The sequence below is a fragment of the Myodes glareolus genome, chromosome 6 (assembly GCF_982192425.1).
Source record: "Myodes glareolus chromosome 6, mMyoGla1.1, whole genome shotgun sequence".
NCBI lineage: Eukaryota > Metazoa > Chordata > Mammalia > Rodentia > Cricetidae > Myodes > Myodes glareolus.
Window position 1 is genome coordinate 3241955 of NC_142031.1, and position 143739 is coordinate 3385693.

Genomic DNA, 143739 nt, shown 5'->3' on the forward strand with positions numbered 1-143739 from the left:
TGAAGTTCAAAGCTGGGGTCCCATTCCATTGCCTCTGCCTGGAGCCAGGAGTCCTAGAGCCTCATGGGGTGCAATCAGATCTGCTCATCACCCTACACCCTGGCACGTGAGGAGCTTCTCTGCCTGGGCTGTATTTGTTCCCGGTCAGCCTTACCCGATGGTCTTGTCTCCACACCTCAGGTTCCATAAATCCTTTGATACATGTTGGCCTCCCCAGATAGTGTGAATGCCAAGGGTGAGATGCTGGGCCGTGTAGGATCTCTCCTGTTCGGTCCTTTCTGCTCGGAGTCATACCTCAGGACATCCGTCCCTTGTCATCTTTACGGCTTAGTTATAACGCCTATCCTGAGAACCCGGTAAAGGGCGGCCTCCCTTCTTAGACCTTTGCTAAGGCTCAGAGCATTCTGGGGAATTGGGGAGGGAGAGACTTTCTCTCTAGTCTTTACCCCAGGTGGTCTCTGTAATCTGATTATTTTTGGTGACTCTCCCCACTATGGCTGCCTCCGTCCGGGGCTTGTCTGTTGTAGACATCTGCCTCCACCCCACACTACTTTATACCGATGCCACGAGGCACCTGAAGTTTGGTAGAGCAGACAGACCTACAACACAAGACAGAAACCATAGATTTAGGAGCTCACAACAGTTAGGAAAAGAAAGGATTACTTGGGCGTTGGAGCGCTTTCCTCAGCTCTCTGGATGGGGTTCCTCAGTCTGCATCTGTCCACCTAAGGATGGTTCACTCTCTCTTCTCTCCGGCTTTAGACTCTTACCCCTCCCAACCTGGTAGTGCCAGGAAACACTTTTCAACTGTGCCGCTTTGCGAGGCAGATGGGTCCCCTTGTCTTTCCCATCTAAATAGAAGTAGACAAAGCTGTCGCCTGGAGCTGCCTGAGAGCTGTACAACGAGGGGCATATTCCTACAGGGACAGACTGGGCGGCCCTTTTTCTTCCTGCAGCAGGACCCAGAGCATTGGGGGCTCCATGGTTCAACTCAAGTCAAGGGAGCACCTGTTCCCATCTCTGCAGGCAGCACATCGAGTCAGACAGAGCAGGAGAGCCATTTCCTTTGTTGGTCCTGAGCTACAAGCTGCCTGTCCTGTGAGCCATTTTGCTGGTGGGCGTGTCTGTCATCTTCACTCCCGCCTCTGACAGGCCAGCCTGGCTCCTGCCTGAGCTCAGCAGCAAGCAGCCTTGCTTGGAGACAGCTGGGATGACAGGAAGGATTCCAGAGCCCCCAGCACAGAACCTGTCTGAGAAGGCAAGGTGACTTTGGGGGGAACTAGCGAGGCAGAGTCAGTGGGAAGACACCTGTGTGAACACTTTGAGGAAACTTATAATGATTTTAATCAGCATTTTCCTTCCATTTAAAACCCCAAACTTAGCTACTTAATCAAATGTCATGCTTAAGACACATTTACCTCCTTGGGAGAAAAATGAACAATGGCAGCTCAATTTGGCTTTGCATGAGTTTTAAAAATAGTCTGGGAAGGCCATTAGGTAAATGGCCTCAGAGAGCTTCAAGGAGGACCCCCTGCAGGGCCATGGCTCCTTTGTTGAGAAGCCGGGAAAGGGAGAGGTGAGGATGGCTGGCAGTTCCAAGTGGGGATGTCTGCCAGGCAGAAGGGAAGCTGCCAGAAGCCACAGGAGGACATGCACTTTGCACAGAGAGCCCCAACGGGGTCTTGTCTGTGCACACCGAGGCTGGCAGGCATGGGCATACGTATGGATGCATGTGTGTGTGCATTTGTTCATCCGTATATGTATGTGCTCACGTGTGTGCAAATATGAGCACATGTGTGTGTGCGTATCTGTGTACCAGCACACATGTGTTTGCATTCGTTCATGCGCTTGTGAGTGCACAAATGTATATATCTGTGTATTACATAGAGTGACACATATCTGCCTTCCCAGCCAGCTCTCAAGGAGAGAAAAATGAACCAGCTAGTTACATGAGAGCCTTGAACTCCAAGGAACAGGCCACACATGTGGCGAGATGAAAGTTTTATTGCTTTTGCAACTGTAAAGGAATCAAGAGATGAAGAAAAACAAAGAAGCAATACATAAGGGCTTGTCTTGGGGAGGTTTGGATGTGAGTCATCCTCGGGAAAACTGAAGATGCATGCCTATGTGCCCAGGTTCCAGCTTCTAAAAGGGTACATCAAGTCCTGAAGGGGGCTGAGGGTCTTCTCCCCCACCTAAATGAAGAGGCCCCCTTTGCTTTACTGTAGTCTGTCCACCTTTTTCTAGAGAATTCTGCAGTTTAATGGACCCATTCTTGCTTGCAGAAAATGCTTCTAGCCGTTGCTTTATCCAGCCCCACCCCGTCAGGATAGCATCCATTAGGTCTTGAAACACGGGCAAGCAAATGTGATCTTGGCTTAGTTGACTTTCATTGACGTTGAGTATTTCCTTGAGTCACGACTGTAGGTGGCTGACTGAAGGCTGAGTGGTGCCAGTGACATCAGACAGAAGCCACAGGCATTTTGTAGGCAACCGAGGATGTAAGTATCTCCGGGTGTGTCTGGCTGTCAGTTTTATTGGCATTTGCTAGTTGCTTGTTTAGTGTGTCAACAAGAACATACATTGTTAAATCGCACGCTGGCTTCATTCATCGGTTTCTCTGCACGTGTTGGGGACTGAACCTGTGGTCTCGTTCTGACTAAGCACAAGCTCTTCCATCTAGCTTCATCCCAACTTTGATTCGTTCGTCATTGAGAATGCATTTCAATAATATCATAAGCTTAATTGGAATGTACCTACCACATTCGAAGAGGGCAGTGGAGCTTGTAAGACTGGGAAGGGTCTGTAGAAGAAACCAGGTCAGAGCCCCACCCCCACCCCACCCCCCTGCCACCTGGTTACCAGGCTGTTAAGATGCCACCGGAAGGATTCCTCAGGCTGCTGGAAGGTCCTCCCTTGAAGCACTCTGGCTTCTCCCGCTAGGTGGCAGCAGTGCAGGCATCTGCTTCCTAGCTGGCAACTGGGTCCAGCTTGCTCTCCTAGGACCTCCCTGCCTCCTGGCTTCCTAAGATCATCTCCTCACAGTCCATCAGGACCAGGGCTCCGAGGGAAGATGACCCAGAAGTGGCCAGACAAAGTGCTGAGTCACTTGGGTGTCTCTGGACCACAGACTGGCACACTGCTAGAAACACAGTTGCACGTGTGCCTGGCCAAGTCATTTAGTTCTGATTAAAACCTCCAGAGGGAAGCGACAGAAAATGGGTCTTGAAGAGGAGAAGGCCAAGAGTCAGAGAGGTTGCATAATACACCCAGGACCCCAAGACAGTGACACCCGGTACCCACGTCCAGGCTCAGGGAAAACAGAACCACTTCTGTCCTCTTCAACCTGGGTGGGAAGCAATCTCTGGCTGTGTAAAACCTTGGGCTGGAGGATGGGGGAAGGGCCTGCCTGGGGCTCACTGAGAGTCCCAGCCAGACTCTCTTGGCTCCTCCTCCATCGGTAACCCTCCTAGGGAGGCCCCACCCTCTCCTAGGGGGCCAGAACTGGGCTGAAGCCACTACACACAAGACTCTGAGAAGTCCGGTCTCACATCTTTTTACCCTCCTGGGTTTGGCTCTCAAGTCCATGCAGGAAGGCTGCTGGCTGCAGCTCATTTCTAAGGCCCTTCCTTGTCTTTGCACTTCTCCCCCTCTGTGTGTGGAGTTCAAAGTTGGGCTTTGCCCGACAGTTCCCCAGGGACCCAGCAGCTCTAGCCTCCATGGGAGACTCTGCCTCGTCCATGTCACTTCTGAGGAAGCAGACCTCAGAGTGCCTGTCTTTCACTAACCAGCCATGCAGATACGACTAACAAGGTAAGGCACAGGGGAAGTGATGGGTCGGGAGTGAACAAGATTTCTGAGAGCCTGGGAGACCCAGGTTCCGAACTCTCTGGCTCTGAGAAGGCAGCAGTTGCCATAAAACCAGGAAGGAGGACACTGGGTTGGAGACTAAATAACCGGGCAGAAACACGCTCCAACCGAACGCTGAAACTTCATCTGCCTGGACGGAGGCCAGACCCAGGCAGTGGGGAGGACTCCCCTGCGAAAGACCCTCCCCAGCCTCCCACAGTCTCTGGCAGCACCAGCACCTTGCAGCTCCGCTGGAGGAAACTTTTCGCGCAGCCCTGTCTCCCGGAGCCCCAAGAGAACGTCCCCTCCCCAAATCTGCCCTCCGCGTCCACTGGGCGTACTTAGAACCAGGTCCGAACCTCTTAACTGCTTCGCATACCATCCGGTTACCGTGGCAACACCATCCGGCGGCGCCCGGCGGTCCAATCGGAGCCTGCGGCCTCTTTCGAGCCTTTCCCAAGGTGGAGACCGGGACGCGGCTAGGGATGGGGAAGGGGCGGGCCAGAATCCTGTCTCCGGCGCCGCCCAGGCCACTCAGAGCCCAGGTCGCCAGTCCAGCTCCAGAGAGGTGGGCTGGAGAGCAGAGCTTGCCGGCCGGGTTGGGGGCTCAGACTCCAGGTTGAGGGGCGGGGAAGGAGGGTGACGTGAGCCCGGCCGGGCGGGCGGAGTTGGGACCCGCTCGCGGAGGCGGGGGCAAGCGCCCGGAGGCAGACGCGCAGAGGGAGGCGGCCAAGCGGCGCGGGCGGCTCTGCGGAGGGCGCGGTGGGCGCGGGCGGCGGGGCCCGGGATCCCCGCGCGCCTCCTCCGCGCGGCGCCGCCGCCGCGCGTCCCCACGCCCCGCGCTCCACGCGCCCTCGCCCCGCGCCTCCCCTGCCCGCCTCCTGCCAGCCTCCCGGCCGCGGCCGTCTGCAGAGCGAGCGCTCAGACGAAGCTCTCCTGCAACTTGATCGGTGGCGGAACCCGGGACGGATCCCCCCAGCCCTGATCTGGCGGCGCGTGGAGGCGACCCGCGTGGGCCAGAGGGGTGATCCTCTAAAACCCCCAGCCACGCCGATCACAGCCTCACAGGTCCTTGAACGGTGCGCCGCGCCACCGGCTTCGTTGCCTGCCGCCCCGGAGGGCGAAGCCGCGCTCCTCGGACCCTCGCGGCCGGTGACAGCTCCAGAGAGCGTCCGCTTTGCCGCTGCCCGCGCCGTGTGACCTGAGGAGGGGGCCCCGCGCTCCGACACCCGGCGGGAGGATGTGCACCCCCGCGGGCCGGCCCGCCTGAGCCATGCGCCCCCTCGGCGGCGGCGCGCCGGCCGGCATGGAGCCCCGTGCGGCCGTGCTCTGACTCGCTGTGCGCCCCGCGGCCGGCGGGCGGCGGGCGGCGGCGGCGGCCCGAAGCCGGAGAGCGGCGCCACGGGACGGGAGCGAGCGGGCGCGGGCGCCGCGCAGATGGCCGGGGCAAGCAAGGTCTGAGGCTCGGTTCCCCGAAACGTGACCATGTGGATCCAACAGCTTTTAGGACTCAGGTGAGCGACCCGTCAGGATGCAGAGTGCGTGGGGGTGCGTGGGTGCTGGGCTGGGCTGCTGCTCACTGTTGCAAACGAAGGCACCGCTTCTCGCCTCCCCGAGGCGGCCCGCGTGGTGCACCCGAAGCCGCGCAGCGCTGCCGCCCGCCGCTGATTCCTGCGGCCAGGCAGGGAGCTCTTCGAGTCTGGGGTCGCTTGCCCCAGTGACCTGGAAGCTAGGCGCGCCCGCGGTTCGCGGCTCGGGACGCCAGCAGCGCAGTGTCCTGGCCCGTGGCCCCGGCGTGCCTTCTCTCGGGAGCCCGGCGCGAGTTGCGGGCCGTTGGGCGCGGCGGTCTCGGGGGCCGAGGCTGACGCCGGAGCCGCCGGAGAGAACCACCAGCCTTCCCTTCCAGAGCTAGCTTTGCCAAGGAGTTGGAGAAACCCAAAACCCCACAACGGCTCCGCCAGCCGTTCTGTCTGTTCCTCCGGACACTGGGGGCCCTGAACAGGAGTGTAGTAAGAGCTCAGCTGCTGACCCAACTGCTTTGGGGGTGACCTCCTGGCAGAAGGTCGCACGCAGCTGGCGGACAGCTGAGTCTGGAGAGCTTGGATTCTGGGGAGCAATAACAGGCAGCCCCCCTCCAAGTACCTTCCACAGACACACAGGCACACAGGGCTTGTCTATGTCTGGGACGTTAGGGCCAGCCGGGAACTCAAGCCCAGCGCGGTTATGGGGCCGGCTAGAAAGACCCTTCTGAAAACTTTGCCCACCCACTGAATCGCTTTGGCTTCTCTGGATCTGAGCTGGGCGGCCAAGGGGTCCCCAAGACGTTAGTTGCTCCTTTTGCAGAGTGCAGTGCCTACCACCCTTACCCTCATGAAAGGGGTCTCTGGCCAGAGCTGGTGCGCTTGGGTCGGGGATGGGACTTAGGCTGAAACGACGCAGATGGAAGCCGAGAAAGGCTACTTGCGCTTCTAGTGTTTGTCCACTGGGATGCACTGCGCTCCCGTGTTGAGCGTACAAGGGGTTGGTGGCTGCTGGAGCAGGCTGCCTCAGCAACCCCCACCAGCACGAAGCTGGGGAGAAAGTGGGGCCAAAGGAGGGAGGAACATGTGTGCGACCTGATTTTGAGAAGTCTGAAGGAGACTGGCATGCGAGTGTTTTCTCGCTGTCCTTGATTTATGAGTGGATTTAGTGCCTGGGAATAGATGCTGGCCGGCATCATCTAGTGAGGACTGTCACGCGTCATTGCTGGCGTTCCTTTTCCTGGTGGCTGGGTTTGTCTGCACTGTGGGCTTTAAGAGGTTAATCGTCAAGCTGATCGGCTGAGTGTGGGGCGCTGTCTGAGCCTCAGTCCATCATTGGGCTGTGGTGAAAGAAGGTTTAGGCCCCCGCAGTTTTGGGGTGTGGACCAAAGGAAAAAAGAACAGCTCTTGACCCCCATCTAGGTGCCCAGTCCGTCTGTCTGTCTGCCTGCCCGCCCGCCCTTCTGGTCCGGACTGTCCAGTGCTCCCTTAGATCCCAGAGTCTCGAGGGCAACCCAGTGGATCCCCTCCCTGCCCAGAGGCAGCTCGAGTTCCTAGCTGCTTCGGGAGCTTCAGTCTGTCACTTGCTTGCTGGTGGCAACTTAGCTGCACAAGTTGTTAGATTGAAAGGTTAGTACATTTTGATAAGGGAAAGAGAACAAACACCAGCAAAGAAACCTCCTCTGGGGCTCAAAATTCACTTAAAAACAGCTAGAACAACAATTGCCAAGCCAGGTTTTCAGAAACGCCTCTGTTGGAAATTTTGAAGTTTGACCTTTTAGGGTCCCTTACATGTTATCATGTAAGATTTTATACACATGCATGCCGCCACCTGACCCCCCACCCCAGGCTGCTACCTCTCGGCAAGTGTTCACAGCAGGGGAGTAGGGTGATTTTGTTTCCCTGTGGGCAGGCCCAGGGAGCCTGAGCCCAGGAGTTTGCTCTTGGGCTCTGCAGCTCTTCATCTCTTGCTGACTGCTTCCCGCTGCTCCCTGGGTGAGCACTGGACATCTTGCTGCCAAGCTTGGAGCCTGGTTGGGCCGAGGTGGCAGAAGGCAGCCTTCCTTCTGCCTGGGAAAAGGTGGTTCCCTGCAAGCCGAGGGAGGGGCTTCCTAGCTCCCACCCAGAGCCAGGGTTGGTTACTTCTGTGATGAAGCCAAACTGTACACGGAGCCTTGATGCTTTAGGAGGCAGAAGCAGATGGAGTTGGATTTTTCTGCTTTTATGTCTTTATTTGTTGGTTATTTGTATCTCTGCTTTCTTGGGTCCAGAGGAAGGCAGTCCTTAAAGGAGACTCGGGGCTTGCTGGGCTGTCGGGTCCCAGAGCAGCTCAGAGGGTTGGCTTACTCAGCAGGCAGCCCAAATCCCCAGATCTGGCCCTGGTGTCTGGTTGCCTCTGGTGGGGCTGTGACCTGAGGAGACTGACCTCATGGAGTTGTGTGGAGTAGCTGGGAGCAAGCACCCACAACGTTTGCTGGGTTGTGTTCAGGACTAGGCATACAGTCACAGACTCAACCCTGCTCAAGCCTTGTTCCTAACAGGCATTCCCGACTCCCAAGCCTGAACTTTCGGCATCCTTTCTGTGAGGAAGGTCCCCTAGTACACGTTCAGAACGCGATTCACAGTTTTCTCAAGCCCTCCCAGTGTGTGCTGTGTTGTGTCTGGGCTTCCCGGCAGAGATCCACAGGGCTGGCTGTCACCAGCCCCAGCACAAAGTCCCCCAGCAGCTGGGGCTGCGCAGCCAGGCTTTAGTGGATGGAGTCAATGCTCTGTCCGCAAACACTGGGCGCAGGGTGAATGCTGGCTCACTCTCGTTTACAGCTGCTGCTGCTAACTGGACGGCAACTCGGGTCAGAGGCCATGACACTCCTCTGGATAATAATGCTGGAATAAATAAATGATAAATTTAGGAGGTAGCGGAGGGTTTCCAGCAACACCAGCACACCCCACCCCTCCCTCTCATTCTTGGGCCAAGTGGAGGAGTTGGTAGTAGGCACCCCCTTCCCTGTCCGTCTCTATTCATTTACTGATTCCTCCCTTCTCTTCTGTGCCTTGGGGAAAGGAGCAGAGCACACAAGCAGCTCTACACCTCTCTGAGATGTCTACCTCTGGTCCCTAGAGACGGGACAGCCTGCTTATCCCTCTGTGTGCTGGCGTCCTCCTAGCTGGGACCCCATGGGGCCTAGCTGCCTCCCACCCAGCCTCACAGCCTCAGTGTCTTCTCTGACCCTGACAAAGGCAGGATGTTTGTCAGACGTTGCCCCGAGCATGCCGTGGAAACCTGGGTTCTTAAAGAGCCTATAGATTTGGAACCCCGAGCTGTGGGTCTCCTGAGCCTGGGGCTTTTCTCTGGGGGTTACGTGGGAGTCACATGGTTTTAATACACCGTTGCTAGGTTTGCTTCAAAGGGTTACAAGTCAGTAGAGACCAAATTGATGTAAAGATTAGCTGAGAAAGCCAAATATATCCCTGATCTAGATTCCTGCGTTTGAAGTCTGGCTGGAGAGGGTTTTGCTTGCCTCCTGCCTGGCAGACCGAGAAGGGGAGGCAGGCTGGGGGCTGGTGGGTCTAGAGCGGTCGAGCGCAAACCAGGCTTGTTCCTCCTCTGAGACCCCTTCCAGGAATTTAAAGGGGCTGGTGACTCATGAAGGGCTAGCGGGGAGCTTGGTTATGTAACTCAGATAGACTCAGCTAAACGGCTTGGAATAGAGTCAGGCCGGAGTGTGCCCCTGTCAGGGTCCAAGCTCCTCGAGTGGCCCCTAGGTCTCCCCCCCTCCAATTTCCATGCATATCAGGGAGAGGGTCAGATTAGCTATAGGGATCCTCCTAGTTGCTGAGGACCCTCATCAGGGCGGTAGCCCAGCCATCATCATCACCCAGGAGTGTGGAGTGCTTCTTCATGGTAAGCCACGGGGGCTTACCAGGACAGTCCTGGGAAGCTCAGGACAGTCCCCCTTTTCTGGTAGGGCCGTGTGGTAGCTACTGAGCTGTGGGCAGATGGCCTGGGTTATGTAGGACAGGTAGGTGCAGGGAGGTGGCTAGAAGGCTATGCTGGTCCATCCATCCTCTCTCTGCAAAAACTTCCAAGGATGATGGAGGGAGCCACAAATCCACCATGGGTCTGTGGGATCCCCAAAATTCTTCACCAGAATGAAGGACAGCGTCTGACATTGTCACTTGTAAGAGTCACATCTCCCGTGTTCCCTTACGCCCCTTCCCTCTTGTCCCTCTTATCCCTCTGGGTTCAGGTGTCCCTTTCATCCCATGGAAAAGTCGGGGCAGAGCTGGCATTCACCGGCTTCTGTGATTCCTGCCATCATGATGTTTATGTCACCTCTGCCCTTCCCTGCTTGGCTTGATGGTGTTCTGGGTCTGCTCCTTGTCACAATTTCCCTCTAGGACTGGCCTAAGAGGGGCAGGGTCTGCACCCGCTGGCTCCCCTCCCTCTTCTGAGCAGTTGCTTGGTCACAGTCCCTGAGTCTGACTGTCTGCTCTCTTGGAGTGTTGCCTCCACTCCTTAGTCCTGCTGGGATGGCCTCTGGGTTGGGACAGCAACAGGGGCGAGAATATGTGCCTTGCTGGGGGACCAGACACAGTGTGGAGGGAGGTAGTGCCGTGTCATGTCAAGAGGCTCAGGATGCACTGAGCATCCCGGGTTGTGCTGGATGGGATGCCCAGGGTCCATGGGCTTACAGTGTGCCTCATTCCTCATTGCTCCCCGGGAAGATCGCCGGGCAAGCGGTAAGATGCACAGGAAATGCCTGTCCAAGCTTAAATGTGTCAGCATGGCACAGTGCCCCTATTTTATCAAGTCCCACTTTTTGTGCTTCTCCCTGGATCTCTACCGAAATCCAGGAGAGAGAGAGAGTTTCCAGCCTTAGGCTTAGACGTCCTCCTGCTCCAAATAGATAGCGCCTCTTCAGCCTGGCTTATTGAGGGTGAATCACGTCGTTGGATTTTTACCATCAGAGATGCACTTCTTTGGCTTGAAGATTTTTTTCCCCCACAATTAGAATACAGACATGCTTGACAAAACATTCCCTTCCGGCTCTTCCAGTCATTATCAGCTCAGAACGAGAGACAGTATCAGACTTTGAACTATTTGGGAGGAAGGGTGCTTGTGGGTGGAAGAGAGCATGGGGGTGGTGTCTGTCTGGGGCAAAAGGTGCCACTGAATGAGAAGGGGAGAGCCCTGAGGGGCAAGGTGGGAAAAGGCGTGTCTGACTTTACAGTCTGCAGGTGCCACAGTCTCCCCATGTCTGCGTCTTGTGCCGATGTTTTCCTACCTTTTAGGATGGTAGATTCTTGTGTGGTAGAGCTCATGCTGAAGATGGGTCTGTGGTCAGCGTGTGTGTGTGTGTGTGTGTGTGCGTGTGTGTGTGTGTGTGTGTGTGTGTAAGAGGTGGAAGAAATTAGTTAATGAGCTGTGGTCAGTGCACACCCCTGAGGAGGTGCCTGCTTGCTGTGCCAAGCATGTGTAGTAGAACCATATTGTACCTGGATGAGGCTTGCCTGCTGCTCTCAGTGCCTCCTGCAGGAGCAGTACCCATCTCTGCCCTCAGCTGACAACCCCACTCATGAGTATATTATTCCTGATGTGTGCAAAGAAACCAGGTAACCATAGGTGCTTTCCCAAACCCCGCACAGTAGTCCCACCCTCAGAGGTGTTGCTGACCAATGAGGGCACTCTTCAGAGGGCTAGGACACAAGGAACATGGACTGAACAGAGATGTTGAAATTTCTGTTGGCCTCATTAAAACAGCTGGAAGCCTCAGAATCCATTTTGTTTAATTTAGACAAATAGCATTGTGCCATCCTGGGTCAACATAAAATCTCGGTTTGAGGCCAGGTCGTGGTGGTGCACACCTTTAATCCCAACACTCAGGAGTCAGAGGCAGGCGGCTGTGAGTTCGAGGCCAGCCTGGTCTACAAGAGCTAGTTCCAGGACAAACACCAAAGCTACAGAGAAACCTTGTCTCAAAAGAACCAAAAAAATAAAATAAAATAAAATAAATTTTTAGTTTGTGACTTGTACAAATCTCAAGGGAGTTGTCTCTGTCCTTCCTAGGACACAAATGCCCAATTCAAGGACTCAGTGACCACCTGAGACCATCGGCCATTATGATGAACGTTGGCTCACTGAACATATTTTCTACAGAGACACAGGCAGGAGGGAACCAATTATCTCAAAGTCTGTCCCCTCTGGCCTCAAGCCTGTCCCTAGGACAGAGCTGAGTCAGTGTAGGCTCTGCAGTCAGTTCTGGCTACAGCTTCTTAAGCACAGAGGTCTGTGAATGGTGAGGCTGTTCCTAAATCCCATGGAGGTGGGGGTGATTCTGTGGCCCTCAGAGGCCTGCAGTCCAGAGAGGGGATCCTCTGACCCAGCTGAGTCGACTGGACCCCCAGGTGCCTCTCCAGCATTTGAAGTCAGGATAGGGAATGCCTGGGGGTAAAAGCAGCATATGAGGGCATAGGTTACCCAGGAAAGGCCACGCTGGCCTGTGGGAGACATCAGACAGCACCAGGGTGGATCATGTGTCTGCTGAAGTTATGTGTACAACACAAGATGAGACCAGGCATTCCAGACTGCCCCCAGAGGGCTGTAAGCTGCATGGGCTCACCTTACTCTGTCCCTACACTTGGCACCCAATAAAGATGCTGCCTGGGGCTTCGTGGAAGAGAAACATTGCACCAAAACAGTGTGTTTGTGTGTGCTTGTGTATGTGCGCGTGCATATGAACGTTGCATGTGTGCATGTTTATGCTTGTGTGTGTATGTGTGTGCATTGCGTCTATGGTGTGTATGTGTGCATGTGTATGTGTGTGCACGTGCATCTGTGGTATGTGTGTGTGCGTGCACACGTGTGAATATGTGTGTGCATGTGTGTCTGGTGTGTATGTGTGTGCATGCACATGTGTGTATAATGTGTGGTGTGTGTATGTGTGCGAGCATGTGTGTATATGTGCATGTACGTCTGTGCGAGCATGTGTGTATATACGTGTGCATGTGCGTCTGTGGTGTGTGTGTGTGCGTGCACACGTGTGTATATGTGTGTGCATGTGTGTCTGTGGTGTGTGTATGTGTGTGTTGGGGTTTGGAGATCAGCGTATATCGGAGCATTTGTCCTTAGTGGCTCCCTCATTGAGAGAAGCACCAGCTTTCAGATCCTTCCCACCAAAGAAGGAGACTTGAGTGGTCCTAGGATGAAGTCTGAATGAGATGCTGTGGCATAAGCTATGGTTGCAGCCTGGCTGCTGCTGACGGAGCCAAGGATCTCCAGGGAGCATGATGGGCTTACTTCTGGCCATAGGCAGATTACCAGGCCTAGCTTCTGGGAGGTGGAGCTTAACTTGCATAATGAGATGAGCGGAAAAGAAAATACCGTGGTGTCAGAATACCAAAGACCAGGCTAACCCGCAGGGGTCACTAGTGGCCTCCTCTCTTCAAGTATTCAATTAAAGAATTCGGGTCACGGAACACATCTGCAGTTTTAAGTTATGTCTAAACCAGACAGGACCCTGAGTTCTGATAAGTAACACTGAATGTGGCTTCAACTATTTTGCCTTGACCGGCTTAGTTAGCAGGGAAGCTTCCTCTGAAGACCCCTAAATTCAAATTTGTGAAACTTGAAAGTTGCAGAGGAACAACTCACATGGCTTTGCATGACCAGGTTCAAGACTATGGTCTCTTTCCACTGACACACAGGCTCCCTCTGCTGTAGCTAGATTCCATCAAAGAAGGCAGGAGGCTCCCAGATTCATAGAGCTGTGGGAGCAGAGGGTCTCTGGAGGAGAAGGGTTTGGTATTGACTGCTGAGCCACTTGGGCTGTGGAGGCCATTTTCATGCTGTTTTCAGCAACGTCTGATTTAGAAAAAGCGTATGCTAGAGCAGGGCCCGTGGTCCCAGCAGAGGCAGCCCAGGCTCAGTAAAAAGCTGTTTAGAAATGAATGTTTTTAATTCATTTTATGAAACAATTTTAGATCTAACAAATCTCTCTCTCTCTCTCTCTCTCATATGCACACATCCCTACAGACTAATAATATCCATGAAGATGCACAAAATATTCTTTTTAAAGGCATTTATGTGTAGGAGTGGTTTTTCTTTTTTTGTGTGTGTGCTTCTAAGTGCTTCACACACATGCAGTACCCAAGGAGGCCAGAGGGTGGCACCAGATCCACTGGAACTGGAGTTAGCGATGTTTGCGAGTTGCCTTGTGGGTGCTGGAAACTGATTTAGGGTCCTCTGCAAGAGCAGCAAGGACAATTAACTACTGAGCTGACTCTTCCCACAAAATAATCCCAGTGAGATATTAGTAAATAGAAGTCAGCAGTATGTTTTTTTTTTTAAAGTCCACCAAAGGAGTGAGGGGTGGGTGTTCTGCGCCTGCAAGGAAGGTTTGATATCTGACTGTCACACGGGACAGTCTGCTGTATTCAAAAGCAAAAGAAAAAAAAACGCGCAACTATCTCAATGGATCCAGAAAATGAACTCGGTAAAATTCAGCCTATTCTCATGCCAGCTCTCAGAACAGGAGAAGGTTTTGTTTTTTTCACTTAGCTTGACCTTGGACGTCTGTATTGACCTGTGACTAACCTTCTTTAAACTGGGGGAAGAAACTGACTTCATTTCTCCTGAGGCTGGGGACAAGTGAACAATGTGTGTGGTCATCACTGATGCCACAGAAGACACAGGTCACAGAAAACAAGACAAACATACAGAAGCCAATTGTCTTTCTAGCTAGTGGTAACAAACCTGTGGAGAATGAAGCATGAAACAATGTTTCGATTTGTTTTCTCTTGCTTTGATGAACACCATGGCCCAAAGCAACTTCGGGGAAGGGATTGATTTCATTTTCAGGCTGCAGTTCAGCACTGAGGGCACTTAGGGCAGGGACTGAAGGAGGGTTTGAACCGGAAACCCTGGTGGAATACTACAGACTGGCTGGCTCTCCTGCCTGTGGATGACACTATGTGTGTAGTGCCTTAGAGTCGTCTGACATCAATTACCAATCAGGAAAATGCCCCAGAGACACACTCACATGCTACTTGGATGGGGTTCCCACATAGAATTCTGGGCTATGTCAAATTGACAGCCAAAGCTACCTCGAAGACTGTGCTATCAGCTTCCGTTTCCTTGGGCAAATGGCAAATCATCCTGGAAGAATGGAAGACTTATTTTAGCTCATAGCTTCATAGTTTCTGAAACACCACGACTCTGTCTGTTGCTTTGAGTGAATGTGGCAGCAGAAACTGCCCACCTTGTGGTACCTGGGATGGCCCGGGGTCTTAATATCTGCCCTCTTCCAGTGTACACCCTCAGTGACCTAACATCTTTGCCCTCCCCGACACTCAAGGGACCATCACTTGCCAATAGCACCCGTGGAATGACAGCCACACTTATGAGACACCCTGGGGATACATTCCAGGGGCTCAGGAGGAAACAATGGTGGATTTATCTAGAAAAGAAATAGACTGTTGACTCTGTGTGCCAACAACGATAGCATTCCAGTCAAAGATGTTGACAAAACCGTGAGTGGGTGGAGAGACATACCATGCCCATGAATCAGATGATATTAGTTCTTTTCAGGTTGATGGACCTTCCTGAACACAGGCCTCATCCAAAGCTCAACAACAAAATGTGTGTGTTGTGAGGGTGAAGTTTCCATATGCACCCAGAGGCTGCCTGATGGTAAGATTCATTGTACGACAACGGTGTTAAGGTTCTTTGTATGATCACGGTGGTAAGATTCTTTGTACCACAATGGTGGTGTCTCTGAATTTGGAGACATGCTCGTCAGGGATATAGAACAGACTCAGGAGTGGAGCCCAAGCCCACACCTGGATGGCTTTTTGGCAAAGATTCAGATTCAGTGGCAGGATGGTTGCATCTCCCCAAATGGGGCTGGTTCCACCACACACCAGGGCCGCAAAAGAAGAATGAACCTCAATTCTCACACCCTAGGAACAGATATGCTCAAAACAGTCTACAGAATTAGGTGTCAAATGCACAGCAGTAAATGGTAAGGAAACAAATGCTTCTAGGAGTGTCTTTAGACTTGACATTGGAAACATGACCTACGCAAGGAAAAATATAATATATTAAACTTTATCAGAATTTTAAAGTTTGGGTGCTAAAGAGCTGGTCCGGGAGGTAAAGTCCTCACCGTGTGACTGGAGGACCCGAGCTTGGATCCTCAGAACTCATGTAAAAATCTAGGGGTGTGAGTATAACCCGTATATGTGGTGCATTGAGAAACAGAGGCAGAAGGATTCCTAGAGTTCCCTGAACATCAAACTCAGCCAACCAGCAAACTCCAGGTCTAATGAGAGAATCTGCTTCAAAAAATAAGATAGGGAAGGGTTGACGAAGACACCGATGTAGACTTCTGGCCTCCATGTGTTTACATGTTTGTGTATGTGCTTGCACACCTATATACATGTGTGCACACACATGCAAACACACATACACAAGGTTTTAAAGTCCGTGTGAAAGCTCAAGGCACAAAGTGGGAGGTGGTATTTATCCAGGGTTGCTCTTCTTAACACGGAAAGAGCCCTTGAACTTAGAGCCACACTGGTGAAAACAGGCAGAGGGCCTGCACATGGCAAACATGTTTCTGGAACCCCCAAAGCCCAAGATAATTCACATGGGAGCCGTGAGGAAAATACACATGGAAACCCCAGCAGGACACACTGCCCGCCCATCAGAATGGCCGGGATAAAACAGAGTTGGTTCCATCAAACGCTGGCAGGGAGGTGGAGAAACTGGGCCACTCCTGCAGCCTGGGTGGGAGGTAAAATGTCATGGCTGTGCTGAGACGATCTTGGCAGGGTCTTCCGAAGTTAGACACCTGCACTTGTCGTGCATGGAGCCTCACTTTTCTTCACACGGGCAGGAGAGAAGCCTTCAGCTTCTGAAGCGGTCTGTAGCTTCAGGCAAGGCTTCCAGTGGGTCACCAGCTATACCCACAGGCACACCCGCATGCAGAATGGGGCAAATTTACGGTTATACTCAGCAGCCTGCAGGGTTTCCAGGGAGTGACCCTGGGGGAGCCCTTCCAGAAGGATGTATGGAGTGGGAGTTCAAGGCCAGATCCTGACAAAGCCTTAGGAGTGGGGCCTGGAGTCTTGGTTTCTGGGGGCAGAGAGGGCGCAGAGAGGTTGTCCTGAAGGGCAGATGGAGGGGCCTTGGAGGTGACGGCAGGCGGGATTCACCTCTGTCAGCGTCAATAACCTGGTTGTATTATTTACCAGATTGTAGTCTCTCATGATGTCACAGTGAGGGAGAACTGAGTAACGGGTGCAAAGGAGGTCACCACGCTCCGTGTGACCACGGCTGTGAATGTACGACAAACTTAAAAGCGAGCATTTAATTAAGGAAAGCAAGCTGACGCCCGTTTACTCACGTGTGGGAGGCTGGCACCTGGTGGAGGTGTGCGCCTGCGCGCTGGGCTCCTCGAGGACGCATCTGGGTACCGTGGCGGCGCTGACTTGGGGGTGGGGGACGTTCCTTTACAAAGCTGGCTGTAGACGTGAGCCATGAAGTGGGCCCTGTGTGTGACTGCCTCAGGGCTCTACGTGTAGATGGGGCAGGAGCACACAGCCTTGACGGCTCTGAGATCTACTGCCAGCGGAGGTAACGAGTGACCTGCCACGTAATTACAGGATCAGACGAGCTGTCCAGATCCTTACGTAAACCAGGTCAGCTCCGAAAATAGAGCAGCCATTTTGGGGTCAGTCCTACCACCCTACATTGGCTCCGCTGTTCTGAGACCAGACTCGGGGATTTGAAGTTAGATCTGAAAACAACTGGCGTCTTCTTTCTGGTTTAGTGAGACTAGCAGTAGGTAGGCTGAGTCAGAGGCCAGGGTGGCCCCCCTCCTCACAGTTTGCTTTTAATATGAAAGAACTGGGGCGGGGGCCAGGGAGTCCACCAACCAGCACAAGCTGATTGAAATCAGAAACGTGGTGGATGCGACTTGGCTGTAGGCCAAGTGACCTCATCTACACCTCCTAAGGTGCTGGGGCCAATACAACGTCTCCGCCTTCTGCACTAAAGTTTTGTGCCCCACTTCAGTGCGCCAGATACTTCATCTGCCTCTTCTTAGTCCTTCCTCATGCAAAACGGGAATGGCTGCCCTCATTCCTGTCCTGGAAGGAAATGAAGCAGAGAGAGGCAGATTCACTGGCCTAATGTCACACAGCCAGAGAGTGGAAGGGCTTGGGTTCAAACCCAGGTTTCAAGAACTCCGAGGTTCACTGTTCCTCTTTCCACAGTGCCCTGTAGCTTTTGTGTTTTATGTAAAATTTGTTTCTCATTCCCTTTCTTAGGTTGCTTATTAGCCATTAGGGAGAAAAGAAGAAAATGAATGAATGAATGAATGAACAAATAAATAATCAGGAGGTCTCGGCCATCATGACAAATTCAAGTCAGTAACCGTGGGTTTAGCCCCATGTACAGTTGACTCTAAAATCACAACTTTCTGGCACCCACAGGGTTTGGGAAAATGTTCTCAGAATGGGAGATTATTTTGCATTTTTCTGAGTTGTGTGTGCATCATGCATGCATGTGTATGTTGATATGTGACTGTGTACATTTCTATGACATAGGCATTGATGTCTGATCTTTGTTTAGTAAACAGAAATACTTATCACCACATCCTGGAGGTCTCTCAGGAGGGTGCACTTACCTGTGATATGGTGTATGTTACATAGAGAGTTTTCAGGAGAGCTTCAAGCTGTGAGCTTTGCACTCCCCACACGGGTGGGAAGGCTGACCAGCCATTCCCAGCGTCTGTGTGTCTGCACTCACTGCGTGAAACCCCTAACTTAACCGTTCACAGATCTTGTCAGCTCACTGAACTGAGCTCCTGTCTCCACGGCAGCCTTGTGTAGCACAAGTTGAGCCCTAGCATGCTCCCTCTCACTATGCCTGGAGAATCTGGATTTTGGGTCCTCCCTGACAACCTCCCACAATTCCGCTGTCCTGAGATACCCTGCATGTGGAGTCCTCCTTGTGTGATTTTACATCTGGTTTGCTTTGTCCAGCCTCCAGGTCTCGGGGTTTGCCCGCGTGTAAGTGTGTTGCTTTCACACCTTTTTTATTATTGAGTAGTGTTTCACTTTCCTGGACATGCCACAGTGTGTGTCTATTGCATGTTCATAGGCATGCATGTGAGATCATTGCCCACGTTGGCTTTGCCTCCATTGTCGCCATTGTTCTATTTCAACACACACACACCACACACACACACACACACACACACACACACACACACACACACACACTCCCCTGCACCATTGTTGTCTGCAGAGGTTAGAGAATAACATCAGGCGTTGGTTTGTATCTTTCTTGTTGCTTGAATCAGAATCTCTTGCTTACCGCCGTGCACCAGGCTGGCTGGCTGCTAGCCAGGGATTCTGCTGTTGTGGTCACCCATCTCTGCACAGGTGTGCCAGGATGGCAGGTGCTCACTGCTGTGCCTACTGCTGCGTGCATTCCTGGTTTCCAAACTCTGGTCCTGTCGCTTGTGTGGCAAGTGCCCTAGCCACTGAGCTGTCTCCCTACATCCCATTTTGTCACAGCAGATGCAGATACCACAGCCTCCCAGGAAGCTCCTGGTGTGTGCTCAGACTGACGGGAAATGCACGGCCAGCTGTCTGGTGCTCACTCCGGGCTGGAGTTTGCTCCTTCCTGGTCTCTGAGGAGACATGTTCCCTACAGAGACTATTGTCTAGTTGTTTGTTTCTCCTTCCAGAAGCATCCATTATGTGTCCTCTGTGTGCCTCCACAGTGCTGTGTGTTGACGTCCTTAGTCAAGAACAGAATTTTCCATTCTCCTTGCTACAGAAACACTGTGGACTGGGACAGTTTAGCTCTTTAGAAGAAGGGCTCCTGGCCAGTGCAATGCTTGGAGTTGGAAAGGCGCCATCAGGATCCCATAGGGGTCCAATGTGTTCCTCCCTGTGAATGAGGGTGCATGGTCTGTGGGAATTAAGAAATAATGTAGATCATTCTGAGAACCTCTGGGGCCATCTGTCCTATGGAACATCCCGTAGCCAGGGTCATTAGTTAGGTGCACGGAGCCAAAAGAGCACAGTCAAGCTCCAGGAAAGTCCTGGGAAAGCACAGACCTCTGCTCTGCCCCGTTTCTGTCTGTGGATTGTCCCTTTGGGAGCCAGGAGCTAAGGGGACCTGATGTCATGAAAGGGAAGTTGAAGCTGGCAGTCACCTTCCTGGCAGGACAGACCAGTCCCCTGGGCACCATTCACCTCCTTCTGGGGATGTGGGGTGCCAAAAGTGCAGGCTGCAGTGGCCTTCCCGGACTTGGCCCTCTGTGCAAACCTGGGTCAGTGCCCCTGACTCCCTCACCTCAACTCCATGCTGAGCAGGACTCTGAGTTCCTCTGTGCAAACCTAGTTCAGTGCCCCTGACTCCCTCATCCTCAGCTCCATGCTAAGCAGGACTCTGAGTTCTGTGGGCTAAGAGGGAAACGGGCTGTTGGCCGTCGGTCACTGGTGTGGGGGGGATAGGGTGCAAAGGGTATGACTTGAGCACTTTGGTCTCCCTGGGAGGACCATGCGGAGTGTGTCCACTACAGTTCTGAGCCAATGCTCTACCCAGTGACATCTGTGGGTCCTGCTAGCGAGTGTGAGCACCGAGCTAAGCAGCCACATCTTCGGTCCTCAACTCCAATCCCTGCTTCTCTTCCCAGTGGCGTTGCTGCCCTGAGGCACTTTAATTACTTCCTTTTCCAGGGAAAACCGGGGAGGTCCCAGGATGGGGCTGAGTGCCAGGCAGCAGGTTCTGGTCCATGCTCTCTTCTGTGACATCTTCTCTTTCCACACTAACAGACTCCTTGTTGAATTTGACTGTGTTTATAGGACATAATGTTCAGCCATTGGGGTTGGCAGCCCAGCATCCAGGGGTAACTTCCTGTGAGTTCCATGCCAAATGCACATGGACGCCCTGGATGTAGAGGTGAAAAGATGGGCCTATTGAGCCTCATAAGAAAGACAGTTGGCAGGGGATAACTCTTGTGGTCACAAAGGTGGCCCATATCCCCAGCCAGACCTGATGTGAGGACCAGCTTCTCTGTGTAGCCAAGAGAAAAGAAGGCCCTACAAGCTCTTCCATGTGCTTGACCATGCCTTCCTGGGACTGCGGTGGGGTGGGTTTGGAAGGAATGTCCTCCCATCCAGGTCAGAAGCAACCCAAGGGTAGAATGGGTGCTTCTATAGATGGGCTGAGTCAGCTAGGTCTGCCTCAGTTTCCAGGTCCCTCTTTCTGGTGACCTTCCTCTTGGCTCTAAGTTGCTGCTGTTGGAATATCGGGATGGCTCCACTCACCTTGGTCAGCAGCCGGTGCCCCATCGTGTGCTCCACATAGCACCTTTCACCAGAGTGATGACTTGCAGGAGACTCTGGATTTTATTTATTAGCCTCTAACCTAATGTGTAGCTGAGGGTGGTCTTGAACTTCTGATTCCTCTGCCTTACGTCTGAGCGCTAGGACTATAGGAATACACCACCACACCTAGTGTACGTAGTGCTGGGGCCAGAGTCCTGGACCAGCCAGACAAGCGCTTCACCAAGTGAGCTCCCTCGACATCTTAAACAGCCTTTTCGTGAGTATGGGTGTTTCTCCTCGCTGTGTGTCTGTGTGCCGTGTGTGTGTGTGTGTGTGAGAGAGAGTGTGTGTGTGTGTGTGTCTGTGTGTCTGTGTGCCGTGTGTGTGTGTGTGTGTGTGTGTGAGAGAGAGAGTGTGTGTGTGTGTGTGTGTGTGTGTCTGTGTGTCTGTGTGCCGTGTGTGTGTGTGTGTGTGTGAGTGTGTGTGTGTGTCTGTGTGTCTGTGTGTCGTACTGCAAAGGCCAGAAGATGGCATTGCTTCCCCTAGAGTGGGAGTTGCAGAGGGTTGTGAGCTGCCATAACGGCTGCTGGGGATCAAAGCCTGAGTCCCCGGCAAGAGCACCCAGTGCTCTGAGCCACTGAGACTTCTCTCCAGCTTCACAACTGGGTATGCTTTTTAACTTAAATTTCTAAAAAGATATTTGTTTATTGTGTGCATATGAGTATTTTGAATACATTCATGCATGTATGTATGTGTGTATGTATATATGTATGTATGTATGTATACCACATGCTTGCCTGGTACCTGTGGAAATCAGAAGAGGGTAGTTGGAGTCAATGGTACTGGGGTCACTGACAGCTGTGACTGACCACGTGACTGGTGGGCACTGAACCTAGGTCTTCTCCAAAAGCAGTCTGTGCTCACAACCACGGAGCCGTCCCTCCAGCCCCACAGCTGCTTATCTTTGAGTGAATATTTTAGAGTCAGTTTCCAGGCAGGTCTCTGTGCGTGCAAAGGACGTCCCCCAGTTTGGAGGCAACCTTTGAGGAGACTCTGCTTCAGAATCACTGAGAGCCAAGCTCTCTCAGAAGACTTTGTTACATGGATGCTGATGGTCCTGTCTCCAGCCCGTGCTCGGTCCCTGCCCCCTGTTCTCTGAAGAGAAAGTTCTAGGCTGTGCTTCCTGCTGTGGGATGAAGCTAATTCTTTAGGGAGCCAATTACATGAAGAGAGAGAGCAAACTTGTTTATTTTTGCGACACTATTTCAGAACTCCAGCAACGGATGATGGAATGGCCCCATTAGGTCCCTGGTGCTGTGGCCTTGTGCCCACAGGCTTCCTGGGCCTTTGCCTGGTTCCCAGCGCCTGGCCTGGGCTGGTGGGCTGGCTGAATTAGATCCCATCCAGGAGGTCCCTTAAAGCCCCTGCTGAGGGCTTCACTCTTCCCGTTCAATACTGTTTCGCCATGTCTGAGTCTCTCCACAAGGTAACAGGTCAGGCAGATAGGGAAGCAGGCCAGAGCTGAGCATGTACGACGGTGGGTGAGCTGCAGGCCAGGCAGCCTGTGGCTCTGGCTAGGTAGGGTTGGGGAGCTGTCTTGTATGTGCCGCATGGCATGTGAGGACTGGAAGAGACAATCTAGACCCGTTCCCAGAAGTTCAGGAGATGCGAAGGCTGGGGTCAGGGCAGGTGGGACAGGATGAAGCAGGACCCTGCCTTGGAACAGTGAGGAGAAGAAACGTCTAATGGAGTCTTGTGAGAGAAGCTCAGGAGGGCTGGAGGAGGAGGGGAGAAAGAAGAGAGAAAGGAGAGGTTTCAGACAGAGGGAGCAGAAGGGGAGGAGGGAGAAGAAGATAGGTGGAGAGAGATTCTTATTTCTGCTTACTTGGGGGGGGGCGTTTCAGGGGGCTCACTGATCCTGACCTTCCTTAGTTCCCCCAAGGTGAAGCATGAGTTCTGGGAGGGGAAACAGGTTCCTCTGTCCCCCAAGGACTGGTGGGAGGGACTTCAGAGGCAGCACCCAATGCTCCGTCTCTGTTCCTCCAGCTTGGAGCAATGGAACATTCTGGAGAAACACTCTTGACTTCTATGTTCATGGAGGAGGAGAGATAGATCACAGGAAGGACACTCCATGGGAGCTGAGTGTAGAGCCCAGTGTCCTGTGGTTAAGCCTGGTGACAGGAGGACATTCCGAACCCAGAGGGACATTGGGAGAATCTTGGAGGAGACCTTGGAATCCAGAAGACAGCAGTCTGGCTAGACTCCTGCCATCCCCTCTCATCCAGAGTCTCAGGATGCTATCGGAGCCCCAGCTCAGCCAGCCCTGCTGCCTCCCACTCTGGTCCCCAACTGCATCTTCCACCCTTAGACAGTGCCTGGACCCTGAGCACCCATTCATCACCCATCCCTCTCAGGGATGCCACCAACCCACCATCATGAATTCAGCTGGTCATCATGCTAAAGCTTGTGCGCACGGATTTGGGGCTGAGCTCCTGAGATGTGAGGTGGGGGCCCACCAGTAGGAGTCAATGGAAGTTTCTAGTGGAAATGGTCTTGCAGCTTCCACTGTCTCTTTGTGGGGCGGATCCTGTACCGTAGTGAGGCTAAAGGTCTTGTTCTCAAGACAGCAAGTGGAAGGAGCAACGTGGAAGAGTGTGTTTCTGTGTCTAGGAGTGTTACATGCATGAGTCTGCATGCATGCGTGTGTGTGTGTGGTGTTTGTTGGTATGTATGTGTCATGGTGTGTGTATGGTGTGTGTTGGTGTATTTGTGGTTGTGTATTTCTTGGTGTGTGTGTCTTGATGTATGTGTATCTTGTGTGTGTGTGGTATGTTGGTATGTGTGTTGATTGTGTGTCTGTGGTGTGTTGGTGTGTGTATGTCTGTGTATCTGTGGTGTGTTGGTGTGTGTGTGTCTGTGTGTATGTGGTGTGTTGGTGTGTGTGTGTCTGTGTGTATGTGGTGTGTTGGTGTGTGTGTCTGTGTGGATGTGGTGTGTTGGTGTGTGTGTCTGTATGTATGTGTGTTGGTGTGTGCATTGGTGTGTGTGTCTGTGTCTATGTCTCAGTGTGTGATGCCATGAAGGGTGTGGGTTGTGATGCACCAATGAATTTGAAAATCACTAGCACCTCTACACCTGCCCTCTCCGTTTGCAGCCACCCAGCAGTTCAAATACTTTAATTAACAGACTCTCTCAACAGTCTGTTGAGGTCAGGGAATATCATTAACCTTACTTCACAGATGGGTAAACTGAGGCGGAACAGGCTAAGCAATTCTCTGAGATCTTGCAGAATCAGCAGAGCAGTCCCTGAAGACACCAAATGAGTTCACCTAACACCTGACTTGGGTCCATCCACCACAGCCTAGCCAGGGGACCGAGGGCTCCTGCAGGCCCTGAGCACAGGCCTGAGGCCCAAGGGGCCGAGCCTGCCCTGGCTAGGTCCCTTTGTAACTCTCATGTATGTTGTGAGGGAGTGGTGTTCATGCAGTCTCTAGGGTTACAGGAAATGGGGGTTCATGCCTGCCTCTTCCATCATCCCACTGCCCCTTCTACTGTTCCAGGTCATCCTAGGTAGGAACGCCAGAACCCTGAGTCACACTAGGTAGGATTTATGTCCACGGCAACAGGCATGTTTGGGTTTCCAGAAAGGACTCAGAGTCATAAAGAGGGACTTGGATTTAGCCAAAAAGAATGGAAACTCAGCTAAATTAATGGGAAGAACTCAAACTCAACCAACTGCCAGTTTCTGCCATATTTACAGAGTGCACCCCAGTGACGTTTAGCTCATCCCCAGTGATCCGTACTCTCCAGTTCTAAACCTTTTCTGCCACCCCACAGGCAGCTCTGCACCCTTGAGCGGTCATTGCCTGTCCTCCTGGTGACAGTTCAGCTCAACTGCTTCCTGTGGATTGGCTAAGTCTGGGCATTTTATATAAATCTTCGACGACCTTTGCTGTCTGGTTTCTTTCATGGCATGGTGTTTCTGAGAGTCAGTCACACTACTAACAAGAATCAGGGATGGAGTGTCCATGACAGCCTATGGCCTCTCTGAATGCTGTTTTATATGGGCCTTCCTTGGTGGACATCCGTCTGTGCTGTCTCTGACTATTTTGAGTGGTGCATCAACAAACTTGTGTGTGCACATGCTTCTCTGTTCGTGGTTCTTTGAGGTATGCGCTGCTTTCCTTACTGCACTGACCGAACACTGGACAGAAACGGCTTTAATGGAGAGGTTTATTTTGTTCATGGTTTGGGAGAGCGCCATCCACTGAGGAGGGGACACTCTGGAGGAGCAGCCAGGACATGGGTACACTCTGGAACCAGGACAGTATAAACTGCCTCTAGAGACCTTTTGCCAGCCAGGCCACACTTCCTAAAGGCTCTTCAGCCTTTGGAATCATGCCATAGGCTGGAGGTGAATTCAGAACGTGAGCCTTTGGGGGCATTTCAGAGCCACAGCGTGGCGGGGTCGCACTTGGTTTGTGTCTTGGCTGGCACTGTCCTTATTCTTCCAGACCAGGGCACTACCTGGGTTCCTACATAATTCTTGTGTGTCTCCAGGGTCCCTCTGAGCTTCTGCAGGTGAAGCCTTCATCAATCCACATGGGGACGGGAGTTGGTGACTTCTTGAAGCATGGTTCTGATTAGTTACAGTACAAGCCAGCACAGGCTCCCGGACTATCCCACTGCTAACAGGCCCTAACCCCAGTTCACAGACATTGGAGCACAGGCTCAGAGTGGCCTTTCTGTCCATTTTCTTACCTAACCAGTCCCCTGGGAGGGAAGCAGCATTTTTATAAGCTCTGTGCTAAGCAGGGATTAGGAGCCATTTGGGGAGTGGATTAGTGCATTTGCCCCTGGGATGAGTCCTACTCTTGGCGACTTTGCTTTTTCCTCATCTTGGACCTTAGCACCGAGCCACGTGGTCTATTGAAAGCCATAAGCTGACACTGATCCTTTTGCTCAATACCAGCCTGGACCCAGGGTAACAGGGAACTTGTGACCCAGCCTCCTTGGCGAGCCCGCTGCTCCCCCGGGCTTGGGAGCCTGCCTGTCACTCCCAGTTAGAGGAGCTTTCTTACTGACTCTACCTTACACTGCTTGGTTCTCTAGAGGCTCTCCACAAAGGGCCAGACACAGCCACCTCTGCACCCGAGTCTCTCCCAGAGGCGGGGCAGGGCTCTTCACTCCCAGCCTTGAACATCTGTAGGTTCGAACTCCAAGAACCTACCGGAAGATCTACTCAAAAGAAGCACATGAAAGCAAGAGCGAGCTCCAGTTAACTAGAACAGGCGTGCCCCAGTTAACTAGAACAGCCGTTCACAGTGTGTTCTGGGGTGTTCCAAAGTGTTCCGGATATTTTGTCTCTTCCCTTCCGGAGAAACAGAGAAGAGAATTGGGGGAGCGGGGAGGTTGATGTTAAGAAGCTGAAGTTTTCCCAAAAAAAGAAAAAAACGCTTCTCAGGGAGGATCCAGCATGCAAAGCATTTCAGCCAGGGTCCTGAAGCCCTTCCTCCTGCTTGAGGGGCACTCTTGGTCGCTCTGCTGGAGACCACACCTTCCCCAGACAGTTCCGTTATTCACAGTGGATAGAGCGGAGTGGGTCCACCCCTCCTCCAGAGGAAACAGAATGGGGTGGAGGCACAAAGAGTAAGATTGACAGCAGGGCCTGCATCACTGTGAAGACCTTGACACAATAGCAACCGCAGCTCTGGGCCTAAGGGTGGTCAAATCACATGTCCCGCTGTGCCCGCATCCTCTTCCTCGGTCCTCACCCCCACCCCACACTTTCAGTGCCATCAGAACCCAGCCTTTCCCCAGTGCCGAACCCACCTTGGTCCCTCAATTCTTCCCCAACACTCTTCCTAACTCTGAGTCCCCATCATATCCCTGTCCGTCCAAGAATGCTGGTGTGTAGACCAGGAAGTCAGGAAGCCTCCTTAGCTCAAATTCTAAAAGCTGTGAGCAAATCGCTTCCCATTAATTCTGCAAACTGAAGCAAAAATGAAATTCCTGGGTATTCAGGAGAGTAATTAATGGGAATGTGGCATTTCGGGCAGAGTTGATGAGGCCCGATTGTACTGTAGTGGACCTATCCACAGGCTGCAGACGGCAGCATCCTGCTCTCCCGGTGCAGAGAAACCAGTGCTCTGCTTACCAGGCTACAAGGCCCCTGTCACCTGGGTACAGGTTCTTCTGAGACTCAGAACTGCTGAAAACCCTCACATGTATGCGCTGAGTGACCTGTCTTTGCAACCCATGTTGTGCATGGTGATCATGGGGCCCTCAAACTGACATGGAGTAGACCGAGCACTTGGAGTCACATTGGCCTCCACGGTGGACATTATTTCAGCCCGTTTCCTCTGGGGCTGTTGGAACCTAACTCATCCCAGCATGAAGGGGGCTAAGGTACAGCAGCAACAAAGTCTACCAGCCACAACGACCTCAGCCCCAAAGGCCACAGGCACATGCACTGAGTCTCCACAGAGCTGGTCTCCCAGTCTCTGTGCAGGGCAGTGGATAGACACCTTTTGCTTGCAGAGGCCCACGTGGAGGCAGATGTTTTGTTTTTCAGTATTTGTTTCAAGCTCACTCCACTTGACCTGGAGCCCTAGGAGAGATTGCCAGGTAGACACCTGAGAATCCAGGGTGGGGGTACTTCCACGGAGGACACAGCCATCTGGGGTTGGGAGAGGCATCTGCGGGAGTGTAGCTGGCTCTCTGGTGCATGGCCCCATCATGTAAATGACGCAGGAGAACTTCAGGGCCCACTGAGATGCTCCGCCGCCTTGGAACTGCATATCTGATCCGAAGCCAGTACTTACTGTTTCCTCTCCCGTCATGGGGAGCCCGATGCCGAGAGAATCTGGGCAGCTTTGGCTCAGGCGCTCACCTGCGGAGCTCGGGGTTCTTCCCAGGCTCAGGGTCAAGGAGAAGCTGAAGTGGCTACGCCAGGAGGACACATGGCATGGCGTGCAGGCCACGTCTTCCCCTCTCTCCCACCCATGTTTTTGGATCTCTGGCAGAAAGTTTGGTGCAAAAGAAAGACTTGCTCCGTCTCTGTCTCCACGGGCCTATTTCTGTCGTGCTGTCTGCCTCTGCTCTTCCTTTTTTGACATTCAGCATTTTCAAACACAGATTTCGCACAGATCCAGTGTGAGTCACAGGGCTGGGTGGCCACATGGAGAATTCTGGAGTGCAGGCTCGAGAGTCTTCCTGCAGACTGGAGAGCACCGCCCCTTTTATGGGGGACAGGGACAGGAGAGTGTTGTGTGACCACCATACCTCTGTCCCTCCTCACTGTTTGGAGCCAGCACAGGGACCACCCACTCCACACACTCACGGTGACGGTCACCATAGCTCCTGGGGTCCTGAGAACCTCAGGCTTCATTGCAGCCAAGACAAGCAGAAGGCAGGTAATGCTGTACTGGGCGCTATCGTCTGTCATAGGGAAGGAACGTAGACCCACGTCTGCTAGAAGGACAGTCATGTGGTGCAGCAGCCAGCATCCCAGAGAGTCTATCTGTCCAACAGTAGAGATGTGCCACGTCCTGCCACGTCCTGTGGGTGACAGCACATGATCTCTAAGACTCAACCACGTAGACATGGCTGAATGCTGCACGGCCACCTTCTGTCTCGGTCCTCTGGAGGCAGAGGGACTAGTGTATGGCAGAGGCATTTATCTTAGACAGGACAGCCCAGGGGCTTTGCTCCCAAGAGATGAGGGCAAAGGCTTCCTCAGGGCGGTTCAATTTCCCACCACCCGGTGTGCCTCGTGCCAGAGACCAGATGCTTCAGGACCCCACAGTCCACAGTGGGCAGTCGAAGGCAGCTATGTTGCTGGCTGAAAAGCTGAGGAGGAGCCAGCAGGGCTGTGCCATCATCAGTGGGACTCGCTGGACAGCCTCCCTAGGGGTCAGGCCCCGTGTCTGGGAGAAAGCCTTTCTGTGTCCCTTACAAAGATAGCCAGCCTGACAGTCACTTACTGACCATTTTACATCTCCTCCTTGGCTTCCCAGACTCTGACACCCTGTTTGGGGAGCTGCTTTCCTCTGGCTTCTCGTTGCCATGGAGACGGGGGCCGGCATCACCTCCTCGTTTCATTTCCCGTGCCCCTGGCTTAGTCACGCTCCTCCAACTTCCTCATCTCCCATACGCTTGCTTGTTTGATATAAAAAAAAAGTTCCAAAAAAAGATGATTTGTGCAAAGGGAGTGAAAATTGAGTTTATTTACAACAAATTGGTAGAATCCAAACTTTGGCAAAGAGCTCCAGAAGAGGCCTCTGGCAGCCGAGGCATGCATGGCACGTCGTGGAGTGTGACGTTTCTCATCCAGCCAGCTTGAGGAGGCTCTGACCTGGCTCTGGCCTCCTAGAGTAGAAGCCTACTCCAGCAGCATCTCTCCTCAGAGATGTGAAGGTACCAACTCTGCAGAGACACCCACCGGCTCCAGAGCAAGGACAGGAAAGAGGGCATAGTCCCCTGGGGCATCCAGCTCAGAAACTGCTGGCCTTGCGGATGTGGAAACGAGTGGCTCGGGGTGACTAGGTACCCCACTTGCTTGGTCTCTGCTTGGGGCACAGCACACCCTCAGACAGGCCTTCTCGAGGCTAGGCTACTGCAGAAGCCAGCAATCAGTACAAAGAGGGAGGGGTGTGCGCCCTGGAGCTCAGTGGGGGAAAGTTTTAACTGAATTTGCCCAGAGTAGGGAGGACGATGGCAGTGGTATTTATTAGTCCTTGCCCAGAGTAGGGAGGACGATGGCAGTGGTATTTATTAGTCCTTGCCCAGAGTAGGGAGGACGATGGCAGTGGTATTTATTAGTCCTTGCCCAGAGTAGGGAGGACGATGGCAGTGGTATTAGCCCCAGATGTTAGAAAAGAACCAGAACCAAACTCTGTGGTCGGAAGGACCACTGATGCTCCATGTTGCTTTCCTAAGGTGAGCGGGTGGCAATCCAGCCACAGGGTTTTCCAGAGCACTGGCTTGCAGCTGACTGAATTTTAAAAGATGAAGAAAGTGTGGCCAGGCAGAGTCCAGGCTACTCCAGGCTGACCTTCACCCCAGCTCTACACTTCCAGCCTCTCCTGGTTCTCCAGGGCCAAGTGGCTCCTTCTCTGTCAGGGGAAAATCATCATGCCTCATGGCTTGCCCACATTTGTGAGGTACTGGGCTTTCAGGATGTCCCCTGGAGAAGACTAGAAAGGAAAACATAAAGAGGGCCACACAGAAGCCTGGGGCAGTAAACAGCTGCTCATGGTTAGGCTGAGTCCTTCATCAGAGGAGGCAAGTAAGTCCACGGCGGGCGTGTGTCAGGGACGGCGCACTTACAGTCTAGGCTGTGACCTTGGGAAGGATTCTGCCTTATAGAAATCCAAAGACAGAGGGTTCCAACCTCACACCCAGCTTCCACCATGCCTGGGCTCCTTGCTTTCATTTGTAGTAAAGGGAGTCTTCGTGTGGGAGAAGGGAGCCTCCTCCATAGTGCTTGCACGGTGGCCTCCTGCTCCGTTTCCTAGAGGGAACTCAACTCTGCCTTTACCTGCCCTGCTGGTGAGGCCAAGATGACAGATTCAAGAGCGAGAGGGAGGGGGAAAATGGAGGAGGGTGGGAGAGCATTCGAAGTCTCTGAGGTCTGACACCAAAACTCATCGTGCTGGGCATGCACAGGGCCTCAGCACACAGGATGGCTCATCTTCCTGGAAAGATGCTGCAGTGTCGAACAGGGACTAGCATGTGTTTATCCAGGCCACAAGCAGCCAAGACTGAGCAGGTCCCTAAATCAATGGCGGCTGGTTGACTAGTTCCTTCTGCAGCCTCTGTTGCTCTCCCTTGGGTCCCAGTCCAGTAGTTTGAATACAAAAGGCGCATGGTGGGCAGTGCCCCTTGTTCAGTGGGATGAAGGCTTTCCCGGTGGCTGCATGAGTTGGTTTGGGCTTAGCAGCCCCCAACAGGACAATTGACACTTAACCCTTAACCCCCATCCAGCAGGAACAGCCTTTCAACAAGTCTTCAAAGTGGTTCCCTTTTACCAGGGAGGAGGACTGGTTGACTTGCTCACTGAGTTTGTGGGGTTTCTTCCAGCAGATGAGACAGGATGAAGCCCTAGGGAAGACTGTAGAACAGTTTAGAGACAAGTGCCCAGTGTCTTGCACTGTGAGCCTCCGCCCTTCTGTACCAGGTTGTGCTGTCTCAGTCTATCTGTTGCTGCCCGACGAACTACCACAACTGGGGTGTCTTCACAGAACACACATTAACCATGTGGCATGCTACCCAGGTCAGGTGTCTGGGCGTGGCTCCTCTGGCCGCTCTGGGGCTGAAGTCAGTGTCTGGGGCCAGGGGCATGGGAGTAGCCTCAGCTGAGCACTGGGAAGGCTGAGGCCAAGATGTGGAGTTGGCAAGGCTCAGCCGGGCACCACATAGGGATGTATCAAAGCTGGTAAATGGGGCTATGGCAGTCTGGCGGATAAGGGTGAGGGTGAGGGTGTTGGTGGTGAACAGGATTTTGGGGACTGGGTGGGAGGGGGCTTTGCTTTATGAAAGCTGTCTACTCTCCTGATGACCCCTGATACTGGGATCCTCCAGCAGCCACTGTTGCCATACAGTTAGCAGGGAATTCAGCAGCGGCAGCAAGGACTTTCCAGTAGCACGTGTGATGCAGTTACTCCTATGACCACACGAGTTCTGCGCATACCCAGGGTGTGTGTGTGTGTGTGTGTGTGTGTGTATGCGCGCACGCTTGTGTCCATGGACAGCTCCTGACTAATAACAGTTCAGCTCACAGTGTTTTATTTCACTTTTTGATGGAGTGAAAGTTGTGCACTTTCAGTGAAAGCTGTTTATTGAATTTTGAGTTTGAAGCTTGGGCTGGTGACAGGTTTCTCTGGAGACACTAGGCCATCGCCACCGCTCCGTAGGGTGTTGTGCCACTCCAGAGACAGAGTGTCTTCAATGAAATAAAATTATATTTACTATGGGGGGCACTGCTGTGGTGTGTGCGTGTGTGTGTGCATGTGTGTGTGTGTGCGTGTGTGTGTGGTCAGAGAACAATGTGAAATGTGGATTCCAGGGATCAAGCTCCTGTCTTTAGTCTCAGCAGAAAGTGCTTTTCTCAGTTGATCTATCCCCTGGAATACTTCCATGTACTTCAACAGTATTTCCAGCTTATAATGCATTTGCCAGGCCATGATCATATGTGTGTGTGTGTTCTCCCTTCCTCCCTCTTTCTCTTTCCAGACAATTGGGTGGGGAAGAGAGAGATGTATAAGGGCTCATCACTTATGAGAGTGGAGGCTGAAAAGCCCCAAGATTTTTTGCCCAGAAGCTGGAAGAAGTCTGGAGCTGCCAGCGCAACTCATGTCTGCTGGCAGGAAAATCCATCATGTCAGCTGGGAGCCCTTATGCCACTCCCTCTGCCCTTGCAGGTCCTGCATCAACTGGACAAGCCTACTCTACCCCCAGGTACCAGCATCTACATGGTGTTGTGTCACCCAGAGACTCCTCCCAGGACATCCTTATCCTTGGCACCACTGGGTACCAATACGACATGGCCTTGTCTTAGCTTAGGCACATCTTGGAAGATGCTATTCCCAAACATGGTCACATTCTGAGGCTCAGATAGACACAGTGTGTCGGGGACACTGTTGGGCTCAGTTCACAGCTAAAAGCAAAAGGAAATAGTGACTGAGCAGGTTTTGGGGGTACATCCTTGACCTGTAGGGGACTTTCCAGTGCTGACGCTGGTCGTTGGCGCCTTCCTGGGAGAGGAAGAGTAACAGCTGTATTTGCAGACGCACTGGCATTTTAATACAGACATAAAAATCTGTTGCCATCCCAGTTAAATGGTGAAGTTCAATGTTGCGTGGCTCCTTGGGCTCCTTGACTCCAGCGTGGGTGTCTCTTTGACGGTGTTTTTATACGGACTTTTGGCTGAAGGGAGTGTAAATGGCCCATTTCTCTTCAGGATTACATTTTACTGTCTTATAACCTGTGCGATATATGAGCTAAATAATGGGTCTTTGGCATCAGAATCTTGGTGGATTTGGAAATATAGCAAAAATAGACTTCTGAGTAGGTTCTGTTTGAAATAGAATGTTCGCCAGCACCCAATATTGGCTTAAAATCCTGGGGGGAAGAGTTAAATAAATCAAAGAGACAGGTGCAGTTTTTAGATTAAACAGCCAAACTCATACAAAATCCCTTTGTCTAGACTGGACAAACACGGAGTGTTATTTGAGACACTTTGATCAAATGCCCCACTGTTAACCCACAGCCCGCTAAATGCCCACAGTGTTTGGGAAAGCCCGTGTTTGGGGCACTTCGGACAGTGTGCAAAATTGCCACAGACTGTGACAGGGAGGCTTGCCAAGTGGGCCACACTCACTCAGCATCTCTGTTGTCGGTCCCCAAACAAGGAGAGGAGGCAGGGTGGCAGACACACCCGCACAGAATACAGGCATCTGGGGAGACTCAGGAGGTAGCCAGAGGGTCTGGGGAGAGGCCCAGTGGACAGTTTTTCTGCCTCGGGGGCTTTGAGAATGTAGCCGGTAGAACGACTGGATCCCATCTGTGGTCCAGGCACCACATCCTGCCACACCTAGATAGAGGAACCCAGCAGGTGCCTTATAATGCATATAGGCTTAGAAGCTGTGCTGAGAAAGAACGATTCTCCTTCTACCAAAGCTCTGCTCACATCCCTGTACTGCACAGAGATCCATGAGCAGGAAGCTGCACACCTGGGCTCAGGTAATTAGAGAGAGGAAGCCAGAGAGTAGCTCGTGGTCTCAGACACCCCTGAGTCCAGCACCAGCTGCATCTGTATCAACTGCTGGAGACCCAGGTTTTGAAATGGAAAGGAACAAGGAGCCAGGGTTCACTGTCACCTGCTGTGTGACCACAGGAGCATGACTTATGTCTTTGGTCCTTGGGAGGGGCAGCAGGTGGGCTGACTTGTGCCGTGAGTGCACCGTATTTGCCTCGGCAAGCATGGGCCCAGGCTTTCCTTTTGCCCGCAGAGTTCTGAAGTATGGTTGTAAACATTTGCCTGGGCCCCATCAGTCACATCAGAGTCTCAGGTACAAGTGGGAGGTGACTTTCCCATCAGGCCATGAGTGACACTGGTCCAGCAGACCTGGGAAACCCTCAGTGCTCATGGGTCTGTGAGATACGAGGTGCTTTAAGGGCAGATGGTACTCCCTCTGCCCAGGAGAGCAAGCTAGCAGCTGCTTTCTCCCCTGTAGTTCAGGGGAAACAGAAGCTGCGTTTTCCCAGTGGTCTTCCCCACGCAGAGTGTGGCAGCTTTCCTGAGACTCACCTGGCTGACAGTGAGTCTCCCGTGATTTGTGCCACACATCTGAAGGGACTGGGGCACATGCTGGGAATTGGGCCAGGTAATGTCAAACCGCGAGGTCTCCAGCTTCAGAGCCCTGTGAGTGTGAAGAAAACCAGGTCTGGGTGGAAGAGGAGCAGCAGGGACAAGGACCTGACTGCTCAGGGACTGACTCAGGCTGAGTGAGCTGCTGCATGAGGTTTGGCCCAGGGTGAGAATGTGGCAGACCTTGGTTGTTTTGAGAGCAGTTATGAACGCAGTTTGGTTCTTCATTGAATGAACTTTTGTCTGGTTCCACTGCTGTAGGCTCAGCTCATTCCCAGGCTCAAGAGTTAGAGCAGAGGCGAAGGAGCAGGCCAATGCAAGGGGGTCACACTGCCTTTGTCGGTGGGCTTGGGGAACCTCTGGTTAGCAAGCTGTTGGAGAGGTCAGGCTGCTGGTGCTGAAGGGAGATTCCTGAGCACACTCACCCATTCCCACAGTCCTGCTTCGGGGCACTTCTCCACTGCTTGAACTTCTTCACCTGAACCCTTTTCGTGATGATGCAGAGCCACTGGCCGAGGCCTCAAAGCAGCTGAGCCTTAACCTTCAAGATAGAGAGGCTTGTCTCTGTCTCTTGAAGGTGAGCAGCAAGGCTTAGAGATAGCCAGGCAGACAACGGAGACTGGACGACTAAGATTCACCTGGCCTGAGTCTATTGGCTCTCCACCTGGGACTGCTGAAGAGGCTGCCAAGATGGCAAGGGGTGTCTAGATGTCCTGTTCCCTTGGACAGCAGGGTCTGGTGGTGGACTTGGTGAAGATGTTTACAGACCACATCCCAGGCCATTGTCTTTTCTGCCTTTGTTACTTCAGCCACCTTGGCCAGAGTAAAAATGGTGGAACACCAAAGCCAACTGGCCTTCCAGCTTCCTCTCTGGTAGAACGTCCCTGGAGAGATTGTGACTATCGCCCTGGCCCCTGGCCCTTATATCCTGCATACAAAACAGTGATAGCCAGTCTTCCTGGGTATGTGGCTAGCATGATTGTGTCCAGCTCCAGGGGCTGCCAGACGCTCCAGACTCATAAATCATGGGAAACAAGGACACAACCTTGGTTCTCTGTGCTGCCAGTACGTTCTTAATCCAATCGTGAGATGGGAAAGCAGTTCCATTTGTATAATTTCCTATGAAAAGTCAGCAGATCTTTGCATTTTAAATGCTGCCCATGCAGGCTCTCCTCAGGGACGGCCGTGGCCTCCTTTTGATGGAACAAGTGTTGGACAGAAAGGATATAAACAAGCCCTGGTGTAGCTACCTTCCCGGAGACATTTATTTGGGGGTCTTTTAATGCCTTCCTGTGATAGTTTCTTTGGAAATGGTGTGCAAGATGCCAGCAATGAGCATTTCATGGTTTGTTGGTGTTGGGAACAGCCACAGTGCAAGCTAGAGAGGCGATCTGTCTTCAAGCTGTTGCTGACAGCGGAACTTCTTCTTGTGGCTCTGTTAGCAGGACTCCGTTCCTCCTGCTGCCTCTGCCCAGGTGGGAACAGATGGGCCCAATGAAGAACACGTGCTAGTAGTGTATTAGTTTTATTATGGGAACATCAAATTTACCTATCTCAGGCACAGATACCATTCATGGCTCTTATCAGCCATCTGGTCAACCCGAGACACAATCCTGATATCTAGTTAGTTGCTGCAATCCTGTGTCTCAGGATTGAAAGGAAGTATCAGTTGTTTCAAAGGCCTCGACAGCCACTGGGACACATTCCAAGTCTGAGAAGACCCTCTTCTTTAAAGGATGACTTCTGGGTTCAGCTTAAATACATGTTGGTGGAAGATATCCATCTCTGAGGAGCCAGAAAGTACCATGCCGGGGTAACTGATAGTTGGTGACTGCTGAGAGGGCTGGAAGAGCCGGTCTCCCTCTGACTCTTACACCAAAGCCCTGAGGAGCCCTCCTTGGTGACTCTGTCATAGCACCACAACTGAGTTAGTGTCCTGGGTTGTGGAACAAGTCCCACAAATCAGGTGTCCGAAGCCAGGCAGAGTTCTTTCTGTGTTGCACTAGAGTCCTCGAGTCCAGAACAAGAAGTCCTCAGGGAAACACAAGCTTCTGAGGCTCTGGGGTGAGGTGATCCTTCCTGTCTCTGCCAGTCCCTGGTGGGTATTAGCCGGCAGACTGGCTCTCACCTTCACTGGTCCTGTGTCCCAAACTTCTACTTTTATCTTTTGAGAACACATGAATTTCAGGCTTGCCCAAATAGTATGGGATGGCTGTCTTGCATCAAGAACAGAGATCTTCCTGCTGAACCATATCTCATTCCTGGATATAGGGGTTACAAAGGGCATGTGTTTTTCTGGAGGTGACCAGTCAGTCTGCTACGGTGACATAGTCATGTGGAGACCCTGCTCTGTTCATCCTTCTTGTTGTTCTTTAACCCTGTGGGCATTTGCATTCCCCAGTTTTGACCCAGGAAGTCACAAGGTGCTAACGCCCTCACAGGACATGGAGCAGCAGGGGAGCCAGGGTCGAGCTGAGCTGCGTGTCATTACAGTCCGACAGCTTACCTCTGCCCACTCCGACTTCCTCCCTGAAGCTGGTCTGACCCAAGGAGCTGCATACAGTGCACATATAACCCTAACCATGTCCAAGTTGCATCCTTCCTCCACATAAACATACACATGCATACAGGGCATACATGTGCATATGATAATACATGAATAAAACACATGTACAACATGTGCTTACATAAATACCTACATGCATACACACATACTTGCTCATACATTTAGCATATAGATGTGCACACTCACACAAACACCTGTATACATACACAAATAGCCATGGAATCACTTATTCACATATGTATGCATAAATACACATAAATATACACTGTGTACACATATACTAACATAAATGTATTACATATACACATGCATGAAATGTAAGATAAACATACATAAACATATGATGCACATACACTTGCAATGTAACATACACATGAACACATATACATATATACATATTCACACATAAAGGCACACATGCTCTAATTTACACACTTGTAGTATACATGCACACACAATACACATATATACTCACATATCAACAAATGCATATATACACATATAAACATATATTGGAATATGCACATGTACACATCTAGACACACATGTATATAAACACACCTGATCACATGAATAGACATATACTAACACACATGTGAACAAACACATTTATATATGTGTACCATATATATTATGCAAATATGTGCATATGTATACACATGCAGACATACACATATATGCTCATAACCATATGTACACACATTCACACACATGTATAATTTACTCACAAAAGTGTGTGTAAGCACAGCATCTGTAAACAATTTAGATAAAAACCCATCTTAGAGCAGATAAGCCTGGCCCAGGTCTCTCCTACCTTCTCACTTTCAGGAATACATTAGGGATTTATTTTCTCTCTGCAGGCCGGTGACCTCGACACCTTGCAATGGAATCGGAGAGGATAGTGGGTAGTTTACATAGATCCCGAGATTCTAGAATGTTCCTGACTGTATGGCTGTGGTCAGGATATGGGCCTGGCCTAGTGCTGCTTTGGGGGCAGGGAAACGTGTTGTTCGTCGTCTTCCTCTGAAGGTGTGGTGGGTGCACTAATTAAACTCTCTAACGAGCTGGAATCTATTCAGTTAGGGGTGTCACTCTCCACACAGGGGACCCCACCAGAGGGCTCAGGACAGAGTGCCACTGGTTTCAGCTGGTGCCCTGTGCTCACTTGCATTCCCCACCCCGGGTTCCCATCTGTCACTGAGCACAGCCAAGCCCCACTGGAGAGGTGGAGCCAGAAACAAAGCTGCTCCCTCCACTGGGGTTTTTCCCTGGCCACGGCCTCTTAAGGACCCCAAGCTTCTGTCCGTGTCTTCCTTCTGGTCTCTACAGACTCTATTCCAGAAACGTAGAGAGTTATTCAATGTTTGAAACGGAGATCATGGCAAGAGTGTCAGTTCAAGGGCCTGAAACTCCTTGAAACCTACCATGAGCACCCGCCACTTAGCGGCTCCATGGGAAAGTTTATTTTAGGAAGCCAGGGATGATTTGCCATGTCCTGTAACTCTCTGGCTGCTTGGCTGATCGTTGGCAATGAGTGGCCCTTACTTCACCAAGCGTGGGAGGTGCAGGCATACCTGCCTCCCTTTATCTACTGCAGTATACCGATTCCCTGTGATTCTCGGGGTTTGGAGCCATGGGGGGAGGGGGAGGGTGGCGAATGGGACTGAAGAGGAGAGCACTGTGGGGGCCTGGTGGGCAGCATCAGCGCAGAGTAGGGAATGGGGGACTCCTGTGTTCCATATGCACAGACATCCTGATGGCTTGGCCTGCAGCATGGCAGAATTATCAAGGCAGAGGACTGGCCAAGAGATCGGAGCCATTAGAGGAGAAGTTTGAACGTCCTCATCTAGATTAAATTTCTGGGGCAGCAACTGATCAGTGCTGATTTACAAAGAGCACATAAATGTTCCTAGGAGAAGACAGAGGGCTTCCTGCAGGTATGGTACAGGGGAGTTCTGTAGCAGAGAGAGCACAGCCTGCTCATCCATCATCCATCCATCCATCTGTCCGTCCGTCCGTCCATCCATCCATCCATCCATCCATCCATCCATCCATCCAGGCAGCCTGTTCATTTCCAGAGCACTGTGTGTGGGTGCTATGGACTCAGGTGAACGGTGACCCTAAGCCCTGATGGCAGGTGACAGCTAGCTAATCACAGAGAGCTGCTAATCGAGAGTTCCAGGGGATCTGGCCACAGTTTCAGTGGCTACCCCTGAGCTGTTTTAGACCACAGAAGGGTGTCAGGGGCTGGATGACTTCTGGGCCAGAGGCTGGAGAAGTAGGCATCGGACAGGGGCAGGTTATGCCCTACTGGATGAAGATATCCACAGGGCTCCCACCCCGTGTAGTCTTGGGTGGGCAGAGAGATAGGAGGAGGTAGATGTGTGGAGGGTGCCAGGTGGAGAGAGGACTATGGGTATGGGGTCATGGTGTGTATGGACATCTGGTACCAATGCCACTGCCCAGTTGAGGCTGGCTCTCTCACTTCCAGCATCCTAATAAATGCCACCATCTGGTCACAGGTAGTCTTCCCAGGGTCTCCAAGGCTGCATTCTGGGCTCTTGGGACCTTGACCTGCTCACCCCTCATCCTAAGACTAGTTTGCATCTTGGCTCATGCCCAAAGCCTGGAGCAAGGACCACACAGTGGGTATGCCTAATCCCTATGTGCTGACCAAATGCAGGCTGAAGGGCAGAGGAGAAACGGGAGGAAGATTGACTCGTGCAGGTGACTGATGGGGTGGGGCAGAGTGGAACTGGGGACCACCAGTAAAATGATTCCTGGAAGATGCACAGACACCACCATTCTCAGGTTATTTAGGGAAAATAGCTCCCTATAAACAAACCAGTCGTTACCTCCGGGGAGAGAAAGGCCTCCACTTGCTGTTTCTCTTCATGTTTTATTCTCTAAGATCATCTCAACTCTTGAAGCTCATGGAAAATCCCTAGGCACATCATTCTGTGGGAGGGGGAACCAAGTCTCAGTGTTATCCATTGTGCTTCAAAAGCCTTGTCCTTCAATGAGAGAGCCTGGTCACTACCCATAGTGGGAATACAGGCTTAGGCGGGGTGTCTGAGACCACACTCCCACCACCCCATCCCTCATTCAGAAGTGGCGAGAGAAGCTTGTACAGAAGAGCCTGTGACTGCGGTCCACAATACACTTTCTTCTCTAGGGAATGTTCCAAAGATCTAGTGAAGAGAACTGAGCATCCAGACCCATCTCTGACAGCAGAGATACAGAAACACAGAGAATTCCCTGCCCTGGAAAAGGTTTCAGAGACAATTACCAGTAAATCAGAGGCCACACTGTTGGGAAGTCAGCTGATAAAAGTGGTTAAATTGTTTTCTCCTTGCCAAAGGATTGTCCGATTAATCACTGAATAAGCAATTTGTTGCAACTAAAATACCTATCTTGTGATTTAGTATCCAAGGGAGGGGAGCCTTGTGTAGTCTTGCCAATAAATAGACAATGGGATGTCTCGGAAGGACCAGGAAATCCAAGAGAAGGCTGTCCTGAAGAGCAGGACTCTATGCAGGTCAGGAGAAGCATCTGTACTGGGACCCCTTACCACCTGCACCTTGGAACCCAGACGGATACTGGCGGAGGGTGACACAGAGACAAGATGCAGAGGGACTTCAATGCTAGGCTTGTCCTCAGATCTTGGTATAGGGTGGGAGTGGGATGCGCCTTGACTTGAGCCTCAACTTCCTCAGCATGGGGATGAGGGCAGAGGGCTGACCTTGTTCCCAGGGATCACAGTACCTGGCACTACCGTGAATGTGGCATGAGAAACAAGTGTCTGCTCTATTGTAAATAAGTCACAGAAAGCCCTGTTTTCACGACCTCTCACCTGACCACCTCCCAGAAGCAGGACTTCCCGGTATCATCCATACGGGAACCTGCTGGCTCCAGCATGTGGGCTCTAGACTGCTGTAGAACCATAGGCAGAGGCTGCCCCAGGGTCTGGCAGGGGAGGTTGGCACCTGAGAGAAGGTTATGTTGCCCGATGCTACCTGTCCATACTTCTCTACAGCTTAGCGTTAAACTCCCACCTTGACATAGAAAACTTCAGCTTCCTTCTGCTTATTGAGGACTCAAGTTCTGGGCCTTGGGGACTTCACCAGAGCTCATCTTTGATGCCAGGTCCGTTTTCCAGATGTGTGCACTGAGAGTTTAAACAGCTGTGAGCTACATGGTCCATTGTTGGCTGAGGTTTCTGTCCTGCCCAGTTCCCGCAATAGTTAAGTCCCAAAGAAAATCACACAGAGGTCTACATTAGTTATAAACTGATTGGCCCAGGCTTCTTATTAACTCTTATAACTTATATAGCCCATTATTAGCCCATTATTCTTATCTGTGTTAGGAACATGGCTCAGTACCTTTTTCAGCGAGGCAGTGACATCTTGCTTCTTCTCTGGCTGGGTGGGACTGCAGAAGGAACTTCCTCCTTCCCAGAATTCTCCTGTTCTCCTTGACCCGCCTCTACTTCCTGTCTGGTTGTCCTGCCTGTGTTTCCTGCCTGGCTACTGGCCAATCAGCGATAATTTAAAATATAATTGACAGGCTACAGACCAATGCCCCACAGCAGTCCATAAACAGGGTGGGACCTCCCTGGGCCATCTCAATGCTTGTGATACTCAGACCGTATGTTGTAGAAAGACACCTTAACATGGAAACTGGCATGTAGGGACATCTTTACTTATGATTCTACAGTTCTTCACCCAAAGCACCAGGACCACGGGGCACTCACGGCTCTCTGAGCTGTTAACTAGAGCTGATTTCCATGCCATGCAGAAGGAACAACTTTGTCTGTTCACTATGCTGTCCAGTATTCCGTGCTTGCAGCAAGCCCCAGAAGCATCTAAAGACACTTGGTGGATAACAAGAGGCCATGATCAGATTGCCTTCACGTAGATAGCAGCAGCTTGAAGCCCAGGATATAGTTTTGAGGCCTGTGTGCTAGTAATGAAGAAGGTGGGGGTGGAGGAGGAGTAGTATCCCAGCGTCAGGAGTGAGGTTGACAATGCTGTGACTCCTGTTTATGGAAATGGCTGAGCTAAGACAAGGAGCAAGGCACCCACAGTGCCCCATCAGGCTCCCAGGCAGAGGAGTCCACCTGGAGCTGCACGATGTCCCATCACTCGAGAGCAGTCTCTTACCCAGCCTGGGACACAGCCAGGGAGACCCATGGTATGTTCTTCGGATGCTGTGCACAGGCAGTTAGCACAGCTAGTGCTTACATGAGATGATGCCCCAACCTCTCAGTCATCTATTATGCCCTGTCCCTGGAGTACTGAGCACACAGGGGTCCAAGAAATTGCTGCACACTTGTCCTGGGCTGAACCTGATGGTTCAGAGAATATCCTTCCGGGCTAGGTCTACAGGTTCATCTTGACCATGACCCTGAGATGTTAGACAAGAATCCAGGCGGCAACTGACAGCACTTAAGAGATACTCCTCCAGGCACTGGCCCTAGGCCTTGCAAGGCAAAGCAGCAAACTGCCCAGGGCTAAGTATAAGGGTTCTTCGAACTTCCTGGGCAGCCTCCCGTCCCAAGTAGACCCCACAGATCAAGCCTCAGCCTGCCTTGTGTTCTCTCCTGCTTGGTCTTTGAGACTCCTCACCTCCACCAAGAGCCTTTCTGGCTTACCCTGGAAGGGCTGAATACACTTCAGCATGCCGACTGGCTTCTTTTCTATCCCCAGAGCTGAAACATCCATTTTCTTAGGGGGACTGTAAGCCCCTGATCGATCCAGACACTCACCCATCTATCCATCTATCCATCTGTCCATCCATCTACTTATTCATTCTTCCACTCCTCATCCATCCACTAATTATCCATCCATCCATTCATCCATCTGTGTATCCATACATCAATCTATCCACCTATCTACCCACTCATCCACCTATCCATTCACACGCCAATCAACCCATCCATCTACTCACCCGCCCACATATCTGTTCCTCCATCCATGCATTAATTTACCCACCCATCCACCCATCCATCCACCTACTCACTCATCCATGCATTCACCCACACACCATCTATTCCTCCATATGCCCGTCCACTCACCCATCTACCCGGCCGTCCATTCCTCCATCTGTCCGTCCACCCACACCCATCCACCATGAGCCTTGTGGTCGGTAGGAGAGGAACGGGCATAACAACTCGGCTCTAGAACCTGCCTCACCATGGCAGGTGCTTCTTAAGTGATTGCTGAGTAATTGTATCAAAACTCAAAACGAATACGCGTGATTAGCCTTCCTATTTAATATTAAACAAGAATCAAGATTCTGGAACCTTGTGCTGTACTATTCGGTGCAGCCGCCTCTCTCTGCCTTGGCTCCTCAGAGGCCCCCGTGCTGTTGAATACTGTGAAGGGTGACAAGGCTACAAGCTCAGAACACAGCTACAGACCAGGTCACTGACTGGCAGTCATGGGTGCAAGAGCACACATGGTGGAAAAGGAGCCATGGACAGGAAAGACCCCTGATCAGCAGTGGGGTGGCCTTTGCCTTGCTCAAAGGCATTAGAACCCAAGACCAGTTGGCTGCAGGGTGGTCCTTTCTCCCTAGGGAAGCTGTCCACAACACTCTGGGCTCCCCGGGACTGGCTCATGTAGAGGTGCCTTTTTTCTGGGGCCCAGGTCATGTTAGGGAGCATCCTCTGCTTGCTTTCTTCCTTACCAAGCTGAGAGTTCCATGGTTCCCAGTATGAGCCTACTTTGGGGACAAAGGCCAGTGTGTGAGGTCAGGCTAGTGTCTACAGGCTAAAGCTACAGAATAGAGCTCAGTGTCAAGGTATCTCAGGGCTTCTCCTCCTTCTGGGAGCCTCTCTCTAGGGCGTGTGGATCTACACGCCTTCCCTCTCTCCTCCCACGTGTCTCTTAACCTGTCCTTAGGGAGATACTCCTGACACTGAGTTGGGGCAGCCTGCCTTGCGGGCATCCTCGCCACTTTCTTCTCTTAAGTGCTTGTCTTTAAACACAGGTACATTCTGGTTCATCTGGGTCAGGATCTCACTTGTCAACTTGGGAGGAAAAGAGTTTACCCAGGACAGGATAGCCTGAGGGAGGCTGGAAGGCCTGGCGAGAAATCCCCTTGTGAGAAGGCAAAAATTAAGGCAGTCATGACTTGGAGGAAGGGACAGAGGTTCCCCTCTCTGTGGTCGCTGTCACAGAGCAATGAGTGGGAGGGAGAGCAGAACATTCTGGAATAGATGGAGGGCTCCAGCAAGGGTCCTTCAGGGAAGAAGGACCTAGTGTGCCCGTGGCAAAGAGTCTTTGGGCTTAGGCATCGGGATGCTTTCTTGGACTTTCTTCCAAGGAATTTGATCCTGTTCTCAGCTCCATACCTAGAACGTGTTCAGTGCCAACAGAAGCCACCTGACCTTCCGCCCTCCTTGGAAACAGTCTGACCGGTGTGCTTTGGGGCAGACCTTCATCACCTCCCCTGTCAAAAGGGCCACTGTAGAGCCGGGAGCCTTATAGTGTGACAGCGTGTTAGAACTTAGGGTTCTGGAGACTTGCAGAGACGGGCATGTCAGGGGCCACCCATGCTGATGGCCTCTGGCTCTAGCTGTACCATCCAGTCTGATGGAGGCTTCTTTGGAGAATGGTCTCCCCTTCATCTACAATACAGGTCAGATGTGCTGTCTCACCTGCTCAGAAGACAGGAATGTTCCAGATCATGATGTCATACCCTTTCTAGAAAAATTCACAGTGAAAGAAGCTAGAGGTGGCCAGGGAGGGACTCAGGACCAGGAAGTGCTGGAAACTCACCCCTACTGATGCCGAAAACTTTAGGTGTGTTGGTGCAGGTCAGTGGGGGTCTCCAGACCTTGGCCTCTGGTCAGCCAGACCTAGTGTTACTCCTGCTTTTCGTCTCTTCCCAGAAACCTGGGCCTTTTAGGAAATGCTGTTGGTTTTCCAGGCTTCCAGAAAGAGTCCCGTGACACCTGCCTCCTAGGAACACAAGACAGCGTCACTAGGAACCTGGCAGTTCCGCTCCCAGGGGAATGGCTCCTGGGCGACACAGCTGGCTCAGCTCCACTGTGCTCTTTGGAGGAGTCATTACCCAATGACGACATCTTGTCCCCATGCCAGCCGACTTCTGTCACAGCAGCTTTATGCCATGGTGCATTCCCGCTGGGCTCTGGATGCTCCTCAGGGAGACCTCTGCAGACAGTGTGCTGCAGGGAGGTGATCAAAGGGGATGCTGTCATGGCTGAGGCTCCAGGAGATAAGGGGACGATGAGAAGGACAGTGTGTGCATGGGCTGGTGGTGCTGTGTGTGTGTGTGAGCACCATTCGCTAGTCTGTGTGCATGTGCATGAGCCTGTGTTTGCACACATTTCCTGTGCGTGCATGTGTGGTGTGAGCATGTGTGTGCGTGTGTGTATATCCCACCTGCCTGTGTCTGGCCCTGTGACTTCAGATCTGCATGTATATGTGCATCTATGTTCTGGGTCTACAGAGGTGGCTATGTTGGGTCACGTGTGAGCTGAAGATGAAACTAGAGCATAAGAGTGAAGGAGACCTGGGACCCCTGAATCAGGGGACAGAAATCTCCAGTAGGTGTTGAGAGCCTCACAGGAGAAGACTTTTCTGACTCTTGTGGTCCTCTGTCCACGTTCTTCGGAAGAAGTGAGGTTTCCATCAGCAGTTCAGTTCAGACAGCAACGGGGAAACCATTGTCTGAACCACAGGCCTCCTCTGGACTGCTCTCCAGAGACCATTCCAGCGCTGGGAGTTGGCCTGACCTAGACCTCTGGACTGACAATGCTGGTGCCTCTGCAATGTCTCCCCACCTCTGCAGTGTCTCCCCTGCTTCTGCACTGTCTCCTCACCTCTGCAGTGTCTCCCCCACCTCTGCAGTGTCTCCCCCGCCTCTGCAATGTCTTCCCACCTCTGCAGTGTCTCCCCTGCCTCTGCAGTGTCTCCCCTGCCTCTGCAGTGTCTCCCTTGCCTCTGCAGGGTCTCCCCACCTCTGCACTGTCTCCCTTGCCTCTGCAGGGTGTCCCCCACCTCTGCACTGTCTCCCTCGCCTCTGCAATGTCTCCCCACCTCTGCAGTGTCTCCCCCGCCTCTGCAATGTCTCCCCACCTCTGCAGTGTCTCCCCTGCCTCTGCACTGTCTCCCCACCTCTGCAATGTCTCTCTCGCCTCTGCAGTGTCTCCCCCACCTCTGCAGTGTCCCCCCCACCTCTGCAGTGTCTCCTCTGCCTGTGCAGTGTCTTCCCTGCCTCTGCAGTGGCTCCCCCACCTCTGCACTGTCTACCCTGCCTCTGCAGTGTCTCCCCCGCCTCTATAGTGTCTCCCCTACCTCTGCAGTGTCTCCCCCGCCTCTGCACTGTCTCCCCTGCCTCTGCAGTGTTTTCCCACCTCTGCAGTATCTCCCCTGCCTCTGCATGTCTCCCCCGCCTCTGCAGTGTCTCCCCACCTCTGCAGTGTCTCCCCCACCTCTGCAGTGTCGCCCCACCTCTGCACTGTCTCCCCTGCCTCTGCACTGTCTCCCCTGCCTCTGCACTGTCTCTCCTGCCTTTTCACTTTATTTCCTCCCTCTGCACCCCTTTCCCTACCTCTATAGTTCCTATCCTGCCTTTGTATCCTGTCACTACAGAAAACTTTTTATACCATGACCTCAGAGGAGAGACTATTTTCTCAGTTTCTTCTCACAGCTGGAGCAGACTTCTAGGGTGGCAGTGTGGACAGGTGTGGCCTACAGACCAGGAGAAGGCTGTGGGGTGCCTGGCTGTTCCTTCCCCCCTCACTTATTCATCCCTTCTCATCACTGACTTGACTGTCTGCCTTTTGGTGCTAGGCCCAGCTGCTGTGCCACGGCGAGATTCCAGGATCTCCTTCCCACTTCCAGCTGGTGCGGCTAGGTCCTCCGCAGGAACACCGCTACCACTGCCACACCCGCAGGTACCAGGAGAGACCCATGGACTCACCGTGGCTGACTTGGGGACACACTGTGGCATAGCTGTCAGTTCACAACTGCCTAACTCTATGTTAGCCCTCGTCAGCCCCTCTCTGTGTAGGTTCTAGGGGTTCAGAGACTGAGACCGACTGTCTGTGTGCGCCACCTTTTCTCTTGGCAGTTTAACAAGTTCCTGGCTGCTTTGGTGGCCTTTGCATATAACAATGTAACAGCTGTAACCAAACTAAATTAGAAAACTCCTGAGATGATACGCGGGAGGCCAATGGGTGCTTTAGACGCTGGTTACAAGTTGGTATTATTAATAAGGAGCTACCATGCTGCCCCCAGGAGCAGTGGCTTTAGGTGGGGACAGCTAACTGGGAGGAATTTTTACTTTCCAGTCCAACAGGGACCATGGGTCTCCAAGAAGCCCAAGTCCTTCCCAGGACAGACTGCTTATTTCTCTACATACCGCTTCGTTTAGTTCGTATTTTAAGATACATTCCTGTTGAGAGGCCCAGCTACTATTTTTTGCCGTTTTCTTCCCTCTGCAAAATGAGAGTAACGGCGCTTCCTCTTCTCGGTTACCAAAGCATGAGATGAACGCACGGTGAGAGGAGACTCTGCGCTCTGCGCCTGGCACTCCGCTATTGCTCAGTCTCTGTGCCAGCTATTTTAGGATCCCGCCGTCTTTTCTCTCCTCACGCAGCCCTCTGCCGTTTGGCTTGCTGTCGCTAGATACACATGGTGCTGGGGCTCTCGTGTTTTGCATGACGGCCTAGAACCTTCTCCAGATATCTTCCCAGCCAGATATCCCTGCCTGGGAGATGGTCCGCCGCGCTCAGAGCTGCTCTGTGATCTGCCCGTGTGTCAACCTGTACCCATGTTCTCCTGGAGCATCTGCCTCATCACCTGACCCCGCTGCTGTCTTCTGATGCTGCCCCCCATGCTGTATCTTTAATTGAGAATAGATTGAAAATGAGATTAAAGTGAGGTCCTCGGGTGAGAGTGGAAGCTTGCTGACATACCAGTCCCATGATGATGCCCAAGAGGGCATTTTAGGGCCTGTGAATCTGCCATGATAGCATGCTCCCTGGCCTTCTGAGATTCCTGGAGATTACATGATTGCTGAACTGCAGGCCTGATCCAACACATCTGTGTGTGACTGTGGAGAGTCTGTTCTGTGCCTCTGGGGAGATGAAGAGGGCCCGGGGTTTAACCCTGAGTGTGAGTCAGTTCATCCTGGGGGACCCGACCTAGACTTTTGCCCCAGCTGCAGAGGAAGGCTCAAAGCATGTGCCAGGTGGCTGGGTAGTTAAGCGGCCTGCTAGTCAGAAGGAGCACAGCTGTGAGGGGGATATGTGACAGCAACTGAGCCAGGAGGGCTTCCAGGAGAGCTACAGGCACTTCAGAAAGTAGCAGGCCCTATGTCCCACTGTGGAACTTCTGTAAGGGGGGGGGACACAGCAGCCAGGGATCAGCCGTGGACACAGAAGGAGACTCCCCACTGCCGGGACTGAGAACATCACCACCCACTGTCCTGCCCACCCACAGCGCATCACCGCTTCACCACTTTGCTCCTCCAGAACGCTTGCGGGCATGTTGCCCAGGCAACCAAAACGCCACTGTGTTGTTACCCATCAGTCTCCCTCAAGCACCCGTGAAGCCTCTGGAGCCACATCCCCCTTGTCCTAAAGTCATTGTGTGCTCCCAGGAAGGAGCAGGACCCTGGGCTCGCTTGGCTCAAGGAGAACAGTAGAGAAATCAGGGCCTCAGGGCACCCACAAAGAATGCAGCCAGCAGTACTTACCTCAGTACCCCTGGGTACCTTTTAAAGAGATTCTTGAGTTTAGCCTGCTCTGTGGGCAGGGCAACTGAGGCACAGAGCAGTTATGTAAATTGTCCATTCTTGTATAGGTAGCAGTTTGCAATGCCAAGGCCTAGACCACCGTCTGAGACTATTTTTGCTCTTGCCAAGATGTTCTGCTGCAATAAGAGCAGTGTTTGGCCCCAGTAGTCTCCCTTTCCAAATCCACCATCCCAGAGACCAACTGAGGGACATCTATAGCTCCCCACTGGCCCATTGATGAAGCTCATCAAAATCCACAACCACTGTCAAGTTATAAGTACCCTCAGGAAGTCAGAGGCTGCACACCAAGTTAGGTGGGCTCTTGGTCGGCTCCTAAACCAAAACGAGCAAGATCGGAATACAGCGTGGAGCCAGCAGCCATGAGGTTGTGACAAGGGGAGCTGGTGATGTGTGTCATATCAGGGGAAGCTGGGAGGAGAGTCCCCAGAACGCACCGTTCCCTTGCAGCTTCTGTGTGAATCTCAAGTATTCTGAGGTGAGCAGCATTCTAAGCACGTTCCCAGAGGTAGGGAGAAGCCAGGAAGTGTCTGGGGTGGGACCCTGGTTCTGATGTCCCCACCGCCCCAGTGGAAGGGGCATTCTGACCAAGCATGAGAGAGGACTGACTCACACAGGCTGACCAGGTGCCCGTGTCTCCCTGCCATTGTCTCTGTAACGCCAGCTCCTTGAGATCATTCCTGGCCTGGCTGAGAAGTTGCTGATCGTGGAAAACTGGGTCTGGCTTGAAGGGAGGGAGGACCTGAGACTCCACACTACCTTCCTTGTGTTGGTGGTGGGAAAACAGGACCTTCCAGAAAAGGATCCACAAGCCTGGGCTCTGGCTAACTTCTACAGCAACTTCAGGGTGAAGATCTGGGATAACACAGCAGGTGCAGGCAGGCTCCTGCAGTGGGCTCTGAGACAAAAGTAGCCTGGACCCGCCGCCTCTAGGCAATTCTGCCTTCTACTTGCAGTACACGAGGTGACTTTGGCCACACGACACCGACACCGGGGCCTCACTCTTCCCACTCCCCTTCGAGAGGAAACTGCTGTTTCCAGGAGCACACGCTGCCACATCTGGGTCCCCGGGAGGGTATGACTGTGGGTGAAGAGACATCTTTGTCTCCCTTAAATGACAGTGATTTTCTTCCGTGGAGAAACTATATAGAAGGGAGTGAATTGAACCTCAATCCACTGAATCTTATTAAACCATTCTTGGGGAAAAGTGATTTCAATAAAAATTTAAAAGGAAGAGAAGCAAGGAGCTGCAAACTAGAAAATAAAGGCAGATGGAGGCAACGGGTGTGCACGGTTCGTGGGCTCTGCTTTTTCTTTGCACGGTGCCCTTGGAGATGAGCAAGAGGTGAATGTCATGAGGCGAGGAGGGACCCTAAGTCCTAGGCACTCCCATAGAGCCTGCACCATACAGACTGAGTCTCCACAGCTTCTGTACACCTTGCCTGTGACTCAGAAGGCTGGCCCAGGCCTTCAGGTTTTCAGCCAGGGCTCAGGATTAGGAGGTCACAGAGAGTGTCCACATTAGTCCCTAGAACACTGACACACACTCTCTTCTGGGTCCTGTCCTTTTTTATTGTTATTGAGATGCAATCTACATGCCATTACATTCTCTGCTTTTGGGTGCATGGTTCAGCGGTTTTGTGTTTTCATGGGGTGTGTCGCTGCCACCTCAATAAATTCCAGGACATTCCATTACCCCCCAAAACACCCCTCCAGTAGGCAGTACCTCCAAACAGTCCCTCCCCTGTATTCTGTGGTAGCCATTGGCTACCCTGCAGGATCCTGGCATCTTCCACCTGTGGCAGACTCAGATATCGTGCCCTGAGTGTGGATAATACTTTGTGTGTGGATAATACTTCCTGCTTTTCGGGGGGTCAAATGCTACTCTGTGTCTGGTTGTGTCCCATGTGCCTATCTGTTGGACGATGCTTGGGGCGTTTGCATTGGGCTATTGTGAGGTGTCACATTAGTGTCCAGGTATGTACCTTAAAGACTGTATTTGCCATATCAGTGGTAGCTCTAATTTTCAAGGGTCACCAAATCATTGAACAGGCAAGCCAGTTCACACGCCTATCGTGTGTGTGTGTGTCCTAGTCTCCAGCAGCAGCAGCTCTTGGTGTGTTCCATCTTTATTGCTATTGGTGACCTTGCGGAGTGAAGTGGGTGACACGGTCTGAAGGGCCAGTTGAGATGTCCTGGAGTTTGGGAAAACTCTACGTGGCCTTCTGGGTGAACATATGGCCCATCGGCACTGGTACTTGATGGTAGGGTAGGCTGGCATGTTGCAAATCCTCCTCCTGTCATCCGGGAGGATGTCAGACAGCTGACAATGCCTCGGTGACTTCCTGAGGTGGAGCCCTCTGCTAACGGCTTCATTTTGTATCAGAGCATGTCTGAAAACCCCTAACTCTGTACTGAACACCCGGGGTTCTGCAGGAGGAATGAGGAGAAGAGGCCCTTGTAGATTTGCAGGGGTCCTTGAAGACCAGTCCAGGGGTGCAGACCAGACCTGCTGCCACGAGGTCAGGTCTCATGCAGGGCCCAGCACTCTACTGTCCAGTGGGGCAGGCCCTTGTCCCAGCTGACAGCTGCTTCCCACGCACTGCCCTCTATTTCCCCTCTGAGCAAACGCATCCCTTTAAAAGCGTTCTGCCGGGCTGAGGAGGAGCAGGGCATCCGCCTCCCCAGCCCCATTGCCAGGGTTGGGTTTTCTGCATAACAGCTGGGTGTCTTGGAAATGAGAAGGTTTCTATGGTTACCAATTACAGCCCATGATTGGTGAAAAATCACAGAAATATCCTGTGTGTGAAGTTATGCCGGGGAGGCAGGCCTAGGCTTAGGTGCTGTGGTTTTAATTTCCTGGGGCTATATTTCTCGGAGTACTGATGGCAGGCAGCTCTGCTTTCCTGTTTTCCAGTCGGCCTGCCCCGTGGGGCTAGGAGACATCTAGGGGGACTTGATGGGGCCTGATGGCTTCTGGCAGAATTTGGAGGGAACTACTGAGTTCTGGTGGGGTGTGATGGAGCCTGGGGAGCCCAGCACAGGCCTAGGGGTACTAGAGGGATCTAGCATAGGGCTTGAACTGCTGGGGGTCCGGATGGTTCTCTAGGGCAGCTGGGATGAGGACAGGGGTGCTAATTGGGCCAGGAGAGGCTTAGAGGGACCTGGTGAGGCCTTTTGGGACCCAGTGGGGCTTGCTGGGGTCCGGCAGAGTCTAGCAGGGCCAAATGGAGCCTAGAGGGATATGATCAGTCTAGGTGGGATTTGTTGAGACCTGGAGAGTAATAGAATGTTCCAGTAGAATTTGGGTATGGTCTAATGAGTCCTGGAGGTGCCTGGAGTCCTTGTGAAATCTGGAGGGAATTGGTGGGACCCAGTGGGGGCTAGCGGGGCCCTGAGGGGCCTGGTAAGGCTTGTTAGAGACTTGTAGATCCCCGTAGGGTTTGGCTGACGGTGCTGTGAGACAAGCTGTCAAGGCTCGATAAAGCCTAGAAGACCTGCCAGGGCCTAGTGAGGCCTCACAGCTACACAGGGCGTCTCACTCACAGGGAAGCAGACACCTATCCAGATATACGGGCAGGGAAAGACCCAGGGTTCTCACCATTCTGTCCCTACAGGGTCACCCGCAGCTCCAAGGAGAGGCCCTTCCAAGTATGCAGGGGAGTCTCACACTGACCTAGATTTCTGCTCGCAGTGATGACAACCCTGTCCCTGCTGGAGCTTGGCTGCTCGTGCAGAGTAACAACACAGAGGTAGAAACAGCCCAGAGGCATCAGCCTAATGAGCTCTTCCTCCTTCATACGGCAAAGTGCTTTCATTCTGATTAAAAAAGCCGGGCCTTATTATTTGGAGACCAGTGCTTTTTGCTAATTAGTCCCAGTGAACTCAAGTTTCTTTCTCAGGGGCCAACTCCTTCCCAACCATCAGTGGGTCTTAGCTTCAGGCACGTGGAGTTCAGCACAGGCTGAGAAAGAGTGTGCATATCCTTGAATAAACACAGTTACAGATGCTGAAGGGCGAACAAGGACATGCTTGCACGCTCACACTGACACAGACCCACACTTGGGTATAGAGACATATAGGCCCATAGAGAGATATAGAGAAAGGCACACTCACCAAGACACATGGACACACACACACAAATCCTTACACAGATGGACATAGTGGTACCTTCTTGCACACTGACTCTCACGCCCAGGGGAACACTCACAGACACAGTACACCCACACACGCTCAGTCTCACGCTGGCAAACACGCTCACAAATTGACTCCCTCAGACTCTCACGCCCGAGCAGTAGCATCCGGCACTCACGCACACCCACAGGATGTGCTCCACCCACTGCTGGCACACACACATCCATGTGGGCTTCACACGCATATACAGTGGCACACCCTGACACAGGCAGTCAGTCACTTTTTAAAATGCACACACGTGACGCCTTATAAAGAAAAACAACCCCACGTGTGTTTTGGGGCCTGGCAAGCTGTAGAAGCTGGTGGTTCAGGGTACCTAACGCCCTGCGCCCGCTCTCCCTGCAACAGCCTCTGGGGAAGTTTTAGATTCCTTCTAACTTTCAGATGTGAAGTTAGTTGATGATGAGAACTGACTTTGAGTGGCACCTATAATCAGTCCTCAATTACCTACGCCGGGGGAAGATGGAGCGCGTGGGTTACATCCTCCACTCCCGGCTGTGTGGGTCTGCGTGCTGTTCTGGATTCCCGTGTGCCGTTACAGCATCCGTGGGTCTAGAGGGGACTTGTGCTCAGCTAGCAGAGCTGCCCATGGACTCGGGATGGGGATGGTCCCAACAGGACCCAGACAGGCGGATATCATGCTTCCCACCTGCTCCCAGCAGGGCGAGCATCAGCCTCCGCTCCTGATTGGCTGTGCTCAGTCTGGTCTTTCTCGGTCCAGCCCCAACTGAAGATGAGAATTTCCAAAGGGCATCTGCATCAGAGATAAACAGGAGGGGTGGAAATGTCAGCAGAGTAGGCACCTAGAACTGAAGCTTCCAGCTTTTCCTGAGCCGCAGCGAGCTCCCTGAGCGACACCCAGGGAAGGCCAGACAGAAGGAGCGTTGCTGGGCTGTGTCCAGGTGGAGTGCGAGCAGGCGTAAGCTCAGCTCCGAGGACTAAAGGGTTGTGGGGTTTTGGGAAGGGTGGGGCAAACCCTGAACTCTAGGGGAAGACCCCTGGGTGGGGCAAACCTTGCAGTCTAGACGGAGACCCCTGGATGGGGCAAACCCTGCACTCTAGGGGGAGACCCCTCCCCTCTGCCTTCTGTAGTCGCCCAGCACCTCAGGAGTCAGCTGGCCACTGGGAGCAGACGTTCTCATCACTTCCTGTACCTTTTGTGTTCTTGGAGTCTCACCTCCATTGTGGGCAAGTCTTCAGGGGCAAAATGGAGGAGGGGGCTTTGGTGGCCGGGTCCCATGCCATAGAAGGGGCCTCTTAGGTTACCATCCAAGAAGTGCCTGAACTGGAAACAGCTGTCTCCAACACATAGTGACCACTATAGAGGAACACAGTGTATGCTCCTGAGCTGGCCCAGAGGCTTCTGGGGTCTTTTCCAGGTTCAGATGAACTCTTTTTACAACCAAAAGTTGCCCCCATCCGGTGAGGGTAGAGGTGGCCCTGGGCAGAGCTGTCTTGCTGCCCCACTTTCTGCTGACCACTCTGCTTTCTCTCCTCAGCTCCATGTCCATCCGCTGGCCCGGCCGCTCTCTCGGAAGCCATGCCTGGATACTGATAGCCATGCTTCAGCTTGTAGTCGACTTCCCGTCCTGTGATTCATTAGGCCCAGGGCCTGAGTTTCGGCTCCTCTCACGTCCACAGAGGCCCCAGCGGCTGTGGAGTCTGCGAAGTGGACCCCCAACAAGGCTACCAACACCAGCCTGGAGTCCCCGCGCTGCCCGGGCCGAACGTGCCCATGGGCCCATACAGATGCAGACTCCCCGTGCTCGGAGGGCCCACAGGCCCAGGGACCAGGTGGCCACCCTCGGACCCAAAGGGGGACTCACCAGGCCCCCAGCTGCCACCGGATCCAGCCCTTCCCTCCCTTCTGCATCGGCCTCATCCTCCATGGTGGTCGCTGGCACTGCAGAACAACAGAGCCTCCTCAGGAGGGGCAGGAGACACACGCATAATGCAGAATTCAATGATTTCGACTTTCGTGGTGGCAGGCCCACGACAGAGACAGAATTCATAGCCTGGGGGCCTACGGGGGATGAGGATGCCCTAGAATCCAACACTTTCCCTGGTGGGTTCGGCCCCACCACGGTCTCCATCTTGCAAACACGGAAGACAACTGTGGCTACCACCACCACCACCACGGCCAGCACGGCCACCGCCATGACACTGCAGACTAAGGGGGTCACCGAGTCCCTAGATCCCTGGAAAAGGACCCCTGTTGGGGTTAGCACAACAGAGCCTTCCACCAGTCCCAGCAACAATGGGAAAGATATCCAGCCCCCAAGGATCTTGGGGGAGACCTCAGGTAGGTGAACTCTTTGTTTTTCTGCTCTGGCTTGGAGAGAGGCAGGATGTAGGGTGGTTTGGGACAGGAGGTTGCTCAGATGTCCCCAGGAGTATAAACTATGGCAGAGAGAAGAGCTGAGTGTGGACTCTGAGGAGAGATTGGCTGCCATGTGGAACACAGTAACTTCAGTGCCTACCTACATGGTTATATTCAGACTATGGTCTCCCGGGCACATCTCGTGCCAATGTTAAGGGACCGTGTGATCTTCAAAACCTTCAGGGTATTGGCTGCTTGGGGCTGGTTCACTGCTAGATGGAACTTGTCCCAAGGTTAGGAATGACCTTGACTATCAGGAAAGATGAAGGGCAGATGAGGGGAAGAACTCCCTGTGCTGCTGATTGAAGCTCTGCAGAAAGGTGCATCTCTTCCCTCAGGGAGGAGTTGGGGGAGGGCCTCTGGTGCCGGGGAAGAGATGCAAGGCTTTGGCTCCCTGGCCCTGCAGCCCTGCAGCCCTTTTCTTGGGCCGTGTGGACAGTTGCAGCTCCTTGGCTGGAGACATCTTCTGTGCAGCTCTGCTCATCTTCCCCTGCCTCATCCTCTAGTATCTGCAACATAGGTAGCCCTGGTCATGCCCCAGACCAGGGTTTGTCCACACGCCAGCAGCCATGGGAGAAAGAGCTGGCAGCTAGTCCTCTCCCACAATCCCCAGCATGGCCCACGGTAATATGAAAGTTTGGGCATGTGGACATTGCCCCCACAAACAGCAGCCCTTGTTGATCCTCCCACTTAGGGAGAAGCTCCCTCCCGACAGCAGCAAGAGTGGCTGGAGGTGAGATTCAAGCCTCAGACTGATGGGAAGGAGGAGGGGCAGCTTCTGAGGTTCACTCTTGGGCAGTTGGTACAGCATCTCTGCACCTGGTTTTTCCTGGCTGTGCCTCCTTCGACTTTGGGTAGGCAGACATGGTCTAGCAGTTGGGCAGGTTTTCATGGGGTAAGTGGCCTTTCTCCTTCAACTGCCAACCTCCTTCCTTCTGTGCTGAACAGCAAAACCCACTGGTCCTCTGGGAAGTTCACCCTGAAAACAAAACTAGTCTTAAACCACGTCAAGGTCAGGGACAACTCTAAGCCTGGCAGCTCCTGGGAAGGAGACCTAGGGTTGCCTAGGCGTCTGGCCCACAGCCTCCCTGGGGAATCTGCTCTGTTGGAGCAGAGACAGGGGCATGAAGGAGGGGCCAGTGGCTGTTCATCTCAGGGCCAGACGCCTGCAAGCAATTCCCATAGCATCTGTCTTAACTTCTACCGACTCATCAGCCATAATCGTAATGGAATTTGGCGCTCCTCTCGCTGGCTGTCACCTCCCCTGAATACGTCACTCACTGTATAGACACGGACGAGGAAACAAGTTCCCATTTGTCCCAAATTACATCTGCTATTACGAACGTTAAACGCCTGGGACAGCACTGTGAGGCTTAGCAAATTAACTCACGGTACATCGGCTGTTGCTAATCCAACCCGACAGATGCTTATCTCCGAAAAGATTTATGGTTCTTCATAATATAATCTGCTGCTAGATTAATTTGTTTAGCAAAACAGATTTAGAAGAGGGAAAATATGTGTGTTTGCTTCGAATGCAGAGAAATGTAAATTCTGGCAATGATGCCAGCCTGCAGGAGAGGGAGGCCTCTGAGCTGGCCTGCTTGGGGGATGGACAGTGGTGGCTCAAGAAGAGAAGAGAGGGTTTGGGAGGACGCCTGTAGCCAGATTCCCTAGAGTCCAGTTCTCCGCAGAAGCAGTTCATGTTAGGCCCTGGGGAGAACTGCCCATTGGTCTTGAAGATGGCATATCTTGGATGACTGAGGGATGCCATGTAGTCTCCAGATGCTTGTTTACAGTATCATATGGAATCTGAGGGAATAGGGGTGGTGTAGAGAATCTCCTAATTGAGGTTTGTGTAGTCCTGCAATTCTGCCCTCTGTTTTCTGTTGTCTCCCTGATCAAGATCTGCTCTCACAGTGTCTTCTTCTCCTGAGCTCTCGAAGCTGGAAGCTCGTCCTGCACACCTGCTGTGCTGTTTCATGTTCAGGGTCTAGCTTCTGCAGAGAGATCACACTTACCTGCGGTTTTTATACCCAGCTGGAATAGCTAGAGGATGTGCTTGACCATGTCAGAGGCAGGAAAGCTCAGCAGGGGTTAGAGAGCTCCTGCTGGCAGCACCCTGAAACCTAGAACTGGGCTTCCATCAAGTCAGTTCTGTTCTACACAGAGGAATCTTAGGATTTTGGTTTTGTTGCTTCTGCGTACAATAATTTTGGTATGATACATTACATTTTCCTGAGGTCCAGGCTTTCCTATTGGCAATGTGGGGACTCTGGAATTACTCAGGGCCTAGGGTTGCAAAGAATAGCTTCTGGGATTTCCAGAGAGCTCCTCTCTCAGGAATCAGATGACAAGTGGGAAGACTGGTAGGTGTTTCTGGGTTTTAGAGTAGTGAACTTGCTAGGGTAACGGTTTATCCCCTTCATTCCTCCATGGGAATTCAACAGCTGTCTGATGCCTTTCTCTATTATACAGTTAAAGTGCACAGTTCCCTTCATGAGTGTAGGGTCTGGCACCTCCTAACTGTCCAGTGTGTGTTTGGTGATGTGAATATGGATGATGGTGGCGATAATGTTGAAGACAGAGATGACAATAATGGTGACAGTGGTGGTGTCAGTGGTGGTGGCGAAGGTGACGATGAGGATGAGGATGTCAGGCTGGCGAGATGATAGTGTTGATATGAATAGTGATGGGGAGGTGGTGAAGATGTTGACACTGGCAACTCTGGCCATGCTGGGGATGGTCATTCTCATGAACAGAGTGATCAAGTTAATGGTGTAGTGGTAATATTGATGGTGATGATGTTGAAGAAGGTGGTGATGTTGGTGATGGTAATGATGGGATGATAATGGGCAAAGTGCTGCTGATGGTGGTGGTGATAGTGGTGACAGTAGTGGTTGTGGTGAGGGTGGTGATGTTGGTGAGGGTGATGATGCAGGTGAGAGTGATGGTGCAGGTGAGGGTGATGGTGCAGGTGAGGGTAGTGATGTTGGTGATGGTGATGATGCTGGTGATAGTGGTGATAGTAGTGGTTGTGGTGAGGGTGATGATGTTGGCGAGGGTGATGATGTTGGTGAGGGTGATGTTGCAGATGAGAGTGATGATGCAGGTGAGGGTGATGATGCAGATGAGAGTGATGATGCAGGTGAGGGTGATGATGCAGGTGAGGGTGATGATGTTGGCGAGGGTGATGATGTTGGCGAGGGTGGTGATGTTGGCGAGGGTGGTGATGTTGGCGAGGGTGATGATGTTGGCGAGGGTGATGATGCTGGCGAGGGTGATGATGCTGGCGAGGGTGATGATGTTGGCGAGGGTGATGATGTTGGTGAGGGTGATGTTGCAGATGAGGGTGATGATGCAGGTGAGGGTGATGATGTTGATGAGGGTGGTGATGTTGGTGAGGGTGATGATGTTGGCGAGGATGATGATGTTGGTGAGGGTGATGATGTTGGTAATGGTGATAACAGGATGATAATGGTGGTAGTAATGGTGATGGTCATAGTGGTGATGATAAAGTTGAGGCCAGTGATGGAACTGTTGATGGCATTGATGGGAATGATGGTCGGGATGATGGATGGTGATGAAGATGGTGGTAACAATTATTGCGATGGTAAAGACGATGATAGTTACAGAGTTGGTGGAGATAGTGGTGGAATGGTAACGATTGTGCTTGTACAAATGTTATGAATGGTGATGATGGCGGTGGTAACGGTGCTGCTGGTGATGGTGAGAGCAGTGGTGATGTCGATGACAGCAATGATGTCATCTCAAATCCTTGTGCTGATTGGCTGCTGCTGGCATTGAGGACCCCGTTAATGAAGTCCCGAGACCTTGCCTCTGACCTTGATGCTCTCTGGAGAGGTGTAGATACTCTAGTGGAACTGCTTGAGATGGAAAATCACCTGGTGCATAGGCACAGAGGTGACAAGCTGCAGCCGTACATGTGTGCTGGCAGCCGAGAGGTAGATCATGTGGCTCGGCAGTTGGCCTGAGGTTGAAGGAGGAGGGCTCCTTGCAGGGTGGCTTAGTCTATCTCTCACAGCCCAATCACTGGTCTGCTCCGAATCAGAAATCAGAGTCTCTCGAGAGAAACAAAGTCCTTGCATGAACTTTCACCTCACACTCAAGGGAGTCCACGAGGAGCTCAAGCCAACAGATTCTGGCTGGTAGATACGCCCTCTTCAGAAATGCTTGGAAGATGGGCGTTTGGCTACGGCTAGTGCTTATGGCTGACTCCTGGACTTGCATGGTGCCGTGTGTCCCATGATTGGTCCAGAGTACCCAGAGCTATTAGACACTTTCCACAGCTGTGAAATTCAGATCTCTCAGACGGTGAGCCACCCAGGAGGGCAGCCAGGCCTGGAAGTCCCCTTGTCATTGAAGGTCTCTCTCCACCGATTCATCCCTTCTTGTGACTGCAGCCCCTTGAGGATATGATGACTTAGATGTCACTGGAGTCCTTGCCTCATCATTTTTACATTGCATCCACTCATGTGTCTCCGAGGATCACCTCTAAGGCATTCTGTGCATCCTCCTGTGGGGCCTTTGCTGCCTTTAGCTGCTGTGGCTTCTGTAAGCACTGGAGATGGGGGTGGGGCAGTGGTGCTTTCCCTGCACCTCAGTGGCCAACGGGCCTGAGCAAGGGAACTGAGCAGCTGATCATGGGATAATGTCCGTTGACAGTGAAATATTCTCTAAATACTGGCTTTGGAATGGTAGGAAATTAGAAGCAGTTACACCCGTGAGAGGCCAACTCCTTCTATTGAGAACCACTGTGGCAATTTAAACAGCGAGCCCCTTTTAATTAAGTTGCTGGGTATTTGCTACCGGGGAAGAGGCTCTGTTCTTAATTGAACAATGCCTGAAGCAAATGGCTCATGAACTTCAGAAGTTTCCAGTGGCTTCACTGGGATAAGAGCATCAAAGAACAAAAGTGTACGAAGCTCCTCAACCTCTTCAACTGCAGACCACAGCTTCTGGAGCCTCTGTGGGAGCATGCAAAGGCTGTGGGGTTGGAAGATGCTGTACTGTTTACCGTCACAGATGAGGGTGAGGGATGGCCAACAGCTCCCTGGTCCCGCAGTGTCTGCTTTTGCTGAACGAAGCCCTGCTCAGACCCAGGTGGAGGGAGGCTCATTTGGCTCCCCTCTCCTGGGGAGCGTTTGCCTGGCCTTCTTTCATTTCCCTTACGTGTGCTGCGGCCTTGGTTCATAGCTCTCAGCGTCTCTTCAGCTCCTTTTGTCCCCCAGGGTCTTGTTCTCCTTCTGAGAGCTAATCAGGGGTGGGAGGCTTTCTGAGGCTGGTCTCATCCACTGCCCATCCTGAGCACAGGTTACTTGGGAGCTGCTGAGACCAACTCTCCCCAGACTCTCCCTTGCTGGGACCTGGAAGCCTGTCTCTGCGTGTTGTCCTGCAGAGGGGTGGATGTGTCCCAGTGAGGGACCCGATGGTCCTCCTGCCTGGAAACCAGTTTCCTCTCTGAGAGTGAGAATGTTGATTAAATGGGGTTGAGGGAGTCAGGGGTCTCACAAGGGCACCCTGATGAACACATCTTACTTTACACATGTCACTGTATGCTGCTTGGTAACAAGTCCGTGTAACATACATGTGACTGAACATCCGACTGTTATCTATGCCTGGGGAGCCATCCTGAGCACTGAGCTTAGATATCTGATGGAATGCCATTTTTAGCACCGTTATTCCTGGTATAAGAAGACCAGCTTTAGAGCCACTGACTTCCTGATCGTTCATGCACCAAGCCATCCATTCTCTTGAGTTGATGTGAAAGGCTTTAGCTCTGCTAGGAGCGGCTTGGGGGCAGGGAAGCCTAGCCTTTCACACTCTTTCCAAGGGGTTGGAAGATTCATTTGGGAAGGTGAGACAGGTCGGGGTACACCCTTGCGTAAGGACAGCAGAGTTGTCCCCAAACACCAGTTTCATGGGTGACACTGGCAGTGTTGGGGCCCGAGGACTCAGAGATTGCTGAAGGAGGAGGGGCTGAGACAGGCTGTGGGGAGCGGGCACTGACTGAAGACTTGAGAGTGCACAGCCTTATCTAATCTAGAGTCCTTGATGGAAAACTTACTTCTGAAGACCGTTGCTCCTCCACTGCTCCTCCGCTGCCCTTCCAGTGCCCCTCCAACACCCCTCTGCTGTCCCTCTAATGTCCCGTTTCTGTCCGCTACTCCTCCACTGCCTCTGCTGCCCCTCCACTGTCTCCGCTGCCCTCCACTGCCTTTCCACTGCCTCCACTGCCCTCCGCTGCCCCTCCACTGCCTCTTTACTGCCCCTCCACTGTCCCTCCACTGCCCCTCCACTGCCTCCACTACCCTTCCACTGCCTCCACTGCCTCCACTGCCTCCACTACCCCTCCACTGCCTCCACTGCCTCCACTACCCCTCCACTGCCTCCACTGCCTCCACTACCCCTCCACTACTCCTCCACTGCCTCCACTGCCTCCACTGCCCCTGCACTGCCCCTCCACTGCCCCTGCACTGCCCCTGCACTGCCCCTGCACTGCCCCTCCACTGCCTCTACTACCCCTCCACTGCCTCCACTGCCTCCACTGCCTCTCCACTACCCCTCCACTGCCTCCACTGCCTCCACTGCCCCTCCACTGCCCCTCCACTGCCTCCACTGCCTCTCCACTGCCCTTCACTGCCCCTACACTGCCCTTCACTGCCCCTCCACTCTCTCCACTGCCCCTCCACTCTCTCCACTGCTCTCCACTGCCTCTCCACTGCCCTCCACTGCCCCTCCACTGCCCCCCACTATCTCTCTACTGCCCCTCCACTGCTCTTCCACTGCCCCTTCACTGCCCCCCACTGTCTCTCCACTGCCCCTCCACTGCCCTCCACTGCCTCTCCACTGCCCTTCTGCTGCTTCTTTACTGCCCCTCCACTGGTCTTACCCCACCTACCCACCTCCAAATCCCAGTCCAGAGCCAGCTGCTCTAGTGAGCTGGATTGGGTGCTTGTCTGTTGTGGAGAATGCTCTAGAGCTTTTATTTGGGAGTGACAAGTGGCTTCTCTCCTGGTGAACTCCTCTCTGCCGTGGAGCAGGAAGGCCAGGAGGATGTCAGATCCTGGGTTTGTATGAGATGCGCTGGCAAATGTTTTACCCCCACCTTTATGGCAGACAAGTTCTCAGTGACGCTCCAGGGCTCCCAGCCTGCCACAGCTGCCAGATTCTACAGAGTCAGCTGAAATTGCAGCGGCCCTACTCCTGGAGGCCGCGCCAGATGGTCCAATGCAGAGATGGGGCTGCATGCCTCTGCTCAGATGTGGATCAGCGAGTCCGGAACCTGACACCTCGCACTCTGTTGTAGGGGTGCAGTAGTCAGCTGTAATGGAGGAAGGAGGGGTCCTTTCCAGAAGTTTCTTCCAGCAGTGAGAGATAAGTTTGTCATGGGGGTAGAGGGCAGATATCTACCTCGGGAGGTGCCTGAAGGGTCACCTGAGGAGATGAAGCCAATACCGGTAGGAGGAGAGCCTGCTGGTGAAGATTCAGCTGGACCTCTGTCCATGGTGACATCCCTATGTGTCCTTGGCTGCCCCATATGACCTCACTGGTCTTGTGGCTTCTTCACTTGCACCGTTGAAAAGTAACTTTTCTTTCTCAAGGTTGCTCTAGGTCTGGGCTGTGTCGGTTGTCTGGACACTAGCACCTAGGCAGGTAGCCAGTGGCCAGGTATGTACAGTGCACCCATGGCCAACTCCCTGGGCTACCCTGGGGTGTCTCAGTGTTGGAGGCTACAAGTGCCACTGGAGTCCATCTCTTCATTATCTCCCCAAAGCCAAATTATAGACGGCTGTCTGTCTAAGGCTGGTCTGTCTGTCTAAGGCTGGTCTTCTGTGGTGGTCCTCCAGACCCCAGGACCCCCACTCTAGGTGACAGGTGCATCATTCCCTCATGTTTTATCCAAGATTTACATGTCCAACTCATGTTCTATGGGGTAGGAAGTGTCCCTGTCCTTCATATGGAAAGTTAGTCATGTGATGAACAGTATCTTTTATTCATCACACCATCGCTCAGCCCCAAGGTCCAGAGGCAGTGATTCTGTCACCCAGCCCCTGTGTGTGTGTGTGTGTGTGTGTGTGTGTGTGTTGGAACTGTCCTGACTTATCACTGTAGCCTGGTGACTTGGGTCAGACATGTTCCCTTAAAGCCCGGAGGGCTGGAGGTCTGACGTTGGCTGGGGGCGAGCTCCGAGGAAGGAACTTCTGAGTCTTTGGGTTCCTGCAGCTCCAGGCCATTCTTGGTTTGTGGCTGTGTTGCTGACTCCTACCTCCATCTTCCCAGGGTTATTCACTTGGATAATGGTCACATTCTCACCGCTGGACACTTGGCCACATCGTTTCTGTGGGGCCTTTGTCTAAATGAGGTCACACCCAGAGGTCCTAAATGCTAATTCATGGACAGAGAGAGAAGTCCTGTCTGGCTGAACTGTTCAAGTCCTGTGGTTTGGGAGTGTTGGGGTATCTCCAAAGCATACTCTGTTCCAAATCCATATGGGCTTGAGAGGATGGTGGGACCTACGGGGCATTGTGAGCTCCCCAGAAAGCCCTGGACTAAAGTGGGTGTCTTCTTGGGAGATGGGGCCTGGAAAGGCAGAGCGTAGAAAAGGTGAGACCTGAGGAAGATTGGACCTGGAGGAGGTAGGGCCTGTCCTGGTGCTGTCCTCAAAGCTGGGCAAGCTCAAAACATAGGAAGTGTCTCAGCCCATGGGCCCTGCCCTCGCGAACCTTCGCGAACCTGCCCCGCATCTATGCAGGGACTCATCTCTTAACGAAATTCTCCGGATGCTTGCAGACTTGTGTGCAGTGTGGTCACAGTGGGGGCCAGGGATGCAGAGGTCCTGACCCCCACGTCTTCCCACCTAAAGTAGCAGGCATAAGCAATGAGAAATCTCCTGCCTTCCTTGTCAGGTGGGAGGAGAGGCGACGTGGGAAGGGAGAAAGATGCCTCAGAAATGCTTCCCTCTGAGCTAGCCGTGTGGATGGACGCGAAAGCAGCGGAGGAGGCAGCAGCAACGCAGAAGGGCCAGGAGAGAAAGAGCAGGGCAGGAGAAGGGAAAGGGCCCCAGGATCAGATAAGGCACCCCAGGTGTGGGAAGAAAGGCGTGGGCAGGGCCAAGACCTCAGGGTGCCCAGTAGCTGCTGCGAAAGCATAGGAATACAGTCAAAGATGGGATTGATTGGGAGAGGTGGCTCAGTGGGTAGAACCCTATGGCACAAATCTGAGGACTCCTGTTCAAATCCCCAGGACCTGTGTAAAACTATGCATGTCGTTCGTGTCTATAATGCCATCATCCTACAGCTAGATGAGAGGCAGAAACAGGAGCTTGCCTGGAGGTTCTTAGTCACCTAGCCTGGTACATGTGGCAAACAGCAAGAGACCCTGTCTCAAATAAGACGGAAGAACCCACATGTTTGTCCCCTGACCACAGCAAGTGTGCTGTGGCCTGCAAGCCCTTCTACTCACACTCAAAACACAGTCAATCAAGTCACTCACACACTCACACACATGCGTACGTATGCGGGGGTCACAGGGTGATCGACAGCGGCTCTGGGAATGCTGTGGTGTTCTCTGGACAGTCGCGGAAGGAAGACGGGGCAGTAACTGGAGCCAGGAGAGGTGATGGCCAGAATCCAGGCAGGAGAGGCCTGCAACCATCTTGTAGGTTTCCGTTCCAAAGCCTTGTGGAAGAATCCGATGTAGATGGTGAGGAGAAGGTCAGTCTAGAAGGTTTCCCAAGTCTGAAGTCTTAAAGTTCTTGCCTTCCATGGGATGGAGCATCCTTAACCAGCTGAACAAAGCGTGATGGATGGGGGCCTAGAGCAGACAGTCTACACCTTTCTGGAGTTACAGTAAACTGTTTTACTAAAACTGTGTGTTGGTCAGCTTTCAGTCACTGTAACAAATGCCTGAGGTTTTTGATTCCAGTTTTGAACACATCATTCTGTGACTGGTTGTTGGTTTGGCCCTGTGGCCGCTTGGACCATTTATGTGAAGCATGGGACCCGCACCAATGACCTCAGAGTGTTTGCTGGATTTTGCCTCTGGTTGGTCCATCCTTTTCAGTGGCACCTAAGCAGCATCAAACCTTCAGCGTACAGGTCTCGGGGACTTTTAAGACTCACACATAACAACGGCCCAGGGAGGATGCCTAGTGAAGCTGCCCAAGAGGTGACTGGGAAACCCGAATGGAACTCAAAAGCCATTCATGGATGTGGAGGTGACTTGGCCATTGCAGAAATGGTGGTCTGCCTGGGGAGAGTGCAGACAACCTGAGAGGAGCCTTTGTGCTGGGGCGGGGGTAGTATGCCTTTCACACAGGGAAAGCCGGCCCTGGCTAGGGAGCTGGCAGACCTACTTTCTAGAGTGATGAGCTGCTAGCATGGGAGCCAGGGACAGATTCTAATGTCACTGAGCTGAAGGATGTGGCCAGCGGTCCCAGCACTGATGGAGGTTAAGTACGGTATTGACTATAGTGAGGGGAGCCCCTGCTGCACTGCTCCACACCTGTGGAATTAGCGTCAAAGGCTGGGCTCCACTCTCTAGAACTCCTGGCTCAGGCGGGTGCCAGAGAAGCCAGATTCAGAAATCCCATCTGACTGTCCTGCGAAAAACAGCAAGGCATCCGGCGTTATGGCAAGCCACCACCTCCTTATTTTAGAGAGTTATTTTTATTATTTAAAATCATATTCTATGTCTGCGTGCGTGAGTCCAAGTGCCAGAGGGTCCCCCAGTCCTTTTGAAGCTGGAGTTTCAGGTGATACTCTGTCATGGGTACCGGAAACCAAATTCAGGTCCTCTGGAAGAGCTGTCAGTCACCTCTCCAGCTCTCTCCCACCTCTTTAAAATAGACCTTAAGGTAGTGAAGAAAGGACATAGCCCAAAGGAATGCCCCACGAGTGCCCCAACCCCTTTCCTGCAGCCTCTTCTGGGTGTGAGTCCCCACAGAAGGCCCAGCCGCTCCCCCTCCGCCGAGTACCACCTGTGCAGCTGTTCTCTGTGTGGCCTGGGTGACATCTGTTCCTCCCTGAGTCATCAGCTCGCAGCTCTCAACACTCCAGGTGCCCTTTTCCAGGCTCAGGCGGGTAAATACCAGGAGGTGACAAACCCTCAGCTCGGGAGGGAAGACAGCACGTGGGGCCCCAGGAAACGGGCTCCTGTCTCCCTGCTTCCTCTCTGGAGCCCAGAGGCATGCTGATGGCAGCAGATCTCCTTCCTGCTGGAGACCCCAGGACATCTCAGCCCCCCCCCCGACTCCCCACTTTCTCCATGGTACTGCTGCCCACTTTCTCCATGGTGCTGCTGGAGATTTCGACCCCTGCAGGTGGCGCTTCTGGCCCCTTGGTCACCTCCCCCTGGCATCTGCAGCATTTGGTTACTGCTATCGTGGACCTTCATGTCATTGAATGTAACCACATCCTGATCCTTGGGAAACGGGAAGACTGCACTGTCCGTGGGTGTTCCCTGCACCTGACCCAGAGCCTGTGCCAAGCACACTGAGGACAATTCTAGAGTATTTCCTGTTGTTATTTCTGCCTCTGTAGAGCCCCCATCTCAGTGTGGGTAAGACTATACCCCCCCGCCCCCCGTGACTGGTGGGATAGGAACGGGCAAGAGAATGTCATGCAGAACCATTTTAGGCATTGGAGCCTGTGCTGTTAGTGGACTCGCTAGGAGGCCCACCTTGCTGGCTGGCTGGACATGGCAGAGTTCTGAGAAGGGGTCACCGAGGGACCTGTGTGTGGTGGTGGGGGCGTCTGAATGCTTGGGAATTTGGGCCGTTCTCACTGACAGGCACTGAAAAGCAGAGCTTTCTGCCTACATCAGGAGGAAACGGATCTTGGCAGCACCTGGGATGAACTTGAAGCAGACCCTGCTAGGGGTGTTAGGAGCTAAACCAACTTCAGAACAGTGGGGCTCTGACCTCCCTGGTATCTATGAACCCCTGAACGGGGCCCAAGCCCCAAGCCCAGCAAGATTCCTGACCCGTCCGCCCTGTTCTCTGCTGTGTGGTGAAGAGAGCCCAGTAAGGGCTGGGAGTGGGCCTGAGAGAGCAGGTGATCAGGATGCATAGTGAATGGAACCAAGGGTGGCAGGATGGGTGACTTTCGGGTGTGGGGACTGGGCTGGACTGACCCACTTAGCTGCCACCATTGCCTGCTCAGTGATTAGGTGACAAGACTCAAGGGACAGTAAACCTTTCTCCGAGACGTAAGAGATGGCTTTACCAGGCCTGTTTTCCAGTTCCCTGGAGGGTTGGAGGGCCCTCTTCATTGGGGGCATAACTGCCACTCACACTGCCCCGAGGGCATTCAACATCCCAAAGGACTCTTATGATTACTGGGGACCTGACTAGTGGCTGGGGTGGCACAGGAGGTGCCCAGTGGGTTCAGGGACAGCCACACACAGGCTTCCAGCATGGTTCACGAAGGTGCCAAAAGCAAGCAGAGCTGCACTCTGAGCTGAACCCAGGGTGTCGCCGCACTATGCTAGAGCTTCAGTCTTCAGTGGCAGATGGCTGGGTGCTGGCACCTCAGAGCAGAGCAGGGTGTACTTGGTAGAGTTGCTGGCATTTCCCTAGCTGGCCCGGGGCTCTTTTGCATGCTGTCAGGTCCAGGCTCTGTCCCCAGCTTCCAGGAGCCAGCAGGAACCGTGGCTTACAGCCTTCTGGGTGTCCACTGGCAATTGACCCTGACTGCGGACCCTGCATCCACCTCCCCTTAACCGGTCACATATGCTCGGGGTCAATCTGTGCCCGATATCCCCAAGGAGACTTACTCTTTGTGCCCGTGTTCCCGTCAGGCCTGGGTTGTGTGGCGCTTGCCGGCATGTGACAGCCTGGGAAAAAACGTCATTGAGGTGGATTATACTACAATTCCCAGAGATGGTTCATTCATTAATGAACAGCCTCCTCCTTCCTTGTAAACAGCATCTACAGGACACAGATAAGCAGCCCAGCTTCTCAGATCAGGACGTGGGGCATTGCCTTATTGGCAGAGTGGGGGCAGGTCGGAGGGATGGGGTGGCTGCATAGGGCCCATGCCCTCTGAGGACCACCGCTGTGTGTACCTCCATGCTGAGGTGCTTCCTGTCTAGCTACAGTGTTAGGTTCCCCACCAGGATGACCCATTTAACATGTGTGGGTTCTGACTAGCTGCCCATGAGACATGGCAGCGCAGTGATCTTGTGAAGGTCTCCAGAAGGCTGGGGGGCTTGCCCCTGCAATGCCCACACACACACATAGCTGCTCCAGCTGAGTGTGGGCAGGGCTGGGTCCTTCTGAAGCAGAGGGGACTCAGTTCCTCCTCTCTTCCTACTTCTAGTGGCTCTGGGTTATTCCTTGGCTTGCAGATGGACGGACAGACAACTCGTCCTTTTTTTATGTGTGTGCTTCTGACCAGAGCTGCCTTTCCTCCCAGGGACCCCAGCTGTTACTGCTCTTGATGACTTCCTGGTAACTTGATGAACTCATTGTTTCTGTTAGCCATCAGTCAGCCCTGCGTCCGTCAGTCAGTCAGCCCCATGTCCGTCAGTCACTCAGTCATATTTCCAGCAGTCATTCATACCAGAGCAATCATCATCCTCCCCGCAGAGGAAGGCCAGTTGTTGGTAGAGGCGTGTTGCCTGTTGGAGTGAAGGAGAACCCATCCCCCTACGGAGAACAGTCAGTAGCGCTGGAATACCTGCCAGGGCACACAGCACTGGGTGCCCAAAACAGGAAGACGCTCTGCCTAGCCCCCCTCCTCCCTCTGTGATGGGTGATCTCACCCCTGCCCTTCTGACTGGATCAGACGTTGTCTGACATCTTCATTTCCCACTAAGCCCAAGTCTCTTGCTCCCCTCTTCAGTGTCTCCCCTTGGTCTCATTAGGCTTAACCCCCAAACTTTTTAGGTTGTCCATCCTGTTCTCTCCTGGAAATTCTTCTTGTTCTATGAATTTTTTAAAGTAGGTTAAAAAAAAAAGTTTAGATTCCTTCATATGCTGTGTCCACATGGGTCTACTTCTCTGTTCTTGCGTGAAGATGTGGCCTCCAGGAGTAGAGATTTTGGGATCACACGGAATAAACAGGCAGGCAAAGCAGGGCTTGAGTGTCCTCAGCCAGCAGAGTCCTGACACTTCAGAGTGACAGGGTCAGCTTGAGAAACGAGAAGGAAGCTCCGGTGTGTGTGGTGTGTGTGGTCCCGACATGAACTGGTGGCCCTGGGGCTCCCAGCGTGGTCAGCTCTCTCAGAGCCCTGAATGGCCTATGGGTGGTGCAGGCTCGCACTCGCCTGAGATGAGAGGAACTAGGAACGCAGGTGTGCATGCCCCCACCATCCCCCTGCTTCTGGATGAGAACTGATGGTTGCCCTCTGCGCCCATTCCCTGCGCCCATTGATCCTATGTGGTCAGGGCTTGCCAGTAATGTCTCTGCAGTTGATCCTCTATACCTCTCCGTGGTCAGTGGCATCTTGTGGCCCGCAGGTGTCAAGTAAGCCACATTGTACTGGCATGTGTGAGACCGCTTCCCAGGGCAGATGGGTGTGTACTGGGAGGAGAGCCCCGTCTCCCTTTCCTTTCCAAAGACAGCCTGAGAAAATGCAGGCTGGTGGCCGATGTCCCTTCAGGTCTGAACTGATCAAGCAGTGCCTGTTTTGGGGAGACATCCTTCTCCACTCTGTGATCTGCACAGGAACTTTGGTATGCATTTCTCTTTGTGTGTGTGTGTGTGTGTGTGTGTGTAGGGGCGGTGGTTCCTGTGGCACCCAGGGCAAAGTTGCCCCCTGGGGGAAGAAGAAGATATTGTCTGAGTCCTGGAGTGTGTGAGCCGTGCTGACTTGCTGCTCCACAGCCCTGCTCGAGCCTCTCCTTCCCTCACAGGGCTTGTCAACAACTCCAGACCTCCTGAGCTCTGAGGCCCAGGAGCTCAGACTTCTCAGCAAGGAGTCCAGATCTACACTGTGCTGGCAGCCAGCCTCTGGACCCGTGACTCTAGCCTCAGTGTCCTCTCCTGTGTTGGTGGAGGCCAGTACAAAGCTGCGCGGCAGAGGCCCTCCTGGGTGACCCGGGTCAGTCAGAGCATGTGCCTGGCACAGATGGGGACCTGAACAGCCTTAGAATGGCACCTGCCTGTCCCATGAGACCGTGAGATCTGGCTGGGCTGACAATACAGCAGACACCCTTCCCCAGATCTGTGCGGCTGTGGGCAAGGCCGCAGGCTGGGACCCTGCACCTTTCAGAAACCTGCACACAACAGAGGGGAACTGGTTTGCTCTAGACCCTGGTCCTCAGTCTCTGATGTCTGCATCTCCAAACCCTGGGTGCATAGCCCAGAGGGACTGCCTAACAGGACCTGCTCTTGACAGGAGAAGTGGCCCATGGGTCACCCATCCGCCTGTTAGTTCTTCAGTCACGCCCTACGCAGCCCATCAGAATACACCTCCTACCTACGCTACAGACCTTCCGGGTGTGAGGAGCCTGGACCTCAAGGGGCAGCATCAAGTCAGAGTGACCACCCCCCTCCATTCCCTCTGTGTCAGGGCCAGAGGAGGGCCACTGTGACGCACGCTGCTTCCCGGACACCAGCAAATGCTGGCCTTGGATCTGCCCACACGACGTGGTCTGTTAGACCAAAAATAGAACGGGAAGCGTTTCGCTCTGATTTCTGTGCTCATAATTCTAGGGCAAGATGCCCTTATGAGATGTAGATCAAACTGGAGGGGGGGAGGTCATGTGACTGGCGTGCATGGTTGCATGTCCTTGACAGAGCTCCAGTTAGCGGCGCTCCTAAGTGGTCACGTCTGGGTATTGACTTGTCTCAGCAGAGAGAGAGAGAGAGAGAGAGAGAGAGAGAGAGAGAGCATTTGCAGTGCTTCTTATCACAATTAAAATACAAATCCAGACAGACGGGCAAAGGCCTTGAACCCTGGGCTCCTGTTCTAAAAAAAAGTGACACCCACCCAGACCACAGACGTTTGAGATGAAAGTGTCAGTGTCCTGAGTCTCGTTGGTCTCTCCTACTTTAGCATCGTCACTTAGCACAGCTTGCCTGGGTCCTTCCAGCGAGCACAGGCTAATGGTTCGTCTTGAATTACATCTAGAAATGTGTGCCAGTGATTCAGGAGGCAGACACGGCGCTGGTTTCGAGTCAGTCAAGGATGGTCACAGAGGCTCAGAGAAGTTAAGCGACTTGCCTGGGGTCACATGGTCTGTCAGGGAGGAGTCAGGATCTAAACACCAGCTTCGAGGATGAAACCGTGACCTATTTCAGTTAATTCCCTCATCACCCTGTGGGGTAGATGATATTAAAAAACACAGTTTACAAATTAGGAAGTTCAAGGAGGAGTCTGTCACCTGTCCGTTTCTGCCACGTGACCACAGAGCACATTGGGTGGAGCGACTGTGGGCAGGGTATTCCGATTGTCACCTGTCAACAGTCTTTGTGGGGCTTGTGAAGGGAGTGAGGGAGGAGGGTGAGTCCCAGGAGGAGCCATGGGAGAGTGTGACAGAATGGGGTAGGGTCCTGCTGCTCTCCCCCAGGTCTCGGCACGGTTTCTGAGTCCAGAAGTTTCCTTGTGTTCTTGCGGGGATGCTGCACCTGCCCCATGCTTGTGAGCTTCTGCTCTCCTTCAGCCTCCAGCTTGTTTGCCTTTCTGCTTCTCCAGCCCCCCACCCCCACCCCATATATACACCTGCCCTATCTGAGCTGGGTCATGGTGCTGGTTTTTTATTTTGTTTTGTTCTGTTTTTTGTCAACTTGACACAAACCTTCTTCTCTGGGAAGAGAGAATTTCAGTTGAGAAAATGCCTCCATGAGATTGACCCATCTACAAGTCTGGGGGCGTTTTCTTGATTGATGATTGATGTGGGAGGATCCAGCCCACTGTGGGTGGTGCTGGGCAGGTGGGATGTCTCAGGAAGCAGGCTGAGCAAGCCTTGAGGAACAGGCCAGTAAGGAGCACTCCTCCATAGTTCCTGCATCAACTCCAGCCTCCTGCCCAGACTTTTCCTCACTGATGGGCTACGATCTATGAGTTAAATCAATCCTTTTCCCCCTAAGGTTTTGTTTGTTTATTTGGTTGGTTGACTAGGCAGAGCGTTTATCACAGAAACAGAAACCAAACTAAGACGGTGATGGAGGTTGGTCAGCTGCAGCCTCTCCTGAGACACCATAGCAGGACTGGAGGGCCGTGGGGACCCTGGCCAGTGATGCTGGTGTGACTGGTGGAGCACAGAATGGGCCCTGTGGAGGTTTCGGCAGCCTGTGCTCAGGGCCCACACTTCTCCTCCCTGAGAAAAGCAAAGGAGAGAAGCGCCCAGTTACAGGTTCGTCCCCAGGAGGCTCGGCATCTCTCCTGATGGGGTTCCATTCAGATGGGAGGGGAAAAATCATTTCTTTGACGTGGATGTGGTGATGCGTGCCTGGCCGAGGGAGGAGAAGATGGCTGGAAGCCCACCCCGAGCAGAGTTCAGTTTCTCTGATTGGATGTCTAGCCCACAGTGATGGATCCATTTAGACCTCGCCTGGCAGGGTAAATCTGAGAAGTGTGGCTCCTGGCTGGCCTGTCTGAGCGTGGCAATAGAAGGCTTAGCTATTGTAGGTAAGGCTTGCCCTCCCTGGTAGGGTAGGCACCTTTCCTGGTAGCATCCAAGATGGAACCAGAAACTCAAGGAAGGCCTGCTCTGCCTCTCCCCGTCTTTCTGCGCTGGGGCTGACCTTCCTCTCTTCCTCTCTGTCTTCCTGAGTGGGACCATCCTTTCTCTCTTACCTGAACCTCACTCAGAGCTCTGGATTTTACATTCTTGCCCATGCAGCCCCCAGGGTCTCAGGTCTCGGGTTTGGGACTGGGTGGTACCCTTCGTTGTCCTGGCTCTGGGGCTGGACTGCTGCAGCTTCACTGTCTCTCAGGCTTCAGACAGCCCAATGGGGGGTCCACCCAGCCTCCAGGACTCAAGCTGCATCCTCTCTTGGGTCTCCTGCACACACAACCTTGCTTAGAGGATCTGAAGCTGGAGTTTCCCACGTTGCAGTTATTCAAGTGTATCCATCCAGGACTTCTCACAGAAACTGTATCCATCCAGTACTTCTCACAGAAACTGGGTTTGGAACGCTGAGTTTGGTGCTCTCTCGGGCCCGCACTGTGAGGTGTGAACCTCTCCTCATTAGGCTGGCAACTTCGTCAGCAGCAGAATCCCAGGGAAATGGCCTGCTCCCTCCACTGTCCTGTGAGCCTGAGACAGGCTGAGTGTGTCGTGGGATGGAGGCTGTGCAATGCCTGTCTTTCCGACTCGTGCTGATATCGGTGCAGTGATAGCCTGGTCTTTCTGAAGCTGAGAATACTTATGTTCCTGTCTATACCTTGTTATCCTGACTTCTTAGCAGATCCCTGGCAAATACAGCCACTAAAGGCCTGGACAAACTGCCCAACAGAAAAACAGAATGAATGGAGAATTTAAAGATCAGAGGCCTCAGAAACAAGGAAGCGGTCACTGACCACACTGGAGGGTGTCAGAGTCATGGCTGGGTCAGGCAGGCTCTCATTGGAGGATTGGGGGTGGGGTGTAGGACAGGTCAGGGACACCCTTTCTATTCCCCCCAGGAGGCTGGATTCCTTATTGATTGGTAACCAGCAGAGACTGTAGGTGCCTGAAGCTAAATGTCAAGGAGATGGAGCCACCTTGCAACCACATGTCCCAGCCTCGGTGTCTCTAGCTGTGGAGAGCTGCCTTCCACCAGGCACCAATGGCTGCCTGCCGCAGCACCCAGCCCTGATGACAAGCCTTTAGGACCGTGATGGAAGTGCGTCCCCTATGTGATGCCAGCCAGCCCCTGGCCCACACTTCCTGCTGACAGTGTTAATTGCAGGGCCCCTCATGGCCTCTGGAACTTTCTGGGGAAATAAGTCAAAAAGTTAATTTGATTTCAAACAGATCTTAAACTGGTTCCTGGGGGCCTTGATCAATTTGCATTCTGCAGTCTGTCATCCACTGCCCTTGTGGTGGTGGCGCAGGGGCAACGTTGGTAGGTTTCATGTCCTCTCGCCCACAGAGGTGACCCTCAGAGCCTGGCATTTGAAGTCATAGCCAATCAGAGGCAGGGATGGCGGACAGAGGTCTCCATATTCTCCTTATTTTCTTTTGTGTTTCTTATGTCTGTGCCTTGTGTTGAGGCCGGGCTGCGTGGCTCTTGGCAGCAACATGGAACTGCACATTTCCTCAAACACCTACTTTATCCCGTTTCTCTGCGAGAGTTCAGGTTTCCCTCATTTGCTCCTGAAAGAGCTGTGGGCCCCCAGCGCTCTCCTGAGTGGGTTTCTCCACACACTCTCGACAGACAAAGGATCTTACAGGGTCTGTACCCCAAGTGGTTGAGAGCAGGGTGACCCCTGTGTTCACAGTGACGTTGTCAGCAGTGCCCATTGGTTGATGAGTCTCAGTGCTGCCCAAGCCTTGCAATGGGAAGGAATTGCGCCTACCATGCAAATGGGCCAGGGGCACTGCGTTCCAGCATGCAAGAGGTCAGGTACTGCTCCCTTGACACGGCAGCCCTTGCATTATCTGATTTGTAGCGAGGCAGCAGGACCAAAGTGCCAGCCATGAGCTGTGAAGAGGTGCTGGGGACTCGGGGTTCTGTGGGGACAAGGTCTCAGGTTAAAGCCGTGGGAGCATCCAGGAGACTGGCAATAGTGACGTTTGTACAACCTGAGTGAATTGGATGCTTTAGAGTAGACAATTAGAAATGGCCCACTGGCCAGGCGGTCGGGAGGCAGAGACAGGCAGATGAACATGGAGAACCCCTATCTCAACACAAAAGGAAGGAAGAAAGATATGGCCGCCTGTGTCACATGCGTCTGATCAAAGTGTGAAGTACGCACAGGGGGACTGACCTGAGAAATGGGGCCCAGACTCCATCCTGGGTAGTGTGACTCCATGATTCTCCTCAGACCCCAGCATGGTACCTTGGCTAGAGGTGGGGTGGCCTGTGCCATCGTTGGGACATCCAGCTGGAATGTGGAGGTCAAGTGCGTTGCCTAGGCAGTGAGACAGGTGTCCTGCATGGGGGGGCACAGAAGGAGGCGGGCATCTAGCTACAAGAAGCTTAGCTTGCTGCACAGGATCAAGCCAGGGTGAGCCTCCTCGGCTGCTGTGAGGGAGCTGAGTACACACAGGGACTGGAAAGGCAGGACTGTGTTTCCTCATGGCTCTTCAGGCTGGAAGTCTAAGCTCTCGGTGTTTACAGGAACACAGTCCGCCCAGGTTCTGTTGTAGCCTGGTGTCTCCTGGCTTGCAGCCACGTCATTCCCTTTATCCCATGCCCTCCTTTTTCCTCTCGGGGCTTCTCCTCTGAACATCTCGTGTCTTCTTATCCCTTCTCCTTATAGTCACAAGTGCACATGGAGTTGATACCTTTGAAGGCCTGTCCCCCAAAGGGTTGCACTCTGAGACCTGACGGATATGAGTTTTTCAACCCATTATAGGGGTGCTGGCTCCAGGCATGTTCCCAAGGACACTCTTGTACCTCCCCCTATAAGTTCCTGCGCTCGGACTTCTGCTTCCAGCATTTCTCATGGAAGTAACCCAGGCTCCATAACCTGTTACCCAGCCTAAGTGTTTAAGAGCACTTGCCTCTCTTGTGGAGGACAGAGTTCAGTTCCCAGCACTCTCATGGTGGCTCACAGCCATCTCTAGCATCAGTTCCAGGGGACCCAACAGCCTTCTAGCCTCCTCAGGCACAGCACTCATGGTCTTATGTCCCCATACAGACACACATGCACACACGTACTTTAAAATAACTTTAATCTTAGGAAAAGGGTGTTCTTGGTCACTGTAGGATATCAGATGGCCTCTACAAGAGAGCTCAGCCCTTCCATTCTCCCCGTCAGCGCAGGGAGGAAACAACCTGGCAGATGAAAACTGCATTAGTAGCTTTGCTCAAGAGAAGACTTCAGGGGGATGGTATATGAAATGACAGATAGTCTTAAAAACTGCCGAGGTCACAAAAGCCTAGAAACGGGTGACAGGAGATAGAGAAGCTGTGACTCACTCTGGACCATTCTCCTGCTTTGGAAGGCAGGCTGTAGCAGCTCCCTGGAATGGGGGTGCTGGTGAAGGGTCTCAGGGTCACTGCTTCTTTCTAAGCTTCCAAGATTGAAACTGTTTCAGAATACAAAGCAAATAAATCTGGTCAGCAAATCAATCACAGATGGTAACAATGACAAAACAGTCACAGATGTAGCAATCACTGTTACCTTTTCTCAGTCAGTGGCTCACTACACAAGGGCCTCCTCCCCCCAGCAAGAAGTTTCTCTCCCCTGTGAATGCAGGCAAGGTCTTGTGGAGACTGCAACACACACCCCCGACACACACACACACACACACACACACACACACAAACACAAACACACACACGGACTGCAGAGCATCTTTCATGAAAGTCATGGCAGGGCTACAGTGTGTACATTTGTGCAGGTACCCGCAGAGACCCAAGGAGGGTGCCATAGCCTCAGGAGTTGGAGAGTTACAGTGGTGTGAGCCTCCCCACCTGTGTGCTGGGAACCGAACCCTGATCATCTCCAAGAGAAACAGGTGCTGTGACCCGCTGAGCATCTCTCCAGCTCTGGTGTTTTCTTTTGGTCTTTACGTTCAGTTCAGACATGTGGCCAGCCAATGTGCTAGACTGGAGTTCAGGCTCCAGTGACCAGGAGCGGAAGGTGCAGATGTGCTAGGGATCTGGAAAGTGCCCTGTCAACCCCTTATGGGTTCAGTCTCTGCAGAGCATAACTGGGGACCCCAGAACCCCAGAACCTGACTGCTGTAGCATCACCACCCCACTCTTAGTGGACTCTGTTCTCTGAGCCTAACTTGGCTGTTACAGGACAAGGAGAAGCTGTGAGCCTCTGCCGAGACCCTCTACCATCCAACCTCCTGCTGTTCCTTGATAGCAGCTGGTGGGAAGAGTCACTCTGTCTGCCGTTTTACATTTTGGACACTAGAATGCATCAGTCGACTGAAGCAGAAGGCTCTGCCCTTGCAGCATGGGGAGGCCGGCACCCACTTTGAGATGGGATTTTTCAGTGATATGGCTGTTTTAGACTCACCTACAGTCCTCCTGGAAATAAGGCCCCACCCCCCCATATCCCTGTGACCCCTCCATGCTCTGTGACTCCTCCCCCATGGTCCTGCAACTATGCTCAGTTAGATCATTGCTTCGCCAGGCTCAACTTGGATGGAATGATTCCTTTTAGTCTGTCCTCTGTTCGTTCATGGTTCCCAAGGAGAAATTGTGCCACACCCACGGTCATCACAGCAGCGACTGTGTCCCATCTGTTTCTGCCTTCAAGGCTTGGAAACAGAGCCCTATTCTCCACTTAGGACCCACAGGATCATTTGGCTCTTTGTTGCCTGATCCTGAGGAGACAGGATGTGTGACGGGGTCTACCAGACAAGAGTCTGTCTGTGTCAGGGCTGGACCCATGAGGGCTGAGAGTCAGAGCATAGATGGAGGTCAGTGAAGGGGCAGGAGACATGTGTCGTACAAAGCTAAGAGGGTTTGAGAGACAGGCCAATGTGCAAACAACACACTATGGAAAGATGACAACACAAACAAGGGAAACCGCAGACATCACCTGCCTACTGCCCTGCACACTGATTCACAGAAGTGTGGGATCATACATCATTCATTCTGTCCTGCATTCATGCATTCATTCACAGTGGGCCACCACAGGAGGATGCTGAGACTTCTTAGAAGTTCCAGAACATTCTGATTCCCCTCTTCCCCCTCCCATCATGGAAGATTTGTCTTTAGCAGCTCAACTTGAACCTGGAGGTGCTTTGTGCAGCTGGACAGGGCTTCAGCTGAAGGTCAGGCTAGCTCAACCCCATCTTCAGGAGAACGATGTCTGACTTACCTGCTGGAAATCGATCAGAGAGTAACTGACCTCCTGACTTCAATGATCTGCATGCTGATTCTGTCTTGAAGATATAATTAGGGGGCAGGGAAGGCAGGGCTGCAACAAGCCCAGAATGAGCCCAGTTGGGCATCTGGCTCTGCTACACACTAGAGAACACGAGGCAACAGGAAGGCAGAGCTTTTTACTTGGGGAGAGTGTAGATCCGTGTATTCAGGGTCAAGGGTTAGATGTCCAGGCCCTTGAAAGATAGCAGGCAGGACGCTGAGGCAGGCTGGATTCTGCCAAGGCTGGGGAGAACTCTGGGGACCTGAGTGTGAGGTCCAGTTAGCTGCAGAGGGTCTGAGCCATTGCGTCTGTCCCCATGGCTACTTACGTGTGCAGTTGTGCTCAGACGGTGCCTTTGCTTCCTGTGCTGACCCTTGAGGTTCCCCCACACGCTGACTACAGCTGTTCCCATTCCAACCTCCCCCATGCCACCCCAGGAGCTGCATGCAGAAGCCTCCTGTTTGTACAGCGCTCTGTGGTTGTTAAGGACTTGCACCTATTGGTCCTCTGGCAGATGAGTAGGCTGAGAACATAAGTGATTTGTCCAAGGTCAATGAGTCAATCAGCAGAGCAATTATTGAACTCTATTAGAGAGCTCGGTGCAGCGGCCTCAGGGAGAAGCTGGTAGGAAAGGACGCAGACCCGACTGGGCTCTGCAGAGAGTGAGGAAGGCTGGGTACAGACAGAGACACGCCCAGGGTACTCTCCAGCAATTACTTACACATATGCATGGACATCATGTCCTTTCGACAAATGTTTGTGTGTGCACAGAGCATATGCATACTTAGACACATGCCTTCATGCCCAGCCATGTCCCAGAGCATGCACACACACCATGTTCAAAAGCACATGTAGCAACCTGCATGCACACACATCATGTGCAGAAGCACATGTAGCAACCTGCATGCACACAGGTCATGTAAATACAAAGATAATCCCTAGAGTGGGGTTAAGCATGGTGACTTGGGTGGGGGTGGCTGTCACCCATGGGTGTGACAAGCAAGTCCAGGAAGCAGTTCCCTCAGACTGCGAGTTTCTGACCTCACAGAGCCCAGTCCCAGACTGAGTGGCTTGTGAGGAGCCAAGCGTCAAGATGCAGCTGCCCTGCCCTGATCTCAGCCACCACACCCCACAGTCTCCTAGGAAAGAGTGAGTGAGCCCAGGCGAGCGCTTCTGGCTGCAGCTCCCTCTGCAGCTGGAAAGGAAATAATCAAAATAATCGGTGCAATCATGCTAAATAACACCGCATAACGATAACAAATGGTCTTCAGAGACACCCTTGGAGGCCCAGAGTATGCTGAAGAGAGCACCAGGACAATTTCCTAAATTAATTGTTTCGGGCCCCGCAGCCACACGTAGCCTGTGCCAAGATGCAATAGCTTCAGGCCACCAGTACCAAGTGAGGCTCTATCGTCCCTGGTCACCTTCTGCCCAGGGAAGACACAGTGTCCAGGACTCAGCTCCTTCTCCCATGACTTTCCTGAACTCCTTTGGCGGTGATGCTGTCCCACCTTCTAACCTCTCTGCAGCGTCGGGACTGTGAAGCTGGCCGCCATCATCACCTCAGGGCTTCTTACCTCATCAGTGGCAGCTTCTGTGCTTGCTAGTTCATGGAACTGAATTACGTGTGCCTTGGGGTTCCAGAGTGCCTGATGGAACTCTGAGAACCAGAGATGAAAGGACTCTTCAAAAAGTATGGGCTTCCTGTGTGCCTTTGGCTCCGAGTGCTGAGCAGGCAGGTCTGAGATGAAGAGGCTGATGGGCCCTGCACTCGCTGTGCTCTCTCTGGAGGCTCCACAGGATCCTCTTGTCTCCCCCAGCCCTAGGGGGCACAGGCAAGCCTTGACTTGTGGTTAAATCCCTCCAGTTCCCCCCTCCATCTTCCTGGGGCCAATTCAAAGGCTGGGTGCCTCTCCCAGCAGCCTCAGGGTCTTTGCCCTAGACAGACATCTGCTAATGGATATTCCCAGGTGGAACTCAGGCTTGGGCACCAGAACCCGAGTGAGCCATCCTCTGCCCGAATCACGATCACCAGCGTTCCCTGATCTCTGCCTCCGTTCTGCTGACTTATAAAATTCCACCTTGGATGAGTGGGGCATCCTGCCAGCCGTGTGTCTTCAGACGAGCAGAGCAGACGCTCACGGCCGGGCTGAGTCCAAGTCACGAACACTAACCTGGGGTGAAAGCTTTTTCCTCTCTGCTGCCCAGGTCCAGCCCAAGGTGCAGACTGACCTTCCCGGCACCTGGGTATCATCAACATCCACCCTTTATAGTGTAGACACTCAGAGGAAACCTTGCCCAGCCTTGATTTGTGTGGGTGGCACCTACTGTTAAATGTGCGATCTCATTAGCCCTCAAAGGCACGCTGCCCTGCAGTGCCTTCCCCATTTTGGATGAAGGCTGCCCGAGGTGCTGGGCTCTGCTTCACTCTGCTTCCACAGAGGAAGTAGGCTTCTGCCTACACCAGGTCTTCACGATGCATGAACATCTTTCAGAGAGACGTGACATGAACCCCACCTGCTGTGAGGACACAGTAGCCAGCAGCCATCTTGGAAACAGTGGGTCCTTGACAGACCCCGAATCTGTTGGTCTTGACCTTGGACACTTAATCTTAGGAGCTATGAGCTCCCTGTGGAGGTGTCCTGTGATAGCCACACCAGAGGACCACAGTGGGGCTTCTTCGTCCATCTTCACTGGTGGACAGGATCTACTGGTGGCACTGTTCCCAAAGACCATCCATCCCAGCTCCAGCCCTCCCCTCCTCCCAGCCCCAACCCCAGCCCAGCTCCTAAGGGGCCTGTGTTCAGTCTTATTAATGCTTATTTCTTGCTGGCCTAGTAGGCACTTCAGGGAGCTTAAACAGCTGGCAAGACCTCTCCCGGGTCACAAGGGAACGCAGCGCCCAGGCAAAAGGACATCAAATGCAGAGTCAGCACCACCTTCAAGTTGTGCTTCACACTGAGGCAGCCGCTGTCCCGTTGAAGTCACCTTATCCTGGAAGCTCAGTGTCCCTGCCTGTAAAGTCGAGATAACGTCTGACTCACGGCTGACCAGTGTTTCTGCAAAAAGTGGAAGATAGGAAATGTTAATAACCCAGAGCTGCAGGTTTTGCCTGCTCTATCTACCATTCCCATCAGCGTTCCCAAGACGGACAGGCCTGCTTTACACATGCACACAAACACATGCATGCACACACATAAACACATAGGATATAACACTCTTGTGTACATGGAGGAGGACAAGGAAAAACAGATAAAAGTCTTGAGGTCCTGAGTATACTCTACATCCAGATGGCAGGCACAGCAATCCAGACACTTGATGTGTAGTAGACTTGTGTGCCAGTGCTAGGGACTTAGCATCCAAGGGGTCACAGGAAGGGTGTGTGTGCTCTGTGCATGTGCTCATCTGTGTGTGCATGTGCGTGCATACCCACATGTGTGCATTTTATGTTCATGGGTGTGCGTCTGTGCCCCAGTGCTTGTGTGCCTGCTTATTCATGCCTGTGTGTTCATAGTTGTGCATGTCTATGCATTGCATACATGACTGTGCATGTATATTTAGGTGTATGCATTAGTGTGTTCTCATATGTATACCTGAAGGAAATACTGGAAATGTGAACTTTAAGGCAAGAGTCTGGCTGCCCCACATTGCCTAGCTGGAACTGTGGCCACAGGACCTTGAAAGTCAAAGTTTTGAAAATCGGTCTCCAGACTCGAGGGAAAAGTACATATAGTGACTGGTTTTCTAGATGGAGCTGCCCTGCCAGACAGGCCAGAGTGAGCCACTGAAGGGGGAAGAACTGCAAGCCTCAAGGAAACCCCTTATTCCCATCGCCGTGTGAGGACGCCATTCTCACTCCGGGAAGAGCAGGTGGTCCCACCACGGGACGAGGTGAGAAGGAATTTCCCCTTCATAGAGAGAGGATCGTGTAGCCACTCTGTCCCATAGCACCGCTATGTCCCAGAGAGTGGAGTGTGCATCAGATGTGGCTGCTTGGAAGCAGGGACAAGACCCATACCTCCTTGGCCCACAAAAAGGCTGAGTGGAGGAGCTTATGGAGCCTGGTGGATCTACAGCTGACTGATCAGGTGACTTCTTTGGGCAGGTAACTGAGCTGACAGTGGTGAGGTCATACCTGGAGCATCCAGGCTTCCAAGGCTAGCGCTCCCCTTCCCCACCCCCATATTCCTCATGCCGAAGGCCATCTGTGAGCTTGCTCCACAGGTGCACACCCTGTCACTGCACCTCACTCAGCAGTGACAGCAGTCACTCTCAGCAGCTTCATCCAGAATGTCCCCCAGGACAGGCAGGTTGGCAAACCCAAGCACCCTGAGTCCTCTCCGCAACAGAGCACGAGAATGCAATGGGCATGCTCACTGGCTCCCTGCCTCGCTGCAGGAGCTGAAAAAGGCCTGGCCCACAACCAGGCTATGCCTCAGGGGAACTAAAAGGAAGAGCAGAGCCTGGGATAGGATCAGAGGCTGTCTCCTCCTCCACTCAGTCAGTTGCCAAATATTTACAATCCGGCTGTGCTCTAGGGACTCGGAGACAGGAGAGACGTGGAACTTCATCCAGAAGCCGGTAGTCCAAGCAGCTCGTCCCATAGCTGTGTGAGTTCTGCCTGGGATGACAGTTCCCACAGTTATATCCAGAAATTGGCCAACTGATCCAAGAACAGAGAGACCTGGTGGGCAGGCGGGACAACAGTGCTCTGTCCGGGAGTAGAATCACAGTGTCACAGAAGCCAAAGGAGACCCCATTGTCTGTACAGTGTTATCACACAAGACAGGCCCATGGGCTGCAAGCCTCCTAAGTCTCCTCAAGGACTTGCAGCAGAGCGGCTGGAAGGACACAACGGGATCACCTTGACCACACGATCATCTTTCTTGCCTAAGGCAGCGTCTGCACACCAGCTCCTGTCTCTCTGGATAGTGGTGCTGCTGACCCAAAGGAGGCAGGGTTAGGTTGGAGTTCACTTGGCCAGTAAAGCCTCAGGCCAACCAGAGCCCTCAGATAGGCTAAGAAAGCTCCATCCTTGATGCACAACGCAAAACCGTGGTAAAACAACACCGTGAAAGAGACTAACAGAAAGGTGGAGGAGACGGGAGAGAGAAGAAGAGGGGAGAAGGAGCAGGAAGAGTGAAGGGTAGAAGGAAGAGGAGAGGATGAGAGAGCTGGCAGAGGAGGGGATGCTGCAGGAGGGAGGGATCAATGCTGTGGTACCACTAAGACAAAGAAGTTTGCTGTGTGATAGAAGAGCTTCGAGTTGCCTCACGGAAACGTCAGCACAGTGCAGAGGTGAAGGGTTGGTTAGGAGGATGTGCTGGTGTGGCCAGTGCGGAGATCATACCCACAGGACTGTGCGGTGGTTGGATGGCCCCTGTGACCTCTGAGCTTCATGCTACCTTCCCAGCAGAGCTACGAGACTGAAGGGTCCGCCTGGCACACAGCAAGTCCTCGGCGAATGTCAAGCAGGAAGGACCTGACCTGGTCCAGCGAGCATCTGCAGGAGTTGGTTGTGAGAACTGGTGTTCATCTGTATCAGTTTCTTGTGTCCTTACTGTGACCAAATGCCTGGCAAAAGCACTTTAAAAAATAAAGATTTATTTTGGGCCTCAGTCCGTCATGGAGGGAGGGTGGGCAGGGCAAGCAGGAGGCGGTTGTCCGCTGTGGCCAAACTCGGGAAGCCAAGATGAACGTTCAGTTCACTTTCTCCTCTTTGTTCAGTCCCAGCTCCATCCCACCCCTCATTCAGGAGGATTCTTCTCACCTCAATTAGCCTAATTAGAAAATCCCTCACAGGCCTGCGTGCTGGCGCTTTGTTTCCATGGTGACTCTAAATCCCATCAAGGTGAGGAGCAAGATTAGCGATGGCACCATTCCCTCCTCTTCTTGATGCCCTCACTAGTGTCGAGGCCAGGAGCACCCGTCCTTCTTTGAGCTCCTCTGGTCCTCTGAACACTTGCGTCCACTCTCACCCCGCACCCTACGATGCTGCTTCGTGATAATTTACTCAGGACAGGACAACTGGTATAACTTGGAGGTGGAAGGCTGAGGCTAGACTCTGAAGGTCGACCTCAGAAAACTCCTGGCCCAGTTCCGGACTCTATGTTCTTTGTAGACTTCCACCAAACTAAGATCCCTGGCCTATGGCTACTGGTATTGGTCAATGGGTCCCCTTCCTTGGCCCGTGGCTACTGGTAGCAGTCAGCGGGTCCCCTTCCCTGGCCCATGGCTACTGGTAGCAGTCAACGGGTTCCCTTCCCTGGCCCCCCTCATCGTCTCCTAAGAGGATGGCTGAAGCCCATGTATCTCCTCTCTGTTGCAGCCTTTGGTATCATTCCTGGCTCTGGGCCCCTGTGCAGTCACCAACCCAATGATTTTCAAAGGTCTTTTTAGCTAAACCTTTCCTCATGTGTGTGGAAAACAGGTTCCAGGGAAGCAGACTGTGTGCGGAGTGGGCCCCCAGGAACTGCCTTCTTGGTCCCATTCAGGCCCCAGCGGTCACAGTCTTAAAACTCAGGGAGAATTTGAAGGCAGGCCCAGGACCCGAGCCCCATTCCTACTTGCACCCCCCACCAAAGGAAGCAAACATTGCTCACGACCAGTAACAGAGGGATTAACAGGAATAAACGCCACTCTCCTCAAACGTTTCACATGTATTATTCATATATGAATTATTCATACACATTATTTACATATACAATATTAGCATTATCCGTGTCCCAGTTCTCTCTTGGAAGTCTCCATCCTCCCATACCTTTTTATGTTTATTAATTACTCTTACTTCAGAGCTAGCGTCTGATAACTCCGGGGTAGAGTCAGTTATTCCCTGCAACGATTTCTTGAGTCTCTTCTGTTTCCTTTCCTTGGCTTCTGCTCTTCAGCCCTGTCCTCTGGCATGTCTGGTTATCTTCTGTTGTTGGATGTTGGGCCTTGTGTGCGCAGAACTACAAAGACGTTGTGAGACTGGATCAGGGTGTGGCCTGTGGCAGCCACGGTCCACGTTCCCCCTGTTCCTGTGTGTGTGTGTCCACTCTAAGAGCTAGGGGTGGCTTTTGTGTGTAGTAAAGGGTTGTGCTCTCTCACAGCACGTGGAAATGGCCTGAAATTTGAATTTCACACACGCACATGCAGCATCACATGGGTGCTTACCACGGCTGTCCGCTTGTATTTGTCCTTGGCAGAGTGAGCAGTTGCAACTGAGATTGTATGTGATCCCCAGAGCCTCTGTCCTCTGCCAACTTCTTCTCTGAGGCTGGCCTCCGACATGGCATGGAACCCTCTCTCTGCCAACAAGCAGCCAGCCTTTTGTGGACTGAAAACTAGGCTTCCCTCTTTCTCTGCAGCTTGCCATTCTTGAACATTCTTTACCTCCTTTTTCCCCCTTCTTTGGCTTCTGTGGATGCTTCCCTGGTCTCCAGGAGCTAACATTGAGGAGAGGTAGGGAGGACCACAGATTTCCTGCATCCTTAAACTGACAGGGTCATCCCGGCTCGATTTTCCAGGCCACCGTGGATGGCTTGGGCATGTTTCTGTTGTTCTCACTGATGTCATAATCTTGGGCCTTGGATAGCCTCCTGGAAAGCACAGGTTAGGACATCATGAGGTCCGAGCACAGAGCAAAGAGACTCCCCACAGGAGCCCCTGAGCGCTGGGCCTCAGATCCCTTCACTGCCCCCCATCTGTCCTCCTTCTTAGCTGAGGCCCTGTGTGGTAGGGGCAGTGCCCTGAAGCTGACACTACCAGGTTGCTCCTGTCTATCTTTCAGAAACCCCAGTGGGCAAATTTGGGGTGGGGGGTGCCCTGCTTTGGTGTGACCCTCCCTTGCTGGCTTCAAAGCTGAGATGTGGGATCTGGTAATTCTCAGCCTCTATCCTATCTGTAGGCTCATCCCTTGCCTACTGCCATCAGAGAAGGGGTTTGGGGGACTGCAGAAGGAACAGGTTCCTTTCAAATGGATCCACTCCCCTTTTTACTGGTGGCATAATGGTTGTGGCTGCTACTGAATTTAGCCAGAGCCGCTAAGGAAAGCCTTAGCACTGGAGAGCCCCTGGGGAGCTAGGTCTGCCTTCACATTGACCCCTTAAGTACTGTACCCTAACTTTAGAGTGCTATGCACTTGCTCAGCCGCCTGACTGGAGCTCCCTAGGGGGAGTAAGAGGACCACACCTTCAAAGGCTCTGAGAATGCCGCCACAGGTTGATGACAACTGAACCCTCACTGCTACATCTGGGCTTGTGGGCAGCTGGGAGTCTTGGCCCAGGGTGATTGTGAGAGGCTTACCCTGCCTCTGGACTCAATCTAAGTGCGGAGGTGTGACTCAGAACTCTTGGGGAGATCTGAGGCTGGGGCTCAGGAAGACATTTGTCAGGGCACTGCTAGATCCCTGGGTGGAAGAGCCAAGAGCACAGGGGTGGGTGAGGATCTCCTGCCCCCTTCGTGATTCCACTGTGGAGAAGGTGGAACAGCAGGGCAGGTGGGGACCAGCATGGTCTAGGGCCAAGGTGTACAGATGGCCAAGAGGAAATCTCTGTGGGGAAACGGTCTGGATAAACAGATCTGACTGGAATTTTGCTGAGGGCAGGCCAGTATCTCTGTGGAGTTTAGGGTGGAAGACGAGGACCCTGGTTAGATATGGAGGGTGGAGGTTCCAGGCCAGCTGACTGCTAAGGTGCTAGGTAAGCCTGGGTTTACCAGACTGCACTCAGGCCTTGGGGAAGGGCTGGGAGCCATGTTGAGTCTGATCAAGCAGACTCCATCACTCGTCCTTAGCTCCATCATGGCTAGTGTCTTTCAATGGAGTGACAGAAGTATGGCCTTAGCTCCTTCCCAGGGCTGCATTTTAGCCAGAAGCTTCCAGCCCTGCAAGGACCACAGCATTGGAGGTTGAACCCCATGAGGGTTGAAGCATGAATGACTATCCACGCAGTGGTGTAGCATGACGGCGCTGGCTTGTTGGGGTTTCCGTCCCGCCCGGTACCCCAACAGCCGGCAAACCCCAAAGAAAATCACACACAAGACTCCATAAGGTTATAAACTGATTGGCCCATTTGGTCAGGCTACTTATTAGCTCTTATAACTTATGTTACCCCATTATCCTTATCTACGTTAGCCACATGGGCTCAGTACCTTTCTCAGTGTGACAGCTTACATGTTGCCTCTTCGGTGGTCTGCGCAGGAGTGGTGAGAGAGTTTCTGCGTCCAGAATACTCCCAGTCTCTTTGCTCCACCCCTACTTCCTGTCTGGTTTTCCCGCCTATATTGCCTGCCTGGCCAATCAGCATTTTATTAAAATATGATTGACAGAATACAGACAATTCTCCCACCCCACAGTGGGGTCTCTTGGTTAGGGCTATGGGCCAGGTCAGAGCTCACAGGTGCCCTTGTGAGTGGACATATCTAGTGGTTGTGTCTTCTATGACTAGCAAGAACCAGCCTATATCAAGTTCCTCACCAAATACTGGGCCTCCTAGGTTGGCATTTCCCAAGCCACCTCTGTCTTCCTGCCTGCTGTTTATGGGGAGTCTGGGCAGTAGGCTTGCCTAGAAAGGAGGGCCCACAAGACAGATTCCAGAGCAAGACTCTCACGGTATCCTAAATGGCTCCCGCTGTGTTTGTGCCCTTGGGTTTTGTGGTTCTGGCTGAGTCCATGAGAAGCCCAGGAAAGGCAGGTTAAACACATCGAGTCAGGTCCACGTTATGGAATGTCTTAGTTCTGCCATCTGACTCTCTGGGTGCCCTCTACCCAGCCGAGTGCTGCCACCCAGTTTGCAGTCGGGAAGGACCTGAGATTGGTCTTAAAGAAGCTAAGATGCCACAGCTCCCGTGGCCTCCCCGTGTGGAGCATGGAGATTGTCCACAGCCCTCCTGTTCCCTCATTTAGTCTACAAGCCCAGGTTTATGCCTCTGACCTCGTCTGTTCTCCTATGTGACAAAGACCCTTGGAGGTGGTGTCAGAGTGAGACTGTCAGAGATGTAGCTGCATGTGGCTCCTCCCTCAGACCCTGGAATGGTGGCCTCCTTGATATTCTAATGCATTAGTGTCCTGGAGCTGCCAAGATGACCCACTTCCAATCTCCCAGGCAAGTCCTTTCCTATCTGCAGCTGCATCCTTTCTTCAGGCATTTAGCTGATGACTGGCTTCAACCTCCGACTCATCCAGCCTTCAGTGGATTGTCAGGCTCACCGTATGCAAGGCTGCTCTGCCATCGGACCTGTATCCACCTCCACCATGGCGATGGTGGCCGCTGCTTCCGGCTCTTCTCCATGAGCCTCTCATCCTATAGCTGGCAAATACTTCCTTGTTGGATCACAAGCTTGAGAACGGCCTGTTCCACTCCCTCACCAACAGTCTCCGCTCCCCACAGTGACAGTGGCCAGAGCTACAAAAGCAGAACTGGAGAGATGATGGGGGAAAACCTCCTGGGTTGGCTCTTACAGTCATGTGTCGTACGTATAGTCTTTGAAGTCTCTGGGATGGATACCAGTGCATGTGTGTTTGAGGTCTGCAGTAATGAGCCATCTTTTAGATGGCACTTGCTCTGGTGGAGACTCCATCCTTCTTCACCTCTGCCATCTTAGAGATAGCAATGCCAGCACACAGTAGGACCTCAACTAGAGATAGCAATGCCAGCACACAGTAGAAACCTCAGCTAGAGATAGCAATGCCAGCACACAGTAGGAACCTCAGCTAGAGATAGCAATGCCAGCACACAGTAGGAATCTCAGCTAGAGATAGCAATACCAGCACACAGTAGGACCTCAGTATGCAGTTGTCTAATAAGCTGGCGAGTGACAGAAGCTCATGTCTTTCCATCTGGGACATCATTCTCCAACCACGTCTCCCTGGAGGATCCTCAGACCCAATATGAAAATAGGAGGGTGTCATTGAGTGGAGGCACATCCTTGCCCGAGATCCTCTCATTGAAAAGCCATGTTTTATATGCCACGTATCAAAGGGAGCTCAGGGATGGACCTGTGTCTACAGGATACAGCTAATAGCATCTGTCTGAAGACAAACTCACTGTGAAGGTCCCTGCACCACTCCCTCTCCTCCCCCACACCCAGGACAGAGCAGACAGTACACCTGTCCTGAACCCGATGCTGCCATGCAAGCCTTGTGTGTGCTACCTCTGAGCTTAGGCTGATGGACCCAGCCTGGAATATGAGTCGAATCTGCTACAAAGTTGGTCAAGTTCACAATTCTATCCATCTTTGTTTTAATTAATTTTCTGCTGCCCTAGACCAGGAAGTTTATAAATTCAAGGCATTTGTTTGGTTTACAGTCCTAGAGACTGGGAAGTCCAGGACCATGGTATGTCCTCTGACATATCATGTAACGTGACAGAGGCCTTGTGTGGCAAGATAGAGCAAGTATTCCATCTCAGGTCTACCGAGCCAAGGGGACACATTCAAACCATGGCTATCATGGGCTCATGATGCCTTTAGAGGACCACCAAGAGTCCTCTGTCATAGAAAACACGGCAGGGCAGAGCCGCTCCTGCATGGTGGTCAAGAAGCAAAGACAGACCAGAAAGGTGCACTAAAATGATTCTCTTCAAAGCTACACCCTTATCTGGGCGGTGGTGGTGCACACCTTTAATCCCAGCACTTGGGAGGCAGAGACAAGTGGATTACTGTGAGTTTGAGGCCAGGTTGGTCTATAGGAGCTTGTTCCAGGACAGCTAGGGCTGTTACACAGAGAAACCCTGTCTTGAAAAAACAAAACAAAAAGCTACACCCTTAGTGACCTAATTCCTCCAACAAGACCCACCTCCAACCATCCACAGTCAAGCTGTCAATCAGAAATCCATCGGGGAAATCATCTATGGAAGAAGAAAGCACCGCCATGATCCACCACTCACTGGTTGTCTCCATTAATACCAAGCCTTCAACGTGTGATGCTCTCAGGGGTAACTTTATGACCGTGATGTGAAATGAGCAACCTGGGACTTTTTGATGCCATGGAGTTGGTTCTTTGGTTTGTTTGGACCCAGTCCCTACAGAGGATCCTCTCCAAATGATTTGCACTTCAGTCAGGCATGTCCCATCTCTAACTCTGTGTAGAATCTGCCAAAGTCACAACCAGAGTGTGTGGTCACCCTCCTTGGAGAATCTGCTATATGCCAACAGGCCCCTGTACGGGCAGCTTCCTTTGGGTTCCTTAGCTCCGCTCCGCTGGGCACTGACCCATGTGTGGAACATTGTCTTCTGACAGGTCACTGTAGACAGAGGTGTGCTGGCTTTGGAAGGAGCCACCCTCTGTGACAAGACTGGCCCATTTGTGCCTAAATTTAGGATTAGAGGCAGCCAGTGCTGGAAGGGATACGGAACCTCCGGGATGCAATGCTAAGTGCCTCTGGGGTGGAGTTCTAGTTGCTGCTGAGGTGGGCGCCAGGTCTAATAGAGGCAGTTCAGAACTCACCAGTGGCTTGTGGAGGCTGGATCCTGGCCCTGGAAAATGTCTGCCTTGTCCACCACTACTAAGTGAAACTTCCCATGCCTAAGAGAGCCTTGTAGTGTCTCTGCATTGTGTCCCCTCCCCTCCTTGTGATGGTCCCTCCTAATCTCTTCTTAGCACCTCGCAAGGCCAGCTTGCCTGCATCAGCCTCTGGAGGTTGCTTCTTTGTGGAGGACTCAAACACTGACTGAGTTCAGAGAGAGAGAGAGAGAGAGAGAGAGAGAGAGAGAGAGAGAGAGAGAGAGAGAGGAAGGAGAGGGAAGTGGGTCATTTCCATGTCTGCTTTGGAGTGCACTCAGAGCTACCAGTCAGCTGCCTGTGTCCTCCAGCAAGATGAGCAGTTCAGGACACGCTGCCCGAGTGAGCTTGTGATTTGAACTGCCAGACATTGCTGGTGCCACCCTCTCTCACGGCAAGCTCTGAATGTCCCTGGTGATTGGCCTTCCAGCTGGGGAAGGCGCTGCCTGTCATTCCCCAAGTTCAGGCAGCCAGAAAACTACATCTCCTCCACCCCAGGCCAGCCCTGATCTCCACTTTTCTGCCAGGCTGGGGCCTATGAGGTTCAGAGTAGCGAATGGATGAGCCTAGCTGGTCGTTGTAACCCATTTCCAGAGCCAGTGAACTGGATCTGAAGACGGTGGCCTCCCCTGGTTTTCAGAGTGGTTGAAGCTCTGCCATCTCACACTGATTGGGCTGGTCATGCTTATGGCCCCATCCCTCTAGCCTTTGCCTCCATCTTGATGTGGGCTTTTTCTCTGTACCTCTCCTATCTTGCCTCTTGTGAGGACCATAGCCATGAACCTGGGACTTATTTTGCATCTAAGTTGATTTTGTCTTGATATCCATGGGGAATCATGTCTACGGAGACCCTGTTTGAAATGAGGTACATTTGGGTGGCTATGTAGGAGGTCTGGTTTCTGGAGGAACACCTTCCAACCTGCCAGAGAAAAACACCTGCCCAGGGGCTGGAAGCCCAGGTCTCTATGTCTGTCTGCCATCTCATCTGAGGAGCCGTGTAGGCTGCAGTTAGGGACAGACTTGGAAGGATTATGGTGTTATAAGCAGGGCAAGGACCCCCTCAAAGATGCCCTCTGCCCTAGTTTGCTTCTCTGTTGCTGGGAGGAAGCCCTGAACAAAAGAAACTTGGGGTGGTTATTTAATTTAAAATCACAATCCTTCACTGAGGGAAGTCAGGGCGGGAACTCAAGGCAGGGACCTACAGAAGGGGACTGAAGCTGTCCCTATAGAGGACACTGCCTACTGGCTTCCTGTGGCTCTCTCTGTAGTTTGACTTTCTTTTCAGAACCACCAGCCCCAAATAACAGAGACATTGTATTAATTATGAAAGCTCGGCTATTAGCTTAGGCTTGTCCCACTAGCTCTTGTAACAAATTAACCTGATTTTATTAATCTGCGATCTGCTATGTGGCTCTGTTACCTTTGCTTTGTACCATATGTCCAACTTCTTTAGTGTCTCCCCGGCATCTCTTGTGCACCTGGGTTCTAACCCCAAGTTCCTCTCTTTCCCTGAAGTCCCAACTATTCTCTCCTGCCTAGCTATTGACCATTTGGCTCTTTACTAAGCCAATCACAGTGACACATCTTCACGTGGTGTAAACAGACATTCTGCAGCATTTCTCGGCCTGCTTTATTATACAACCCAGGACCACTTGCCTTACTCATGGGGGGCTGGGCCCTCCCTTGTCAATTACAATCAAGAAAATGCCCCACAGTCTGGTCTACAGGCAGTTGGATAAAGGCATTTTCTCATTTGAGGTTTCCTCTCCTCAGATAAATCTATCATCCTGTGTCAAGTTGACAAAAAATACTAGCCAGCTTGCCCTCCAAAGGCCTTCTGTAGTAAGGGGCTGCAGGCAGGCCTGCTTTTCATCCTGCCCGGCTCCCGCACAGCTAGCTTAGCCCCGAAAATAACAACACACAAATTGTATTCATTTAAGCACTGCCTGGCCCATTATCTCTAGAGAGTTAGTTACTGACTAACTCTCATATCTTGATATTAACCCATTTCTAATAATCTGTAGCACCACGAGGTGGTGGCTTACCGGAAAAGATTCAGCATGTCTGACCTGGTGGCTGGCTCCATGGCTTCTGCCTCATAGGCCTCTTCCCAGCATTCTGTTCTGTTTACTCCGCCTACCTAATTTTCTGTCCTATCAAGGGGCCAAGGCAGTCTCTTTATTGACCAATGAAAATAACACAATAGACAGATAACCCTCCTCCATCAGCCTTCCAACTGCAAAGACAAATCCAGCTGCAGCCAGTGAGTGCTGAGGGCCCTCCTGCCCTCCAGGTGTGCCCAGCTAGCAAAAGGCAAAGCTGGCCCCTGAGGAGCAGCAGCAGGAGTGACCTAAACGTGGCTAGGATGGTGACTCTGAGAAGCTTCCTGGAGCTGAGAGCTGGTTGGTGTGTTATTATCCTGGCCAGGGTGAATTCCCATCTCTCCATACTACCTGTCTGTGGTACTAACTTTTCTCAAGTTAAAAGGAAATGTCAGATGTAAATTTTAAATTCTGTTCTATCCAGAGGAATTTACTCACTGCTGTGGTCCAGCCAGAGTTAATGCTGCCCCGTGTCAGGACCCTGAGAGCAACCTCAGGTCCAAGTTGTTGGTGGTCTGCTAGTGTCACTTGGTCCTAGCACTGTGGCCAGAGCTGGTTCCCTTGTGGAGAACAGATCGCCATTCCACAAAGCCTTGAAATGTGGTGTGGAGGGCATTGGCTGTGGAAAGAGCTTGCTTGGATCAGTTGCTGTTTAGTCCCACCCTAAGAAATGTCCTTGATCTAAGTTTCTGAGAGGACCTCCAAGCCTAGGTTGGTCCTGCCTGATGATTGTGTTCATTTGTCTGGGGCCTTAGCAGATCGGCTGAGCAGGCAGGCAGCCATGTCTACCTGATGGACACTGAGCTAAGAGGAACATATGTCATAGCTACTCCACACATCGCCCATGGCTTCCAGAAGCAGTTAGTGCTCCTCCTCAGCTTCTCCCCGGTGTCTCCACCATGTCTGCCTTCTGATTCCCTCCCTCCCACCCTCCTTTCCTTCTTTTCTTCCTTTCTTCCTTTCTTGTTGTTTGCAACCCCTGGAGTCCAGTTAGCACTGCTCACAAGCACATGGGTGTAGGGCCATCCACTGGGGCACAGACAACCTCCCATTGTCCGTGTCCAGTGTCCAAAGAAGAGTGAGTGTCTCTTCCTCCCTCTAAGCCATCGATGTCCGGTAGCTCTTCACAAGAAACCACCCCTAGCAGAAATGCTACTTATTCAAATAAAATTTATGCAGTGTTGTAGCACTACCTGGCTTCAAGCGTGCCTTATAACCAAGGATAACCCTGGGCTCCTGATTCCCCTACTTCTACTGTATTACATGTAGACACTGCCATGCCTGCTTTATGTAATGCTGGTTGGTCACACCCAGGGTTTATCATGATAGCCGAGCCCTCTGCCAACTGAACTAGATCCCAACCCTGTGATCAGCTGTGATTACACCCGTTAAGCTCTTTCTGAGAGTCATGAGTCTCCCTAGTTAATCCCCCAACTTGAAGGTGGTCATGGGGACCCCCAAATTGCATGGTGCGGACTTCATTTCCTTGAATTCTACCCAATCCCCTTGGTGCTGTAGCAAGCTGAGCATGAATTAATTCTCCTAGAACAATGATTAGCATGCTGTCACCGTCACATGAATGTCAGCTCTTGTCCCTCCCCCAAGCCACCTTGTCACCTGTAAGGCAGAGCCTGCAGGGAGAATTATAAAGGGGAGGTGGCTAAAGAGCTCATGTTTTGAGGCTGCACACCTGTGGTTAAAGGACATTGCTACCATCTAACCCACGTCTTCTCGGCCTTGATGCTACAGCCCTTTCAGGCTAAACATGTACACTGTGGGATGGTCTCTCTGGCCTCTGCTCTCTAGACCCCAGTAGAACCACCACCCTCTGCCCAAGTGTCACCATAGATAGTGTATAATACCAATAAATGTTGTCTATTGATCTCTGCATCATATGAAGCTGAGATCCTTAGGAGGACACCCCCACTTCACTGAGCTGCTGTGATAAAGCTGAAACCAATGAGGTAGCAGAGTCCTTCCCTTGGGGACTCTGTCTTTCAAGTGTGACTCTGTGCTAGGCTGAAGACCCCTCTTATGAGTGGAGACTGCTTTATTCTTCTTGACTTGAAGTTTTTTCAACTGGACTGTCACTCAAAGTGATAGTGAGCTCTGTGTGTCAGCTTGACCAGGCGAAGTTTGCAGCAATATTTCTGGTTACTTCTGGAAAGCATCAGTGTTCCCATGAGCAGACAGAGCCCAGATCCTCTCTCACTATTGTGTATGGCCATCCACTAATCAGCGGAGATGCCAATGGGCCATCCATCTCCTTCTGCCCTTAGATGCTAGACCTCTTAACTCATTGGGCATTTGGGCTCTGGTGCTGACACCCATTCATCCAAGACTGATGCTCAGGCTTTGGGTCTTGAACTGAGGTTCTCATCACGAGTTCCAGGTTTTAGGCCTTTGACCTGGGACAGAACAACACAGTGGATATGCTGGCTCTCCTGCTTGCTATTGGCAGATGGTGGGACTTTGTGGCTCCAGTCACTTGGTGAGTCAGTTCCCCTCAAAATCTCTCTGCCTACATGCTGTTTGCTGTGTTTGTCAGAAGGACAAATCTGATGGACCCACCCACCCCTCTGAAAACTTTGCAAAGTTGCTTCTCTGTGTTCCTGCCATCAAAACTAGTGCTCTTGTTTTTCTGTGAACATTCCAGAATGGGCACATTTGGATGTCCCATGTAACCTTCTACCTGTCAAACTGGCCCCTGAGTCTTGCTTACTCCCAGTGGCCACCGGGCCTTTGCTCCCATCGCACAGGGCCTTTGACAAGGCCTCTGCTCTGTCAAATGCGCTACTCTAAGCTCAGAAGTGCCATCCATTGGCCTTGGCAAATTCCTAGGCCATTGCTCTTGCCTTCAACCAAGCTTGACAGCCAAATGCATGCTCGCCCCTCCCATGCTAGAAGAGAAGCCATGATGGGTTTGTTTTTGCCATGGACAATGGCCCATGTTTGATTCGGCTTCTTTTAATAAGACCTCGTTCAGACCCAGAGATGGATTACCAACTTCCCCATCAATCTCCAGGGCCAGATCTTATTACAAACCACCACAAATATAACCATAAAAGCCCTATTGATTGATGTGGAGCTTGGTAATCCATCTGTCCCCATCCATTATTCTGGGTATAATTTTTCATTATCTGCATGGCAGCTGATTCCTAGCACATTAGTATACAGTGGCAATTACCAGGAGCAGAAAGAGCCCCTAAATTAGCAGGGACAATAACACCTGTCAGGACGGGGAAGCAAGCATTCCCACACTGCGTGCTTCCGGACTCCAGGGCCACATCCGAATTCACAGAGTTACAAGATGCAACTCGGGGTTGACCTTGAAAGTGGAAGAGAGGAAGTTCATAGCCTTCTGAAAACTTCATCTGGGGAATGCATATTTCTTTGAGGGGACATTACTGTCAGGCTGATCACAGCCCACCCGGCAGCTGGAGTGGGGGCAGCTCGAGGATTGCTTTGTACAGGGTCAGTGGGTTTATGGGGTGGATGTCCTTGCTTGTGTTATTTAAGGGCCACCAGAGACTTAGCCGGAGAGAATTGATTCAAGGTATGAGTGTGGAGAGACACTGGTTAAAAAAAGGGGGGGCAGGGTTGGGGGATTTTTACCTGAGAATCTGACACCCACGCGGCAGGTAGAATCCTTTCCAGAGACCAGTGTGACGAATCCCTAGAAGACCTGGGTAGTCTTCTTTAAAGTTTTGGATATTATTTTTAATTTAAAGATGTGTATGCATGTGTGCATTCACACACATGCACAGAGGGATGTACATATGAGGGACAGGGCAACCTCGGGTGTCATCCTCAGGGACACCATCCACCTCCTTTGAGGCAGCTCTCTGTTTTGGAGCTCACTGATGGGGCTGTAATGGGTGACCAGCAAGGCTTAAGGATGCTCTGGTTTCTGCCTTTCCCGCGCTGGGGATACTCCTTGCTGCACCGAGCCCAGCCTTTCTGTGTGGATTCTGGGGATCACATCCAGTCCTCACTCTTGCAAGGTGAGTTCGTAGTGCTGGAGCCCTGCCGTTCCTGTGATCCGGTCATCCTCATTCAGAAGATGCAGGTTCTTTTCAACGTAAATGGAGACAATTGAGACAGACAGGCGCAGGGCTGAAATAGTTCTGAGTGCCACTGAAGGGATTAAATCAGTCAATTTCTCTGTGAGTTTTGGTTTTCCAAAATCAAGAATCCTATCAAATTGAGTTCTCTAGAGGCGTATCATGCAAAGTGGCCTACTGTCAAAACACTGCACGGGGCAGGCCGAATCCAGAGCAGTGAGCACCCTTGCTGGGCAGGGGACCGTGGCTGTGCTTAAATCACCGAGACAGTGGCCCATGAAATGCTCTGGTGAGGAAAAAGGAAGATTCTCACCTTCTGAACCACAGGTTTACAGTGCGAGCCTCAGCTGTAGTCAGTCACTCAAAACAGATAAATACTTTCATTAAGGCTACAATAAACCCTGCCCCACTTTGGCTTACCTCAGAGAGATTTCTGAAAAAGGTCATCCATGGGCCGGATATGACAGCTGTTTGCTTTTATAAAGTTTTATTAAAGCACAGTGACAGATACTTTTTGGACATCATCTATGGTGGATTTTGCACCTCAGTGGCAGAGCCAAGTACAGAGGCTGACATATTCGGGGTGCAGTTTCAGTGGCCCCCAGTTCATTGCACCGGGAAATCTGACCCCAGGATGATGGTGTGGGAAGTACTGGGGCCTTCAAGAACTGCGGTCTAAAGGAAGGCACTTGGAACACAGGTTCCAAGCTCTCAGACGGGACTGTGAGATCCAAGAGCTGACACACCTCCCCCTCTCTCTCTTCCCCCCACTCTCCATAACTGTGTGACTCCTGCATGTCCTCTAGCCATTACTATCCATCAGGACATGATGGAGCTTTTACCAGGATTAGGCACCACACCCTTGAGCCTCCAAATCTGTGAGCTGAAGGAACCTTTTCTCTTTATAAAGTTAGGTGCCTCCAGTATTTTATTGCAGTAATCCAAACTGGTGGTGCATAACGACTATACCTAATAAATATTATAATATAGAGTATTAGTTTATATTACACTATTGTTATTATAATATAATAAAATGATACTATACTGATATATACATAATACAAGCTTACTACACTTCCTACAAAGCCTAAATTATTTCTTAATTTTATCTTGTGAACAAAGATTTGCCTACATTAGTTCCATCTGAAGATGAGGGAGCCTCTCCTGGCATCTGGAGAAGATGAGGTTGAGAACCACAGGGTCTGTAAACATCATATACCTTTCCATATGGCTCTACTCTCTTCTGGGTAGACAGCCTGCCAATGGGAGGAAAGGACAAGGCATTCTTATATATACCCCATAATCCTAACTGCCTCCCAGAAATATTACTTGGACCGGTCTTTGTTGAGCCACCGTAACTGTAGGGTCTGTAGGTTCTTCTCGTAGCCCTTGATTCTAAAGTTGGACGGTCTTTTCTGGACATGACAGAGAAACTGCACCCATGAAATCTCAACTGTGTGGCTGCCTAAAGAAGGCCTGCATGATGACATCCGCCATCAACAGGCCAAGGTGTTGGGCAAAATTTCACAAGGCCCCACCCCTGGATGGAGAATGACAGGTGGCCAGTGGCTGCTGAAAGAGGGATGGTCAGGCTTCTCCAGGGACTGTGTCCCCCCCTCCCCCAATAGGTTATATAACCCCAAGTGGTCAGCTCGGAAGCCTTGTACGTATGAGAAACACTAAAATGGCTCAGTAGGCTGGCCTGCTGATATGTGTGTATACTAATAATAATTAGAAGAGGTATTGATTTGAGGAACACTCAGGATTGGGGAAGACAGAAAAGTGGAAGTTATGTCAATAAAGAGCTCACATGTGAAATTCTCCCCCTCCCAAAAAAATTTTTTTAATGTGCACTTGGCTTTGACACTTGTCTTAGTTTTGTTTTTTATCACTGTGGCAAAGCACTATGACCAAAAGCAACTTGGGGAGGAAAGAGTTTATTTCATCAAGAAAACCTGTAGCCGATCATGAAGGGACCTCAAGGCAGGAACTCAGGCAGAGGTCCTGAAGGAACACTGCTTACTGACTGGCTCCCCAGGGTTTGCTCAGTCTACTTTCTTACACACAGAGAGCCACCTGTCCAAGCATGGTTATTATTAATCAAGAAAATGAACCCCCAGACTTGCCCACAGGCCAGTTCAATGGAGGCCATTCCTCAACTAAGGCTCTTGTCCCAAGTGGTTCTAGTTTGTGTCAAGCTGATAAAAACCTAACCAGTGCACCTTTGTTCCTAGTGCCCTCACTTATTACTTCTTAGTAATAAATATAGCGATTTGACTTATAACCACTACTGCAAGGTTCTCGACAAGGCTTGTGTGCATGTGTGTGTGCATGGCATAGACACAGGTGCACAGAGGGGGATGATTTGAGCCCTTTTGAAGGTTTGAAAACTCACAAGGACCATAGCCAAAGGCTGGTATTCTTCATTCAGAGCCATCACTGAGAAGGGTCCCCCGAGTCAACCATTTTCCCCTCTGGGCCTCTGTTTCTTCCACCTATCAAAAGAGTAGGCTTGGTGTTTTTCCAGTCTCGCCTGCAGAGAAGGTGGTGAGGGATTCAGTGTGGAAGATGCCTTATGGTCCTCTTCTCTGTGAACTTGGGCATCTGCCAATAGTCAGCTCAGCGAAAGGATTCTCTCAGGAATAAGAAAAGAGGTCAGAGTTGAGGGGCAGCTGAGTCTGCTCTGATCCTGGAGATCATTGGAAGTGCACAACGAGTCTGTTGTCGCTGTGAGGGGATTCCCTTTGCCCCTGGAGGACCCTGGTAAGCCAGCCCCGATGCTGCTGTTACTCTCCTGCCTTCTGCCCTCTTCCTCTGCCTTGTGCCCAGCCACTGGGTTCTCTAGCCTTGACCTCAAATGTGGCGCATTATTCACCACCAGGAACAAAGATGTAGTTTTTGACATGGGCCTTGGGGTGCAGCTGGAAGACCTGTGGCCTTGACCGGGAGCAGTGTCCATGGAGCCTTCCCACAGAAGAGCTGGTGGGTGTGAGTGTCTGCCTCCGTGGACTGCCAGCTTCTTCTATCCCGGGCTATCAAGGGGAGAGGAACTGGCCTCTGACACAGAATCAGGGAGAAAGCAGATTAAGACACAATGCTTAGATTAACCGAGACTGCCCAGGGCTGGGCAGTACAATTGTGCTGGAGCCAGCGGGTCCTGCATGATCTGAGGACTAGATACAGATTCCCTGGGTGAGTCTCCCTTCCGTGGCCAGTAACTGTAGACTCTGCCACTAAGAGGAGTTGCCAGGGCTACACAGGAGAGCAGCACACTGCCGCTTGGTGAGTGCGTGTCTGTGATCATCACCCTCACCGCCATCCTCACTGTGATAATGGCAGCCATGATGACCATGACATTGATTGTGAAAGAAAGAAGCTGATAATGATGGTCATGAAGATAATTTGAGTAATGCCGATGATGGTTGTGACTGTCACCACCACCGCCAAATTCTAAATGTATATCATCATCAACATCACACTGCCATACCGTCAGGATTGCCACCATCACCGTTGTCACACAGACACCAAAATCAACATTGTCACTACTACGATCCTAGGAACCATGGCCCTCCTTACCAATCACAACTATCATCATCACCATCACCACCATCACCACCATCATCACCACCACCATCATTACCATCACCAGCATCACCATCACCACCATCACCACCATCACCACCATCATCACCATCACCACCATCTTCATCACCATCACCATCTTCATCATCACCACCATCACCATCACCACCATCACCACCAACACCACCATCATCGCTATCATCACCATCACCACCATCACCACCATCATCACCATCACCACCATCATCACCATCACCACCATCTTCACCATCATCGCCATCATCACCATCACCACCATCTTCACCATCATCATCATCACCATCACTACCATCACTGCCATCATCACCATCACCACCATCATCACCATCACCACCATCTTCACCATCATCATCACCACCATCACCACCATCATCACCATCACCACTATCTTCACCAGTATCACCATCACCACTATCTTCACCATCATCATCACCACTATCACCATCACTACTCCCATCATCACTATCATTGCCATCATCACCATCACCACCATCTTCATTGTCATCGCTATCACTGCCATCGTCACCGCCATCTTCACCATCACCACCATTGTCACCATCATCATTACCAGTACCATTGCCACCATTTTCGACATCACCATATATCAGCTTTATCCCCGTTATCCCCATCCTCACTATTATCGCCATCACCACAGTCATCATGGCTATCATTATGAACAGCAGCAGCGGCATATTGCTACCATAAACATCATCACATCATCGCCGTCCTTTCCACCAGCTTCCTCCTCCTTCTTGCCGTATGCACAGGCGAAGGATCAGCATGTGTGCTTCAGAATCACATAGCTACCTCTTGACCACGCTAAGGGAATGTGTGGATACAGTTTGAGAGGGTACTGAGCAGATAGCACCCTTCCTATGGTTCTCCACTAAACAGCCCAGCCTCGCAACGCTCCCCCTGCCACTGAGATCTTTGGTGGTTCTTAGACGTTAGTTAGCAGAGACTCCGGTTGGTGAGACTGACGGTGGTTTCTGCAGTATAGCTTGGCTTTAAACCCACTGGCAAACTGAATAGTGATTTTGGAGGAGTAGGCTATTTACCCAGAAGTCTAAAGCAAGTGCCCCAAAGTGAGCACAGGTATTTGGGGGCCACAGGCCAAAGTGAGCCTTGAGAGCTACAGCATCAAAGCAAATGGTATCCAACTGCTGTTTCCTGAAGGCAGCCATGATGGTTGAGAGGGCACCGCAAACACCACACAGCACAGAGAAAATGCATCACCGTGGCTCTTGAGGGAACAGATACAAATGGAGGGTCGCTGTTGGTGGAAGGCTGCTGTTCGTTCCCAGCTGCCCAGACCACGAAATAATCACGCAGAAACTGCATTATCTGCAATACTGTTCAGCCAATAGCTTAAGCATGTTTTTGGCTTACTCATATCTTAGATTAACTCATTTCTATCAGTCTGCATTGTTATATGGCTGTGGCTTATTGGGTAAAGTTCCATTTGGTGTCTATCTCCGGCGGAGCTACATGGCTTCTCACTGACTCAACCTACTCTCTCCTCCTCCTTTCTGCTTGGAACTCCCACCTTGCTCTAGTCTGCTAAGCCTCTGGCCAAAACAGATTTACTCGTTAACCAATAAAAGCAACACATAGACAGAAGAACTTCCCACACCAGGTGGTCGTGATACTCATATCAACTCCACTGTTTCTTGTGTGGGGGCCAGAGCGGAATCATTCAGGAAAATGGCCCTTTGCCACAAAAGATGGGGGTGGGGTAGTCGGGACATGTGCTCTGGCCTTGCCAATTTGGAATCACTCATGAAATAGTCTCCCCTGATGATCGTATTTAGCAGGGAAGTAACATCTGCTTGTGTGATGGTCTCTGGGAGGCTGCCAGCAACCTCTGAACACTGCAGTCTGCCACATGGGAACATGTGCCCTAACACCCCAGATCCATCAGATGTGACGAGCTGCAGTCTGGGGAGTGGGTGTTAGAATTGGGTGCCGGGGTAGAGACAGGACAAGGCTTGTGCGTCCGAAAGACATCAGCCCTTGGAGGAAGATGCTTTCCTCTGGAGGTTCCCCAAGCTGTCTTGATCTTCTTTTCAGGTCCCATGTTTGCCAACATCAGGCAAGAGCCAGGGATGTATACCTTGCAGATCACTCTGGCTGGCCAGTAGAGGCAACTGGGGATATTCTTTGTTTCTGGGAAGGCTGTGACAGATGAAGTCCAGAAGGAATGTGACCTAGGGTGCAATCAGAGGTGGGAGCTAGTACCTACCTTTCCCCCTCTGCCCTGTACCTAGAGGGGGCTGGCAGAGACATCCTGAGCTTGGCCATCTGCAGGGCCAGCAAATGTTTTTTAGTCTCTGGCTATCCTGCTGCTGAAGTGGCCCTGCCCTTCTCCCGGCATTCTGTCAGCCCCATGGTCCTGTCCACTGTCCTTTACTGGGGAGAGGGACAGGGCTCCGAGGCTGCATGACAGGACCTCAGCCTATCCTGATTCTTTCACTAGTAGGAACTAATGTTGCAAGCAAGGAATGATGGGAAGGACTCTAGGGACAGGAGACAATCCTGAGGAGATTGCCTTCAGGGTCTGCGGTTGGGAGACCCATCTTCTAAAAGTTGTAGGACTTGCCAGGCCAGCCCCTCTCCCATGCTCCTGCCTCTAGAATGGAGAAACAGAACATTTGTACCAGGCAAGCGGAAGGGGGCAGGGCCTGGGAATCTCGGCAGAGTTACTTGAATTCAGATAAAAGCAGCAGACTGAGGGCACCACTGCCCATGGCTAGGTCCCTGCTGAGATGCTGACTGTGGGGAAGAGGTCATGGTTGGGGTTTCCCTCTGTGGGCCCAGGTGAGAACAGTCTTGGTGCTTCAGACAAGCACCCAAGCACCCGTCCATTGTCCTTCAGTCCGTCCATCCCGTCCCCGTCCCCTCAACCCCCAGCCCCAGCCCCGCCCCTCCTGCTCTGACTCCGCCTCTGTCTCCTCCCTCCAGGTCTGGCTGTGCATCAGATCATCACCATCACCGTCTCCCTCATCATGGTCATCGCTGCACTCATCACAACTCTTGTCTTAAAAAATTGGTAAGGCCCAGGAGTGGGGGGGTTGTGGGGTGCCCGGGGGGGGGGCTGCACGGAGAGCCCCCAATTTTTAAGACCGTGCCTAGAGACTCGGACTTTCACTCGGTTGGCAGAACACTCGCCCAGCTTGCATGAAACTCTGGCTTCCATCCCAGCTGTTCACACACTGAGTGCGTTGGTCCAGCACCCAGGAAGTGGAGGCAAGAGGATCAGAAGTTCCAGGTCATCCTCAGCTACACAGCCTATGATACACATACCCTATCAAATAAGACATTGTGTCCTGAGTGGCAGCCTACAGGTTGCATTCCCGTTGGAGTAGGAGGTCCCAGGTGACTACAGCCACAGGTACCATGACCACCACTCCACTGGCTTCAGCCGGGTCCATTTCCTAGTGTTGCCTTCAGTGTGGCTCCCGTGCAAGAGGTGGGAGGTTCAGCCTTCATGACATGGTTTCCCAGGATATATGGTCCTCCCGTCACCCAGCTGTCTGGACCCATGTGCATCTGTGTGTGTTGCCTGCTGGGGTGCACTCCATGCCATACCTCTGAAAGACAGGGAAGCAGCAGCAGGATGTTCAGACCCCTCCTGGCCCCCTGCCCTCCACGGAGGTCAAGGCAGCTTACCCAGCCAGCCTCCCCGTCCCCTTGTCCCCTTCAGCAGCAGTTCTCTGCTAATCTAGGTGGTTAACTTGCTGCAGGTGCTTTTCCTTCCCTGTCCCCTCCTGTAAAGCGGGCTGCTTTGAGGCTGGCCTTGTTGGGTGTGTACATCTGCCATAGCCCAAGAAGCTGAGGGGACTGCTAGGGTTCCTTGCTGCCTACGCACCTGAAGTCACGTGGAAAGGCATTTATCTAGTGCTGTGAGCTTCGACGCTCAATCCCACCAGCAGAGCAGTATGCCCCTATGATTCCCAGACATACGTGATTGACAAGTAGGGTTCTAGCAACTGGACAGACCCAGAAATGGGGGGAAGCCAAAGGTAGGTAGCAAAGGGGAGCACACAACCCAGGACCAACCCCATTCTACTGGCCTCGCACCTGCTACGCAGGTCCCTGTGGTCCAGGACACATGGATAGCAATGCAGCTCCCACAGAGCCCCTAGAGCAGAAGATGGGGGTCACCCCAGGTATGCACACATGTGGGACAGTGCAGCATCATGGCCTTCTCGGGAGGAGAAAAGACTTGTGACCCCTTTCCATGACAGGCCACCCCTCCCTCTGGGAGAGCAGCCAGGGATGGGTGAGGAGGGCCAGCAGGGCTCAGCCTCTCTCTTCTGCTGAGGGGTCTTCTGCCTCCTGCTCACTCCCCCACCCCCACCCGGGGACATGGCAAGGAGTGAAGTGGCACCCACGGAAGACAGGACACTTGCTTCAGTGTCCCCTCACATTCCACGTGACATTCCTGCACCGATGAGAGTGGGGTCCCCGGTTCATGCTCCAGGGCCGCTGGAAGTCCCCCACAGTCAGAGCCGTTGGGAGTGAGGCAGAGCTCAGGGGACATGAGAGCATCCCTTTGCCAGACCCCTGCAGGGTCTAGGACGAGCCACTGTTTCCAGTGACAGCCAGGGGCTGGGCTTCCTCCCTCTAATCAGTTCATCCAACAGCCTTGCACCCCAGGCTATCCCCAGAGGCCCCTTCCACCAGCCCAGGCTCTCCCACAGTGGCAGTGAGCACTATCAACCTCTCCATTCCCTCGGAGGGAAGCCCCTCAGTCTAGCTAACATTCTTTTGGCAAACAAGGTCCCGGAACCTCACTACTCACTCACTCACCTCCAAGCTCTCCTGTGATAATGGCCGCATTTAAAATTCAGATTTTATATTTGAAAAAAAAAAAAAAAGGGAGCTGATTACTTGATTGTGGTTGATCTTTCTGAAGAGGCCGAGAATTACTATGTAATATAAATGATGCCTGGCAGTACTGCTTCACTGCCAGTGTGTGGGAGAGGTCTGCACATCGCTCCAGTGCCTGCCCACCCCCTCATACCTCTCCTCTCTCTCTCTCCTAGCTGTGCCCCAAGCGGGCACACTCGGAGGAACAGCCACCAGCGAAAGATGAACCAGCAGGAGGAAAGCTGTCAGAACTTAACGGACTTCACCCCGGCCCGGGTGCCCAGCAGCGTGGACATCTTCACAGCCTACAATGAGACGCTGCAGTGTTCCCATGAGTGTGTCAGGGCATCCGTGCCCGTGTATGCTGATGAGACACTGCACTCGACTGGGGAGTACAAGTCCACGTTCAACGGAAACCGGTGAGCTCTGTGCGATCCCGTCCCCAAGGCTCAAAACTCTCTGTGTGGCGCTGTCATCTTGTCCTGCCAATCTGTGGTTCGCCCAGGGGCCCAGCACTTGCAGACAACTGATTTGTCAAAAACAATAGCAGTGAAGTAGAATCAACAGGTGTTTGCCACCCCTGGGAGGCACAACAGCAGCCATAGTAAAAAACCTACCCAGACCCCAAGACAGCAGCAAAGCCATATGTATTCCCAGCCCCTCACTCCTATGCCTGGAGGCTGAATGTCTGCCCCAACCTCACCCCCCAGTCTCAGAGTTCAAAGCCAGACGATACTCACTGCCCTCTGGAGTATCAGGAGATTATGACAGGTCCCTCCCACAGTCGGTGTTTCTGAGACTCTTGTCAATAAGATGTCAGCAGCCAGCTCAGAAAAATAGCAAATACCAGGCAGACTCCAGGCTGGAGTCTCTTATTAAATGCTCTTTTATTATTCATGGATAATCTCTCAAAGAAGACACACTTCTCCAACCATCCCCGGGAATGGTCAAGAAACCCCTGAGTCAGCTGCCCAAGGTTTGTCCAGCATTAAATTAAAATATCAATAAGCTATTTTTTAAGTGACTATGCACCCATGCATCATTTGTAAATTAAAAAAAAAAGAAAAGAAGGAAAGAAATGAGGCAGTTAGCAGGCTGCTCGTATGCCTTGAAGGCCCCCTTCCCAATCCCCAGTCTCAGCAAGTGGATGAGAGGGTCCCCTGCGACCTTGGCTGGGAGGTCAGCTCTGGGTCACCCTGCATCTCCCATCCTGTTTGCTGCTTTCCCTATAAGCAGAGGTGGCTTGGACACCCAGCTCTCCTGGCCACCAGAGTGACCACAGTTCATTGTTCCTGGGCTGCTGGCTGCAGTGAACACATGTGCCACTCCCATGCGCCACACCCATGTCCCCTTGTAGAGGTTGGGTGGCTGGCTGTCTCACACCCTGATACAGAGACAGGAAGGGTGACACATTGGTGCCTGCCACAGAGCTTGGGACACGATAGTTTTCTATTGGCTGTGATAAACAACCCTGAAAAATGCAGTTTGGGGTAGACAAGGGTGTATTCAGCTTATAATCCCAGGTTTCAGTCCATCCTAGCAGGGGCTTCACAGTAGCAGGAGCGTACAGCCGCCAGCACAGCCACAGTCTGGAGCAGAGAGAAGGAACCGCAAGCCTACCTGCCGGCCTGTTTCCTTCACTTTTATACAGTTCAGGGTCCCCGGCCTCGGGAATGGTACCACTCATGGTGATCCGAATTCTCTCAACATCAGTAACACATAGGCTCCCAGGCCAAACTGATCCCCACAATCCCTCATTGAGGCTCTCTTCTAGGTGATTCTAAGTGTGTCGAATTGGTAGATAAAGCTAACCATCACAGTCACCTGGTTTCAGCGTCAAACTGTAAGGGGGCATTTTAGGAACTAGGTCTTGTCTTTTCTATCATGCGCAATACTGTGCATCCAGTCTCGCCTTTGGAAGCACAGACCCTGGCTCTGGGCTCGTCCCAAAGCCATCTGGAGATGGCACAAGAGTGAGGGATGACTGGTCACCCCACCTCCATACTTGAGACCCTCAGCCCTGTGGACCTTCAAGGCAATGATGATTCTTCTATCCTTCTATCTAGAGGCTGAGAAAGACCCATCTCCAGAGAACAGACTCCCCCTGCAGGCTGACCAGCTTGCCTGCCCTGTGCCAGCTCACACAGCTCCCATGGCTCACACAGCCTCGCTTTCTTCTCTGTTCTCCACAGATCCTCATCTGCAGATCGGCATCTCATCCCTGTGGCCTTTGTGTCTGAGAAATGGTTTGAAATCTCCTGCTGACTGGCCGAAGGCTTTTTACCTCCTGGGGGCAGGGCAGACGCCATGTGTCTGTTTCATGGTATGTATCTATCTTCCGGAGGCAGAGTGCCCTCTTTGTCTACTCGCCCACCACCTTCTCCCCTCACCTCTGCTTTGGGATGATCAGAAACCCCTCTCTAAGGCAGTGGGTTTTCCAGTGCATCCCCTGTGTGGATACTGGACCCTGGGTCTCTCTGGGCACGTCTATTAGACACACAGCCGGGACTTCTCAGGGAGGGAGTCGCTCCCAGGAACGCCTTGCAGCAGCAACACCGTCACAATGCCATGCCCTCCCTGTGCAGAACTGCGGGCTGGAATCGCCTTCAGAGACAAGCTCTGGGTACAGCATTCCCTTCCCTCAGCAGGAAGCTGCCAGGGCAGCAGCTAAGCAGACAGAGATCACACCCTCAGCACGCCACCGTGCTGGAGAGGGGGCTGGGGCGGGGGCAGTGGGGCAGGAGCAGAATTAAAATACAGTCTCGAAATATGAAAATAAGAGATAAGAAATAACATGATAAAGAGAGAAAGTGAAGAGTTGAGACATCTACTAATTTGAAGCTGGAGACTGGCACCCAAACAGGATGAATTCTTCACGCTCTGCTGCCTGGGAACATTCGGCTTGCTTTGGATGGTATTAACGTGGATGCTAGCATTAAATGGCTTCTGTGCTGAGTCTGTGAACAGTGGACTACGGAGTGTGGGACGGGGGAGTGCTTCTCCCAGGAGCTGCACAACCCACACGTCCGTCCCACTTACACATGCTGGGGGCACGGCCCAGGGTGTCGTCAGTTTGGCAGCCTTTCCTCTGTGATTCCAGGCTTGCTGGGGAACCTTCCCGTTGGAGGAGGCCTGCTTGTTGGTTCCCGGCTGCTCAGCCCCGAAATAATCACACAGAAACCATATTATTTAAAACACTGCTTGACCCATTAGCTCTAGCTTCTTATTGGCTAACTCTTATGTATTAATTTAACCCATCTCTATTAATCTGTGTATCACCATATGACAGTGGCCTACCTGGTAAAGTTCCCGTGTCTGTCTCTGGTGGGGCTACATGACTTCTTCCTGACTCTGCCTCCTTTCTCCCAGCATTCAACTTAGTTTTCCCCACCTATATCTGTTCCCTGCTCAGGCCCAGGACAGTTTCGTTATTAATTAACTGTTTGTATTCACAGCATACAGAGGGGACTCTCACATCATCTCCCTCTGCCCAGTGTGCCATAGCAGAGTGAGCCAGTCTACCCTTATCAAAGAGGCATCCAGTCATTTTCGTGAGATGGCAACCTTGTTTCTTAGATAGGATACAGTATTCGTCCTCTTACTCATTGCTCACCTTCTACGCTGGGGACTGAATGAAAAGGGCAGGAGACTGAGGGCTGGACATGGCTCAAGGGTTCCATACCCAACATTTGCCCATGAGGAAGCAAGGAGTAAGCTGCTGTCAGCATGGGAACGAATCGGTCAGTTCTTAATCCCAGCACTAATGAATCACAAGTTTGGTCCAAATCAAATCTCTAGCCCTCCGTCTCTGTCCCAAAGCCAACATGTTCCGCCAACGGGCAAGAGAATGTAATTAGATTAGACTAGAAATGAGCCTCCAACAGAGGCTTTCATGGAGCCCGCGTGGCAAGCACAGCCTTCTAGCAGCAGGACACGGAGCCTGGCACATCCTTAGAGCACAGTGCCATGGTCTGCCAATGTGTCTCATTCCATTAAGGCTGTGGACATCCCTCTTGAATGTGCCAGCTCGGCTAGTGTTGGGGAACAATGGAGTCCCTAGTTGCCTAGTAAAGCTTGGCAGTACCCAGGGTAGGGCAGGCACCATATCTTGTTATAGCTTTGAGAGTTCCTTAAAGATGGGCATGATGGCTAATACCTGCAATCAAGCAGTCAGGAGTCTGAGGCAGGGGAATCACTGAGAATTTGAAGACAGCCCAAGTACAGAGTTAGATCCTGTATCAATTAAAAAATAATAATAAAGCAAAAAAAATGGGTTAAACCATGATTCATTGACATGGAGATGCTGAGCCTCCCCACTCAGCCTCCACTTCTGGAAGAGCTGGGGACCCATAGGCCACATACCTTCTGCTCCTGGGGCAACTCTGTCATACAGATGGCCGTTAGAAAAGCCACTTTTCCCATACAGAAGTGCATTCACTCTCCCAGCAAGCCCATTCACAAAGAGGGAAACTGAGGCTGAACATGGTCAGACGACTTGACCATGGTGCTCTAGGCTGTCAGTGGTAAGTTTGATCACCCGAGGTTGTCTAGTTCCAGGATGTCACACTGCCTACCCTACCGATGGATCTGCTTTGCAAAGCCCTTGCAGGATCTGAGACCATGCCCTTTTTTATACCAAGTGCTTCTGTTCACCCCAAGCCAGCCCCAAGCAGTAATCTGGCTGAGGGTAGGATGGAGCTACAGAAGGACCGGTCCCAAGGACTCAAGGGCTTGAGCTCTGAAGCCTTCTTGTAGGGAGCTGCAGCATGAACATTTCCAGGAATATGGAATTTGGGTGGCAGGACTGTGGTTTTATTTGTTCCTTGGTTTCAGAAAACCCTCTTGTCTTTCCCCTGGCATTCTCTCCCACAGTTTTGATTAGGTGTCTCGGTACACTGTTCTTGGGTGGGGTATAAGATGCAGCTGCCCCAGGAGACACTTGAGAATCACCCCATCCACGTGAGAACACCTTTTTCCAGACGATTACTGCCCCTCCCTGTGCATCACGGGAGCCTCTGGATTGGGTAGAACTAGGTGTTGCATCTCTGTGCAAAACAAACGAACTCTGTTGCCATGCCTGCCTTGCTTCACCTCTGGTGACTTTCTGTAGACCAGAACCAGGCGAGATGTGCAAAGAGCCTCATTAAATGTCTCTGATAAATGCCTAAAGATCCCATCGCCCTGTTCCGGGCAAGCTATTCATCACTCACTAGGATGAAAGCCTTCAGATTCTAAGCATCCCCTCGGTCTTATAATTAACGCCTGGGCACGAGCAGCAAGCAGAGACCCGCCAGAGAGATCTCTCAGATTTACACAGGCACTTGTTGTCTGTTAAATAAATGACAATTAATAGAAAGAAACATTTAATTAAGGTTTAATAGTCTATTTGTCGCTTGTAGAACCTTTAAGACTTTTAGACGGCTTTTTATTGGTGATGTAGCAATTTCTTTAAAGGAATCTGTTTTGTCTGTTGTGCCGGTGTGTGTGTGTGTGTGTGTGTCTTGTGTGTCTGTGTCAGTCTGTATGGGTTTGTGTGGGTCTGTGTGTGTGTGTGTGTGTGTGTGTGTGTGTCTGAAGAACCTTTAAGACTTTTAGACGGCTTTTTATTGGTGATGTAGCAATTTCTTTAAAGGAATCTGTTTTGTCTGTTGTGCCGGTGTGTGTGTGTGTGTGTGTGTGTGTGTGTGTGTGTGTGTGTGTCTTGTGTGTCTGTGTCAGTCTGTATGGGTCTGTGTGGGTCTGTGTGTGTGTGTGTCTGTATGCGTGGGCATGTATATAGTGCACAGTTGGACACTGAGGCAGTCTTTTCTATTTCCACAGTGCGTTCTGGGGGTTGAACTCAGGTCCTCGGGCTTTTGAGACAAGCTCTTTCACCCTCTGAATCATCTTGCTGGCCCCAGGGTCGCAGATTCTTACCCCAGCACCCTCTTGTCCCCTCGCAAGAATAGGTATACGTAAGTGGCACCTGCCCTTTCCCTGCAGACAGGCTTCCGGTGAAACCCAGGGCTCATGACAAGCAAGCGCCCCACAGTGGGCACAGTTAGCTCTGGGTGGAACCAGATGAAGCTGGCTTCCTGTACCCTGAGGAGTGAAGGAACCTCGGAGGCTCACCTGCCGCTTGTTCCTGGCTCATTTCTGGCCATTTCCCCCCACCCCCACCCAGACAAGGATGGTTGGCTGAACTTCAGAAAACCCCATTAGACCTTGTTCGGTTCGCCCTACTTGCCAAAGCTGCTTCCTTCTGAACAGCGCCTCGAAAACCATAATGACTATTGCATCTGGAGTAACAAGAGATAAATCATTATTAATATTCTCAGGAACAAACTGAAGTGCATAGCTGATGAAAAAAATGGAACATGCCTTAGCTCTCCCCCAGAACAAAATAAAACACACCTCGGGGGCTGGGGAGGTGGCTCAGTGGGTAAACTGCTTCCAGGCCTCTAACACACATATAAAAAGCCAGACATGGCCCGCCAGCCTGCCCAGCCAGTCTGTGAGCCCTGGGTTTGTTGAAAGACCTTGTCTCAAGATGGATGGAGATTGAGAAAGCACCTGATGTCAATCCCTGGCATCTACATACATGTGTGCAGGCTGGAACATGTACACACACACACACACACACACACACACACACACTATATTCATAGAATACAAAGCTCTTGTAACTCAAAGGAATACTTCTTTAGAAGTAGCACAGAGACCCTTCTAGAAACTGTGCTTTCTGATATCCCGCACAAAGAAAACACAGGGGCACAGGTGCCCTCTCAGGCTGTGCTGACTATGACTGCTTCGGAGATGTGACACCAGGGACCAGGCTGCCCTGTGGTCTTGGTTTTTAAAAGCAGAGGCTGAGCATCGAGCCCATGAGCCCAGGATACCTATTGCCCAATCTTCTTCCAAGCAGCAGGGGGCAGAATCTATCCCAGAATTTATCCATGAGATTGTTCTGCAGCTCCCAGCTTCCCTGTCTCTCTTCCTGTTTCTGTGGGTCCAGTCCCACCTCCTGCTAGGTGGTGGCCTTCTGCCTGGCCTGGACTTCTGGCTCTTCTCCATCTCAGGACCAAGGGGTTCCTGCACTGAGCCTCTGCAGCTGGAGAATCCATTCTTCACCATAGACTGGAAGTAGAGAGCAGCAGGACTGAGTGCTCAGGCAGGCTGGCAGGGAGACAGCAGTCCCCCATCTCTCTGTCCTCCCTGGCCTGAGACTGGGATGATGTCCCTCCCTTGCTTGGATCCTCTTCTGCCTTCTGAAAGGAACCAGAACTGTGGTGACAATGGCAGACGCAGTGCAGGGCTATCAGTGACCCAGTCTCTCTCTCCTCTACCTGCTAACAGCTGCTCATGGTCCTGGAATAGATTCCTCCCTGTGTGGCTCCACAAGATCATTCCACAGGGACAGCCCCTGTGACCAGCGGTCCTGGGAGTGGGTTTTAGGTCAAGAAAGATCCATGTTGGTGACCCAGAATGGGGCAATGAGCCTTGTCTGTAGCACAAATAATAAAAACCCAAAGACAGATATTGGGGTTCAAGTTGAAGATCAGAAAAGCAAAGCAGCCAAGCCACTAGAGAGTTCTCACCTCTACCAAAGCTCAAACAAAGGGGCGGTCCTGTCTTCAGCGTGACTACAAACTGCAATGCTCTCCACCAAGCCTCAGACAACATTGAGATTCTGTCTCCTGCTTTATATTCCCCTCTCTGCCCAGCCATATCACTCCTGTCTCTACCTCCCTAGTGCTGGGATTAAAGACTTGTAACTCCAGGGTGCTAGGTGGATGTGCCACCGCTGCCTGGCCTCTAGTAGCTTAGCTCTGCACTCTGATCTTCAGGCAGGCTTTATTTGTTGAAACACAAACAAAATATCACTTCATGTGTCTGTCTCTTAACTTCCTTCGGTGTTGGGTATCCACAAAGACACAAAACAGGAATCTAAGGGAGCCTGAACTGACCCCACTGGAGACCTGTATGCAGGGAAGGTCCTGTTGCCAGGGACGCGTCATAAATGCCTGTCTGAAAACCCCAATAAACAAACAATTATCAATGAGAATAGGGACATATAACTAAGTCACCCATACTACACTGACCTAGGCCACTACTGCCAGTGTTAGATCACCAAGGCCAGCCTTTAGTGAACCCAAAAAATAAATGTATTTGTAGAAAGCTAGAACTAATAAATACCACTTTAACCTTTCTGTCTCTCTATCTCTCTCTGTCTCTCTATCTGTCTGTGTGTGTGTGCATGTGTGTGTGTGTGTGTGTGTGTGCGCGTGCGCGTGTGTGTTATTATTGCCCATGTGTTCCTGTGGGTATGTGCTTGTGTGGGGAGGCCAGAGGCCAATGTTGGATGTCCTCCTCCATCAATTTCTACCATATTTTTTGAGAGAGTCCCTCACTGACACCGAGGCTCACCAATTCTGCTAGACTGGCTGGCCAGCAAGACCCGGGGTCCTCCTGTGTCTGTCTCACAGCACAGGGATTGTAGATACACGTTGTCATGCCTAGCTTTTGTGTGGGTCCTGTAGATCCAAGCTCAGGTCTTCACAGTGCACAAAGGTACTTTGCCCACTGAGCCGCCTCCCTGGCCCCTTAACTCCTCTTAAGTGTGTGGTTCAGTGGCATTAATTATGTCAGACTATCCCCACTGAAACTCCCCCTGAACATCAGCATCCCTAATATCTGTATAGATGCACACTCCAGGCACACCCACCACATGCCCATTCAAGGCTCACTCGTGTTAGTGGCTTCACACCATAGTATTTTTAACTTCAAAAATGTTCAGATGAAAACAGGCACACAAGATGGCTCGTGCTCTCGACGTTAAATTCCGTCTTTGTTTGAAACCTTTTATCCCTTGATACCTGAATATGGGGTTGGGTACATAGCTGGAGGAGGACCCGCCAATGTGACCCGATGTCTCCTTCCTTTATGCAAGGTTGCCTGAGGTCCACAGTAGGTGGACAGCCCCACAGAGGCCTAGTGGGTCTTCAGCTTAGGCCTCACAAAGTCTCCAAATGGGAGTCTTTTGGAGATGGTAGGCAAGTTGGAGGGTATTCACGGAGCCTCTGTTGTCCACTCTGGGTCACGGCGGAGGGAGGAGCAGCGCCTTTAATTCTCTTCTCCGCCTCACTAGAGAAACAAGTCGAGGCTCTGGGCACAAGCATGGGTCATGAACTACCAGCCCTGCCCACAGCTCCAAGGCAAAGCCTGCACGTGCCTCCTGGAGACTTCAGTGTTCAGTGTGCACCGTCATTGAGATGGGAGGAAGGATGCCCCGCTGGAACCTTCTGGGAGAGCTGGGTCCCGTCACCACCCTGGCTGCAACTGTGAGGACACTTAAAAACCAGCTCGCAGGCCCTGGCCAGACAGCTCGTTCCAGGTCTCCAGAGGAGGCTCAGGGCATATGTTTCCAGAACGTTCTAAACACACTGTGATGGATCTTCTAGTCTGGCCATTTGCTTGGCCTGGTAACTGTGGAACAACGCCAGCATTTAAGTTGTGTCCTTCTGCCAGTTTCATCTGAGGATCACTGAGACCCTTGCTTTTTGATTTATGTTGTCTATAGGTGTGGAGGGACTTCCCTCCCTGAGGGTCTCGGTGGCCTGTAATTGTGTGGGGGCGGGGGGTTCAGTGAGGGCACTGAGTGGAGTGGAGGCCCACACACATCACCGCATAACTCAGACAGCACCCAACGGGATCACCCATGCCTGGCATTGCTGCACCCTCATGCCCAGACGCATGCCCATCCCTGGATTCTCTCTCGCTAGAAGGCTGTGTTTCCATGTACTGTCTGGGTAGCCTTTCCTGGACAGCCTGCTGGAGAATGTTGTGACCGCTGGCCTCCCTGGATTCCCTGTCTTTCCCTCTTGGAGAGACTCAGGCTGGCTTTGCTGATACGTCTGTCCTGAGACTTGGTCCTAGTGTGCCTCCAGCTACAGTCGATGGAAAGGGAGCCTGTGAGTTCCTTCCTGTATCACAGCTGTAGCAAGCAAAGCTCTTCCTCTGTGTGTTAGAGAGGGAGCAAGGAAGACTACGGTGAACATACTAGCCAATGACATGCATGGTTGGGATGCTGCTGTGTTCCATATGAGTTAATGGAGGAGACGGACCTGTCAGAGGTGAGGGGACAGCTCCACATCACCACCCTTGGCAGCTGGAGCACTCCTGAGTTCAACCCAGACCAAAGCAGAATTTATGGCCTTAGCACCAGAAAGGATTTCAGGACTGATGTCTTAAGCAGCGTTGGGAGTTTTGTTAGAGATGTTTTAATATAAGCTTAGGACTGAGGGTTAGCAGTAGAAGAGGTGCTCAGAAGAAGTTACGACACCCACAGGAGCATGGGTGTGGGCTTCCCAAAGAACGAGTCGTATTTCAGCTAAGGGTGACTGTAGATGGGCGGTCAGGAGCTCTTTGGAATTCTGTCTCTCAGTGTTTTTCTCAGACCCCACCCATTCTCTGCCTCTGTTTCTTTCTTTGGTAGTGAGGTGACAGATTGGCTCCGGAGGAAACAGGGAAGGCCTTAGCAGCTATAATTTGCTGGTGAGGGTCTTCACTCAGATGTCTGGGGGCGGGGCTCTTTTTCCTGCTCGTGCCCCCCAGATTTCCTGTATCTTTCTGTCCTGCCTCAGGCCCAGCCCTTCCTAGGAGGCCCTGAACACGGGACTGAAGCCCTTCCTCTTGACCCCACCAGTTCTTGGTAACCAGAGTGGGTGTGGGGGGCTTTGTATGGGCAGGAAGCCTTCTTGTGCCCCAGGGCATGGTGCTATTTCATCTCTTCTCTCCTTCCTCCACAGGATTCCGTTGGTGAACTTGTACAAACAAAACAACAAAACAAAAAAATTATAAAACCTAAAACTAAACTATCTAAGGGGAGGGTCCCGCACCTGCCACTTCTGTTTGCCAGTGGGAAACTCAGCAGAGCAGGACACCCAAGGCCAAATCTATTTTTGTAATATTGCTCGTGCCTAGGGGCGCTCCCTTCTCCCAGAGTTTTCTTCGGAGAGCAGAAAGAAACGCAAGAAGTGACTAGAGACAGCAGAGAAAGCCAAGCAGAAGGACAGGAGACAGCTCCCAACGCCTGGGACTCGCACCACGATTCTGAACCTGTGCCAATAATACCACTATGTGCCATGTAATGAGCCGGAAGCTCGGCCGGAGCCGAGCCCAGCGAACCACGCGGAGAAATCTTACAGAGGACAGGGGTGGGGGATCACTTCCGGTAGAGTCACTATTTCTGGTTAATATACATATATAAATATATAAATACCAACACGCAGACACACACACTTTTTTTGTACTGTAGCAATTTTTGAAGATCTTCAATGTTCCTTTTTAAAAAAACAAAACAAAACAAAGAATTGTGTTATAGTTACAAAACTTGATTTATTTACCATGCTTAGTATGAACAGAATAATCTCGTGTTTTGTACTTGGGCAACTCACATCACACGCTGCACACACACACACACACACACACACGCACCTGCACACACAAACACACAAGCATTTATACGCATATATTGGAGAAGCGGTTCTGCAGGTGGCCCAGTATTCCATCGCCATTCATCCAGGGAGACAGCCTCAACCCAGATGAGGAGGCCCGTACATGACATCCTTCATCTGCCAGATGCTCGCCGAACGGCACTCGGTGTGTGGCTTATCACCTTGGGCCAGAATTAAGAATGCTGTGGTTTGCTCTCTGTGTTCACACACATGATCCGTGCTGTTTCTTCCTTTAACTGTCTGAAGATGCTGACAGCCACACGCGTTCATGTAGCCGACTGCCAACGAGTGAGCCTGAGCACCAGGTTGGGTGGGTGGTGGATTCTCAAACATTTGTGTTATACAAGCATAGACTGAATTAAAGAGATTTTTCAGTTCTATAATTAAAGGAATATATCCATACACGGTGTGTGCTTATGTCCGGGCAGCACTCAGGAGCCCAGGAGGGATCAAAGCTCCATGGTCCTGTGTGTGCCCAGCCCAGGTGATCCCTGTGGACTATGCTCTGGTACGGCTGTCTCCTTCCATTGGTGCTGTGGTTTCCCTCGGGCCCAGGTGTGACCAGGAAGGTAGGGGAAACAGAGGACCTAGTGACATGTTTTCTCATGACAATGTTACTTTGGGGCTTCTGTCAGACCCCAGCCTCATAGTGTATCTCCAGTATATGCCCTGATTTGGAATAACTGTCATCCCCGTGGCAGGCGCCTCTCCACAGCCCATCTCAGCTAATCTCCTGTCCCCTAGGCTCCCTATCAGTAGCAGGAGCTGGGAGGAGCCTGTGGATCTGTTCTACACTCCTTGTGCATATGCGTGTCTTCCCTGTATTTTGTGTATCATGTGTGTGCAGTGGTCATGGATGCCAGAGAGGCGGCCAGATCCCCTGGCACTGGAGTTCAGGTGGCTGTGAGCTTCCCTGAGGGTGCTGGGAACCAAGCCTGCTTCTCTGGAGGAGCAGAGAACCCATGCCCTGAACCGCTGAGCCCACTTGTGACACCCTTAGCAGAGACTCAGACACTCAGGTGTCAGGGATCTTCTCCCGGGGATGTGTTCCCTCTGCACGACTCAGGTAGGATTCCAGGTCACCAGCGGGAGAACGAGGGAAAGAATGGAGAGGAAGTCTGCAGATGAGCTGAAAGGTTGGAGGCCAGACAGACAGGCTCTCTTGCCCTCGCTTGTGTCTAAGTGGCCAGTTTTGTCTCTTCCCAGGGACTCTGCGCCCTGGGGACAGTCTGACATGACATGTGCTTTTCAGAGTCAGCTTTCGTGTCCCGCTGGACCCTTGGGAGCAGAGCCTGACCGTGAAGGGAGGTGGTGTGTTCACAGTTCGGACACGGTGAGATCTGTATCCAGAACTTCGCTCAAAAGTTTAGAAGATGCTTCTTTTGGATTTTGTTTTTGTTTTGCACCCACCCTACCCCCAAACAAGACAGTGTTTTCGGCTGTAGCATGGCCGGGTTACAGCTCCAGGTCCCCAGGATTCCCCTCCATGCCTCGGAGATGAGTATCTTTCTCTGCACCTCCCGCTGTCCCCAAGCTCTCTCTTCAGAGGTGGGCTCTGAGGTTTCCTTGGTCCCGGTGAGCAGGGTAAGATGAGAGATAACATTACCGTTTGGCGGTAGGACCTGGTCGTCAAGTGTGAGAATCCCCTTCTGTCCTTCACCTCAGGAACTGAGTCTGCTAGCAGATACTGCCCTCCAAGGATGGGTTTGTCTGCTTGCTTCAGCTGCTTACCTTTACCAAGGTATGCAAGAAGGGTGACATCGGTGGTGATGTCCCTAAAGGTTGTACCCCTTTGGCTTCCAAGTCAGCAAGCCCTGTGCCGATTGCTAGTGCCCACTTGCTCCCTGCTACAGCTTTTGGTCTTGAAAGCCACCTCACTGCAAGGTCAGCTGAGCCCGTCTCCAGGCTTAGCCACTTCTACTCTCCACATCATTGGTCTCCATCTCCTGCAGCTCCAAGAGGCAAGCGGTTACTTTTGGTTTTAAATAGTGGGTGTGACGGATGAGATTTCTCAGCACAGCCAAGGAAGCCTCCAGACCTTCCTGAGGCAGGTCTGAGACAGACCTAGGCGTGTGATACCGCCCCACCCCAAAGGCTGCTTCCCTCACGTGGTGAGGACACGTGGACACCCAAGGCAGGCGGGGAAGCCTCTCTGCAGGAAAAGTAGAGATCCTGGGTGGGTTCCTCCCAGGGGTTTCTGGTCCTCTCTAATCTGGGTAGTCTTCAGTCACCTCTGACTCTTCAGTCATTCCTTACCAACTCTCTACACTTGGTCTTGGGAAGTTGCCTTAACTGTTAACATCAACCTTGCCTTCTTAATTCTCAAGCATCCCAAATATCTCCCAGCAACACTGTAGCCTCTGGCAGTACCCTTCCTGCGGGCAGCCATCTTCAGTGTCCATTTTTAGGCCACCTTGTGTGAACATGCCCAGCTCATCAGCTGAGGGACAGAGTATATCTGGCACAGTCTCTTTTTTGGCCTGCGGAATAAATGAAGTAGGAATACATACATAAACACATACATACATACATACATACATATACATACACACACATATATATATACACACATACATATACATACGCACATACATATATGCATACATACGTACATACACACATACATGTATACATACATACGTACATGCATGCACACATACATACATATATACGTGCATGCATACATATATACATACATGCACGCATACATTACATGTATGTATAAGTATATATGTGTGTATACACATATATGTATATAGAGAGAGACAGAGACAGAAAGACAGAAGGACGCACACATAGAGAGGAGAGACATGGAAAGAGGAAGAGAAAGAGACAGATGTGGGGAGATCATCGTTTCCCTTCTCCCAGGTGGTCTAGGATTTTCTGAAACTCTTGAAAGGCAAGATGGGGAGACAGAGCTGAGGTTAGATCATAACATCCACATTCAGACTGGAGGTCCCCTGTCATTCATCCCAGCCGGCACCAGCACCCATGTTTTCTTTGTCCTATCAGTTGCCCATCACCCTCTTATGAGAGCAAGCTTGATGCATGTGAGCCCCGGTGTGCCCATGGGCTCCAGTCAGAAAGGCATGGGGACTCCTGATGCCCGGCGCTGGTCTCGTGTCCGCCTGTAATTCCTTAGGATATCACTCGCACAGAGGTGTGTGCTTCATCGTGGTTGGACGTCACTCATTAGTCCATCAGGCTTCTACCATGTTGGTTACAGGACTGGAAGTGAGAGGGATGTAGTCCTGTCCTTGTGTGTGGGTTGTATGGTCTGCTGTGGGTGCGCATAGTCAACACAGAAACACACACTGTAATCAACAAGTAGACAGATGGTGGAGGGGCCATGGAGCAGGGCGTTAGGAGCAAAGGGGAAAATGATGGGTGCTATGTCCTGGTCTTGTCCTTGACCTCCTTTTTCTCCTGGAGCCCATCTCTTGCTTACTGAGGGGTGGTTCCGGGTTCAGTGATACAGGAAAGCCTCTTACCTCTCAGATAGAAAGTCAGTGCAAAGCCAGGTATGAGAGGCTATGATCATTACAGAAGGCTCTGCCTGGCCCAGCACCCTCCCCCTGCTCATTCCAGTGAGGACAGAGCCGAAATACAGAACACAGGGTCAAGTCAGGGCTGTCATGGCAGGAAGCACACCCTGCTCGCTAAGCCCATCTCTAATCACTCCCTTTCTTCACGCTCAAACTGCTCTAGCAGGCCCGCCAGATTTAAGGAGGTTGGGCAAGGGACCTGAGATTGGAAACTCAGCCCCAGGCATCGGCGCACCATCCCTGCTGGTTCTAGAAAGCAGCCGTCTTCCCGGACTCCCCCAAAAGTCCACCCTTCTCACGCAGCATCTGTCTTTAAGTCGGCAGTTAATCACAAACACGCCGTGATTCATGTCTGCCGAGAGCGCTGGGTTTGGAGCCGTTGGCCGACTTGCTCTGTCAACAGCTTTTAGATTGTTTGTTTGTTTCCTGTGTAAACCGCGCAGCCCACATGAATGAACCAAACTCCTGGCGTCTTCCTTCTGTTTTGCATTATTCACTGCCTGTGTCGCCTGTGAGGAAGGCGGGCTCTTGATTCTCTCTGAGCTGAGATCATATATGAGTCCTTAAGAGGTTTTCAGGGATCCTGAAGAATTCTAGAACACGCTACCAGGCTTCTAGGGCACAAGGCATAGGTGGTGTATGGTTTCTTGTCATTGGTGGGTGTGCAGCTCGGGTTCTGACGTCAGGAGGTGGTGGAGAAAGGAACTGTCATCTTTCCTGTCAACCGGCTTTCACACCAACCAAAAAATGGGCTGCTGTTGCCGCCCTCAAATGAGTCAGTTCGTAAGATCTCAGTTCATAAACATTCAGTGGCCCACCTGTAGAGCTCACCATGTGGCCAGAGATCCCCAGCTAGGGAATTCGCCTGTGCATCAATCTCCTGGAACTGATCTTGGCTTGCACTTTGCCAAAGGAGCGATCTCATGATCCCAAGGCAAAATGAGAGATGACCAGCGAGGTGCAGATAAACTCACATCGCCTGCTTTGAGGATTGTTCACTCCAGTTGCCAGCTAAGACCCTGGGCTGTGCCAGCCTTGAAATGTTGTGTGCACTATTGTCCAGATGCAGAATGAGCCTGGAGCTAATGGGAGGTGCCTGGCCAGGTTCGCCATGACTGTGGTGGGCAGCCAGGAAGAGGGCTGCTTCTCTGTGGATTGTCAATGACCAGATGGGGCTGCATGCTACCCCTGCAAACACTCAGTCACAGTACCCCAATAGGACAGTCCATCCCAGGTTTTGACATGAATCAGAGTGGATCCTCATCATCTTCTCCTCTTGATGGATCCCCTCATGAGCCCTCTGAGAGTGGCTGGACATTAAATCAAGAAAGTTGGTTTTGAGAAGACTCATCAATCCTGACCACATATGGTGCAGCCTGGACCAAAGGGAAGAAAACAGGACCAGCCTTGCCCCTGCGGGACACTGGTGGTGAGGACGTTAAACTCACTGCTGAGAGTGGGGAAGGAGACACTGAACTGTGACTGGGTGTGCCGGGTCTCCATGTGTGGGTGAGAATCTGAACAATATGCCACAGATAATCTTCAATTTGCCAGACTAATACACTAAGCCAAGGGAGTATTTTGTGCATCCCACGGGGCCAAATCTGATCTTGTCGCTCTCTTGCGTTCTGTGGTCTGACATCTGCCGGGTTATAGATGCAGACCATATGGCGTCGAAGAGAGATCTCTTTCATAAAGGGTGATTAAGGTTTTTTTCTTTTTTGAAGGTAGGTTTTCTCTTAAAACAGAATCCCCCAGAGATCTGGGCTCCTAGGAGAACTCAACACTCAGGTAACAGTGACATTAAATTACAGCTGCCTGGAAGCTTCCTTCTAATGGGGCCATAACTCAGTTAGTCACCTGGTTAACTTTTGTCAGGCTTCTGAAACTCTGCAATAAAACTCTTTGGTGGAGATGTTTACAGCTTTGGGACTGACCAGTGTCCATTAACACTGGCCTCACTGTGTGGAAGTTGCCTCATTGAAGAGAACTGGGGATGCTTTGGGTCATGGGAGAAGCAAGAAGACCATGTTATCAGAAGTTTAGTTTTCACACCATTATATTCTGAAAAAATATGCAACCACAGCAAATCTGCCTTAGGTGACCCTCGGTGTGTCTCTGCTATAATTGCCTCAAGTCAGAGTTTCAGGGCTAACACTGTTCCCAGCCACCACCCTGCTCTTTCTGACTTCATCCAACCCTTCTCATCACTTAGTGTCTTCCCAAATTAGCAAGGTGAACTGAATCCTCTGTGACTCCCTAAGCCCAATTACCAACCTTTGGAGGACTCGCTAGGTGTGGGAAATAGGGGGTCTTGCTAATACCTCAAATGCCGAGCACCATACAGGGTTGCAGGACAAGCCAGGAACATCACCTGATGAAGTTTCCCATTGTATGGCAGCTGCCATCAGGGAAGACACCCTCTCCGGTCTCCAGGTCTCCGTGGTAAAATCTTCTCTCTGTGCTGTTTCTCCCACAGGCGTACAGATTCCTAACACCAGTCTGTGAGGCCACCTACAGTCCAAGGCCAACCTAGAAACTTGGGTTCTTTTCCTCGAGGGGCCCCAGAAAGTTCTGAGAGGGAGATAACTCTCTATAGTGCTCTTAGAAATAACAGTACTCCCAGGTACGAGCAGAATGGCTCTGCAAGTTCTGGGATTTGAAGACAAAGAGGAGTCACAGGTTTAGAAAAAAAAAAGAATCAACAGGCCTGGCAGGTCAGACATGTGGACATACCTTCCTTGAATTTAACTGCCAATATTGACAGATATTTTTTTTGGGGGGGTGCCTGTCTGTCTGTCTGTACATGTTTGCATTTTGTTACATTTATTTTCTGTGTCTCTTTCCTTTGTGTTGGTGTCCCTCCCTCCGACCCCAGACAGAGAAGGACTCTGGTGAAGTTGTGGGTCTGACAATAATGACTTTGAGCCGTAAGAGTGACCTCCCAACCCAGGTGACACGAAACTGTTGAGCACCATCTCAGAGTCCATGCCCAGGTGGTCTTCGGACAGACAGAGGACCCTGGGGTTGTGTAACACCTGTAACAGAGCAGAGGGAATGAGAGGAGGCTTGGTGTAAGACACTGGGACCCGATCTTCTGCCCCGGCCCTCCTGGGAGTCTCCACTGAGACCAGTTATTAATTCTCCTGGCTCTCGGAGAAAGCAGAATGGTGGATATTAGAGACCAGAGTGGGCTGTTCTCTGGTTCAAATGATTTCAGCGAGGGATGAATTAGCGGTCACAGAACTCCACATGACCTTGTACATTGATTTTATTTCATTTAACAGTGACATTCAGATGGTCAATACTAGCCTCTCTACATCCAGTCTCTTCAAGTGTTAGATGCTAAAATGTATAGCTTGACATTGGGAGAAGTGTAAGACCACAGATTGATACTAAGTTTGAAGTCTTGAAAAAACAAAAAGAATGCATACAGAGAGAATTATAGAACCAAACAGACACCTCACTACTGCAGTTGGATTTGGCACAAACTGTTGGTTCTGGACCAACCCTGCGGCCACAGATCAGACTCCGCTTGGTTAGCACAGTTGACTCTCTATGATGGGTCCTGCACCCAGCTTCCCCATGAACAGCAGCCATGTTAACTGTCAGCCATGTTGACTTTCACCATTGGTGGTGGTAGTGTCTGTATGACCAAACAGAACTGGTAGTTGGAGAACACCCAGGCGACAGGATGAGACAAACAAGTGTTTAAGTATCTGGCTTAGTGACAGGGTCTTGTGCTGGATATTCCACCCTGGGGTGACAGTTCTGAGAGGCAGGAGGACTCTACACAGTGAGGTTTCAAATACACTTGATCTCACTACATACACTGACTGACAGAATCCACACTGTACTCGGCAACACTGCTCACACCGGGAGCAAGACACTCAGAATCTGTGACTTGAGCAACAGAAGTGAAGCCATTGTGTCTGCCATCACCTGTTGGCTCACTGATTTTTAGGTTGACTATCTCCGAACTCCCCCCGCTACCACCTTTTCCATGCACGGCGATACCCTGTTTAATTTGATTTTCCTAAATTGTTTGCTGGGACTCTTAACTGTTTATTCATGTAAACTGTTAACTGTTTATTTATACTCTTATGTGGAGAAAAATGAAAGCCCCGTGTTGACAGATCCTCCTGTAACTAAACATCTGTCTTCTAGACCTTGGAAGGCCAATGGCTCAATGTTTGCATTTCCTTAAATGGGCATGGAAGCCAAGTCAATAGCAGAAGTGGCTGGGTATATTTGAGTTGGGGCAAGGGGGCTGGGTATAATTTCTTTGCAGGTGATTTTTTTTCCTCCAGATTTTAACGGTTGTTTCTGTATCAGGAGACTACCTTAAGGGTCACACATACTCACGAACTTTCCTCTGTATGTCCAGTTCTCTGGTGCTTCCCTAAACTCACAAAGCTTTGCCCAGCCGAGCACTCAGAAAGTGGGCCCAGCTCTCTGTGTCCTGGCCTGGGTAGGTGACAACAACATTTGAGCTAAACAAGAAGTTTCCATGGTGATGTACCCAGAATGACAGCACAGGTGCATGGTTGGGAGGTCCTGTGGCTCTTTTTATGTGCAAATATGGAGTGGGGTGTGTATATGTATGCACAATACTTATGGGTGTGAAGGTCAGAGGTCAATGATGGGCCTCTCTCTCCATCACTTTCTACTTTATTTATTCCCTTTTTTCAAGTTTTTATTTTTCAGTATATTTTGAATTGAAATATAATTACATCACTTTCCTCTTTCCGGACCCTCCCAGCTAACTTCCTTTAAGTCCCATGCCCCTAGCTCTCAAGGTGATAGCCTCTTTTTTAATATTATTACATGCATAAATGTGTGTATGTATATGTGTACACAAATATATCTATCTAATATCTATAGATATCTATAGATAGAGCAATTCTAGTCTATAGATATCTGTATCGATAGATAGATAATAGATTGATTGATAGATAGATGGATAGATAGATAGATAGATAGATAGATAGATAGATGGGTAGATAATAGATTGATTGATAGATAGATAAATAATAGATAGATAATTGATTGATTGGTAGATAAATGATAGATAGATAACTGATTGATTGATAGATAAATGATAGATAGATGATTGATTGATCGATTGACAGATAAATGATAGATAGATAGATAATAGATTGATTGGTTGATAGATAAATGATGGACAGATAGATAGATAGATAGATAGATAGAAAGAAAGAAAGAAAGAAAGAAAGAAAGAAAGAAAGAAAGAAAGAAAACCTTCTAAGTCTGTTTTGTTGTTTATGTGTAAATGATTTCAAGTCTGATCACTTCACACTGAAGAACTAATAAGGACGCTCATCCCTGGAAAAGGCTAGTACTCCATGCTCTAGCAATTACTAGCTGCCTGTATTTGTTTGTCTAGGAATGGAACTCCACAAAACTCCCCCCCTTGTACATTAGCGTGCCCAGCGATCCTGCCACTGTTTCTGTCTTGTTTGTGTGGCCATTTCTAGGATAGTCCATTTCACAGCAGGCCACTCCCTCTTCTGTGTTGTCCTCCAAGCCATGGATGCAGGAACTGTGATGTAGATGGAAGGACTCATGGCTGAGAACCTGGAGTTTGCTGTGACCAGGCACACCCTTGGGATTTTCTCACCTCGGATTCCCTGTGCTGGAATTAAAGGCATGCAGCACAGTGCTCAACTTTTCAATGTAGACTCTGGGGATCCAAAGTCAGGTTCTCTGGGTGCAGTGCAAGCACTGCACTTACTGAGCCATCTAAGAACTGTCCCTCTGCCACCTCCTCGCTCCCGTGGCTCCCGGGGCAGTGAGGGAACAGCTTTAAACTAGCTAATGCCTGAAGAGATTCCCACTGAGGGAATCTTGGATGAGAATCTTGTCCCCAAGCTGGGAGGGAATTCATCCAAATAACTGATGTTATCAACATCAGGGGACACCTTGGACACATGTGGTGTCCACTGAGTGTCAAACAGTTCTGGCTTTTCTAGACATGTTCTGACCCAGCAGGTGGAGTGTGTGTGAGCAGGGCTTCTGCCTCCAGCCTGGAGGTTCTCAGTGTAGTGGGGGTTCACTCTTCTAAGACTCCTAACGTGATGATGGTCATAGGACCAAGGTTGCACACACGACCAAGTATTCTGTGTGCCAGATGAGGTAGACCAAGATGTAAGAGAACCCAAACATTCAAAGGCCCTCCTGACAGACCTGACAAGACTCTATTCCCAAGCTCATAAGCCTCAGGAAATGTTTCTGTGGAAGGCTTACCAGCTGGTATGTGTGCCTGGCTCTTTATTTTGGGAGGCAGTGAATCAGGCCTCCCTATGTAGCCTAGATTGGTACTGAAACCCAAATCTTCCTCCTTCAGTCTCCTGAGCCCTAGTGTTCTGGGACTGTAGATTGGGCCACCAAGCCACAGCCCAGCAGCAGGATGGTTTGAGGAAGATGAGCCAGATCCATGGTCAGATCAGAGAGGCACAGTGAAGCAGAATAACAGGTAGGAATGGGCCACAGAGCTGGGAAGGGAGGCCCCAGCCATCTGCCTTGTGGGATGCCCCCATCCACAGTGCTGTGTCAACTGGTGGTATCATTTTACAGGCATTACATACACAGCCTTATTGTTGAGATTTCCTGGGCGCAGCTTTTCTGCCATATTTAGAAGACTCAATCTAAAAGCAGATGTACTGGCCCTCTGGTTCTTAAAATCTTTCTGCCCCCTCTTCTCTGAAGTTCCCAGAGCCTTAAGAGTAGCGAGTGCCGTAGATGTGTCAGCAGGGTTGACTGTCCTGTGGACAGTCTCTCTGTATGTTGACTGGTTGTAAAATTCTGGGATGATTTCTGCTACCGAAGAAGCTTTTTCTGATGAGGGATGAGAGCAACACTTACCTGTGGGTATAAAGAAGTCAGTTAGAAACTAGACTGGTTCAGGAAAGTGGCATTCTCCTCTAGGGCCCATGACCTTGCCAGCCTGGGGCAGTTGGTTAGGTTTGCAGTACTAGACACGAATTCTCTCCTGTTGAGTGGGCCTTAAGTCCACTTAGAAAGCCGTTGGCCAACACGAAGATATAAGCACACTTGGTTACTATGATGCCCTGCTGCCCGTTGCTGTAGTCTGCAGGTTTTAGAGCGTGGCAGGACTATTGATAGCTCTTCTCCCTTGGCAGCTCTTATAGCATCTTCAGGAATGCTCAGGAGATGCCCCTAAGGACACAGCAGTCCTGGCAGCTGAGAAGTCCCCTTAGGAACCAGGAGCGAGTGTTCCTTCCCTGTAATTACCTTTTCATGACAATCATCCCAGGTCCCTTCTTCCATGCTGCATAATAGAGGAACATTTACCTGGTACCCCCCTCACACATCCCCAGGGACCCTGTCCTCCTGCTATAAGTCCGGTTTGTTTGTGAGGATGTGGGCTGGCAGATGGCGGAAACGGCCACCGCTCCCCAGGGAGCCTCTTCAGCATCAGTGAGGGGGCTCAGCGCCCTCAGACACATTGACAAATTGGATACATAACAGCCTTTAACAAGCAGAAAAAACAATACCACTTCGGTCATTTAACTGATTTAAACAAATCAACAGCCTGGATACCATTAAAGCAAACTCAATTTGCTCACCACTGAGAGCAGGAACCTGGGCTGCTGGAATCCATTTGCTAGCATGTACTGCTCTTGACTTTGAACTGAAGCCAAGGAAAAGAACACAGGGCCCCAATATGGCTGAAAAAGCTTGGCAGCATCTCCCTTCAAAGGACTTCTGAACAGGCAAGCATGCTAAAAACATCGACCCGGTGTGAGGGCCCAGAGATAGTGGTGGAGAGATGGCTCAGCGAGGGAAGTATTCCTGGGCACCCTGTTGCAAGCCTGTAATTATAGTTCTGGGGGGCTGAGGTGAGAAGGCAGGCACTTCTCTACAGGGCAGGGCAGGGCAGGGCATAAGCATTCCAAGCCATAGCAGATTACAGGAGCTATTCCCAACAATCACAGGGAGGTCAGAGAAGCATGGCCTCCAGGAGCAAGGATATTTCCACATTCCTCCTTTTTTTAGGGGAAAAGAAAAGACCTACTGGAATCAAAATGTGTACAGGACTAGCTATGAGGACCAATGATTCAGGCTGCAGCTGATCTGGGAGGGAGCCCTGCATGCTGAAACCTGATAATCTGCAGGTATTTGTGTTGCCCCAACCCATTGGGTGTTACTGGAGGTTTTTCTCCCACCCACCAGTTACTGAATAGCCACTCTGAGGCTTAATATTAATTTCCCTCTGTGTGCTATGAATATATTTTATTACTATTGGTTAATAAAAAAGCTGTTTTGTCCTATGGTAGGACAGATTATAGTTAGGAAAGAAAACTAAATTGAAAACAGAGAGATAAAAGGCAGAGTTAGCTGATGTCATGTAGTCATCCAAGAAACAAGTAGTAACAAACCACAAGCCTCATGATAAAATATAAAATAATAGAAATGGGTTAATGTAAGATGTAAGAACTAGCAAGAAATATGCCTGAGCCGTTGGCCAAACAGTGTTGTAATCAACATAGTTTCTGTGTGATTATTCGGCAGCCAGGAAACATAAGAACAGTCTACACATATAGCCCAGAGTAGGCTGAACTCTCCCACATCAATCAATATGCTCTTACAAACTTGCCTATTGACCAATCAAATGGGGTATTCCCTCATTTGAGATTCCATGACTTTAAATTAGATCAAGCTAACAAAGAAAGAAGAAGAAGAAGAAGAAGAAGAAGAAGAAGAAGAGGAGGAGGAGGAGGAGGAGGAGGAGGAGGAGGAGGAGGAAGAGGAAGAGGAAGAGGAAGAAGAAGAAGGAAAGAAAGAAAACAAAGCAAAACAGGATGCTACGGGATGCAGAAGGCTAAGAACAAGGATAGTGTTAAACACGAGTAACTGTCCATGGTGCTGGCTGAAAGAGAGCATCCCTGTTGAAGATAACAACAGGACTACACTCTCCTTTCAGGAGGCCATACAAGTGGACCAGATGTGCATCATCAGACTTCTTAGGGCTTCCTAGGTTAGCATCTGAAACTGAACCTTTGAGGCCCCACCCTCAGTCAGGCCCTATACCAGAAGATAGCAGAAACATCACAAACACAATGTGAACTCCCATGACAGTTCATATTCAGCATTAAATTTATAATCATCTCAGAGACACATCCCTGGTCTTGCCTGTGAGACTGTTAAACTGAAGTGGGATGGTCTGAACATGTGTGGCACCATCCCACAGGCTGGAGTCATAGACTGAATAAAATTGAGAAAGAGAGCTGAGGGCCAGCGTTCACCCCTCTGCTTCATGACTGTGAACAAGATGTGAACTCTCTCAAGCTCTTGCCATATTATCCTATATCCTGTCACCTCATCCTACCCATGATGCACCACTTCCTGCCCCTTTGTCCCACCCATGATGAACTGTTTCCTGCCACCCATTACTACCCATGACAGATTGCTTCCTGCCTCCTCATTCTACCCATGATGAACCACTTCCTACCCTCTTGTCTTACCCATGATGAACGGCTTCCTGCCATCCATTCCTACGCATGATAGACTACTTCCTGCCACCTCATCCTACCCATGATGAACTGCTTCCTGCCACCCATTCCTACCCATGATAGACTACTTCCTGCCATTTCATCCTACCCATGATGGACTGCTTCCTGCCTCCTCATTCTACCCATGATAGACTGCTTCCTGCCTCCTCATTCTACCCATGATGAACCACTTCCTGCCCCCTTGTCCTACCCATGATGGACCACTTCCTGCCCCCTTGTCCTACCCATGATGGACCACTTCCTGCTACCTCATCCTATCCTACCCATGATGGACCGCTTCCTGCCACCTCATCCTACCCATGATGGACCCCTTCCTGCCACCTTGTCCTACCCATGATGGACCACACCTGCAAACCATGAGCCCAGAGAAACATTTCATCTCTTTCTTGGTTGCCTTAGTCATAGCGATAAGAAAGGTGACTAATATGCTCCCTGCACAGCTGTGCTTTATTACCTGTGTTTATTAGTTTGCCATGGCTTCTGCATCCAAGTGCTATACTCTGGATTCTTTTGAACAAGGCAGGGTTACTACCTCACACTGCCAGAGGCCAAAAGTCTGAGATGGGGTGCCAGCAGGGCTGGTTTTTCACAGGCTGTGCCCATGAAGAATCTGAGCCTCTTTGCCTTCCTTGGTTCCTGGTGGTGTGAATACCTTCTGTATATGGCTTGTACATCCATACCCAAAGTTCCCCATTTTAACAAGCTTATATTGGAAAAATACTCCTTATAGTCCATTTCAGCATCTGTCTACAATGACCCAACTTCCAAATAAAGACACATTCTAGGTACTAGGGGGTCACATTCTAGGTACTAGGCTTAGTATATCAGCATCTTGGTGACCAGAGAGAGCACATTCACAGTCCCAAAGCCTGTCTCATTTCTCCCCACTATTTATTCTAAAGAAAGATAAGTGATATAGAAACAGGGGAATCTCCAGAAAAGGGACTTCAGCCCTGATGCCCACCCAAGCCTGCCCAGGAATCCCAGGATGATGGGAGCCTCATCATTAGCTCCAGGGAAGCAATGCAGCTGCACTGAAATGTAGAGCATCCTTCTTTACGGTGACTGCCCCCACAGCAGTGTTTGTGTTGTGGTTTAGAAGTGGAGCACAGAGAAAAGCTGCAGGTGCAGACATCTGCCTCCTTATTGTGTTTTTATTTTCATATATGTGTTTTTATTTTGGTTTTTCTCTGGCTTGAGTCCCCAAGTTCCCTATCTGGGTCTTGCCTACTTCTTCACTGCTGTGGGTATACCCGTGTTCAGGCTCTGCTTTCTGTCTGGGGGAAGGAGGGAGTACGCAGATAGAGGAGCTTGGCGGCCTGCCTGTGAGTAGTGGGTGGGCTCCTCCAAGCCTTTGTGCACACACACTCATCTTTGTTAGTAGGGTCTAGCTTGAGAGGGTCCCCCTCATCCGGCCTGATCCAGTTCCTGGCACACCTTTCTTTCACAAGCTCACCCAGTGTGTCCCAACTCTTTGACCTTGAACTTGGTGGAGATGATACAGTAGGATGTCTGGTCTCCGAGGCTGTGCTTCTCCAGCTGTGCAGGGTTTCCAGGAGTGAGGCCAGAGGTGCTGAGGCTAGAGGGAAGGGGAAGTCAGAGTTCAGGATAACAGGGCTTGTCTGCAGGCTAAGATGGCTTGAAGGCCAGAGCCCCGCCTCCTAGCTCTCCATGGTGCTGAAAAACCAATGTGCGCACATCCTGCTGCTAGGTTTGCAGACAGTCACCCGGAACACCATTGCTGAGAGCCATTCTGTGCAAACAATAGCTCCTGGGAAGCTACAAGGCAATGAGGTTTTGATAACGACCCTGAGAGAGCCATGGATACAGACTAGCTCTTCCAGGATCGCAAACCGCCTCTGATGGACTGGTCCTATGGATACCAGCAGGCTTTTCCCGACTTGCAGTCACCAGAAGCAGCAGAAGCACAAAGGGCTACAAAGTGTCTTTATCCCCCAACTGTGTCTGCCTGTGTTTATAAATGTGTTTGGAAGCCAAAGGAGGAGATCTTCTCTCTCACTTTCCACGTAATTCCCTGAATTCAGACAATGTCTCTCACTGAATCCAGAGCTAGGCTGGAAGCCAGAAAACCCTAGTGAGCCCTCTGCTTCTACCTCCCAGAGAGTTGGGGTCACAGGCGCATATAGCCATGCCCAGATTTTTCTGTGGACCTAGAATCCAAACTCAGGTCCTCATGCTTACACAACAAGCGTTTCTACTGACTGAGTCATCTCTGGCTTCCCTTTATCTTGGTAAGCTATGTGCCGTGGCAGCTTCCTGTCTAAATCAGCAAGGGGACCACTCATTGTATTGAATATCATGGGCTATGGAGGAAAACCCCTAATGGAACATCTTTGCCAGCATCTGTGTGATCCTCACACTTTCCCAGTGAGAGGAAACCGCACTGAGATTCCTCCATGACGGAGCCAGACACCCGATTCCCTAACCCAGACCCACGCTGGGCTTTGATATCATACACTTCGCATGAACAACAGTTGGGATGGCAGCGTCTCTCAGCCCAAGACCTTCCACTCGGGAACATTATGCAGAAAAATCACAAGAACCATCCAAAGCTGTGGTTCACTTTGGGATTGAATTGCCACTTAAATCAAACTGACAGTTGGGCAGGGGGCTTGAAGAATGAAATTAAGGGGAATGCTGTATTTCAATTGGGAAGCCCTGGGTGCTTTCCAGGAGAGCAGGTCTCCTCTAAATGAAATATAACCCTGAGCTCTCATTGCACCCTCTTTGATTTATCTGAGCCAGAGAGACTTGATTCAATGGCTCCAAATGTTATTTTCAAAGAGCAAATGAACATCTCATGCTGGAAGCAATGACACAGGAAACCAGCTTGGCAGGATCTGGCACTGGAAGAGGCAGGGAGGAACTCTGAGCTCCGCTGTCTTCTCATTTGAAACTCAAGTTCAATGCGGCCTGACGAGCTGGCGGAGGAGAGAAACCCACAGATCCTGGTGTGTGGGGGACGGGAATCTGCAGTGTTTCCGAGGGATATCTTCTCTGCCCACTGTCTCTGGTCAGCATGTGTGGAGGCTTGTGGCCAAAGAAAGAAAGACAACAGTGATCAACCAGAGGACATGGGAGACCCCAAGCTCAGCTCAGCTCTGCCCTTCCTGATCATCTCAGCATCTGCTTCCTCATCCTGCAAATCAGAATCAGCCATTTGTTCTATCTATGGAGATAAAAAAAAATGTTGCCTGTACCAGTGAGGAGCAGAAATAATAGATTCAATATGCATTACAAAGGGATTTGTCAGATTGGCTTGCATGATAGGGACTGGTTAGTCCAACAGTGCCCATGTGCACACTAGAGAGGCTGGGAACCCTGCAGCTGCACAGTCTATGGGGCTGGATACTTCCATCGAACAGTCTTAGCCTGAAGACCTGGAATTCCTGAGGAGCTTCTGGGTTCAGTCCATGTTGGGAGACTGAAGAAGCTGGCTCTGATGTCAGGGAAGAAGAACGGCAGCAGAGGTAACAGACTGAACGTCCTCAGTGGTGAGACACAAAGGCAGGCAAACAGAAGGCCCTCCCTCCAGGAAAGACTTACATCTTACCCGCAGCCAGAAGACAATACTTGGAAGAAGCTGGGTCCTGTCATCAGAGGGAGTGTCTGTGGGCAGGTGAGCCTGAGACACGCCTGCCCCTCCATCCCACAGACCTGACCTAGACAGCCAGGTGTGTGTGCGCCCAGCAAGATGCGGCCCCTCAGATGGGATGCAAGCTAGGACAGTGGGAAAATACAGATTACCCCAACAGACAACCATTTGACAGGATGTCAAAAACTTAAATTGCATTTCCCTTACTTATTTATTTGGGGTGTTGCACACGTGACCTGTTGTGCACGTGAAGGTCAGAGGACACTTGCAGGAGCTGGACCCCTCCTTCCACCACATGGACTCTGGGGACTGAATGCCGGTTATCAGGTTTGTCGGTGACAAGTCCCTTTTTTAGTTGCACCCACACGGTCTGCTCTCCTGCCCCCCTGCACAGCCTGATCGGGAGCGTCTCAGACTGCTTATTGTCTGTCCAGGAAAACAACCACATGCGACATGCAGGTTTCCGTGTCTATTGGATGGGTAGTGTGGCACCACCGTGAAGTGAGAGTGAACGAAATCACAGGTAGGGAAGCGGGCACAACTGGGGAAAAAAAAAAACACGTATCGCTAAGCCTATTCACCCAAGTTTGAGCCCCAGGACCCCACGGTAGAAGGAGAGAACCAATGCCTGTCAGTCTTTCTCTGGCCTCCATAGCAAGCACTTCCTCTGATAATATGATATGTGATAAAAACTTCTTGAAGTCCTGTCAAAGACTGTGTGTTGGGGCCCATCTGTTCTAATCTCACCTGAGGTCCCACAACCTTGCTTGACACACATCTGGTTGTGCCGATCAGATGGGTCCATCTGCCCTCAGGTTTGCCTCCCAGGAGAGTCTGAAAACTCCTTGTGTTTGGCACAAGACCTGGCTTCCCCCCAGCTGCCGCTCCAGAGCTGAGAGTTCTATACTGACAAATCTGAGCTTGTATGGTGATCCTCTGTTCTTTCTGAGGGATTTCTTCAAGAGGGTGGTTTCCGCAGAACCCTGCTGCTGCGCGGGGGTGGCCTCGGCCAGCACGTAACTACAGCCCACGTTACACTGTCTCCCACCCTCTAGCCCACCTCCCTTTTCTAACTATGGTGTTCCCAGAATGCCCCTCCAGTACGGCTTTAAGCACAAGTCTTGCTCTAGCTCTGGTTTGCAGGGACTAACAGATATGGGGATGTGGACCTTCGGGGAAGACATTCAGGGAAGGGGCAGATGTTGGATCTCTTGAGGATCCATGTTCGTGCAGTTGTGGGAGGGGAAGGAAAACCAAACCAAGCCTGCAGTCAGGGCCCGGAGCATTGGCTGCTGACAGCCTGTATAAAAGACACAGAAAAAGAACTCTCTCTCTCTCTCTCTCTCTCTCTCTCTCTCTCTCTCTCTCTCTGCCTGTTTGCCCTCGCTCTTACTAACAAGTCTACTCCTTCACTGGCATTAGAGCCTTCTTCTTCAGGATTCCAGTGTTACTAAAGACTTGCCAAGACATCCAGCCCTCTGGACATTTGGACTTTTCATTGGTGGATAGCCATTGTTGAACTAGCTGGACCACAGCCTGCAAACCACTCTAATAAATTCCATATATATTCATTTTATAAGTTCTATTCATACATGTGTGTAGATGGGTGATAGATAGATAAATAGATAGATGATAGATAGATAGATAGATAGATAGATAGATAGATAGATAGATAGATAGATCGATATTCTTTAAGCTGGGCCACAACCTGCATATTCATCCTGTAAGTTCTGTTTCTTCAGAGAACTCTGATTAATACACTGGGATAGAATGGTGGCTGGGATAAAACTGTAGATAGATAGATGTCTTAGAAGCTGGGATGCTGTGGATTTTGCTCCTTATTAAAGACTAACTGATATCAGGACAAGAAAAGATTGGGTGAGACAGTCTGACACAGAGAGAATGATGGGAGGAGGAAGGGCAGAGTCAGGGGAGTCTCAGTAGATGCCAATCAGCCACCAAGCAAGCAGGACATATGAAAAACGAGGTAACAAACCACGAGCCATGTGGCAAAACATAAATAGAAATATGGGTTAATTCATATGTGAGAGTTAGTTAGCAACAAGCCTGAGCTATCAGCTGTAAATTTATAATTAACATAAGCCTCGCTGTGTGTCTCTGAGAGTTGTTGTGGAACAGCAAAACTTCTGACTATACTGGGGCAGGAGAGTAGCTGTGATGATGTAGTGGCTAGGGTGGGAGGTGACTGGATGCCCTAGCAACTGGAATTAGATTGTGGCTGGGATAAAATTGTAGCTAGATGACCAAGAAGCTGAGAATAGATGATGGTTGGGATAGAATGATGGCTGGGGTGGGATGGTGGCCGGATAGCCTGGGAGCTGGGGTCCACAGGCTTCTTCCCTCACATCTCAGGCCTGAACTGGAGCATCACAGGCACCTGGAAACCTTGGGGACCATCTCTGTTTCTTAAGAGAGTTGCCCCCCAAAGCATCCATTTTCTCACCTAAGAACAGTTATAATCACTCAGATTTCCCTGGCAGGGTTGCTGTGATATCACAGTGAGCAGATGACCTGACACAGCCCAGCTGATGTGACAGCAGCCCAGGGTTCTCAGCAGACTCAACTCCTTGCCACATAAACGGTAGCACTTGTCAATGCAGGTTCAGAGCAAGAACAGACAACTGGGCAGAAGGCTCTTGGAGAAAGATTCTGGTGCAATTTCTATCAGTGAAATAGGTCTGAAGTGGAACACGCTGCCATGACAGGAACACTCCCGGTTATTGAGTACATTCCATGCTGCCAGCTGAATGCTAGCCAGGATGATACAAGGGGGTGTGGTACTAAACAGTAGGCCACACATCCCTTTCTGGTACTTATCTGAGCTTCCATGAGTCTGTCTGTGCTCTGAACCGACTAGTCTAGGGTATCCAGTGTCTACATCCCCCAGGCTTTTGCTGAGTCAACAAGTACGGGTCCCCTATCCTGTCTGTGACAGCAGCAGGAAAGCTAGGTATACAGAAGTTCAGCCTCTCTATTGGGTGGAGCAATGTGACTGCAGAAGTACACCCTGGAAAATAAGCCTGGGGGAGACCGCCCTGCACCACGGGTGAAAAACAGGAGAGGGGAATGGTGGTAGCTCATTGATCAACACACTTGCTGTGGAAGTATGCATATCTAAGTTTGAATCCCTAGTGCCCACACGAAATGTGATCCTGGCAACATATGCCTCTAATCCATACCTTGGGAAGCAGAGACTGGAGATCCCTGAGGTTTGCTGACCAGCCAGTCTAGTGGAACTGATAAACTTTGGGGTCGGTGAGAGACCTGTTTCAAAAACTAGTGTGGAGAGTGGTCAAGGAAGACATCCAACATCTCTGGCTTCCACATGCACATGCTCCTATACACACACACACACACACACACACACACACACACACACACACACACGGAAGTTCCCAGAGGAAGCCATATTTAAGTTGAGAGGTTTTCATATATAGTGTGGCTATGTGGGCTAAAAAATAGGAGTGAGCTCAGAAGAGAGAAGTCTGAGAGCTGGCAGACCCTGCTTCTCCTTGAGAGGCACTCTGTGTCTATGCCATCAGCCTGCCTCTCCCACAGTGTCCCCTCTAGAAAGCCATTATTGAGTTGACAGGAACTTGTCCCAGTAAAGTTGGGTTGAAATTGAGAGAAGGGAGAATATTTAATAGATCTTCAAAGAACCGGCATACTTTGAAGCTGAATGGATTGATGAGGAGGAAGACAATAAAGTTAATGTTTAAAGATGGCCAAGACTTGAGCTTGTCAGACACTGGGTGACTGAAAAGAAGGGCTGATGCCAGAGCAAAGATAAGAAGTTCGTTTGGGACATGGTGACTCAGAGATAATGGTGGGTCAGGAAATGTCGTCCAGGTGATTCCAGATGAGAGGCCAGACAGTGAGTGAAAGGCTGGGCTGTCTTCATTGACTTCAGGTTCATCAGAGAGATAGATTGCTGCTCCCCTGTGCTGAAGTGAATGGGGCAGCCCTGAGAAAGCGTGAGGAACACCAGTTATCTAGCAGTACAGGCTGGAAACCCAAGAGAAGTAAGCAAGATGGACACTGTCTCTCCAGAGGGTAGAGAACCCAGGGGAAGAGTCGGGGTGAGAGATCTCACCAAGGCAAGAAGAAGGGTTCCAGAGCAAAGGATTCTAGATGCTCAGCCCTGAAAAAGGCAGGGACTTAAGAATATTTTTAAAAAATGGGGTGGTGGTGGTGCACACCTTTAATCCCAGCACTCAGGAGGCAGAGGCAGGTGGATCTCTGAGTTTGAGGTCAGCCTGGTCTACAAGAGCTAGTTCCAGGGCAGGCTTGATAGTTGTAGTGAAACCCTGTCTCGAAAAATAAACAAACAAACAGAAAAACAAAAACAAATAAACAAACAGAAAGGTCAGAGCCAGCCTGAGGCAGTGAACTCCACAGGAACAGAACTGAGCCAGTGACCTGGGATGGAGCATGAAGAAGGATGATTAAAAGAAATCCCACACTAGCACAGAATTGAGTATAACAGAGGGTTATTTATTTAGGGGTAGACTAATGGGTCACAATCCTCTACTGGAACAGGGAACAACAACCAAATCCCGCAGCTGGAAAAGAGGCCGGATGCGCATTTTACATCAGCATATATAGTATAAGAGGCAACGCCCAAGTGGGCAGGTAACTTAAGGGCTACTGGTGGTAGGAATTCCTAAAGCAGTTGCAGGCCTGGGACAGTGTAACAGGAAGGCCGCTTGTTTGTCCCAGCTGTCCAGAGCCAAAATAATCACACAGAAACCATATTCATTAAAACACTGCTCGGCCCATTAGCTCTAGCTTCATATTGGCTAACTCTTATATTAATTTAACCCATTTCTACTAATCTGTATATCACCACGTGGCAGTGGCTTACCAGCTAAAGTTCCGACATGTCTGATTCTAGCAGTGACTCCAGAGCATCTCTGACTCTACCCTTCTTTCTCCCAACATTCAGTTTTGTCTTTCCCACCTACCTAAGGTCTGTCCTATCAACAGGCCAGGAGAGTTTCTTTATTCATTAACGCTAATCACAGCACACAGAGGGGACTCCCACATCATGGGAGCAGGAGTGGATCCAGACCAGGGATATTTGTGGAAGTAGGACTGAGCCAGAAACCTAGGCCTAGGAACAGGCCTGAGGCAGTGAACTCCACAGAAGCAGGTACAGCGGAGCAACCTCTGAGGGAGTGTGCCAGAGCCAGAGGTCTCTGTGGGTCCAGGCATGAGTTTGGGACCTCTGAAAGAGTACACCTGAGCCAGAATCTCTGTGGGTCTGGCCACACCTGAGTCTGGGACCTCCAAGGAATAGATCAGAGCTAAGACCTTTGCAGGACAAACCAAAAGCTAGGGCACTCTGCAGGAGCAGAGGAGGAACATTTACAGAAACAGGTCTGAGCCGGCAACCTGGGCCAGATCAGGCCTGAGACAGCAAACTCCACAGGAGCAGAGAAAACCCCAGGAGTGCTGAGAGACCTCCAGGAACACAGAGTGACCAACAGGGTGACTGGAACCGTGGCACTGACTGCATGAGGAACAACCATCTGAGCCTTGGATCCACTGGCACCTGAAAGGTTGATCACCAGAGTCACAGACAGCTCCAACTACATCAATTAGAGGAAAAGATGGGTAGACAAGGTAAGAATATGCACAACACCACAAAGAGCAACATGGCACCAGTAAAAACTAGTGACCCTACAATAGCAAGGCGTGAACAAACAAATATACATGAAGCAGAAGAAAATGACCTAAAAAATAACTTCAAGAGAATGTTTGAGGCTCTTAAAGAGGAAATGAAAAATTTCCTCAAAGAAATAGAGGAAAAGACAAACAAAAAATTGAAAAACATCAACAAATCCCTTTAAAAAAAAACAAGAAAAAGCAATCAAACATATGAAAGAAACTATTCAAGACTTGAAAACTTAAATAGAGACAATAAAGAAAGCATAAGCCGAGGGATTTATAGAAACAGAAATCATGAGAAAACAATCAGGAACCATAAATGCAAGCATAAACAGCAGACTACAAGAGATAAGAAGAGAGAATCTCAAGTGTTAAAGATACAATAGAGGAAAGAGACTTATCAGTAAAAGAAAACATTAATTCTAACAAAAGCTTAACACAAAATATCCAGGAAATATAAAACACCATGAAAAGACCAAACCTAAGAATAATAGATATTGAAGAAGGAGAAGAAGTTCAACTCAGAAGCACAGAAAATATATTCAACAAAATCATAGAAGAAAACTTGCCTAACCTAAAGAAAGATACGCCTATGAAGATACAAAAAGCTTGTAGAACAACAAATAGACTGGAACAACAAAAAAGTCCCCTCACCACATAATAATCAAAACACTAAACATACAGAATAAATAAAAAAAAATATTAAGAGCTGTAAAAGAAGAAGGCAAAGTAACATAAAAAGGCAGACTTATCAGAATTACACCTGACTTTTCATTGGAGACAATGAAAGCCAGAAGGTTATAGTCCAGCGTAATGCATACATTAAAAGACCATGGATACCATCCCAGACTACTATACACAGCAAAACTTTCAATCACCATAAAAGAACAAAACAATATATTCCATGACAAAACCAGATTTAACCAATACCTAGCCATAAACCCAGCCCTACACAAAGTACTATAAAGAAAAAACTAACCCAAGGAAGTTGGCTACATCAACAAAAAACACAATTGATTATCTCATAGCAGCAAATCCCAAAGAAGGGAAAAACACACAAATTAACATCACCAACAACAAAAACTAAATTAACAGGAGATAGCAATCACTGGTCATTAATATCCTTTAATGTAAATGGGCTCAACTCACCTATAAAAAGACACAGGCTAACAGATTGGATACAGAAACAGAATCCATCCTTCTTCTGCATAAAAGAAACACATTTCAACCTCAAAGACAGACATCGTCTCAGGGTAAAGGGTCTGGAAAATTTTTTCCAATCAAATGGACCTAAGAAAAAAGTTGTAGCTATCCTAATGTCTAACAAAAAAGACTTCAAATTAAGATCAATCAAAAGAGACAAAGAAGGATATTTCATATTAGTCACAGGAAAAATCCATCAAGAGGAAATCTCAATATCTATGTCCCAAATATAAGGACACTCTCATATGTAAAAGAAACACTTCTAAAGCTTAAATCACTAACCCCACACACTAATAGTGGGAGACTTCAACACTCCACTCTCACCACTGGACAGGTCAGTCAGACAAAAAATGAACAGAGAAAGGGAAATAACAGATATTATGACTCAAATGGACTTAACAGAAATCTATAGAACATTCCATCCAAACAGAAAGAATATACCTTCTTCTCTGCACTTCATGGAACCCTCTCAAAAACTGACCACATACTCGGTAAGAAAATACACCTCAACAGATACAAAAATAAATTGGAATAACCCCATGTATCTTATCAGATAACCATGGCTTAAAACTAGAATTCAACAGCAACACAATTTCCAGAGCCCACAAACACATGGAAATTAAACAATGCTCACCTGAATCATCAATGTGTCAAGGAAGAAATAAAGGGAGAAATTAAAAACTTCCTAAAATTCAATGAAAATGACCACACAACTTACCCAAATTTATGGGACACAATGAAAACAATATTAAGAGGAAAGTTTATAGCACCAATTGCCTACATAAAGAAGCTGGGAAAATCTCACACTAGTGAATTAAGAAAACATTTGAAAACTTTACAACAACAACAAAAAAAGCAAACTCACCCAAGAGAACTAGATGGCAGGAAATGATCAAATTGAGAGCAGAAATCAACAAAATATAAACAAAGAAAACAATACAAAGAATCAATGAGACAAAGAGTTGGTTCTTCGAGAAAATCAACAAAATAGACAAACCTTTATCTAAACTTACCAAAAGGCAGAGAGAGAATATTCAAATTAACATTATCAGAAATGAAAAGGAGGACATAACAACAGACACAGAGAAAATCCAGAGAATCATCAGGTTATATTTCAAAAACCTATACTCTACAAAATTAGAAAACTTAAAGGAAATGGACAACTTCCTGGATAAATATCACTTACCAAAATTAAAGCAAGACCAAATGAGCAAATTAAATAGACCTATAACTGCTAAAGAAATAGAAACAGTCATCAAAAGTTTCCCAAACAAAAAAGTCCAGGACCAGATGGTTTCAGCTCAGAATTCTACAAGATTTTCAAAGAAGAATTAATACCAATACTCTTCAAACTGTTCCACCAGATAGAAACAGAAGGAACATTGCCAAACTTTTTTTTATGAGGCTATAATTACCCTGATACCCAAACCACATAAAGACATTACTAATAAAGAGAATTACACACCAATCTCACTCATGAACTTTGATGCAAAAATACTAAATAAAATACTGGCAAATCGAATTTAAGAACACATCAGAACCATCATTCACCATAATCAAGTTGACTTCATTCCAGAGATGCAGGGATTTTTCAACATATGAATATCTGTCAACATAACCCACCATATAAACAAACTTAAAATAAAAAGCACATGATTATCTCATTAGTTACCGAAAAAGCTTTTGACAAAGATACAACATCCCTTCATGATAAAGGTCTGGAGAGAGCAGGGAATACAAGGAACATACCTAAATATAATAAAGGCAATATATAGCAAGCCAACAGCCAACATCAAACTAAATGGAGAAAAAAATCACATCAATCCCACTAAAATCAGGAATAAGACAAGGTTTCTCCCTCTCTCCATACATATTCAATATAGTTCTTGAGGTCCTAGCGAGAGCAATAAGAAAACAAAATGAGATCAAGGGGATACAAATTGGAAAAGAAGAAATCAAACTCTCACTATTTGCTGATGATATGATAGTTTACATAAATGACCCCAAAATTTCAACCAAGGAACTTCTACAACTCATAAACACTTTAGGTAATGTAGCAGAATAAAAGATTAACTCAAAAAAATCAGTAACCCTCCTTTAAACAGATGATGAATGGGCTGAGAAAGAAATCAGAGAAACATCACCCTTCGCAATAGCCACAATGGCATAAAATATCTCGGAGTAACTCTAACCAAGCAAGTGGAAGACTTGTATGACAAGAACTTTAAATTTCTGAAGAAAGAAATTGAAGAAGACACCAGAAAATGAAAAGATCTCCCATGCTCTTGGGTAGTTAGAGTTAACATAGTAAAAATGGCAATCTTACCAAAAGCAATTTACAGATTCCATGCAATGCCCATCAAAATCCCAGCAAAATTCTTCAAAGGCCTTTAAAGAATGGTACTCAACTTCATATGAAAAAGCAAAAAACCCAGATTAACAAAAACAATCCTGTACAATAAAAGAACTTCTGGAGGCATCACAATCCCTGACTTCAAACTCTACTACAGAGCTACAGTACTGAAAACAGCCTGGTATTGGCATAAGAACAGACAGGAGGATCAATGGAACCAAATCGAAGACCCAACATTAATCCTCACACTTTCGAACACCTGATATTTGGCAAAGAAGCAAAAAATATCAAATGGAAAAAAAGGTATATTTAATAAGTGGTGCTGGCATAATTGGATATCAACATGTAGAAGAATGAAAATAGATCCATAACTATCAGCATGCACAAAACTCAAGTCCAAATGAATGAAAGACTTCAACATAAAGTCAGTCACACTGAACTTCATAGAAGAGAAAGTGGGAAGTACTCTTGAACGCATTGGCACAGGGAGCCACTTCCTAAATATATCCGTAGCAGCACAGACACTGAGAGAAACAATTAATAAATAGGACCTCCTGAAACTGAAAAGCTCCTGTAAAGCAAAGGACATTGTTAACAAGAGAAAATGACAGCCTACAGAATGGAAAAAGATCTTCACCAACTCCACATCAGACAGAGGTTTGATCTCCAAAATATACAAAGAACTCAAGAAATTGGTCATCAAAAGAACAAATAATCCAATAAAAAAATGGAGTACAGACCTAAAAAGAGAACTCTCAACAGAGGAATCTAAAATAGCTGAAAGACACTTGAGGAAATGCTCAAAATCCTTAGTCATCAGAGAAATGCAAATCAAAACAACTCTGAGATTCCATCTTACACCTGTAAGAATGGCCAAGATCAAAAACACTGATGACAACTTATGTTGGAGAGGTTGCATTGCTGGTGGGAATGCAAGCTGGTACAGCCCCTTTGGATATCAGTATGGTGATTTCTCAGAAAATTAGGAAACAACCTTCCTCAAGACCCAGTAATACCACTTTTGGGTACATATCCAAAGGATGCTCAATCGTACCACAAGGACATGTGCTCATCTATGTTCATAGCAGCATGTTTGTCATACCTAGAACCTCGAAACAACCTAAATGACCCTTGACCAAAGAATAGATAAGGAAAATGTGGCACACT

The 143739-nt window shown here is 50.9% G+C and overlaps 1 protein-coding gene across 1 annotated transcript; it reads left to right on the plus strand.

Annotated features, from left to right (window-relative positions):
• Nucleotides 1–4707: 4707 nt before the first annotated feature.
• On the plus strand, nt 4708–117009 carry Ajap1 (adherens junctions associated protein 1). Its single transcript, XM_085690163.2, has 6 exons — nt 4708–5363; nt 54139–54941; nt 103202–103289; nt 105289–105531; nt 107305–107435; nt 115900–117009. The coding sequence occupies exons 1-5, from the start codon at nt 5335–5337 to the stop codon at nt 107375–107377; spliced, it is 1236 nt and encodes a 411-aa protein (XP_085546289.2). The 5' UTR covers nt 4708–5334; the 3' UTR covers nt 107378–107435; nt 115900–117009.
• Nucleotides 117010–143739: the final 26730 nt, after the last annotated feature.

Excerpts from the sequence above, each read along its gene's own strand:
- Ajap1 (XM_085690163.2), top strand. The coding sequence starts at position 5,335 with ATGTGGATCCAACAGCTTTTAGGACTCAG. Across the intron at positions 54,942-103,201 it reads GATCTTGGGGGAGACCTCAG|GTCTGGCTGTGCATCAGATC; the intron begins GTAGGTGAACTC and ends TCCTCCCTCCAG. Across the intron at positions 105,532-107,304 it reads TCCACGTTCAACGGAAACCG|ATCCTCATCTGCAGATCGGC; the intron begins GTGAGCTCTGTG and ends TGTTCTCCACAG.